The sequence below is a fragment of the Phacochoerus africanus genome, chromosome 9, assembly GCF_016906955.1.
Source record: "Phacochoerus africanus isolate WHEZ1 chromosome 9, ROS_Pafr_v1, whole genome shotgun sequence".
In the NCBI taxonomy this organism is placed as follows: domain Eukaryota; kingdom Metazoa; phylum Chordata; class Mammalia; order Artiodactyla; family Suidae; genus Phacochoerus; species Phacochoerus africanus.
This window is the reverse complement of record NC_062552.1, coordinates 32,441,209-32,580,983: the sequence shown is the minus strand read 5'-3', so window position 1 is coordinate 32,580,983 and position 139,775 is coordinate 32,441,209. Positions and strand designations below refer to the sequence as shown.

The 139,775-nt window shown below is 53.0% G+C and overlaps 6 protein-coding genes and 1 long non-coding RNA gene across 10 annotated transcripts in view; 4 read left to right on the top strand and 3 right to left on the bottom strand.

The window, feature by feature from the left end:
* Positions 1 to 279, top strand: part of TULP1 (TUB like protein 1) — a 16,697-nt gene extending 16,418 nt beyond the window's left edge. Inside the window, exon 15 of one of the 2 annotated variants that reach the window (XM_047794844.1) lies at positions 1 to 279. This exon is cut by the window's left edge and continues 262 nt beyond it. The gene's annotated coding sequence lies outside the window, so the exon portion shown is untranslated. The other variant, XM_047794842.1, reaches the window with a different exon arrangement.
* On the top strand, positions 255 to 2,368 carry LOC125136598 (basic salivary proline-rich protein 3-like). The gene is made up of 5 exons (XM_047797452.1): positions 255 to 272; positions 418 to 957; positions 1,205 to 1,377; positions 1,693 to 1,838; positions 2,334 to 2,368. The coding sequence occupies exons 1-5, from the start codon at positions 255 to 257 to the stop codon at positions 2,366 to 2,368; spliced, it is 912 nt and encodes a 303-aa protein (XP_047653408.1).
* TEAD3 (TEA domain transcription factor 3) lies at positions 1,137 to 26,114 on the top strand. Of its 3 annotated transcripts, XM_047794845.1 has the most exons (14): positions 1,137 to 1,328; positions 10,980 to 11,231; positions 13,167 to 13,231; positions 18,743 to 18,805; positions 19,002 to 19,064; positions 19,870 to 19,881; positions 21,231 to 21,368; positions 21,479 to 21,528; positions 22,240 to 22,301; positions 23,191 to 23,324; positions 23,447 to 23,620; positions 23,719 to 23,859; positions 23,955 to 24,107; positions 24,298 to 26,114. In XM_047794845.1, exons 2-14 carry the CDS (start codon positions 11,225 to 11,227, stop codon positions 24,409 to 24,411), a joined length of 1,176 nt encoding a protein of 391 aa, XP_047650801.1. In that variant the 5' UTR covers positions 1,137 to 1,328; positions 10,980 to 11,224; the 3' UTR covers positions 24,412 to 26,114. The 3 variants fall into 3 exon arrangements, with proteins under 3 accessions (XP_047650801.1, XP_047650802.1, XP_047650803.1); XM_047794846.1 differs by lacking the exon at positions 18,743 to 18,805 and having other exon boundaries at positions 1,138 to 1,328; XM_047794847.1 differs by lacking the exon at positions 1,137 to 1,328 and having other exon boundaries at positions 11,132 to 11,226.
* Positions 26,115 to 31,630: 5,516 nt separating this feature from the next.
* Positions 31,631 to 34,496, bottom strand: RPL10A (ribosomal protein L10a). The gene is made up of 6 exons (XM_047795038.1): positions 34,338 to 34,496; positions 33,897 to 33,971; positions 33,733 to 33,813; positions 33,230 to 33,378; positions 32,095 to 32,267; positions 31,631 to 31,833 (listed from the first exon to the last, which is right to left on the bottom strand). Exons 1-6 carry the CDS (start codon positions 34,340 to 34,342, stop codon positions 31,663 to 31,665), a joined length of 654 nt encoding a protein of 217 aa, XP_047650994.1. The 5' UTR covers positions 34,343 to 34,496; the 3' UTR covers positions 31,631 to 31,662.
* A 944-nt stretch (positions 34,497 to 35,440) lies between these two features.
* Positions 35,441 to 49,443, bottom strand: FANCE (FA complementation group E). The gene is made up of 10 exons (XM_047795037.1): positions 49,047 to 49,443; positions 45,095 to 45,710; positions 44,018 to 44,062; positions 43,650 to 43,718; positions 43,024 to 43,167; positions 42,520 to 42,643; positions 42,225 to 42,303; positions 39,063 to 39,129; positions 37,901 to 38,026; positions 35,441 to 36,131 (listed from the first exon to the last, which is right to left on the bottom strand). The coding sequence occupies exons 1-10, from the start codon at positions 49,292 to 49,294 to the stop codon at positions 36,030 to 36,032; spliced, it is 1,620 nt and encodes a 539-aa protein (XP_047650993.1). The 5' UTR covers positions 49,295 to 49,443; the 3' UTR covers positions 35,441 to 36,029.
* A 13,987-nt stretch (positions 49,444 to 63,430) lies between these two features.
* On the top strand, positions 63,431 to 66,026 carry LOC125135899 (uncharacterized). The gene is made up of 3 exons (XR_007137074.1): positions 63,431 to 63,691; positions 64,000 to 64,181; positions 65,899 to 66,026. It is a non-coding gene; the product is annotated as an uncharacterized LOC125135899 (long non-coding RNA).
* A 1,415-nt stretch (positions 66,027 to 67,441) lies between these two features.
* Positions 67,442 to 138,568, bottom strand: PPARD (peroxisome proliferator activated receptor delta). The gene is given in 9 exon segments (XM_047794538.1): positions 67,442 to 69,440; positions 69,965 to 70,307; positions 70,309 to 70,416; positions 70,567 to 70,769; positions 71,924 to 72,062; positions 72,814 to 72,968; positions 80,766 to 80,996; positions 134,761 to 134,844; positions 138,434 to 138,568. Coding segments are annotated over 7 exon segments (1,326 nt in total). The 5' UTR covers positions 80,896 to 80,996; positions 134,761 to 134,844; positions 138,434 to 138,568; the 3' UTR covers positions 67,442 to 69,192.
* Positions 138,569 to 139,775: the final 1,207 nt, after the last annotated feature.

Below are 139,775 nucleotides of genomic sequence, written 5' to 3'. Positions count from 1 at the left end.
CACTGCCCAGCCTGGCAGAGGCCGAGGCAGGGGAGGAGCTCAGACGGCAGGTTGGACGGAGATGAAGAACATCTGGAGTTGGAGCCGCACATCTGGTCGCGGAGCTAGCCTGCGCCGTTTCACCAACACCACCCCCGCCCCGCGCCCCAGTCACTTCCTGTCCAGGAGCAGTAGTCAGTGTTGTCTTAACCCCCTCTGGGACCGTACTAGGGCTCCCAGGAGCTGGGGCGGGCTCGGAGGAGGAGGGGGCGGTGATGGGGGACGAAGACCGGGTACCTACATCCCCAATAAAGCCGCGTCCTAGGCCAAGAGGAGCAGTGCTTCTTCAGCGCGTGCGGAGAACGAGGCGGCGGGAGGGGTTCGTAGCTGGAGAGGTCCGGAGGGCTGGCTGGAGGCCTCCCTTCCCCACCTCCCCAGCCCCGCTCGGGCCCAGGCCCCCGGCGCTGCCGCGTCCCCTCCCACACGCCCGTCGCGGGTCCTACCGAAACTCGGCGGGCTCGCGGTGTCGAGACGCCCCCCGAGAGGGCCCCGGGGAGCCAGGCCGAGAGGGAGGGCCCCGGAGGCCCGGGAAGAGGGGGAAAGGGAGAAATTCGAGAAACAAGCCTCTCGGGGAGAACCAGACAAACCGGGTTCGGGCAGGGCAGGCGCAGCCTCCAGGGCGGGGCCCCGTCTGGGGCCCCGGGAGTTGGGGGGCGGGCCCACGGGCGGGAGAGGGCACTCTGCCTCGACTGCTCGGGACTCGGATGGGGGGTAGGGAACCCCGAGGCCCGTGCGCCCCGGCTCCGCCGGGCTGCTAGTGACGCGGCACCCGAGCCCCGGCACCGACGGGAGTCCTGCCCCCGAGGCGGGAGCTCCGCCCTCGGCCCCGCCCAGGCCGGAGCCCCAAAGTCCAGAGGGGGACTGCGGAGTGGAGTAGGGCCCAGCGTGCAAGGCACATTGGAAGCTCTGCTCCAGCGGGTGAGGAGAGGGGTGCCCAGGCGTGGGGAAGCCGGGAGCCGCCCAGGGTCCCGAAACCTCGGGGTGGGCAGCAACTAGCGCCGGTTGGGGGCGGCCGCACGAGGCCCCGCCCCTCCAGGCCGGTGCCCGCCCCCCTGTGGGCCCCGCCTCCTCCTTCCCCGCAGCCCCCACCCCCCGCCCCGGCTCCTCAACACAAACTTTCCGTCCCGCTCGCTCCCTCCTCCGCGCCCGGCGCTTCCCGCTCCAGCCCGGCTCATTCCGCACATTCCGGCCAGCCCCCTCCCCACGACCCCCCTTCCCCGGCCCCCCTCTCCGCTCCCTCGGGCCCGGCGGAGCCGCCCGGCCGGAGCGCCCCCGCGAGATCGGACCAGGTAAGCCGGGCGGACGCCGGGAGGAGGCCGTGCTGGGAGAGGTGGTTTGGTTGGTTGGTTCTGGACTGGGGGGGGGGGCACTCTAGGGGGGCTGGTTCCCAAGCTATTGTCCAGCCTGAGCTGGAGCCCCGGATCTGGGTGCCGGGAAGTTTAGAGGGAAGGAGGGGGGGAGCTCTCCGGGAAGCCCCGCCCACTCCTCCCACCCCCCCGCGACCCGGACGAGTTGATCCGGGGAGGTCGGGGAGCCGGGATCTTGGCCCCAGTGCCATCGCCTATCCCAACGTCCGCTTTTGGGGTGTTAAGTTCGTGGTCTGGGGGCCCCTACGATTTGGGGAGCCTGTCACCGGGGAGCTCACACCCGCAGCGCCCAGTCCCCGGCCCCGCCGCCCTTTGGACTCCGGATCGCGCTCTCTCGGAGCCCGCCCGGCTCCAGCTCCACACAGGCCTCGGGCCCAGCCTCCCGGCGCTCAGGCCGGCCCCTGCGCGGGGTGCCCGCAGCTGCGCGGGATTGTGGAGGGTGCCCCGCAGCAAAACTGCTCTCCTGGGTGTGCGCCCCCTGAGAGGCCTGGGTTTAAGATCCCTCCAGTTCTGCTGCCTGTATCGGGGTGGAGGTTCGGAGTTCCAGCCCTGAGGTCTGTGAGCCTGGCTCCAAAGGGGGCTGGATTTCGGGCCTTCTCTTCACCACACTTCCTGAGAGCCCTTGCTTAGGCTTTAGAGGGTTTGAAGGCGGCCTGTCCCCTCTAACCCTGCCCCCCACCCCCACCATTGTCTGTCATGCCCTTTACTCCTGCCGGAGGAGGGAAGGCCACAAGTGCCTGACTGCATCTGGTTTCCAGCCCAGCCAGGCCCTGGGGCAGTGTCATTGAGACCCCACTGTGCCACTTTTCCAGGAGAGGGGGCCCTGATCCAGGGCTGAGAGATTCATTCTGGACCAGGGAGAATGAGGCCTTGGGGAAGGGCTTCTCAGGAGGCGCCCCCCTCCTCTGTGCCTTCCCCCCTCTCCAGGTGGAGGCAGAGCCAGGTCAGGCCTGGACTTGTAGCCCAGGAGAGCAGGGGGGTGGGAGCTGGACACAACCCGGAGGGGCTGGTGCCCACAAGGCTCTGGCCTCGGGCAGCCTGATTATGTGTACACATATTCCACCCCAGTGCAGGGGGCCAGGATGCCTCCTTAGCCAGAAGGTGGCTGGGGGCAGCCTGGGGCAAGGAAGGAAATCTAATGTCACCACAAGTTGGAGATTTGGGGGAATTAGGTCTTCCTGCCTTCCAGATTCTTGTATTTCCTTTTCCAAGACCTTACCCCCAGGAGTGCGGCCTCAGGAAGGTTCTGTGGTCCTTCTGGATCCCTGCTCACCCTGTGGGCAGGCAATGGACAGATGTATTTTCTAGGACTAGGCTGTAGAGCAACGGTGACTTCAGGGACTCTGGATGCCCCTTCCTCAGAGAGACGCCTTGATCCAATGGGAGTCTCAACCTCTTGGGCCTCCCCCCTACCCCACCCCCCAACAGTAATTAATGCTAATTATCGTATTTGGGCTGGGGAATGGCTGTGTAGGATAATCAGTGATTGGCAGGACAGAGATGTGTATGTGTGGGTCCTGGGCCCTACTCCCACCCTCACCCTCGGGTTTGCAGATTCTGGTACATTCTGCCAACTGGGGAAATATTAAAATGAGAAGGAGACGTCTTAACAGAAGAGGTCAGGAAATTAAGAAATCTGGCTCCAGCTGGGCCTTTTTTGGGGTGGGGGGGGGGCCACAGTAAGCAGTGGCCAGCTTACTGTGACTGAACCCAGCCTCAGCGGTGAAAGCGCCAGAGCCCTAACCACCAGACCATCAGCAAGCTCCTCCAGCTGGGCCTTTAACAAGCCGTGTCGTCCTGATAGGCCTCAGTTTCCCTGCTTGGAATCAATGACTTCTCAGGTCCCCTTTCTCTGAGATTCTCCTGGAGTTTCTGACTCTAGCCAGTTAGCCTTCCCTCTCCCTCCCATTATGGAGCCTGGGCCTGGCGGGGTCTGGAGAGGGAAGTGGATGACTGACCCAGTGGTCTAAGGAAGAAGGTCAGGGCTCATCAGGGGGTGACTGAGGGGTAGCTAAGCCAGGTGGCAGTGGCTGAAAGGGGTGCAGGCAGCATGCGGCCGGGGACAGGGAAGCCAGCACGCACTTCGGAAGTGGCGGTGGGGTCTTGTTCAGAGGCCACCCGGATGGCCATCACCCGCCTTCCAGACCCTGCTAGGGGCTTAGGTAGAAGCTCTCAGTCCTGCCCCCCAGGGCGGGCTTACCAGGAGTACAGTGGGGGAGGGAGCTGGTGGTGCCAGGCCCCATGGAGCCAAGAGGACTCTAAATGCTGCAGCCTTCTGTGGAGGTAGTCAGAGGGGGCTGTAGAAGCGGTGGGGTCCAAAGGGTGGCCTTGAGGACCGGGGTCTCCACAGACCCCTGGGGCAGCCCTGGGGCCATGGTCAGAGCTGGGGTATAGGCCAGCAGCTCTCACTCAGCCCAGTCCCCATGGCCTCGCCCTCCCCTCCCACCCCTCCCTCCTGGTGTTGGGCCAGACCAGGGTTGTGTGCAGGAGAGGTACCGGCCCCCCACCCCCCACCCCCGCTTCCCGTGGAGGACCCTGGAGGGGAGAGGGCTCTGCCTGTCCGCCCAGGGTCCCACAGGAGGGGGGGGCAGAGAATCCCATCCCTCTGCGGGTCCCAAAGCCTCAGCCCCTGAGGTTTCCTAGAGTGCTGATTGCTTCCTGTGTTCCCTGCCAGGCCTGAAAGGACAGGAAGTGATAGAGGGAAATGAGAGTGCAACTGTGCGTGACGCTGGATGTGTGTGAGAGGGAAGCCGAGTGGGACAGTGTGCAGGTGACACCAAGCGTGGGGTATATGCGCGCAAGTGAGGGAACTGAGTGAAGGCAGTTCGTGTGTGTGGCTGCACGGGAGAGAAACTGTACGCGACATTGTGACTTTGTGACGTTCGTGTGAGAGAAGCTGTGACTTTCTCAGTGGGTAACTGACACTGCAGGTACCGCAGAGTAACTGACTGATGTGCTTAGTGTGTGTGTGAGAGGCTGTACCGGTGACCCCTGTGTGTGTGTGTGTGTTCCTGAAAGAAGACCTGCCTGACTAGTGGCGAGAGCACACACCCGAGTCTGACACTGGGTGGGATTCTGACTCTCCACGTGTGTGAGAGACGCTGCAATTGTGTGGTGCTGCGTGTGTCAAAAGCAGAAATGAGTGACGTGCTGTGTGACATGTGTTTCTGTGGTGTGCCTACCTACAATGCTGTGTGTGTGTCTGTGTGTGTGTGTGTGAACAGCAAATGAGATGACTTTGGAGAGACTCTGATGGTCTGTGTGTGTGACTATATCTATGACAGACACCATGTATAAGAATAGTTGTGACAATGTGGTGTGCGTGTAAGGGGGAGGCCACTGTGACACGGTGGACTACCTGGTGCTACATGTGTGTTGAGAAGCTGCAGTGACAGCTAAGTGTGAAATCAGGCGTGGGGGTGAGACCGAGCTCTAGAAAGAAACTCCATGGGGTGTGACTGAGACTGACTCTGTGGGAGGTCACGTCTGAGGTTGTTTGGGACAGTGGGACAGTGTGGGTGACATCCTTCAGGGCTACGGCAAACATGGTGTGGGATACCACATGTGAGAGTTTGGGGGCCTGTGACCCCAGCGCACGTGGCGTCTACGTGGAGAACCAGGAAAAGGAAACCATTAAAAACAAAAGGGAATGTACTTCATGCTGCTGAGTTGTGCTCTTAAAAATGGTTGAAGTGGTGTATTTTTTATTAGGTATATTTTATCACAATAAAAAGCGTTTTTGTTTGGGTTTTTTTGTTTGTTTGTTTGTTTTTGAGTTCCCATTGTGGTTCACCAGTAACGAACCTGACTAGCATCCATGAGGATGCGGGTTCGATTCCTGCTCTCGCTCAGTGGGTTAAGGATCCGGCGTTGCCGTGAGCTGTGGTGTGGGTCACAGATGTGGTTCAGATCCCACGTTCCTGTGGCTGTGATGTAGGCTGGCAGCTGTAGCTCCAATTCAACCCCAAAACTTGGAACTTCTTTTGTCGCAACTGCAACCCTAAAAAAGAAAAAAAAAAGAAAAAAAAAACCCAAACAAAAAAACACACCATTTTTTAAAAAAGTAATGAGAGATGCAGGTAACCCTGAGTGTGCAGGACGGTGGCTATGAAGAGAATTGTGTGTGGGAGAGATCGAGCTGAGGGGCCAGAGGAGAGCCTGTGTGTTTACAGACCACATTGACATTGGGAGACTTTTGAGGGGGGAACTGACTGAGTGACCAGTGGCAGCTCAGTGGGTGACCCAGAGTCCAAGGGGCCAGAGTGCAGGCAGGTTGAGGCAGGGCCCTCCGACGTCGCATTCACTGAGACCTGTGAAACCCAGTTTCCCAAGTTACCCGTTGGCTGCATCCCCGTCCCCTCCAGCCTGGAGTGGGACAAGGTGAGCCGACAGGATGGAGTAGGGGTGCAGGGAGGTCTGGGAACTGGGCCCTTTCTCTCTGCATGAGGTTCCCTGGCTCTGAGTCTCTTCCCTCCCTCGGACCCTGATGGGGGGTGGAGGCGGTGACAATGAGGAAGAGCTTAGGGGAAGGGGGCCTGGGGGCTACGCCAGCCCCCTCTGCTCCACCAGAAGCCTGTGCCCCAGTCGTGACGGTGCGGGGATGTGGAGAGACGGGGTCCGCAAATTGGAAGCACATTAATAAGCTGAGGAGGGGGAGCCCCCCTCCACCCCCTCCTAGGGGGCCGTGCAAATTGCTTCCTCCTGTAAAAATCTTGACCCTGCTCCAGGGAGGAGGGTACTCCCTCCCCAGCCTGGCAGGGTGTGGCCGCTTGGCAGGGTCCCCCAGGGGTCCTCGGGCTGGCGGGGAGGGGGAGGCAGACACCATCTTCAGCCCACCCGCCTCACTCTCCACTCCCAAGCAGAGCGACCAAAGCACAAGCACTGCTACTTCTAGGGTGGGAGCCTCTGGCAGCTGGAGAACAGCTGGCCTGCTGGGGGTGGGGGGAGGGAAAGAGGGGGCGGGGAGGCTCCCTTGGCCCTCCTCTGCTGCCTGCCCCATCCTCAACCCCCTGGCTGGTCAGCTCGGCCCAGGTTTGGGGTCAGGGCACTGGGGATAAAACTGCTGGGAGTTCCCGTTGTGGCTCAGCGGAAATTAATCTGACTGGTAACCAGAGGACTCAGGTTCGATCCCTGGTGTTGCTCAGTGGGTTAAGGATCCGGCTTTGAGCTGTGATCTAGGTCACAGATGTGGCTCAGATCTGGCATTGCTGTGGCTGTGGTATAGGCCGGCTGCAGCTCGGATTTGACCCCTAGCCTGGGAACTTCCATATGCCGCGGGTGCTGCCCTAAGACCAAAAAAAAAAAGAAAGAAAAAGGCTGCTTTTACTCTAATCTTCCCATATTTTGAGTGGTCAACTGCTGGCTGCTGGGCCCGGCATTGTTCCTAGGCTCAGTTTATCCTCTCAGTGGGGCTGGGGAGGCATGGGGGGGTCACGGACCTGCCTGGACTTGCCTTGTCTGCACCCCCACCAGGCAGATGTGTTGGGGGAGCCCAAGTGTCAAGTCTGTGCCTCCACCCACTTGAAAAGAGAGAGGGCTGGGTGGTCTGGGGGCTGCGGCCCTGGGGGGAGGGGGCTGAGGGCCTCGGCAGAGCCCTAGCCCTGGCCTCCCCGGAGCTGTCCAGCCAGTTATTCCAGCAGCTTTGGCCCCAGGGTGGGGAGTGGGCAGCAAGATGCCCTTATCTCCCTCAGGGCCCCCAAGCCTGCTCACCCAGCCTCCTAGCTCCCACCCTGCCACCACCCACAGGCACCTTCTGACCTCGGAAGGCCCAGGAGAAGGGAAGCTGGTGTGGCTGGTCAGATTGAGGCTAAAGGCAGAGGGAGACCAGGGGAGGCCTGCAGGGTGTGGGAGGTCCTCAGAGAGGAGGGGGCAGCTGATGGGACAGGAGTGGGGATGAGGTGGACACGGCCCTGCCCTGGCTTGGCCCAGCCTGGCACTGGCTCCCCTAGTGGCTCCCTCCCTCTAGGTCTGCCCTGGCCTCTGGGTCTTTTCTGTCCTTGGTGCATGCATTCTCCCTCTCTCTCTCTCTCTCTCTCTCTCTCTCTCTCTCTCTCTCTCTCTCTCTCTCTCTCTCTGTCACTCTATCTCTCTGTCTCTGTCTTTGTCTCTCTCTGCCCCATCCCCATCTCTCAGGGTTTCCCGCCCTCGCTGCCTGACTGTGTCTGAGTTTATTGGTCTTTCCCCTTCCTGCCCCTTTGCCCCCTTCGGCTCTGTGTCTCTGTCTCCATCATGGTCCCTCTCTCCCCCCTCCCCCCAGTGTCTGTGGATCCCACTCTCTGCAGCACTCTACCTGTCTGTCTGTCTCTCTGGATTTCTGTCTGTCTCTCCCTCTAGGTCTTCCTCCAAGATTCCCTCTTTAGGTCTCTTTTTGGTCTTGCTGTTTCCTTGTCCGTCTTGGTCTCTTTAACCACCTCCAGACTCCCCCACACGGTGTCCCTGGTCCCCTCCCATCTGTTTCAAGCTCCACCCTCTTTGCCCCTTGGTCTTCCTCCTGCGAGGTAGCCCAGCCCAGCAAGGCAGAGGTCCTAGACACCTGGACCAGCTGCGGGGCTGCCACCTGTCCCAGCTCCTCTCTGGAAAAGAGCAGACAAGACCTACTCTGGGCTGGGGACTGGGCTGCCCTCTCAGCCCAGGAAGCCCCTCCACCAGCCTGAGTCCCGCAGTTGCCTCCGTCCAGCCCCGCAGCTGTCTTGAGGAGCGAGTAGCCTCCCTCCTCCCCCCAGGCTGGGTCCCAGTGTTTAGGGTCTTAGGAGAGGAGGAGGCACTCTGTCCCTGTCCTGGTCCCGTAGCAGTAACTGTGGGCAGGCCAGAGCAGCCAGTCCAGACTCCTGGCACTGAGCCCCGCCTGAGTGATGCGGTGGGACCGAGACCCCAGCTCAGCCCCTGGCCTGGCACAGCTGCCCGCCTGCCCAGGGGCGTGCCTCAGCCTGGGGGTGCAATGTTCTCTTTGGGATGTCAGCCTGGACACCCACACAGATTACCTGCACACGTGTGCCCCCGTGCATGGCTGTGTGGGGTGGGGGTCACCTGCAGGCCCCTGTGCTGGTGCCTCTGCCCCCAGGGGCGTTCCTAGAAAGTGAGTCCTGCATGTGCCTGTGGGCCAGTGGAAGGGCCGGTGGTCCTGCCTCTCTCCTTGACTCGTCCTTGCGGCCGCCCCCTGGGCTCCCCTCCCCCTCACCAGCTGCCAGCAGTCCCGGCCAGGGGCCGCCGCCCCGCCCCCCCAGTCTGTCCCAGCTCCCGGGCCCTGCTGTGTTCGCCATATTTGGCCACAGTGCTCCTGCGGGGGGCGGGGCGGGGCTGACATCACCCTGAGAAGGGGGGGCCCACTGCCTGGACGAGGGGAGGCGGGCAGAGACAAGGGGGAGGCAGGAAAGTTGCTTTGCAAAGCCTGGGGCTGCCAGGGCCCCCCATGTGCTGGGCCCCTGCTGCTCCGAGGGAGGCCTCAGGAAAGGGTCTGGGGGGGCATGGGTTGAGGACTCTTGGGAGGTGTCTTAGCTCATCATAATCCCCCTTCTGCCTCCGCTCTGACTTGAGGGGAGGCCCTGCCTCCCAACTACCTCGATGTGGGAGCCGCTGGGTTCCCCACTTTTATTGCAAGGACTTGGCCTCAGGGCGAGGAGGGGACAGAGATGGAGACACAGCGTCCTGGGGTGAAGAGAGGAGGGCGGCCCTCTAACTGCGCTGGGGCAGAGCTCCCTCTCTCCCTGGCTGTCCTCTGGTGTGGCGGTCTTGGAGCTCTCGCAGAAAGGGCTGCAGCAGTGTGGAGGTCCTGGAAGTTGCTCCAGCTGCCTGGGCTGGGGGGGACCCCCAGGTCTGAACCCTCCTAGGCAGAGTAGGGTGGTTGCCATGACACAGCTGGGCCTCCTTTCCCTCTGCAGGTGGTGGGCTTATCACCTTGTTTAAGAGATTGAAGCTAGGAGTTCCCTCGTGTCTCAGTGGGTTAAGGATCTGGCATTGTCACGGCTGTGGCTCTGGTTTACAGCTTTGGCGTGGGTTCAATCCCTGGCCTAGGAACTTCCACATGCTACTGGTGCAGCCCCCCAAAAAATTTCTCTTCGGAGACTGAAGCTAGATTGTCCAGGTTCACAAGCCGGCTCTAGCACTTATTAGCTGCATGTCCTTGGGCAAGTTGCCTAACCTCTCTGTTTCTTGCTTTCCTCATTTGTAAAAGTGGGAATAATAATAGGATCTACCTCATAGGTTATTGTGAGGATTAAATGAGTCAATGTGTGTAAAGTCCCAGAATGGTGCCTGCCAGGTGGCAGGTGCTGTCATTCCTAGTAATGTTAGGTCTAAACTCTACATCCTTCTGACATTCGGGCCCTCCCCGTCCCAGGCCACTTAGCAATCCCCTTCAAGCCCTCCAAACCAAATAGGTGGCCCCCAGAGGGAGAGTCCCCACCCCATTTGGCATGACCTGGAATTTATATCTGAAGGGAAAGAATTCCCTTCCCCTGCTTACCAGGGGGTCCCCCACTCTCCACCCTGCCCCCGCCCCTTTCCCTGCAGTCCAGAGCCAAGTCCCAAGATCTAGCCATCTGGGGCTCTGCAGCTCTTAGGACCCTGATACACACTGAGCATTGCAGTTCTGAAGTCAAAGGGGGTCGGTCGGGGGTGAGCCTCAGGGCTGTGTGTGTTGGGGGGACAGACTGGGTGTGGCCTCAATTAATAACCCTTTCTGGCGTGCGCAGGGAGCTCAGAGTTTACAGAGCCATGGCCCATCTACAATGTGGGCCAGGGCAGGGGCGGCCGTGTGGGTGGTTTATGGGCTGCTGTGGGGCCAGGATGTGCGGGAACAGGAAGTGGGATGGAGGAGCGGGTGGAGTTGAGCAAGGCTGTTGGCCAGGCACCATCCCTGCTGCTCCTTTACCAGCCAGCCTCTCTTCTCCACTTTTAGGTTCCTTGGCAGAGGTCTTGTGAGTTACCTTTCGGGGAAGACAAAACTGTACCCTTCCTGCGTCTGGTACTCTGCTCATCCCACAGTGGGTCCTTGGCATGGTTGCATTGACGCTGGGGGCACCATGAAGGGTGGGGTCCCTGGTTAGGGATCCTGATGACAAGGAGGAGGAGCTAGCTGGCACAGCGAGAGCCAAGGAGCCCCTCTGAGAGCTATAGAAACGCTGTGCCCTGCCCCTCATGGTCCTCCTCTTTGCTCATCATGGTACCTTTGGCAGCTGCATAGCCTATGAGCCTCGGTTTTCTGCATCTGAGTAATGGGCATCACTCCTTGTCCTCCCTGCCTTAGTTTGAGGATTGAATGAATATGAAGGTTCAAAGGCACTGTTAGCGTTGTTTTTGATCCACACCAGTCCTTTGTCTTGAGTGCTCTGAGCCAGGCATTATGGTTGGTGTTTTGTCATGGTCACATTTAATTTTAACCCTCATAACCTCAAGGGAGACCCTTTGCTTTCCAGAGGCTCAGGAAGGTTAAGTAGCTCATCCAAGGTCACACAGCCCTGACTAAACATATCCTCTGGCTGCCTCCACCCCAGCCTGGAGTGCCTGCCCCTGGGCTGGGAGATTGCTGTGGTCTGGGAGGACCCCGGTCCTAATCCCTCTGCATCTGCCCCCCAGGCTCAGGCTGCCCAGTGGGCTCAGGCCCGGAGCCCAGAGCAACCAGCACAATAGCGTCCAACAGCTGGAATGCCAGCAGCAGCCCCGGGGAGGCCCGGGAGGATGGGCCCGAGGGCCTGGACAAGGGGCTGGACAACGATGCGGAGGGCGTGTGGAGCCCGGACATCGAGCAGAGCTTCCAGGAGGCCCTGGCCATCTACCCACCCTGCGGCCGCCGCAAGATCATCCTGTCGGACGAGGGCAAGATGTACGGTGCGTGTGGGGAGGCCTGGGGACCCTGGGCTGGCCGCGGGGAGGCTGCCTGGCCCGCCTCGGCCCCTCCTCCTGCTCTCTGCCCCCTCGCCGGACCGGTTTGGCGAAGTCCCGAGAGGCCGCCCGCCCTCCAGCCGTCCGCGGGCGGGCGAGTCTGGGCGTGTGAGCCTGCGTGTCTGGATCCTCCTCATAAACAGGCCAGGCCTGCCCCCTCCGCCAGAGCGCAGCCCACACGCGACACCCCCGTCTGCTCCTCCTCTCTTCGCCCCTGCCGGCCGGGAGGTTTCAGGGTGACTCAGTGGGCCCGCGAAACTGGGTCAGTCCAGTGTGTCCCGGGCTGGGCCCTGGGAGAGGGCCCCTCTCAGGAGGACGCGGGGGAGCCCCAGGGGTGGGAGTCCCCGCGCGGAGCAGGGTGTCCCACTGGCGAGTCCCCTGCAGCGTGTGGGCCGGGGGGAGGGGCTGCAGGATGGCGGGAGGCCTGCACCCACCCTGGGAAGATGGCGAGGGACACTCCCTCGCTCCTCTCACCCCCTCCCACATCTCCTGCTCTGCTGGCCCCTTGCTTTGCCACCTTGCTCACCTCCTGCCTCCAGAAGGGAGTGGCCCCCTCTGGTCCTGCCCAGAGAGGGCTCTCCCAGGGCCGCATTTTTGGGATAACTCAACCCTTCTGGGCCTGGCTTCTTGCCAGCTCCCTGCAACCCTCCCTGACGGCCTATGGCTGAGTGGGGCCGGCCCTCAGCCGGTCCCCTCCCAGCACCGTGGAGGGTGCAGGAAGGAGAACAGCTGGGCTGCCCCATGTCCCTTGCGCCATCCACTGTGCCACGGCCACCCCTAGCACCGGAGCCCCACTCCTGTCCCAGGGTGCCTTCCAGAGGGTGGGGGCCGCCTGCTACTTCCCAGATGGCTGGGGCAGCCCACTGGAGTATTTTTAGACAGGGCGAGGGGGTGGGGTGGAGGGGGGCGGGCAGGAAGGGAGGGGCAGTGGGGCTGGTTCTGTCATGGAAGAGGAATTTGGAGAATGTGGTCATTCTGGGGAGGCTGTGGGGTTGGGGGGGCAGGGCCCCGAATTTGGGGGTGAGAGGTGTACACCCTGAGGATGCCGACATGTGCTGCACCACCTGTCCCAAGCACCCACCTTTGCGGGCCAAGGTCCCCAGACGCTGGCCAGCCTCTGAAACCTCAGAGGGTCCGTGCTGCTGAGCAGAGCCCCCCACCCCAAGGCTGACAGGCTGGGCTATCCTTCACAGGGCGGGAGAGACACTGGTAACCAGTGACATGGGGGTGACAGGCTCAAGGACACAGTGGCCCACTCACTGACACATCTTGACCCAGCCCGTCAGTGTAGGAGGCATGTTGGAGATCATCTGGTCCTTCCTGCCCGTTTCACCAGAGAAGGGAAGGGACTTGTCCAGGGTCTCCCGGGGGCAGGGACAGCTAGGACAGGAACCCAGGCCAGAGCTCTTGCAGACACAAGATGTGAGCCGAGACGCCCCCCTCCCGGGCAGGCCTCGATCACACACGCAGACTCTTACACTCAGAGGTTTGGAGCTGGTGACAACAAAGGAGGAACTGCTGGGGGCTGGGAGCGAGGGGCCCAGCTGTCCTGCTGCCCTTAGGCCACACCTGCCCCTGTCCGTCTGGCGGAGAAACCTGTCAGGCCGCCTGACATTGTTGCACCCTCCCTCCTCCTGCCTGGCTGCCCCTCCCCCAGTGGGCAGCCCCCCCAGGTCCTGGGTGGTGGGGGGAACCCTGGGACTTCCCTTCACCTGCCCTGCTTGTGCCCCTTGGGGGCCTGGAGTGAAGAGAGTGGGGAGGGGACAAAAGAGCCGTATGTGGAGGGGGAAGAGCCTGGTATGGTTTCTAGCTGGTGGGGGGTCTCCGGCCACCAGCTCCCCCCTTTGCCCACTCCCCATCTTTTCTTTCACCCCAATCTAGGTCGCAATGAGTTGATCGCACGCTATATTAAATTGAGGACAGGAAAGACCAGGACGAGAAAACAGGTAAGAGATGATTCATGCTGTGGCCCCCCTGCCCTCACAGGCTCTCCGCTGCCTCCTTCAGGCCCTTGCTGGCCCAGGTGGACCATGGCCCTGCCCACCTCCTCCAAGCAGCCCCCTTGCCTGGCCCGCTCCCCTCTTCTCCCAGGTGACTTCACACTCCCCCAAGCTGCCCAGTCACTCTTCCCACCACTTAGAGAAAGGGTCCCTGTCCTCCCTGACGGCGCCTCACACACCCAAGCCTTTGGTTCAGGGGCCACAGATAAGCCCCACTGGGCAGCTGTGGCAGCTGCATGGTCGCTGCCCTGAGTGGCTCACTGACTGGTCAGGGAGACAGATGGACAGATGGGTGAGTGCAGGGCAGGGCAACAAGGCTGAGATGGGGGTGTGTGCTATCAGACCAGCATCCAACCCAGACCAGGCAGGGGAAGGAAGGAGGGAGGGTTGGGAGGGCTTCCTGGAGGAGATGACACTCAAGATGCATTTTTAAAAAGGAATAGGGGGAGGACTAGAATCCATGAGGATGTGGGTTCGATCCCTGGCCTCGTTCAGTGGGTTAAGGGTCCAACGTTGCCATGATCTGTGGTGTAGGTTGCAGACGAGGCTCGGATCCTGCCTTGCTATGGCTGTGGCATAGGTTGGCAGCTGTAGCTCTGATTCGATCCCTAGCCTGGGAATCTCCATATGCTCCTGGTGTGGCCTTAAAAATACAAAAAAGGGGGAAAAAAAAGAAGAAAAGAAAGAATAGGGGGAGGCACAGCAGGTTGAGACACTGTAGCTTGGAACACTGCTGTGGCTCAGGTTCAATCCCTGGCCCAGGAACCTCTGCATGCCATGGGCTCAGAAAAACAAAAGGAAGAAGAGAATTTCCCATTGTGGCTCAGTGGGTTAAGAACCTGACATGGTGTCCATGAGGATGAATGTTTGATCCCTGACCTCGGTCAGTGGGTTAAGGATCAGGCATACATGGCTGCAAGCTCGTGGAAGCAACTTGGATCTGGAGTGGCTGTGGCTGTGGCATAGGCCGGAGGCTATGGCTCTCATTTGACTCCTAGCCTGGAAACCTCCATATGCCACAGGTGCTGCCCTAAAAAGAAAAAAAAGAAAAGAAAAAAAAAAGAAGGAGAAGGAGGAGGAGTAGGATTGGAGTTCCCTGGTGACCCTGTGGTTAAGGATCTTGCATTGTCACTGATGTGGCTCCAGTTTGATCCCTGGCCCAGGAAACAGATGTAGCCAGGCAGGAAAAAGGAGAGGATTTACTTTATTAATTTCTTTAATCCTCATAGCAGGAGTTCCTGTCATGGCTTAGTGGTAACAGACCCGATTAGGATCCATGAGGAAGCGGGTTCGATCCCCGGCCTTGCTCAGTGGATTAAGGATCCGTCATTGCTGTGGATGTGGTGTAGACCGGCAGCTGTAGCTTGGATTCGGCCCTTAGCCTGGCAACTTCTATCCACCGCTGGTACAGGCCTAAAAAGACCAAAAAAAAAAACCACTTCCTCATAGCAACCTTACAAAATAGGAACAGTAATTATCTCCATTTTACAGATGAGGAAACCGAGGCACAGGGAAGTTAAAAACTTCCTAAGGTCACTCTGCTGGGTGGGGGATGCAGGATTCAGCCCACTGGGCAGGAACGAGCCTTCAGTTAGCCGTGTGGAGTGTGGAGGGAGGGTGGGGAAAGCTGAGGCCGCTGAGAGATTTGGCCGGAGGCCTGAGGGACAGGTTTCCCCGGGGGCGGCTGGGGGCCAGGGAAGGGAATAGACCAGGGAGTGGCTGTCAAGGAATGTTGGCCCTGCAGCACCCCAGGCAAAGGATTAGAGTGAGCCAGGCCGAGGCAGGGACAGATCAGTGGTGGTGGGCTGGGCAGGGCAGTGGTGAGGGTAGCTGTGGTGAGGACAGGAGAGACTGGTGCTTTGAGAGATGATTGGGTGGCTTCCAGTCCAGGGGGAGAAGCTGAAGGGAGCCCGGGGGGTGCCTAGGAGAGAGATGGGCTGGACACCGGTACCTGGAGGATGCGGAGGGCCGCTCTGGCCCTCAGCCCCCTAAACCTCCCTGTCTGAGTGAGATTTGGGCCCTGAAACCTCCCCCTGCCCCCCGAAGCCCCCACTGTGCTTATGACAAGCCTGACCCATCCCACTCCACTGTCTCAAAGGGCAGTTCTGGGTCCACCCACCCTGGTGTGGGAGCAGAAACACTCCCTCATTGATCAGCTTACTTTTTTTTTTGCTTTTTAGGGCCGAACCCTCGGCATATGGAAATTCCCAGGTTAGGGGTCAAATCAGAGCTGTAGTCACCAGCCTACGCCCCAGCCACAGCAGCACTTGATCCGACCTGTGTCTTCGACCTATACCATGGCTCTCGGCAACGCCGAATCCTTAACCCACTGAGTGAGGCCAGGGATTGAACCCGCAACCTCATGGTTCCTAGTCTGATTCGTTTCCCCTGCACCACCTCAGGAACTCCTGTTCAGGCCTTTCTTAACCACTCTCCCTGCGCCCTCTCATGTTCTATAGCGTGTATCCATTTAGCAAATGATTGACATACCACTGTGTTCTAGGCACAGGGGATTCAGCAGGGAACCAGACAGGCTGGGGCCACAGAAGGAATACTGACCTGTTAGCCCTGTTCCTTGGCCATTCAGTTAGATAATATGTATAGCAGAGCAAGCACTGTGCAAGAATTTGCCTTCGCTCTTGCTATTATTACTACTGTCATTGTAAATGGAAGACCCCCCTAGGCACAGGGGAAGGATGCTCTCTCCATGCGTCCTGCTTCACCCAGAAGATGTGTTCACAGGATCCTGTTTGTCAGAGGGGGAGGGGACCAAGGAGTCTTTAAGTGAGGCCCAGGGAGGGAAGCAGAATCTCATAATTCTGGGTCAGCATCATACCTGCTCCTGGTCAGCTATCCCCAGAATGCTGGCAGTACGATGATATTTTACAAACCAGCTGTCAGCAAACTCAGGTTTTTAAAAACCTTTGGCCTTGGAGTCCTGTTATGGTTCCGCGGGTTAAGAACCCGACTAGTATCCATGAGGATGGGGGTTCAATCCCAAGCCTCACTCAGTGGGTTAAGGATCTGGCGTTGCCATGAGCTGTGGTGTAGGTTGCAGATGCGGCTTGGATCTGGCGTGGCTGTGTCCATGGTGTAGGCCTGAAGCTGCAGCTCCAATTTGACACCTAGCCTGGGAGCTTGCGTATGCCATGTGTGCGGCCCTAAACAAACAAACAAACAAAACCCTCTGGCCCTTTGTCATTTTGCAAGGATAGTACTCCTCTAACTTAGATTTTTGTCAGTGGTATGTGGAAGTTACTGGGCCAGGGATCGAACCCACACCATAGCAGGGGCCTGATCTTTAACCTGTTGTGCCACAAGAGAACTCCATTTAACTTTAACTTTATTAGAACTCCGACATCTGGAGTTCCCTGGTGGCCTAGTGGTTAATGATTCAGCTGCTGCGGCTCAGTAGGTGCTATGGTTCCATCCCTGGCCCAGGAAAGCCTGCTTGCCGTGGGCATGGCCAGAGGGAACTGTGATGTCTAATATCTCCTTAAAGGGGGACCCTGCTCTGGTTGTGAGGATGAGGCATGTCTTTACATGTCATGCAAAAAGCAGCCAGCTGACTTGCAATGTTTTTTTGGCAGTTTGAATTTTACCCCCTTTTTTTTCCCCATTTTTAAAAGTTTTATTGAAGTGTAGTTGATTTACAATGTTGTGATAATTTCTGCTGTACAACAACTTTTGGTTTTAAAAAAATGCAGTTTGGGGTTTTTTAAACAGCCACATGCAGCAATGCATAGCAAATACAATGCCTCCATATTGAAAACACAGCTAAATATTACATTAGGATTAAGTCCCATGTGACTTTCAGCTGTCACAGATTTGACTGTTTGGAAAAAGTCCTCTGGGCTAAGGGGCTATTAGCAGTGGCCAAGTGGGCTCTGGAGTCAGGCCACCTGGGTTTAGCTCTATGACCTTGGATAAGTTGCTTAACCTCTCTGTACATCATCTGTAATTTTTTCTTTTCTTTTTTTTTTTTTTGGTTGCACCCACGGCATGTGGGAGTTCCAGGGCCAGGAACTGAATCTGAGCCACAGCTGTGACAAGGCCGGATTCTTAACTCACTAAGCGAGGCCAGGGATTGCATCCTAAGGAAACTATGTTGGGTTCTTAACCCGATGAGCCACATGGAAACTCTGTTTTTTGTTTTTGGTTTTTGGGTTTTTTTTGTCTTTTTAGGGCTACATCCTTGACATATGGAGGTTCCCAGGCTAGGGGTCCAATCAGAGCTGTAGCCACCGGCCTACACCACAGCCACGGCCACTTGGGATCCGAGCCACGTCTGTTACCTACACCACAGCTCATGGCAATGCCGGATCCTTAACCCACTGAGTGAGGCCAGGGATCAAACCTGCATCCTCATGGATGCTAGTTGGGTTCGTTAACCGCTGAGCCACTTAGGGAACTCCCTGGGTTTTTTTTTTTTTAAACAATTTTTTTAAAGAAAATTTAACCATTAATTTTTAAAAATTTATTGGGTATTACTTTTCAATTAGAATATGAAAGGATTCAAGGGTGCTGGACAAAGGTCACAGTCAGGAACACAGAGTGCAGCCTCCACACAGGGCCCTCTTCAGTGGCACTGGCATGGCTCCTCATATTTGAACTCCTTATAGGAACAATAGTGGAAAAGCACGTAAGCTGCCAGCACCACAGAAAGCCAGGCAACGCGCCCTTTCTTTATGTCAGTAGTAATGTCTTGAAATGCTCCAACAATGCCTTTAGGGGTGAGACGGGTGAGATGCCACATCAGTATCCAGCTTGGCAACTCCCCCATTTTGACATCCAGGAGCTTATCCTTCGGTGCTACAACCAATGCCATCTTGGATTCCCAGGTCTCTCTTCCTTCAGTGTAGGTGGACCCCTGCACCAGGGCACATAGCTTGGCCAGCAGAGCTTGGGCTAAATTTTAGCCCTCACTGAGCCAGGTACTCTTATGCGGTGAACGTCTTGTGCAACCGTACATTGTGGTCCACTGTAGGCTCTTGATCAAGACAAGGCCAAGGAGTTCCTGTTGTGGCTCACCGGGTTAAGACCCGGACATATTATCCTTGAGAATTCGGATTCAATCCCTGACCTCACTCAGTGGGTTAAGGATCTGGTGTTGCCACAAGCTGCAGTTCAAGGATGCTGTGTTGCTGTGAGCTCCGGTGTGGCCGTGGCTGTGGCGTAGGCCGGCAGCTGCCGCTCCAATTCAAGCCCCAGTCCGGGAATTTCCATATTCCTCAGCTATGGCCCTAAAAAACAAAACAAAACAAAAAAAAGGCCTTGGCCAAGAAGAGAGCAGAGTTGCAGTGCTAAGGGGTGTCTGCCCACAGGGGCCCCACAGTACCCCCACTCTCATTCGGTCCCAGCGATGAGGGCTAGGATGCTCCTTGCCCATGGCCACTCCAGGCTGTGCCTCCTCACTGTCTGTGTTTTCCTCTCTGGCCGGGCGCGGGGCGGCCCCAGGTGTCCAGCCACATACAGGTTCTAGCTCGGAAGAAGGTGCGCGAGTACCAGGTTGGCATCAAGGTACGTTGGGCGCCTGACGGGGCCACCAGCCCTTCCTCGGCTCCTCACTCCCGGCGCCTCCACTGCTGGCTGCACGGCGCAGGCTCTGCCTCGGCTGGCTCTCCAGCCCTCTGTGCCTCTTCTCTGGCTGAAGCTCTGTTCTTGCCTCTTCTGCTCTTTCTGCTCCTTTTCTTTCTTTCTCTCTCTCTCTCTACAGGTCTCTAGCCACTTACAGGTTCTAGCCAGGCGGAAATCTCGGGAGATTCAATCCAAGCTGAAGGTATGGGGTCCCCTGCCGCTTGGCCTGGCCCTGCCCAGGCCTGAGGCTGCTCTCTGACCCCAGCCTGGGGCAGGAAAGGGGCTGAGGAGCTATGGCTATGGGGGGTGGCGGTTGTAGGGTGGGGGGTTTGTCTCAGAAATACAAGCAGCAGAAGCAGCCCAGAGCCTTCTTCAGGCTAATCAGGGTCACAGCCCCTGGAGACGAAGCAGGAGCCCAAGGGGACAGCCAGCCTTGCCAGTGAGAGAGAGGAAGCCCACCTGGGGGCCACTAAGGCCCACCTCTCCTCCGTTTTCTTTTTCTCCTTCCTCCTAATTGCTGCTTGCTCATTGCATGGGGTCTTCAGGTGGACAGGGAGGGAGGAGCTGCTGGTGGTGGGGGCGGGTACTGGCCAGAGGGGCTGTTAGGGCAAGTCTCAATCCTGGCTGCTCTGCGGCTGAGGATCTCAGAGCCTGGGGTACCTGGCCCCACATCGGGTTGGGGTCCCTGTAGGCTGCATCTTCGTCTCCCAGCCACAGCTGCCCAGCAGACTGGGCTCCCAGCCCGGCCCCCACGCCTGTAGCACAGCTCCGGCGGACATGGACAGACCCAAGGGGCCCCGGCCCCTCCACCCTCATCCTACCCTTTCTAGAACACTGCCAGCTGGCACACCCTCCCTCTGGGTGCCAGTGGGTCTGGGGGAGGGTCCGAAGCTGCCTCTGAACTTACCTGGGCTCCCCAGGAACTGAGGGAAGTGGAAAGGTCATGCCCCCCACCCTCATGGCCCTCCTTTGTGTCTCTTCTAATCCATCCTCTTTCTCTTCCACAGGCCATGAACTTGGTAAGTAGCACTGCCCCTCCTGCGGGGGGCAGGGGGTGGGGGGCAGTGGAGGGGCACCTAATACAGGATTTTCAAATTATAAACTGTGAAATCAATGTAATAGGCTTGCAAACAGCTTCTTCTTTTTTTAATGGCCACACCTGCTACATATGGCAGTTCCAGGCTCAGGAGCAAATTGGAGCTGTGACTGAGACCTTACACCACAGCCACAGCAACTTGAGATCCAAGCTGCATCCGTGACTCACACCATAACTTGCTGCAATGCCAGATCCTTTTTTTTTTTGTCTTTTGTCTTTTTAGGGCTGCACCCGTGGCATACGGAGGGTCCCAGGCTAGGGGTCTAATCGGAGCTGGCCTACACCACAGCCACAGCAACTCAGGATCCAAGCTGCATCTTTGCCCTACACCGCATCTCCTGGCAACACCGGATAGCTGACCCACTGTGTAAGGCCAGGGGATTGAACCTGAAACCTCATGGCTCCTAGTAGGATTTGTTTTCTGTTGTGCCACAATGGGAATCCATAATGCCAGATCCTTAACCCACTTTCAGGGGCCAGGGATCGAACCCCCATCCTCATGGATACTAGTCGTGTTCTTAACCCACTGAGCCACAATGGGAATTCCCCAAACAGTGTTTTTTAAGAAATGGCTTATAGTGGTTCTCAGCCTTTAGCATGCATCAGAGTCATCTGGAGAGCTTATGAAGCCAGATTTCCTGGCCTCGCCCTCAGAATTTCAGATTCAGTAGGTCTAGGCTGGGGCCTGAGCATTTGATTTCCAACAAGCTTCCAGGTGCTGTTGGTCCAGACCATGCTTTGAAAACCACCGATGAAATAGAAAATATGAGAATGTGTGACACACAAAATAAGGGGGAATATTTTGGTATATACTGGGTTATGGAATAAAATTTTATTTTACTTTTTATTTATTTATTTATTTTTGTCTTTTTGCCTTTTCTTGAGCCGCTCCCGCGGCATGTGGAAGTTCCCAGGCTAGGGGTCTAATCGGAGCTGTAGCCACCGGCCTATGTCAGAGCCACACCAACGTGGGATCTGAGCCGCGTCTGCGACCTATACCACAGCTCACGGCAATGCCGGATCCTTAACCCACTGAGCAAGGGCAGGGACCGAACCTGCAACCGCATGGTTCCTTGTCGGATTCCTTAACCACTGTGCCACGACGGGAACTCCTGGAATAAAATTTTAAAATACGATTTCTTACTATGGATTGTGGTCAGAGGAGTGATGTCCCCCTAGGAGCAGGGCCTGGGAGGACACCCCCCAGGCCAGGCTTCGTCCTATCTCTGGCCCGGCCTGGCCTGGGCCTCATATGGCTCCTCCCCTCCCCAGGACCAGGTCTCCAAGGACAAAGCCCTCCAGAGCATGGCGTCCATGTCCTCGGCCCAGATTGTCTCCGCCAGCGTCCTACAGAACAAGTTCAGCCCACCCTCCCCTCTGCCCCAGGCCGTCTTCTCCACTTCCTCACGGGTACGGGGGTCCTGGGAAGTGGGGCTGTGGTGAGGGAGTGCCTTCAGCGCCGGGCTGGGGGTGGGAGTCCTGCATACTGAAGGGCCCTGAGCTTTGTCGCATCTCTGCAGTTCTGGAGCAGCCCCCCTCTCCTGGGACAGCAGCCTGGACCCTCTCAGGAGTGAGTATGGTGGCATGTCCTTCCCACACCCCCTTCTTCCCCCCTCCGGGGCAGCCATGCCAGACTTCCCCTCCCACTTGGGTTTCAGCAACAGCTAAGCAAGGTCCTAGTTCAAAACTAGAGGGTTGGAGTTAAGAGAGCTAAGGTGCCAGGAGTGCCCTGGTGGTCTAGGGGTTAGGAATTGGTGCTCTCACCCCTGTACCCTGGGTTCAATTCCTGGTCTAGGAACTGAGATCCCACATCAGGCCACTTTATGCCACAGCCAGAAAGAGAGAGGGGGAGAGAGAGAGGGAGGGAGAGGTGGGGGAGAGAGGGAGCTAATGCATCTGTCTGTTCATTCATGCATTTGTTCATTCATGAACCACTTGTCATCTTTCCTTCAGTTAATTTTCACTCAGTTAATCTCTGAGTCAGTCTCTCAGTCAACAAGTCAGGGAAAGTACGCTTGGCTCCTTCAACTCTAAGATGACTTTATTCCTAAGACCCTTGCCCTCAGTTTAATAAACTGTGGGGTTTGAAACGCTGCATTAAATGTGCACATCAGTTGTAAGATGCAGCAGGACTTCGTAAAAGTTAAAATGTGAAGAAAACAAAAATCTTGAGCCTCTGCAGAAAGACCTGATGGCTCCCTGTTGGGGTCCCAGATGAGACACATGTGACTGGGCTGTGGGCAAGTGGGTGACTCTGACTAGCCTGTGCTCCTGTCTGCAGCATCAAGCCCTTTGCACAGCCAGCCTACCCTGTCCAGCCACCCCTGCCGCCAACACTCAGCAGTAAGTTCCCCACACGAGGCAGCCGTCACCCCCTCCCTCCCTTGGCACCTGCACCTCTGCTCAGAAGACCTGGGGCCCAACTGTGTGTGTGTGTGTGTGCTGGGAAGAAGTGTGTGGTACCCTTAGGGAAGTGGGACAAGCCAGGAATAATCCCTCCTTACCTTTTACTATGTTAGTTCTAGAACTCTGCTACGAGTACACACCACCAAAGGTGTTACATTGATACATGTGCGTGTGCATGTGTTTATAATATATCACAAATATAATATATACATAAAGTGCATTCTAAGGAAATGCACCAAAATCTTCAGTTTTACTTTCTCTAGGTGTTGGGATTCTGGGTAATTTTTTTTTAATTTTTGTCTTTTTGTCTTTCTTAGGGCCGCACTGGTGGCATATGGAGGTTCCCAGGCTATGGGTCCAATCGGAGATGTAGCCCCCAGTCTATGCCACAGTCACAGCAATGTGGGATCTGGGCCGAGTCTGCGACCTACACCACAGCTCATGGCAACGCCGGATCCTTAACCCACTGAGCGAGGCCAGGGATCGAACCCGCGTCCTCATGGATGCTAGTCGGGTTTGTTAACCACTGAGCCACGACAGGAACTCCGAGATTCTGGGTAATTTTTATTTTTCCCTTTTTGTCTGTATTTTCTGTTTGGACACACTAATAGTGACATAAGGAAAAATCCACTGATGTCCACTCCCAGGGCCACCACACACAGGGGTGCAGGTTGTGCACTGCACAGACACTTGGCAGGAGGGTCAAAATCCAGCCCGCATTCCTGTCCTGAAGGGGCGCCGTTTTTCCAACTCGCCCAGAAGCTCTGCAGGCCCGGGGAGGGGGCGCAGCTCTGTGTGTAAGCGCGCACCCGCCTCATCCTCCCAGGTTACGAGCCCTTGGCCCCGCTCCCCTCAGCTGCTGCCTCCGCGCCCGTGTGGCAGGACCGCACCATCGCCTCCTCCAGGCTGCGGCTCCTCGAGTATTCCGCCTTCATGGAGGTGCAGCGAGACCCCGACACGGTAACGTGCGGATTGGGGGCGGGGGGTGCCGTGCGCGCGGCGGAAGTCCCCTGCAGTGCCCGGACCCGCCCCTCGCGCGCGCGCGCGCGCTCGCCTGACCCTGTCCTGGGCCCTCCCCACAGTACAGCAAACACCTGTTTGTGCACATCGGCCAGACGAACCCCGCCTTCTCGGACCCGCCCCTGGAGGCGGTGGATGTGCGTCAGATCTACGACAAATTCCCCGAGAAGAAGGGTGGCCTGAAGGAGCTCTACGAGAAGGGGCCCCCTAATGCCTTCTTCCTCGTCAAGTTCTGGGTGAGCTGACTCCCCCCACCCCCAAGTGTGTAGCCCGCCCTGCCCCGCCCCACGGACCCCTCCCGCGGCCGGCCCCTCACGCCCCGCTCCTCCTCCAGGCGGACCTCAACAGCACCATCCAGGAGGGCCCTGGAGCCTTCTACGGGGTCAGCTCCCAGTACAGCTCGGCCGAGAGCATGACCATCAGCGTCTCCACCAAGGTGTGCTCCTTTGGCAAGCAGGTGGTGGAGAAGGTGGAGGTGAGTGGGGGCCCTCGTGCGGCTGGGGGGAGCCCGGAGTGCCTGGGGGGGGGGGTCGGGGGGCCGAGTGACGCCCTCCCCTTGGCTCCCCTCAGACCGAGTACGCCAGGCTGGAGAACGGGCGCTTCGTGTACCGCATCCACCGCTCGCCCATGTGCGAGTACATGATCAACTTCATCCACAAGCTGAAGCACCTGCCCGAGAAGTACATGATGAACAGCGTCCTGGAGAACTTCACCATCCTGCAGGTGTGGGGGCAGCGGGCCTATGGGGGTCACGGGGGTTGCGGGAGGTCCCCAGGCAGGGGACCCTCCAAGTGGGGGTGGCCAGACCCATTCCTCGGATGAGGAGACTGAGCCCCAGAAAGGAAAAGGGTCCGTTCAGCCCCCACGCCCTGCGGCCCCTGGCCTGACCTCACAGCCTCTACCTGACCCGCAGGTGGTCACCAGCCGGGACTCCCAGGAGACCCTGCTCGTCATTGCTTTCGTCTTCGAAGTCTCCACCAGCGAGCATGGAGCCCAGCACCACGTCTACAAGCTCGTCAAAGACTAGGGCGCCCTCTGCGCCCCCCACAAATCCGGGACGAGCATCTTTTCCACACGCCTGCCTGGCCCCCCACCCAGGGGTCCAGGATCGAGGACTCGTCGGCCTGCCAGGCCTCAGGCCCGGGACCCAGGAGGCCTCCCCACCCACCCTGCACACACTCCCTGCCACTGTTCTGCGCTTTCACTGAGGGAGAAGAGGAGGGCCCAGCCGTGGGGCAGCCTGGCCAAGACGTCGTCACCGGCTCTGCCCAGCCTCCAAAGAACGGGGGGACACCTTTGGGCTCAGGCCACGGGCCCCTCAGGGGGCTCTGAGGGCAGAATGGAGATGAGGGAGCCACCGTGCAGAGGCCCCCGAAGGAGAGGGTCAAGCTGAGGTCAGGATGAGAAAAGAGAGGGGCCCACACTCTCTGTGCCCGCCATGTGCCAGGCCCGGTGCAGGCCCCGCATGCCGATTGCCACCCTCAGACCCTGCGGGGCCAGCGTGGGGCTCCAAGTCTCAGCGGAGGGGCCTGGGGGGGGCAGGGGGGCAGAGTTGGAGTCCCTGCCCGGGCCCACCTGTCTCCAGAGCCCAGGTTCACACTACCCTCCAGAAGAGGGGGTGGGAGGGAGGGTCTGCACTGAGGGGCTGGGGGCCTGAACAGACCACCACCTCCCAGAGCCCCTGCAGCTGGCAGTCCAGCCAGGGGCTTCAGGAGTCCCGTGTGGGGACCTCCAAGCGGCCGACCCCATCCCCAGTCCCCAGCCACAGGCAGCCTCCTGCCGGGGTCTGGCTCCCAGGGATAGGCCCAGGCTCAGAAACAGGCTGGAGGGTCAGATGGGAAGATAGAGCCCCAGCCCCTGGGCAGAGCAGCGGCACGGGGACAAGGGGTGGCAGAAGCTTTGACGTTTTCTCATGCTAAGACTTGTGTCTGGCGGACACCGGCCCCTTCTGTTTCCCCACCTCAGTCTCTGGCCTGGAGCCCAGCCCCCCGCCCGGTTCTGGGACTGAAGATTCATCTTTGCCCTGCTGCCCCCCCACCAGGCCCCTCCAGCCTTGTCCTCCAGCCGCCCCAGGGTATTTATGAGTTTCCCATGAAGTACTGTGCCCCTTCCCTTCCTCGCCCCTCCGCCCTTGAGCTTCCTGAAGGTCCTCACGGTTTGCATATCGCTCAGGCCACCTCCAGACCCAAACTAGGTTTTATAATGTATATTATATATTTTTTGTGTATTTTTTAAATCCAGCTGTGATGGGTTATATCATAAATGTGGCGCAAGGTTGGGGCAGGGGCTCTTGAGGCCCAGCTCCTGCTCAAAAAAAAAAAAAAGAAAAAAAATTAAAGTTATTTGTTTGTGGGTTAGTTCTGTGAGCAGTTGTGTAACAGACCTCTGGGTTGGGACAGCTTTGGGGCCCCCCTCCTGGATCAGGGCCTGGTGTGTCACACACACACACACCCCCCTCTCCCCTGAGCACTACCCACTCTCAAAACAGATATGATTCAAGGGTCCTGTGAAAACTTTGCCAACTCCAACCTTTCTCCCACCCCTCCTGTCAGGTGGCAGCGCTGGCCTGAGTGCCTTAATGCTGCGTTGTCTCTTTAAGGGACGTGACTTGCCCCAGGTGACTTCAATACGGAAGTGAGTCCCCTGTTAAGTCTCCGCAGCCCACAGTGGCTGTTACTGGTCCTCACTGCCTTCTCCTCACTCTACATATGAAGAAAGAGCCTCAAAGAGGTAAGTGCTGGAGTTCCTGCTGTGGCACAGTGGGTTAAGAAGCAGACTGCAGCGGTTTGGTCTCTGTGGAGGCACTGGCTTGATCCCCAGCTGGGTGCAGGGCATTAAGGATCAGGCATTGCTGCAACCGAGGCTCAGATTCCAACCTGGAAACTCACGTGAGCCAAGGGTGCGGCCATTAAAAATAAATAGTTCCCCTTGTGGCTCAGTGGTAACAAACCCGGCTGGTATCCATGAGGACATGGGTTTGATCCTGGCCTCGTTCAGGATCTGGTGTTGCCACGAGTTGTGTAGGTCGCAGATGTGACTTGGATCTGGCGTTGCTGTGACTGGTGTAGGCTGGCAGCTATAGCTCTGATTCGACTCCTAGCCTGGGAACCTCCATATGCCACTAGTGTGGTCTTAAAAAAAAATTGTGGAGTTTCCGTCATGGCTCAGTGGTTATCGAACCCGACTAGTATCCATGAGGATGTGGGTTTGATCCCTGGCCTTGTTCAGGGGGTTAAGGATCCAGCCGGCGTTGCTGTGAGCTATGGTGGGGGTCGCAGATGCAGTTTGGATCCCGTGTGGCTGTGGCTGTGATGTAGGCCAGCAGCTACAGCTCCAATTCGACCCCTCGCCTGGGAACCTCCATATGCTGTGGGGGCAGCCCTAAAACAAACAAAACAATTGTGAGTGCTGTCCTAAGTGGGTGGCTACTAGTGGGGAAAGCTAGACTCCAACCTGCTCCTGTCTGCCTGGGCAAACCTCTCCCCTCTGAGCCAGCCTGTGCTCACAGAGGGACCACAGAGTTGGGGGTGGGTTGTGAGAGTGGTATCTTCTATGAACTTTTGTTGTTTACCAGAAATTCAAATTTAACTGGGCATCCTGTATTTTCATTTGCTAAATTTGACAACCCTATTCTAGAATCTAGAGCCTTCTAGATCATTCTAGCCCACCCCAATCTACAATTTTGCAGATGGGGAACCAGCCTGAGGTTAAGTGCTCTTCTCACTCAGCTGTCAGTGGCAAACACCAGGCTTTGGACCTGATTTTCCTGATTTCAAGTGCAGGCACCTGTCATTCTCTTAAGTAATCAGGTGCCCTTTGGTCTTGGTCTGCAGTATTGGTGGGACCCCAGACTGTCATTGCAGGATGGGGAAGGCGACTGGAGCCCCAGCCAGATGAGAAAGAATCCTGGTTTATGAAGGACCCATCACGTGCTAGGCCTAGGGCTGGATGTAAAATCCAATCTCTGCAAATAGGTGATTCCGCCTACCCGGCGCTTGAATCATCATCACGTGGCTTGTTGCCTTCATCGTCCTGGAGTCAACAGCCCTCAGGTAATTTCTCTTAGGATAACGAGGTCTTTCACCCAGAAAACAAGTGAAACATGGCTGTCCTTGTTCGCCTCCCCCCTCCACCCCGACACACAGCAGATACAGAGGCGGGCGATAACTATACAGTTTGAGGTCCCAAAGTAGGGAAGGAATTAGGATAAACAGAGGGGTCTTGTGAGCGCAAAGCTTAGAGCTTTCTCCTGGAAGTTGCCCTCCCTGCTCAGGATTCGGTAGCTCTCTTTCCTCTGCCTGTCTGTTTCTCCCCTCTGATGTCCCCAGGGAAGAGGGAAGAGTGCCGTCATTCTGCCAGTTCCGAGGCCTGAGCACTGTCCTGGGGTTTTCATGGGGCCACTTTATTTCCTTGGGGTTCCCCAGGTATCTGAGCCCTCCATTCTAACTCAGGTGCACACTAAGCTTTAGGCTACTCATCCTAGAGGCTGGGGTTTGATTAAAATAGCTCAATCCTGGAGTTCTCTTGTGGTGCAGAGGGTTAAGGATCCGGTCTTGTCACCGCTGTGGTGAGGGTTCTATCCTGGGCCCTAGAACTTCCATTTGACACAGGCAAGGCCAAAAACAAAACAAAAAAAATCGAAAATAAAATAGCTCAACCCTCATATAATCCAATCAGTTTGCTACCACCGTGTTCTCTTTTTCCCCGTTCTGCCTCCTCCCACTCCTCCCTCTTCTAGTGCTGTGGCCTCTAGAGGGCAGGCCAGCAGGAGGCGCCGAGCCTGTGTTGGTTTAATAGAGTTGGTTTTTTGGTTTTTAAGGACTCTTACCCCAGTACGCAAGGCTTAATGCATTTATAAAGCGGCATGGGTTTGATTTCAATTCAGGCAATGCAAACCAAAAATCCAGAAATCCCAAGTATTTCTGAAACATACCCATAGCATTTTTGAAACTTTTTTTTTTCAATGACCACACCCATTGCGTATGGAAGTTCCCAGACCAGGGATTGACTGTGATCTTCAGCTGCCACCTATGGCACAGCTGTGGCAACGCAGCATCCATTAACCCACTGTGCCAGGTAGGGAATGGAACCCATGTTGCTGCTGCAGTCAGGTCCTTATCCCACAGCACCACAGAGGGAACTCCCTCAGAATTTTTTTTTTGGGGGGGGGAGGCCACACCGCTGCATATGGAGGTTCCCAGGCTAGGGGTTGAATGCCAGATCCAAGCTGTGTCTGTGACCTGCACCACAGCTTTTTTTTTTTTTTTTTTGCTTTTTAGAACCTGCAGCATGTGGAGGCTCTCAGGCTAGGGGTCTAATCGGAGCTGTAGCCGCTGGCCTATGCCACAGCTACAGCAACACAGGATCCAAGCTGGGTCTGCGACCTACACCACAGCTCACAGCCATGCCGGACCCTTAACCCACTGAGCAAGGCCAGGGATTGAACCTGCAACCTCATGTTTCCTAATCAGACTCATTAATCACAGAGCCATGATGGGAACTCCTCCCTCGGATATTTTTAAGAATTTCTATCCTTGGCTCTTTTCAAATAGGTGACTGATTCTTTAGGCAGCTCGTCCTCCCCATTCAGCACCACTGATCGCATGGCTCCATTCAATCCGTCCAATCTGTCTGAAGGTACCTGTGTACCAGACCCGGCACACCCATGTATGTGCTGATACCTATAACCCTTGTATTGAGTGCCTAGCACTGTGCGAAGCACATCATGCTTTTAGGTAGGCACCATCAGCTGTACTTCTGAGTTTTCTGGTTATAGACTGTCTCAACAGGCTCTCATGGGTCCTGAACAGCGAAGCTAGGGTTCAAACTCAGGGAATGGGGGTCCTCAGCCCACAGGCGATCACATGGCTGGTCTTCCTACAGTTTGTACCTGGTCATGAGAAACCTACTCTGAAAACTTTGCTCCACTACGTTGTTCAGGAAATAGCACCAGTGCGGTGCAAACAACTGCCTCTGGCTCTTGGAACCCCTTGCTTCTATCTCACAGGCTTGTGTTCCTTGCAGCTCTCAGGATTGGCTGCAGAGGTGCTGCTAGGACCCACCTCAGCATGCACCTGTTTGATCTTTGCCTGATGGATCTCACGCCTTTTCTCTGGCAGTACTCAGCTTTCTTAAGAATGTCAAAAATGTTCAGACTTGTGAACTGTCTTTTTTGGTATTATATCCCTCTAGTCATCAAATCAGAAGTTTTCTTAAGTGGTGCCTGTGGCATGTGGAATTTCCCAGGCCAAGTATCGAACCCACACCTCAGCAGTGACAATGCCAGATCCTTAACCCACTGGGTCACCGGGGAACCCCAGCCTTTTTTCTTTACAAAGATCTCAGATCACTTAATTCCCGGTTGAACATGGTTGATATTTCCCATTCTTCGTGGGAATACAATTTTCTTTCAATAAAATTGGGTCCTAACTAGTTTTTGTGTCTCAATTTTTCTTTACTTTTTAGGGCCACACCCTTGGCACAGGAGGTTCTCGGGCTAGGGGTCAAATTGGAGCCACAGCCACACCTGATCCTTAACCCACTGAACAAGGACCAGGATCAAACCCGCATCTTCACGGACACTAGTTGGGTTAACCACTGAGTCACAATGGGAACACCACATGTCTAATTTTATAGTCAGCTTGTCCCCTCCTTACCAGTTGAGAACATAGTTCAACAAGCCCAGGTTATTTTTGTCTTTTAGGGCTGCACCCATGGCACATGGAGGCTCCCAGGATAGGGATTCATTTGCAACGTACCACACCTCAGGGCAAAGCCAGATCCTTTAACACAAGATTAAGGCCAGAATGGAACCCAAATCCTCATAGATATTAATTGGTTTCTGCAGTTACTAACCTGAAGGCTAAAATAAAGTTCCTGGGCCGGGATCAAACCTATACTACAGCTACTGCAGTGATACCAGATCCTTAACCCTTTCTACCACAAGAGAATTCCAAGATGACATTCTTTTGGTGAATACCTTGTACTCTTGACCTTTCAAGTACAGATAAAGCTCCTTTTGGGAAGGTTCAGCAACTTCACACTAGGGATTAGCCTTTCAGCTCTGATTATTTTGTCTTTTTACCTTAACTAGGGCCACTCCCATGGCAAACGGAGGTTCCAAGCCATGTCTGTGACCTAAACCACAGCTCACAGCAACACCGGATCTTTAACCCACTGAACCCGCAGGGATTGAACCCGCAACCTCATGGTTCCTAGTTGGACTTGTTAACCACTGAGCCATGAGAGTAACTCCTGGTTCTTATTTTTACCAAAGTTAACTGAAGCAGATTTAAGTCGAAGGTTAAAATCACAGGCATTTCCCACCATACCATCACTGCACTGGAGCTGCAACCTAAGTTCTCAGGCCATAGAAGGAGCCTCGAAGTTTCTATAACTGGGGTTCCACCCTTTTGCTCTACTCCCTAGAATGCATCTACAGGGCCCAGAGACCACAGTATCATCAGACCTTCACATCTAAACTCATAAATCACTACTCCTAACTTACAAAAGGGTAGTCAATTTGGGGTCAAGGAAGTTCCCACTGTGGGTCAGTGCTAACAAGCCTGACTAGTACCCAAGAAGATGTGGGTTCAATCAATGGGTTAAGGATCCAGGGTTGGCACAAGCCGTGGTGTAGGTCGCAGACAGAGCTCAGATCCTGCGTTGCTGTGGCCTAGGCCAACATCTGTAGCTCTATGGATATATTCTACCCCGATCCAGGCGACTTCCATGTGCCACCGGTGCAGCTCTAAAAAGAAAAATGGGGGGGGGGTGTCAGGCAAGCAAATACCAAACCAACCTCTCAGGGTAGTGGACCACTCCAATTAGAAGATTCTAGGAAGCCAACCCCAAGGCCAGTAAAACCCAACAGCATTTCTAACATTCCTTGGGCTCTTTACAGACCAAGACACAAAATAAATTACAGGGATCAAAAAAAAACCAAACCCCTCCAAAGACTCCAAGAAAGGCTGGCATACAGGGAAGCAAAGATTAACCATGCTGCCAAGGGCCAGAGTCAAGGTCCTCAAAGTTTCTATCTCCCTTTCTACTAGAAGAAACTGGCAGCAAGAGTACAAGCTGGTGTCCCGGCCCTGGTCTGCTCCTCTCCAAGTTATTGGAAAAGCTTCATCCTGATTAGCAGTCCTCTAAGTGTCCAAAAGATCCCTGCCTTGTATGTAGTAACCACCCCATCACTGGGTCAGCTCACAAAGCACACCCCTCTCTACAGCCACAGGAGACACTGATAATAGTAGCAGATGGTTTATTGAGTTGATCCTTAGTATAGGCGCTGGGGCTTGCCCATGGTGCTCTTAATGTACAAAGCCCGGACGTTCTGCCAATTTTTCTTGAGCAATGACACCAGGAAGTTGACAGCTAAGTGGATGTTGTACACAAGCTCATCATCTGTCATCTTCACGTGGCCAACAGCCACTGCCAGACACAGCACCTGTGAGGAGGTCAAATCAGGTTGGTGAGTTGACTGAGTCTAGTATGGACAGCGAGCCCACCTACAAGCCAGATGTCCTGCCCCCCGCCCCCCAACTCCAGTGAAAACCAGAGCATCTGAAAAGCTGCAATCCTGTTAAGTGACTCACAAGCCCCAAGTATCCACAGAAGCTCAAACCAGGGCTCCCACTTAGACAAGAGGGTAAACTTCAAGGCCTTGCCAACATCACCACTGCTTATGCAACCAACCAGACCCCCTCACCTTCTTCATCTGGAACTTGATCGTGGACTTCACTTCATCAACTTTGGCCACCATGTTCTCATTGTGGGTCAGCAAGGAAGGGAATTTGCCAGCCTTATTCAGGCCAGGGCCCAGGATTCGTGGAATCTGCTTGATTAGAGATTCTGAAGCCAAAAAGGCATCATACTTCTTGGCTGGTAAAGACAAGAATCCATGGGATGCTTATTAGGACCTGGCCCCTGAAGACCCACCTCCAACAGGGCTGTGAACCAACCACAGAAGCAGCCTCTATCCAGTACTCTACCTCTTCTATTAAGTGTATCTCTACCTTCAGGACTTTTTACTGGCTCCAATCACATGAAACCCAATAGCAGAAGCCCAGGGTGACGCAATCCAGGGTGCAATGGTAAATGGTCACTCCAGTTAAGACTGCCTGGCTTCAAATGCCGCCTTCCTAACTTTCTAGCTAGAAACAAGGGAGTGTCTCTTAATCTGTAAAACGCTCAAATCACAGAACAAAGATTAACCTATCACCTTGCTTAAGAACCACTCCCTGGCCTCCTTCCCTTAAAAATAAAAATTAAAAAAAAGGGGGGGGGGGAGTTCCCGTCGTGGTGCAGTGGTTAATGAAGCCGACTAGGAACCATGAGGTTTCGGGTTCGGTGCCTGCCCTTGCTCAGTGGGTCAAGGATCCGGCATTGCTGTGAGCTGTGGTGTAGGTTGCAGACGCGGCTCGGATCCCGCATTGCTGTGGCTGTGGCGTAGGCCAGCGGCTACAGCTGATTAGACCCCTAGCCTGGGAACCTCTATATGCTGTGGGAAGCAGCCCTACTTAAGGAAAAAAGACGAAAAAAAAAAAAAAATTCAGGGCTGTGGCAGGGGGTCAAGAAGCAAAATGCAGCGGCTCAAATTAAATCCCTGGCCCAGAAACTTCCATATACCATCGGTGTGACCATCAAAATGAACAGTAAACTGCCAAAAACAAGGAAAAAAAGTCACATTAGCCAACCACAGCACATCCTGTCACTGTATCTTTATGACTTTTCTCCAGCACTTTGAAATCTAAGTGGCAGAAAGACCACTCATAACAAACCGCTCCCACGAGAACTGCCCCCACCCCAACACTTATACAAAAATCACACGAGGAACCGCTCACCCAGCTTCTTGACCAGTTTCTTATTCTTGTTGAGTTTCTTCAGTGCCTCGATGTCCATGTGCGGGATATCCACAGCCTTGGCCTCATCACAATGCTGCTGGTCTCCCAGAACACACACGGAGAACTTGGGGCGGGGAGTAGACTTAAGCCTGCGTTTAGAGGGACAGAACAGGTCATGCGCAGCCCGGGGTCCCACGTGCAGGTGAAAGGGTCTGGGACCGCCGCAGCACTGAGCCTTACCCAGAGCGTCCACATTCACCAGCAGCTAGTCTGGCTTCTCAAACTAGCCGGCGGGTTCGGCCAAAGCCTCCCCACGCCTCCCCTCTTCTTTTAAGACCCAGGGTGGGGGTCCGTCCAGCCACGCCTGCCCGGAGCAGGAGGTCTGAACTACCCACGCACTTCAGGGCCGCACGTGCCCCGCCCCCTCGGGCTCAAAAGGAGCCTGAAGGGAGGAGCCGGGCACGGGGACACTGAGGGCTGGGTGGGGTCAAAACGGTGCCAACCTGACGGTGCCCGAGAAGCGTTTGTCCTTCTGTGGGTCATAGTTCTTCAGGCTGATCTGAAGCTCCACCGTCTCCAAAAACCTTAGAAAGCGAACAAAGTTAGCCGGGGGCCGCGGCTTCCCGGCCCAGCCCGGCCCGCCCTCCCCGCGGAGGCCCGCGCTTACTTCCGGCGCTTGCGCTGGTTCCCGTGCAGGACCTCCCGCACCGCCTCGTACAGGGTGTCGCGAGAGACTTTGCTGCTGTAAGAGATAAACAAGACGAGCGCTCAGGACCCGCGAGTTAGGACCACTGCCTGCGGAGGTCAGAAGCCTCATGTTTAGAGACGCGAGGAAGGTCCACGACCGACTCCTGGGGACTCCGGCCACCAAAGGGGGTCGATGTGGACCCGAGAACCAGATGCAAACCTCGCTGAAGTGGCACCCGACTTAGGCGACCAAGCTTGGCGCGCGAAGTCGAACGCCAGGCCTGCAAGCCGAAACCTGGCAACAAACGCCCCTCAGCGAAGCAAGGAGCAAGGACCTCCGATTTCGCTCACTGTGTCTCCCTTACCACAGGGTCACCCGGCAGAGCGGATGAGTGCGGATAGCATGCAATACACCACTCACCTCATGATGCCTGGCGCAGCGATAACCGGAAAAGAAAGTGGCTAGTTCGCGCATGCGCTCAAATAGGACCTTGTTCTCGCGAGAGATGCTTTGTTCCGGCGGCTTCCCACCGGAGACCGGAGACCGGAGCCCTCCCTCAATCTCCCGGAGCGCCGCTGTCTGCGGCCGCAGGAGGGCGCCGCTGCTGCGTGTTGCAAGGCTAGGTCTGCGCGAGGACAATCATGAGCGGTGGTCCAGGGCGCACCTGAGAATGCTCCCTTTCACAGCAGCTGCTGCCAGGCCCTTAGGAAAGAGGCTAGGTCCGGGGCTGGAGGTACAGCAGTCACTCTGCCGGGCACCGCACCGTGATGGCCGCTAAGAAGATGCAGCTCCTCCTGCATGTTTATCACACAGACGTGCGCCTGGTTCCACCTGCCCTCCGCATCTGCTTCTCTTCTCAAAAACAGGCTTTACTCCTGACCTCTCTCCTTCATCATCTTGCTCTAACGGGGCTCACGGTTCTGAGGAAGTTGTGAGAAAGAGTTCTGTTCCTGGACCCTCTGAGCCTGCCATGGAAAGAGCGGGGAAGGTTTTGTAATGAAATTTTTTACCTGATAGTTGATTCAATAATATCTATAGGTTAAGGGTTTACTATGAACAGCTAAGTGCTGTGGGAAAATATAGCTTAGTACAGACATGCCCACAGTACTGCACACCCTTTCTGCCTCTTCTCTGTCCAACAGGCCCCCCCATCCTCTCCGCTCACAGTAACCTCAAGAGCCCTTCAGATGCCTCCTCAAATGCCATCTGCCCCGAAGACTTCCCAACTCCAGGCTGAGTGACTCGCACCCTCAAGCCCCCCTCTCCCAGGGCGGGATGCACAGCCCCACCTACTCAACCAACAGCTCTGACAGGGCTGGGATGGGTGGTACCACACATGATCCAGCCCACAGAAGGTGAATGAACTTCAAACTCGACCGCCTTCCCTTCATAGAGCATTTCACCAGGGAAAAAAGGTGCCCCCTGTCACTGGGCGTGGGGGTCGGGGGGGGGGGGTGTATGTTGATTGTCAACAAATGTCCAGAGATGATAGGAAAGCAGGCACTGCTTCGAATAACACATAATTGAACTTCCTGCTTTTTATTAAATACCACTGATAAATTACTTTTCAAGTCAGAAACAAGAACACAGAGGATCATAACATACACTTGGGCACAAGAGATTTGTGCTGAGCACACAGGTCCCCCAGGGCTCCTGGTGCATCATCCATCCACTCTGGGTCTGCTTTGACCCTACTGAGACCTAAGGCCTATGCCTGCCCCCCCTTTTGGCCATGCCTGCAGCATGCGGAAGTTCCTGAGCCAGGGACTGAACCTGCGCCACAGTTACAGCCTGTGCTACAGCTGCAGCAGCACTGGATCCTTAACCCCATGCGCCACAAGGGAACTTCCCTATTGAGGCCTGTCTTAAAAGTTTCTGTCCCACAGCCTGAGGTAGAAGTGATGGGGAGGGAGCCCAGGGTCGGCAGCCCTTGGTAATACAGCTCAGCCAGCCCCAGCCCCGTCCTGTTGGCTGGGAGACCCAGGCAGCCGCTCTGCAGCCGGGAGCAGGGAGGCAGCTGATCCCTGGGCTGGCCAGGCAAGGGGTCAGGATGAGGTGCTGAGGGCAGAAGTGTCCTTCAGGAGCCCCAGGAGGGTGGTCTCTGGTGGACCGTCAGGGGGCCAGATGCCTCAGGGCGGCCAGCAGGGACTTCCTCAGGAAAGTGGTGTTGAGCTCTAGGGCTGCGGCCAGGCCTAGCCTCTGGGGCTCAGTGATCTGCAGAGAAGGAAGAATCGCATCAGGACTCCAGCAGCCGATCCCTTCCCTCCCCTCTGCCCCTGGGCTCTTTTTCTAGGAGAGGAATCCAGGACGCGGGGCAACAGAAGGAGAAGACCCCTGAGCAATCTAACCTCCTTATCCCACCATGGTTAAGCAAGGTCTTTGGATTCAGGGAGACCTGGGCTCAGATTCTAACTGCACAGCGTGCTGTGTCAGCCGTACTAACAACTGACAATTATTAGGTGCCTACCATGTGGCAGCACTTTATATGCACGACTTCATATAATCCTCACACACACCCCATTTTACAGATGAGGAAACTGAGGTTCAGAGACACTCCCCTGCCACATTTCTTCTGGGCCATTCTTTTGCTTCCCTGACCTGTTGCTACAACCTCCTGACCTGTCTCTGCCCTGTATCTTCACTCTCCAATTCCCCCTCCTTCAAAGGCCAGAGGTTCCTTATAGAAAGCAAATCTGATCAAGTCACTCCAGCTGAAGGCCCTGGGATAACTTCTGATGCCTCCCACTGAAGGAGGTCCTTCTTCCAGGATCTACACAGGGTCTCCAGAGGATCCAGAAGCCTGCTGAAATTGTGCATAACATGTGCATACTTTCATTTTTCTGGGAGGATATATATGTATGTATAGCTTTCACCAAATCATCAAATAGACCTGTGACTCCTGAGAAAAGGGGAAAGAGCCAAGCGAATACCTGACTTTCAAGATAAAGTCCAAGCCCCTCACCATAACCTACAGGGCCCTCCAGTAGATGCTACTGCTACTGGCAATGTGACCTAGAGCAAGTTGGGTTTTTTTTTTGGGGGGGGGGTGTCTTTTTAGGGCTGTACTCATGGCACATGGAAGTTCCCAGGCTAGAGGTTAATCAGAGCCACAGCAACACCAGATCCGAGCCAAGTCTGCGAACTACACCACAGCTCACGGCAACGCTGGGTCCTTAACCCACTGAGCGAGGCCAGGGATTGAACCCACATCCTCATAGATACTAGTCAGGTTCATTACCACTGAGCCACAGTGGGAACTCTTGATCTGGGGCAAGTTACTTTAACCTGCATCTCAATTTCCTCATCTATAAAACGGAGCTAATAGTAGTATCTTCTCATAGAGCTAACACGTGGCCTAAACTAGTGAGTTAAAGGGCCCAGAACAACACCTGGAACAGAGCAGGGGCTGTGCCAGTATCAGCTCTCTAACCTCGTCCCCGACACCATCCACTCTAGGGTGTTTAGGCCGCAGCTACAATGAACTACTGCAGATCCCCTCAGATGTTCAGTGCTCACACGCTTTCTTCTGCCTGGAGTGCCCGCTCCTCCATCTCAGCCCGACCACCACTCACCCACTGAGAGTCAGGAAGCCTGTCCCTGCTCCCAACCACAAACAAGGTTCAGTTGGCGCCTCTTGCTCTGTCCTCAAATGCCCTGTGCCTTTCACCTGCCTCCTACAAAATGCTACAATCATCTGTTTATCAGCTCTCTTCCCTCTCACTAGCCCGGTGCTGGGGAGGGTCAGGTCAAGCACAGGAACTAGGTTAGGGTCACTGCGGATTCCCAAATGTCCGACAGCATCTGGCCCACAGCAGTGTTGGCCGGATGAACGAACTCCCGAGCAGTCTCACTCCCCAGTCCTGGGCTTGAACGTGTGGTTTCCCTGGCTAACACTCAGGGTTTTCCCTCTGGCAATCATCTGTACACCCTCGAGGCAGGCTGAGGGCAGCAGGACCCGCCCCTGCAGCCCTATTGGGACTCACGTGGGCCTGGTACTTGGTCAACACCGTCAGCGTGAGCTTGGCATAGGCGATGGACGTGGTGGCTGCTGGCCCCTCTTTACAGAGCTTCTCCATCAACACTCTAAACTTCTCAGAGGGTATCTCCACCTGCACACATCAGGAGATGGGACAGCAACACAAGAAGGGCCCTGGATTCAATTCCCAACTCCACCACTTCCCAACCAGGTGACCCTGGGCAGGGCACGTAACTGAATTGAGCCTCAGTTTCCACATCTATAAAATGGGGTGAGTAATATCTAAGTCTGAAGACTGTGAAAATGAGACAATGCACAAAAGCCTGTCACGCAGGTTTCAGAAAATGGTGCTATTGGGGCACAGGTTCAGATGAGGACCAAGGGGCGGCCAGGGACTCCTAGCCTGGCTTAGAGGTTGAAGATATAAAGGAGTGAGAGGTCCCAAGAGGTACCGCCAGCATCCTAACAGTCACTCTTCATTGTAATAATTTAACAAACACTGATTATGCATCAGGTAACATTCTGAGCACTTTACATCAATCACACCAGTTCAACCTCACCCCAGTTTTATGGGGTAGGTACCATCATCACTCCTTTTACAGATGAGGAAACTGAGGCATAATGAGGTTAAGTCAATTACCTAAGTTATAACAAATGAGGCAGAGTTTTAGTTACTGATATATGGAAAAACTGCCAAAATACACTATTAGATGAAAAAAGTACAGAGTACTGCTCTTGGTGTGCTACCATGTATGTGAAAAATTAGAGAAAAGTAAATTTAAATATGTGTCCTTGTATATATAAAGAATTTCTGGGTGGGTTCCCCTGCAACCAGTAACAGTGATTAGCCCTGGGGAGGGGAATGTGGGTGGCTGGGGGGGAATTTTTTCACTCTATCCTTTTAAGCTTTCAAAATTGTGACCATATGGATCTATTACCTATTCAAAAATAAATGTATACAAACACACATATTAACAAGTCCCTCCCCAAGGCCACACAGCTAGGAGGAGGCAACTGCGCAGTCAGCTCTCTGCTAGCAGCCTTTCAGTCCTCAGGGCCCTTCTGCCGTCCGGCTTGCTCTCTATCACTGAAGGGTCAGGAATCCGGGAGCCCCCATCCACAGCCCTGCAGTGCTTCTTGTCCACTCTCCCCCAAGGCAGCCTGCCCACCTGCCGCTCCAAGAGTGACTGCAGCACCAGGAAAGTCTCCTCCTTCCAGGGCAGCTCCAGGAGCCGTCTGCAAAGCACAGGCCCCAGTGAGAAAGGCTCAGCCTCCCACCCAATACAGGGCACGGCCAGGACCCCCAGCCAACAGAGGAAGAGGTCGGAGCCCCCTGAGGTTGGCAGCCACCCAGTGGCCCCTGCTGCAGTTAGAGTTCGTACTCAGTGCTGGGAAGGCCACAGTCCACGACCACCAAGAGCCAACAGTGATGGTTGTGGCAGTGAACTGGACAAAGATCCCCCCCAAAATAATCAGGAGTTGAGAGTGCATCCTGAGTATGGAAGGTGAGGGTAACCCCGGGAAGATGCCGATGAAGATGGGTGAGATGACACACGCGGCTTCCTGGAAGAGCCCAGCCCACAGTGCAGTCCATGCCAGCTGCACTTCCTGCCCTCAGCTTGTTTGGAAAGGCAGCGTATCACATGGAAACAGTGTGGCTTCTTGGGTGCACAGACTTGGGTTTGATTCCAGGCTTTTTCACTTGCTGGCTGTGTGACCTTTGACCACTTCCTCAACCTCTCTGAGCTTCAGTTTTTCCACCTCTCTCTCTCTCTCTCTCTTTTTTTTTTTTTTGTCTTTTTAGGGCCATACCCCCCGCATATGGAGGTACCCAGGCTAGGGGTCTAATCGGAGCTGCAGCTGCCAGCCTATGCCACAGCCACAGCAACATGGGATCCGAACCCCATCTGCAACTTATACTGCAGCTCACAGCATCACTGGATCCCCAACCCACTAAGCAAGGCCAGAGATGGAACCCGCATCCTCATGAATCTTAGTCAGGTTTTTTTCCGCTGAGCCGTGACAGGAACTCTCCCCAGTGTTTCCATTTCTAAGGCAGCAGCACTTACAGGATTGCATGGAGACTGAGATAATTAATCCTAAAGCACGAGAAAGTGCTTGATAACTGGAGGCTGACAGTATTTTTGAGACCGTCCCCTTCTCATATGGTACTTAGCATTTTATGTTTCAAGTTAGTGCCTTATCTACTCATAGTTTCTACAAGTCTGTATCTTGACACCTCATTTTTTTTTTGTCTTTTTGCTATTTCTTGGGCCGCTCCCACGGCATATGGAGGTTCCCAGGCTAGGGGTCCAATCGGAGCTGTAGCCACCGGCCTACACCAGAGCCACAGCAACGTGGGATCCCAGCCGCATCTGCAACCTACACCACAGCTCACGGCAATGCCGGATCGTTAACCCACTGAGCAAGGGCAGGGACCGAACCCTCAACCTCATGGTTTCTAGTCGGATTCGTTAACCACTGCGCCATGACGGGAACTCCGACACCCCATTTTTAATACCCAAATTAACGCCAATTTAATAACAAGTTTTTTTGGACCTACCCGTGGCACAGGATGAAAGTTCCCAGGCCAGGGATCAAATCTGAGCCACAGCTGCAACCTACACCACAGCTATGGCAACAGAGGATCCTTAACCCACTGTATTGTGCCAGGGATTTTTTTTGTTTGTTTTTTGGCCCTCTTGTCTCTCAGGGCCACACCCGCGGCATATGGAAGTTCCCAGGCTAGGGGTGCCATCAGAACTGTAGCTACCAGCCTTCGCCACAGCCACAGCAACATGGGATCCGAGCTGCACCTGCAGCCTACACCACAGCTCACAACAATGCCAGATTCTTAACTCACTGAGAGAGGCCAGCCAGGGATCCAACCTGCATCCTCTTGGATGCTAGTTGGTTCACTAACTGCTGAGCCACGACGGGAACTCCTGTACCAGGGATTGAACCTGCACCTCCACAGCAACCCAAGCCGATGAAGTCAGATCATTAACCCACTGCATCACAGTGGGAAAACTCTTAATAACAATTTTTGAGCACTTTGGGTGCCACATACTATGCTGAGGCTTTTTATATGCGTTATCATATTTATTTATTTATTTTGGTCTTTGTTTTTTCTAGGGCTGTACCCACAGCATATGGAGGTTCCCAGACTAGGGGTCAAACTGGAGCTACAGCTGCCGGCCTACACCACAGCCACAGCAATGCGGGATCCTTAACCCACTGAGTGAGGCCAGGGATCGAACCCACAACCTCATGGTTCCTAGTCAGATTTGCTAACCCCTGAGCCACGACAGGAACTCCCGCATTATCATATCTAATATCTAGAAAAATCCTACAGAGAACTACAGAGTTCAAACGCAGAGACAGAGGCTCAGAGAGGAGTTCCTGTCGTGGCTTAGTGGTTAACAAACCCAACTAGGATCCATGAGTACATGGGTTCAATCCCTGGCCTTGCTCAGTGGGTTAAGGATCCAGTGTTGCTGTGAGCTGTGGCGTAGGTCGCAGACGCGGCTTGGATCCCAAGTTGCTGTGGCTGTGGTGTAGGCCAGTAGCTGTAGCTCCGATTCGACCTCTGGCCTGGGAACCTCCATGTGCCACAGGTGCAGCCCTAAAAAAGACAAAAAAAAAAAAAAAAAAGAACAGGAATTCCCGTCGTGGCTCAGTGGTTAACCCACTTGACTGGCATCCATGAGGACGAAGGTTTGATCCCTGGACTTGCTCAATGGGTTAAGGATCTGGCGTTGCCGTGAGCTGTGGTGTAGGTCGCAGACTCGGCTCGGATCCCGCGTTGCTCTGGCTATGATGTAGGCCAGCAGCTACAGCTCTGATTGGACCCCTAACCTGGAAACCTCCACATGCTGCGGGTATGGCCCTAAAATGAGTGAAAGACAAAAAGAAAAAAAGACCAGAGGCTCAGAGAGATGAAATAACCTGTTTAAACTCACACGTTTAAATCAAAAGCAAGGTTAAGATTTGCAACCAGGTCTCTGACCGCAGAGCCAGTGCTTTGAGCCACTGTGCCACGTTCCAACTATGCCCAGAACTCAGGAGCATGCACACCAGCCTCTCTTCTGCATTCCAGGGGCACCTGGCATGGACGGCTGGAACCCTGGGCTTGGGAAGGTACACGGGATGGCAGTGTCCAGGGGCCGAGGTGGGGAGGCTCAGGACAGTGAGGGGGGCCTCAGCTGTGCCACTGCCTGTATTTTGGGCACCAGGCCTGGTGCCAGCCAGCTCCAGCTCCAGAATGCCAAGAGCAGGCTTGGCCGGGGGCAGAGGTGTGGGTGGGGGCAGTCCGGGGCCTGTACACTCACCCCAGCATTAGAACCTGCATGTCTGGCTCCAGGGCCTTGTCCTTCATAAGGCAACACAGTAACTCTCTTTGAGCTGGACCTGGGGAGGGGACAGCAGAGGGGAGAAGTCTGGGGGGAATGGCAGGAAATGATGGGGCTAGCAGGGAACAAAAGATGCCTGGCTCATACGGGACATCATCAGGGAAGCAATGTATCGTGTTGAACACCCAACTCCTGCCAGGGCCACCCTGGGGTGAAGGGTGCTGGGAACACAGAGGGCACAGCCACCAGACCTGGAGGCCCGTTCCAGAGTTACCTGTTTTGGGGGCTTGAAGCACAGGGCCAAGGAGGGCTGTGCAGACGGCATAACTATACTTGGCACAGAAGGAGGTCAGGGCAGTTATGAGCAGGCGGGAGGCTGAGGAAGTCAGGGAGAGAATCTGCAGCCAGTGGAGAGGAAAATATTAATTTCTTCTTCCCTCCAGTAAGTGGTGATCAGCCACAGATTTCAGATGTTCACACATTACAGATGAAACAAAAAAAAAGTCCTCTTATCTAGACTCACATGCATCTACCCACTGGAAAGGTCACATCCCTCCCCCAGCTTCCAAATCCCTGATCCCTTTGGCTTCAGAAGGATCTGGGGCCCAGGGGGAGGAGTGCCACATGGGCAATGGTCTAAGGGGTCCATGCCCTGCCCTTGTCCCAGGCTCTGGAGACAGTTGCCTGCAAGGCTGGGAACCCCCTCTCCCAGCCTTCCGAGGCCTCAGACATGCTTGGTCATGGTCCCTGGCCCTCCTAGTGCACTCAGGGCACCTACGCGTCCGAGGAAGAGGCTCCGGGTCAGCACAGTAGCACTGCCGAGGCTGAGATCTGGGGACAGGGCCAGCAGCCAGGTGCAGAGCTGCAGGAGACCTGTGTCTGAGAGCTGCGGGAGCTGCAGCCGGGCGCACAGCAGGTCCACCTGCCAGAAAGGAGGGAGGCACTGGGACACCCCGTCTCTGCTGGGCTTTCTCAAGCCAACTGGGAGGCAGAAGCAGTGGGTCAGGGACACTCTGGGGAAAGGACACTCTGGGGCAGGGACACTCTGGGACAAGGACACTCCAGGGAAAGGACACTCTGGGGCAGGAACACTCTAAGGAAAGGACACTCTGGGGCAGGGACACTCTAAGGAAAGGACACTCCAGGGCAGGGATACTTTGGGGAAAGGTCACTCCAGGGAAAGGACAATCTGGGAAAAGGACACTCCGGGGCAGGTAAGGCTGGAGAGCTGCCCTAGGGGGAGGATCCAGGGGTGAAAGAAACTGCTCAGGGTTACCCCTGTGCCTGAGAGACCCCAAATCCAATCCCCCCAATTCCCACATGAGGCAGGGAAACATTAGCTTCAATGGGAAAAGCGTGGCGAGAGGGGCTGTGTCCTGAGGGCCAGGCAGGGTGGGGCCTCACCTGGCTGGGGCTGCATTCATGGAGAAGCTGCAGCTCAACGGGTGGAACACCTTCCAACCCCTCCAACCCCTGGAAGGCAAACCCCAAGTCAGGTCTTGCTGAGCCCTCAGTGACGAGTCACAGAGGCCACCCCTCCACTTGGCAGGGTGGGTGGCTGAGGGTGCCCAAAGGTGCTACCGGAGGAGAGGAACTTACTGGAGTTAGCAACGTACTTGAGCCAAGAAAAGCCTTTGCAGTGACTGTCGCCAGACCCTCACCCCCCCACCCAAACAGCCTGCACCTCACTGCACCGGGGTTCCCCTGGGCATGGCTGAGGGCCAGGCAGAAGGGGGTAGAAGGGCTGTGGGGAGCAGGGCAGGGCCAGTCACCTTCCCAAGGGTCTTGAGCAGCTGCTGCAGCCTGGGAACCTGGTCCTGTGGAGGAGAGCCCCGTCACTGCCAAGTCCCCACTGTGCAGCGTGGCCCATGCCCAGCCCCGTTCACTCTCTGACAAGGCCCCAGGTCAGTGGCAGTGGGTGAGCAATGATTCAAGAGAGCCAGAACAGGAAGCCTAAACCTTGAAAAGAACTTAAGAACTCAAACCAGTATCTGTATACATGAGTCACTTTGCTGTACACCTGAAACTAATACAACATTGTAAATCAATTATACTCTGACAAAATTTTAAAAAAAGAGTTCCCACTGTGGCTCTTCAGGTTAAGAACCTGACTAGTATCCATGAGGATGTGGGTTTGATCCCTGGCCTCACTCAGCGAGTTAAGGATCTGGCACTGCTGTGAGCTGCAGTGTAGGTCACAGACACGGCTCAGATCTGGTGTTGTGGCTGTGGTGTAGGCCAGCAGCTGCAGCTCCTATTCAACCCCTAGCCTGGGAACCTCCATGTGCCATGGGTGCGGCCCTAAAAAGAAAAACCTCAAACCAGACAAGACCCATGTAAATCCAACTGTACAGACTTACCTTCTCTGCATCATCCTAATGGGGGCAGACCCAGGCCTTGGGCTAGGAGGACAGGCTGGGTGCTGGCGCAATTCACCCCAAAGAATGGGGTGGCAGGGGTAGCTCCAGAGCCTTTCCTCTGCCCTGATGCCCTTTAAACCTCACATATTTTATGTATTTATTTTGGCTGCACCCACGGCATACTGAAGTTCCCAGGCCAGGGATCAAACCTATGCCCCAGCAGCGACCTGAGCTGCTACAGAGACAACGCCAGACCCTTAACCCGCTGAGCCACTCTTAAAAGAACTCCCCAAACATGACATTATCCATCAGTTCACAGGTTCTCACCAGTAACAAACCCCCCCCACCAGGTCTGTGGTGCAAAAGTTCTACCTCTGCTCCAGGGACTCCGGTCAGCCCAGGTGAGCAAGTGTCACCATCGGCTTTCGCCCTGCATAGACCCCCCCACTCCTGAGGAATCACTCGAAACCAGCCTCCGCGCCCTAGTACCTGGACAGCTCTGGGCAACTCCAGACTCCCAGGCAAGCCTTCAGCTCCCTCTGGACTCTGAGCAGCCTCAGGGGGCTCAGCCCCCACCACAGGCTGGTGCTTCATGGGCAGCGCACCTCCTCCATCGGCCAGGGAGTCCAAAGATCCCTGCTCAGATCTCTTTTCCTCATGACCTTCTTCCTCCTCCGAACACCGGAACCTTTTGGGGGCCCTCTCCCCCTCAGGATGGGCAGGCTCCTCCTCCGGCTCCTTTCTGCGTTTTCCAGGCCACTGGGAGTCCTTGGCCTCCTCCTTCTCTTCCTCTTCGGGATCTGAAGCTCGGAGCAACTTCACCTTCCTGCCCCCTTGGCCCAGCTGCCTACACAGACCTCGGAGTTGCTTCTGGCACCTTTTAGACAGTGGGGACGCTCCCTCCAAGGAGGCTCCAACGCCCAGGTCCCTTCGTAGAAATTCCCTGAGGACCTGGAGCCAGGGATCAGGGTCAGGGCTCGGATCCTGCCCTGCAGTCTGCAGCACAGAGAGGAGACTGTGTTTGGGCAGCGAAGGCCAAACTGCCATCAGCAAGGACATGAGGTTCCTCCGGCATAAGGGGGGCAATCGCAGCAGCAGTGGTTTCCTGGGGAGCAGAGGGAGAACAAGCAGCAAAGAGAATCTTGCTGAAAGGAACATGGGGCAGACTGGGTGGAGCTGGAGGCTAGACGGCACTGGACAGGGGGTGGCTGGGTGGCGGGGTGGCTGGAAGGCAGCACCTGCGAGTCAGTGGATGGAGGGGACAGCATGGAAATCCATCAACCAGTGTTCACTGAGCATCTATTACACGACACGAGGCCCTGCTCTTTGACAGCTATTTCAGCTAAAAATTCACACTGGGGAGTTCCTGCTGTGGCACAATGGGATCGATGATGTCCCTGGAGCGCTAGGACGCAGGTTTGATCCCCGGCCTGGTGCAGTAGGTTAAGGATCCAGTGTTGTTGGAGCTGCAGTGTAGGTTGCAACTGTGGCTTGGATCTGATCCCTGGCCCGGGAACTCCATATGCAGTGGAATGGCCAACAAAGGGGAAAAAAAAATTCCTTGGCATTCCCATTGTGGCTCAGTGGGTTAAGGATCTGGCATTGCTATGAGCTGTGATGTAGGCTGAAGACGTGGCTCAGACCCAGCATTGCTGTGGCTGTGGTGTAGGCTGGCAGGTGCAGCTCCAACTTAATCCCTAGACTGGGAGCTTCCATATGCCATGGGTGCAGCCTCCCCCCTCCAAAAGAAAGAGGAAAAAAAAAACCATGTTGGAAATTACACTATAACAGATCCATATTTTTGCATGTCAGAAAGAAAAACAAAAAGTCCTTTCCCAAACTTTATGTAAAAAGAATACTCCGGACTGCTGAGCAGGGATTAGTCTGCAGCCCTGTCTTCTCCTGGGCAATCCCCTGGAACTCACAAGGTCACATCTGTTCAGTTCTGATGTTCCTTTCACTAAACTGAGTTCCTGAGTGGCAGAGACAGTGTATTTCCTCTTCTGTGCCCCAGTTCCAGCACCCAGAGTAGCACCAGCCCAAAGCAGGCATCTGGTGCACATTTATTAAATGAATTAAAGCTCTGAGAATAAATGTTCAGAGATTAGCAAGACTGCTGTGGACAGAGCAATGCAGCCATCTGTAATGTTGCAAAGGCACAAATCCAGATGCTATGTGACCTGAGGCTTGTTGGAATGGCAAACAGGTCATGCGTGCATCTAGGCCACCACCCATCACCTCTCTATACATTTTACAGGGCTGTTTGTCATCACACACAGAGGCACTTGGGATATGCGAGAAAGGAAAGAAATCTTTTTTTCAGCCTCTTTTCTCAGGGCTCCCATACCTGGGGCCAGGGAGCCATGCTGCCCTGCACTCTGCTATCAGGTCTCAGCTCTGGGGTCTGGGGAAAGGGAGGCAGATGACAGTGCCAAGCCACAGCAGTGACAATGCCAGATCTGCTACCCCACCAAGGAACTCCTGCTCCCCTTTTATAGATGAGGAAACTGAGGCATAAAGAGGTTAGGTCAACCTATAAACAAATGAGGCAGAATTTTAGGTACAAAATATACTATTAGATGAAAACAAAGTACAGAGCACTGAGCTTTGTGTTACCATCTATGTAAAAATTCAGCAGGGGAAAGTAAATTTAAACATATGTCCTGGAGTTCCCTTGTGGTGTGGCGAGTTAAGGATCCAGTGTTGTCACTGCAGCGGCTTGGGTTGCTGCTGTGGCGTGGGTTCCATCCCTGGCCCAGGAACTTCCACATGACTCAGGCCAAAAAAAATGTTCTAAGTTCTCCTGACCATTCTCTTGAAAGAAATTCAAAATGATGGAATGTGGGAAGAAAATATTAAAACTTTTATTTCTATTTATCTAAAAAATAATAAATTAAGTATTACAAATATTTAATACATGGATTGGTCCTGCATATTCCAGTGTCCAGCTCAATTCTTAGGGAGGGTATGGGAAAGCGGCCTGATCTTCAGCCCCCTAGAGGCTGAAGGTGGCACCTGACCCCCCCCTTACTTTCTGTGAATCTATGGATGCTATATTGTTTTTTTTTCCTTTTTTGCCCCTCCACCCTTAGCATATGGAGTCCATAACTAGGGGTCAGATCCCTGCTGCAGCTGCTGCAACCTACCCTACAGGCCAGATTCCTTAACTCACTGTGCGGGCCAGAGATTGAACCTGCCTGGCATTGCAGAAAACCATCCCGTTGTGCCACATCGGGAACTCCTGCTTTTTTTTTTTTTGTCTTTTTAGGGCTGCACTTGTGGCATATGGAGGTTCCCAGGCTAGGGGTCAAATTGGAGCTGGAGCCACAGCCAGAGCAAGGCCAGATCCAAGCCTTGTCTGCAACCTGCACTGCAGCTCGAGGCAACACCTGATCTTTAACCCACTGAGGGAGGCCAGAGATCGAATCTATGTCCTCGTGGATGCTAGTCAGATTTGTTTTCCACTGAGCCAGGACGGGAACTCCCATATTGTTTTTTAACAAAACGAATCTTCACCAATTGGACACATGGCTTATACGGATGCCTGAAAAAGAAACTGACTACCAATAGTGGAAGTACAACCTAATAAAAAAATGGCAGAGTGACACTTCTGCTCCTAGTGGGAATTCTTAGCTACTTAAGGGAGGAATATTCAAAGTCACCCAAAACACTAGAAATGATCACGATCATTCTTAAGGTAAGTGATCTTGCCCTACAATGTATATTATGCCTTAAAAATTGATAATATAAAACCACCACGATTAGATGTTTATTCTGTCATTTAACACGTTTTAAATTTCTATTTTGGCTCAGCAGTAGAACCACACTAGTATCCATGAGGACATGGGTTTCAATCCCTGGCCCCTTTCAGTGGACCCAGCGTTGCTGTGAGCTGTGGTCTAAGTCCCATACTCAGCTCGGATCCAGTATTGCTGTGGCTGTGGTTTAGGCTGGCAGCTACAGCTCCAATTCAACCTCCAGCCTGGGAATTTCCATATGCTCCCGTACCCTAAAAAGACAGAAAATAAAGCTCTATTTCGGCACACTTGACAATGTACATATTTTAACACCCGTGTACACGTTATACATAACGAGTATACTTATACTGTGGGTACAGGATCATGGAAGTGTGCGACCAAAATCAACTGGAGTTCATAGACATCATTATTCATCTACACTCAACCGAGGGCATGTGTCTTCCGTCTAGGGATGTAGCACTGCACCCAGCAGGTGCTCAGTAAAGGTCTGACGGATGCCCCTCCTCACAGGGGGCGCGCCGCGGGGAAGTAATTAATCTCCCAGCGCCTCGGTCTTCTCTTCTAGAGAAGAGGGGTGGCGTCAGCCCCTGCCTCACGACGGTAGAGAACGAAGGCGGCGCCCCGCGCTGCGCCAGCTGCCGCCGCGACCAGTAAGGCAGGAGGAAGGTGGGCGGACGACTTACAGCTCCAGGCGACAGTCCGGGCCCTCCACGACGGGCTCCTCCCGGCAGAGCGCCTCGAGCAAGCCGCCCCAGCAGAAGGGGTCCCTGCCGCGGCCGCCCAGCGTCCGCAGCACCCCCAGACCGCGCCGCGCCCCGTCGGGCCCCGCCTGCAGCGCCTGCAATAGGAGGCGGGAGGGGGCCTCCAGCAGCGCCCAGGGCGCCGGCTCCGCGCCCTCTGCCTGAGCAGGCGCCGCCTCGGGGGCCGCCATACCCCGGGCCAGGGAGCCGTGCCGCTCTGCGCCCTGGTTTCGGGCCTCAGCTCCGGGGTCTCGGGAAAGGGAGGCAGACGCAGGGACAGCCCGCGAAATTAGAACCGTCTGAACAGGAAAGGAGAGAAAAGCCCAGCTGGGGCGGGGCACGAGGGCCGGCCAGGAAGGGGCGGGGCCAGGAACGCTCCTGGCCGGGAGGAGGGACTAAGTAGAGGGGCGGGGCGAAGCGCGTGGCGGCTCACGGGGCGGGGGCTAGAATGGGGCGTGGTCACAAATAGACCGGCGGCCGGAGTTAACCCAGGGAAAGTAGGGTGGGCGGGGCTTGATGGAGGGGCGGGTCCTGGGCTGCAACCTTAAACTGCCTCCTCCACTGCTCACTGAAGTTAAGTGCTTGAGGGAGGGAGGGGTGTGAGTGTGCAGAATAGGTATCAGGGATCCTGTTGAACTTGAGGATCCAAGCATTTGAGTTCAGCTGATGTCCACGATGCTTGTAGATCATGAGCTCTGCAGTAGGATTTGATCATAATTTACCACCCCACCATATAGTCACCTCTTCCATAGCTCATCATCTGCCATCATTCGCGTTTCAGTCCTCTCCAAAAATCGTTGATGTATAAATATACCTGAGAACGGAGTCTCAGTGAAACCTAACCATAGGTGTATGGCCAAAGATCTTGCCGTGAACTTCCTCTCCAAGACCAAGAAGAGGCCTTGCTCTGGTTGTTTATAAGAAACCAAGAGTACTTCCACTTCCCGGGGTTTCAGTTTAAGGAAATCTGGAGGAGGCAGGCTCCCAGCGAAGGGAGGGATCATAGTAGAGGACAGGAATAAAGGGAGAGGGGAGAGAAGCCCCACATCACCACATAAACCCTACTTTGGGTGCCAGCTTGTACTTATCCTCCCAGCTTCTGCTGCCACTTACACCTCCACTCTTTCAATAAATCTTTACTGAGCACCTAGGACTGGGGCTACAAGGAACAAAATAAAGACCCTTGCCAGAATTCCCTGGTGGCTCAGGGGGTAAAGATCCAGCATCATCACTGCTGTGGTACAGGTTCAATCCCTGGCCCCAGAACTTCCATATGCTGCAGGAACGCCCCCCCCCAAAAAAAAAGACAGTTGCCCTCATTGCCTCATTGTTGCTGATACTCATGAGAGGAGAGACAGACAACAAAATAAGTAAACAATAGAATGTTTGTGGGACGTGCTTTCAAGAAACATACGGCAGAGAAGGGAGACAGAATGAGGTAGTTTTAAATAGGTTGTCGGAGTTCCCGTCATGGCTCGGTGGTTAACGAATCCCACTAGGAACCATGAGGTTGTGGTTTCCATCCCTGGCCCCACTCAGTGGGTTAAGCTTCCGGTGTTGCCATGAGCTGTGGTATGGGTTGCAGACATGCCTTGGATCCCGCGTTGCTGTGGCTGTGGCTCAGGCCAGCTGCTGCAGCTCCAATTTGGACCCATAGCCAAGGAACCTCCATATGCCATGGGTGCGTCCCTAGAAAAGACAAAAAGAACAAATAAATAAATAAATAAATAGGTTGTCAGGCAAGAGGAACCTGAAGCAGATAAGGGAGCGGGCCAGGGAGAGGTCTATGAGGAGAGCATCTCAGGCAGAGGGAACAGCAAATGCGAAGACTCTAGGGCAGAAGCACGCCTGGAGCAGAATGGACTTGCTGGGCAATCATAGAAGATGAGATCAGAGAGTTAACCAGGTCAGATCCTGTGAGGCCTTGAGGTCACAGAGAGGAATTTGCCTTTCACCCTGAATAGTATAGAATAATAAGCCATAGGCATATTTCGAGCTGGATCTGATATCCATTAGAGCCAAAATTGTTATTTTTTCCAAAATGACTTCAAGGGAGCTATTGGAAAAGACTAAGGAGTCTTTCTTAGATAGTACCTGCTTTGCAAAGGCCAAAATAGCAGGAAAGAAGTTTCTTTCAGGCACCACTATCTCAAGTTACCAGTTCTGAGTTCATAGGAGATGTTTTTGTTTTTGTTTTGTTTTTTTCTAGGGCCGCACCCACAGCATATGGAGGTTCCCAGGCTAGGGGTCTAATCGGAGCTGTAGACACCGGCCTATGCCACAGCAACACGGGATCTGAGCCACGTCTGCAACCTAGACCACAGCTCACGGCAACGCCGGACCCTTAACCCACTGAGCAAGGCCAGGGATCGAACCCGCAACCTCATGGTTCCTAGTCGGATTCATTAACCACTGAGCCACGATGGGAACTCCTGTTTTTGGTTTTCAGATGACCAAATGCTGGTCTTCAAATGATGTTGGGGGTGGGGGGAGGGGTGGGGAGGACAAGCCCTGACAGGTAGTGGGCAAGGCCACTAAGCAGTCTTCAATGTCCTGCCCATCCTCAACTACCAGCTTTACCCTGTGGTGGCTCTGGTTCCTACCCACCAAGGTCTGCATTCTAGCCAACAGGAAAGAGAATAGGGAGCAAAGTTCTAAGAACTTCAAGAACCCTGGGAGAATCCTGGAGACCCTTTCCTAGGATCCCTGACATTAGTACTTTTAGAACACCTACGATGTTATTTCCCCTTTCCTTTCTCTTTCTCTTATGAGCATAAAGTGAAGTTTTCCAAAGTCTCGGTGATGGGTGATATTGCATCAGATTAAGTACAGAAGTAACCCTTGGTTGCAGTGGGGGCGCAGGTGTGCCTGGGCTATAAGCAGACACTCTTCAGACACCAGCAGTGATGGCGTAGGTTGCATTTTATTGGCTTTCTTTCCGAATCCTTCTACAAAAGAGCCAAGTTTAAAACCAAGTCCCTGGCCAAGGGGGTAAGAACCCTTCCTCTTTCCCCAGAGCCCAATGACTCCCCATCTTCCCCAACTGTGTCACTGCTTCGGTTCATGGGGGTGGAGGGCTTGCTACTTTCATCCCCCACCACGTCCCCAAAGGGAAAAGACCTACCACCAAGCAACCCCTGCCCCTCACCCCATCCCCCCCACATTGATCCTGGTTACAAGAGGCAGTGGTAAGAACTGTGGGGATCCGGTAGGAGGTCTGAACCCCAGAAGGCCACAGTCAGGGCACAGTTCATGAAGAACACTTCCTCCTCTGGCTTGGTGCCCCCTAGGAATGCTGTTGTGCCCACCATCTGGGGGTAGAAGAGAAATCAGTGAAAGCCCATCGGCTTCAACCCCAGTTGTTCCCAGGTACAAGGAAATCATAAGGTTGGGCAGGTTGTACATAGTACAAAAGCACCACATCTAAGCAGGTACCATTCATGTCATAGACATCACACGTGGCTTTTACATTTATCACAGACACTGATCATAAGCCACGACCAGCATCCTCCCCCACCCCATATGCCAGCTGTTACCACCTTACTCACAGAGGCCAGCTGCATACTCAGGCCAGGGAGGATCCGAGGTGGGAGCCCTGTCTGGGAGCTGATGTAGGTAAATGCAGTCAGACCTGAAGAGGCAGCAGCCATTCCCCCGCCTGAAGAATGGCATCGGATCTGGCTATGAAGGTTCACAAAGAGAGAAGACCATCACTTCAAGCCCAGTTGCCCCAGGAATAAGGGGCACTCAAGGCTGACATGTAAGATTGGGTGGATTGTACACCGCACAAAGGCACCACATCCCCTGCTCCACTGGCATCATAGACAAGTGTAGATGTTATGTTTGTTACAACTATTTCCCAGCAGATGGCAGTAAAGTTAAGGGGTACCTTTCTCTTAATTTCTGAGATGTTTCTTTTTGGGCCAGCAATGACTCTCGGAATCTCCTTTCCTTTCTTTCTTTCTTTTTTTTTTTAAAGGTCTGCAGGTGTGACATATGGAAACTCCCAGGCTAGGGGTTGAATCAGAACTACAGCTGCCAGCCTACTGAGCAGGGCCAGGGATCAGACCTGCAACCTCATGGATACTAGTCAGGTTTGTTTCCACTGAGCCACAACGGGAACTCCCTCTTTTTTTTTTTTTTTTTTTTGAGCTAAGTTTCCATACTGCTATCTAGCAGATAACCCTCCAATGCGTCTCTGTAACCAAGTCAGACCAATGCCCTGTTCTGAGGGGTGGTCTTATAATTTGGTAATTGCTAGTTAATGAAATTAAGAAGTTTCCCACTTCAGGAGTTCCTGTTGTGGCTCAGCGGAAAAAAATCCCACTAGGAACCATGAGGCTGTGGGTTCAATCCCTGGCCTTGATCAGTGGGTTAAGGATCTGGCATTGCCTCGAGCTGTGGTGTAGGTTGCAGATGTGGCTCAGATCTGGTGTTGCTGTGGCTGTGGCCGGCAGCTGCAGCTCTGATTAGACCCCTAGCCTGGGAACCTCCATATGCCATGGGTGTGGCCTTAAAAAGACAAAAAAAAAAAAGTTTCCCACTTCTGAGATTTCAAATTTCACTCTGTGAAAGGGCAGATACAGGAAGGGTTTGTGGGCAACCTATGATCCGCTTAAACAGGAACAGCTTTTTGTTGCCCAGAAAGACAGATGAGAGGGAGAAAAAGATAATGCGCATATTTATAGCCTTTTCACTGCATTATCCACTCTCTGCTTGACTCCAACACAGTTCAGTCTCTCCCACTTCCTGCAGTTGCAGCTTGAATGCAGGATCCCACTGACCGCCAAACTGGAAGCCTGGGAATCCCTCTAAATGGCTGTGATCTGGAGACAGGCACTTGCCATCTGCCTCTGCACAGACTGAATCATGAGCCACTGCAGCTGCTGACCCTCAACACCCCTGGAAAGGAGCTCAGGCTGGAGATCAGGGGTGCGGCTCTCTGTGCTCTGGGAAAATGGGCAGAACAGTCTTCAGAGAGATATTTTCAGGAGATTGTATGAGCCTAATTCTTGCATCTCCTCATAGCTAGAGATATTTTCAGGAGATTTTATGAGACTAGTTCTTGCATCTCCTCATAGCTAGAAAAGCACTAAAATCCTTCATGGTGGCGTCTGCTCCTTGGGACTAGCAGTAACCTTCACAAGACCGGCAGCAACCTTCTGTAAAATGTGTGTTGGTGGCATGTACCTCCCCTGTCATCAAAATCACAGATATAGTGACCTCCCCCCTCTACTTCTCTGGAGCAGTTCCTCAGAGCCATTTGAAATGCTGCCTCCTGGGCTATAGTCCTCATTTTGTCCCCAATAAAACTTAACTCTCAACTATTAGATTGTACATATGTATTTAGGTTAGCATGACTGTCCCTTCCTCTTCCTCCTTCTACCACTTGATCATCAGGAACCCTTCCATCCAGCCTACAAAACCTTGTACTCAACCTGTCCAAATTCTCCATCAATCTCCCTCACCCAGCTCTCACGTGACAGGACCAGTTCTGTGGCCACCTATGCTGGAAACATTAATCATCTCTTTTTTTTTTTTTTTTTGCTTTTTAGGGCCGCACCTGCAGCACATGGAGGTTCCCAGGCTAGGGGTCCAATCGGAGCTACAGCTGCTGGCCTACACACAGCCACAGCAATGCAGGATCCAAGCTGCATCTGCAACCTACACCACAGCTCACGGCAATGCCAGATCCTTAACCCACTGAGCGAGGCCAGGGATCGAACCCGCAACCTTATGGTTCCTAGTCGGATTCGTTTCCGCTGCATCACAATGAGAACTCCCAATATTAATCATCTTAAATTTGTCTTTCAGGAGTTGCCCTCCTGGCTCAGCGGAAGCAAATCTGACTAGTATCCATGAGGACGTGGGTTTGATAACTGGCCTCGGTCAGTGGTTTAAGGATCTGGCATTGCTGTGAGCTCGGTGTAGGTCACAGATGCAACTCAGATCCTGAGTGACTGTGGCTGTGGCTGTGGCGTAGGCCAGCGGTTTCAGCTCCAACTGGACTCTAAGCCTTGGAACCTCCATATGCTGTGCGTGCGGCCCTAAAAAGACCAAAAAAAAAAAAATTTGCCTTTCAACCTTATGGCCAACTGCCTACCCAGGTCTGGCCCTTCTTCCTCTCAGGTCATTCTGTTACACACTAGGTATCAGACTGCCTGGGTTCAAACTCCACTTCATCACTTACGCCCCATCCACCATGCGTCAGTTTCTCCTTCTGCAGTGTAAGAATAGTAAGGGTCCCTACTTTACGGAATTTGTGACCTGCAGAGTCTGTCATACATAATAAACCTTTCATGACGTTGTCTCCCATCATACTGGCACTTGGGTGCTCCCCTCCCCTTGATGACGTCTAAAGACTCCCAAGACATGCAGCTGCAGGATCTCCCCACTTTGACCTCTCTGCCCGGAGTGCTTCCTTTTTTCTCCTTTGAGGAGCCCTTATTCCTCCTCCAACACCCAGCTCAAACACTTCCCCCTCTGTGAGACTCACCCAAGTTTTTTGTTTGTTTGTTTTTTGTTTTTTTCCAGCTGCACCTGCAGCATACGGACGTTCCCCAGCCAGGGATCGAATCTGAGCTGCAGCCGCAGCAATGCCAGATCCTTAATCCACTGCACTGTGTCGGGGATTGAAACTGCACCACCGCAGAGACAATGCCAGATCTTTAACCTGCTGCACCACAGTGGGAACTCCTTGAGTTTGTTTGTTTGTTTGTTTTTGTCTTTTGTCTTTTTTGTTGTTGTTGTTGCTATTTCTTGGGCCGCTCCCGCGGCATATGGAGGTTCCCAGGCTAGGGGTCGAATCGGAGCTGTAGCCACCGGCCTACGCCAGAGCCACAGCAATGCGGGATCCGAGCCGCGTCTGCAACCTACACCACAGCTCACGGCAACGCCGGATCCTTAACCCACTGAGCAAGGGCAGGGACCGAACCCGCAACCTCATGGTTCCTAGTCGGATTCGTTAACCACTGAGCCACGACGGGAACTCCTGAGTTTTGTTTTCAGTAACTTTGTTGAGGCAACTATTAACAATTCACAGGGAAAATCCAGGTGTCCTCCCAACAATGGGGAATGTCTCCCAGATAGAGATGAGACCTTTTTATCCTACCTTTATCCAACCATACTGTGCATATGTCAAGTGTAATAAACCTTTGCAGGAGTTCTCCAGTGTTGTCACTGCTACGGTGTGGGTTTGATCCCTGGCCTGGGAACTTCCACATGCTCCATCTGTGGGTAAAATTTTTTTTTAAGTAAAAAAAATAAAATAAACCCTTTGGAAAGGCAGAATATAAGCACTTGGAATTGTAGATAATTCCAAATTTGGAGTAAAAGCTTACCCTCTCCAAGCAATTAAAACCTACTCAACTTTCCTGCTTCTCCAAGTGGCTGCCTATCAGTCTCCTCAGAGACTGAATGTTTTCAAAGATCAGTTAAGGGAGTTCCCATTGTGGATCAGTGGTTAAGAACCCTACTAGTAAAAAAAAAAAAAAAAAAAAAAAAAGGAGTTGCCGTCGTGGAAATAGCAACAACAACAACAATAAAAAAAGACAAAAAACAAACAAACAAAAAAACCCTACTAGTATCCATGAGGACAAGGGTTCCATCCCAGGCCTCGCCCAGTGGGTTAAAGATCGGGCTTTGCTGGGGCTGTGGTGTAGGCCGGCAGCTGCAGCTCTGATTCAACCCCTAGCCTGGGAACCTCCATACGCCGCAGGTGTGGCCCTAAAAAAAAAAAAAAAAAAGATCATTTAAGGAAACAACAGGTATTCATACTTATTTGCTTTCCTGCCTAAAAAAGAAATCAGAAATAAAAGCCAAGCAGGGCTTCCCATCGTGCCGAAAGCTTCCCTGCATGTGTCCTGAGCCAGGCTGGGAGAGAAACTTGGCCTTAACTTTCTCAGTCACTCAATATTATTTGCTGGGCTTTGTGAAACCAAGGGAACAGCTCACACCCTCACCTGCCATCTCTATCACTCTGCACTTCCAGGATGGGGGGATCCCAGTCTGGGAACCACAGCTGACCAGGAATGCATCACAGGCTATCTTTCCTAACCCGAGTCTTGTTCCCCCTGCCAGGCTCACCTGGTCCGAGCCTTGAAGTTCCTGATGAGTTGCTCCTTCTCAGGCCCCTCGCTCACCCAGAACTTGCAGGGGATGCGGTAGCTGGAATGAACATGGCACTGGGGACAGGCCCTGCAAGGTAGGGGTGGGGTGGGAGGTGGGAGAAGAGGAGTCACAAGCCCATTGGCCTGCCTCCGAGCCCACACCTCTCTGGGGCCTTTTCCTCCCTCCCTGCGGGCAGGGACACTGACTTGATGACCTCCACGGGGAGTCCCTTCGGCTCTTCTGCCAGGTCCGCAGGCAGCCCAGGCAGTGGGCGTGACTGCAGTTGGGCAGGATGCAGAAGATCCGCTCAGCCTCGGGCTTGTCCCATACCTTGTCCATGCAGATGCCACACATGGTGTCATGACTGTCCTGCTCCCTCTGCAGCCATGGGCTGGGTCAGAGACACTCACCCCCAACACACACACACTGCTACCCGACAGCCCTCCTCCCGCAGCTCTGGGCATCCCAGAGGTCCAGCATGGCATCCTCGACACCTTCCCCTCCACTCCCTGCTCCATCTCAAGGTTCAGGCTCTGAAGTGGGGTGGGGAGCTCCCAGAGAGGGTCTGACTGAAGCTGAGACTTCTGGAAGTAGCTATGATCACTGTTGGCAGCTGCTGGGGAATACTGGGTCCGTTCATTCATTTAATCATTCACAGGACATCCACTGAGCGTCTGCTGCATGCAAGGCCCTGTGGACGCATAAAGTTCTGCACCCCCGTAGCTCAGATTCTAGTCAGAATTATGTCTCTAACACAACTATTTAGACCAGTGCCATTCAACACGACACAGCCACCTGCCATGTGAGCACCTGAAATGGAGCGAGTCTGAAGGAAGATGTGTTAAGTATAAAATGAGATTTTGAAGCTTAGTACCAAAAAGACTCTAAAATGTTTCACTGATTTTTTATATTGATTACATATTGAAATGATAGTATTAGATATGTAATTTTCAATATATTGAGTTCAATAAAATAAACCTTTGTTAAGTTTTTTACTTTTTTTTTTCATGTGGCTACTAGAGAAATTTTTTTGACCACACCCATGGCATGTGGAAGTTTCTGGGCCGGGGACGGAACCCCGGTCACAGCAGCGAGCCAAGTCACCATGGTGACAATGCCAGATCCTTAACCCACTGCACCACAAGATAACACCTCTGCGAATTTTTTTTTCTTTTTCTTTTTTTTTCAAGGCTACGGGTCAAATCAGAGCTGCAGCCCACAGCCTACAGCAATGCAGGATCCAAGCCACATCTGCAACCTATGCCACAGCTTGTAGCAATGCTGAATCTTTAACCCACTGAGTGAGGCCAGGGATTGAACCCACATCCTCATGGACTAGTTGGGTTCTTGACCTGCTGAGCCACAATGGGAACTCCCCTCCAAGAAGTTTTAATTGCATAAATGAATTGTAAAATGGCGTGACCACTTTGGAAAACAGTTTGGTGGTTTCTCAAAATATTAAGCATAAGGTTAATATAGGATCCAGCAATTCCACTGCTAGGAATATACCCAAGAGAAATGAAAATCTAGATCTGCACAAAAACTTGTGCATAAATGCTCATAACAACATTATTCATAATAGCTAAAAATCAAAAACAACCCAAGTGTCCATCAACTGGTAAACGAATAAAACAAAATGTGGTAAACATCCATACAATGAGATACTTTCTGTCCATAAAAGGGAATGAAGATGCTATAACATGGATTAACCTAGAAAATATTATACTAAGAAGCCAGACACAAAAAGGCCATATATCGTTGACTCCATTTACATGAAATGTCCAGAATAGGCAAATCCATAGAAGCAGAAAATAGATTAATGGTTGCCTGTGGTCGCGAGGGGTTATGGGTGGAGAGGCTCTTCTAAAATTAAATACACTAGAGTTGCCTGGTATCTTAGTGGGTTAAGGATCCAGCATTTTCACTGCTATGGCTTGAGTTTAATACCTGGCCTGAGAACTTCTGCATGCCACAAGAGCAGCCAAAAAAAAAAAAGTTGAAATAAAATTTAAAAATAAATAAAAATAGGAGTTCCCGTCGTGGCACAGTGGTTAACGAGTCCGACTAGGAACCATGAGGTTGCGGGTTCGGTCCCTGCCCTTGCTCAGTGGGTTAAAGATCTGGCGTTGCCGTGAGCTATGGTGTAGTTTGCAGACGCAGCTCGGATCCCGCATTGCTGTGGCTCTGGCGTAGGCTGGTGGCTACAGCTCCGATTCGACCCCTAGCCTGGGAACCTCCATATGCCGCGGGAGCGGCCCAAGAAATAGCAACAACAACAACAACAACAACAACAAAAAGACAAAAAATAAATAAATAAATAAATAAATAAAAATAAGAGTTCTCTTGTGATGCAGCAGGTTAAAGATCTGATGCTGTCACTGCTATGGCTTGGGCTGCTGCTTGGCCTGGGAGATTCTATAGGAGTGGCCATAAATAAATTAAAAAATAAGTTTAAAAATTAAATAGTGCTGGAGTAGCACAGTGGGTTAAGTAAGCATTATTACCCGAGTGGCTTGGGTTGCTGCTGTGCCGCAGGTTTGGTCCATGGCCTGAGAACTTCCACATGCTGTGGATACCACCAAAAACAAACAAAAAAACAAAATCCCAGAAAACAAATAAATGGTGCTAATCATGTTTGTACAACTCTAAATACACTGCATTACATTGAATTGTACACTTTAAATTGGAGAATGTTGTGGTGTGGGAATTACATCTTCTCAACTGGTTACAGTAAAGCTGTTACCAAAAGTACATGTGACATATTTCTGTTGGACAGCATTGAATTTGAGCAATAATTAAAAAAATAACTGCTAAGGTTTAGTGTTTACTCTGTGCCAAGTACTGGGCTAAGCACATCAAAGGTATGAACGCATCACACCCTCACAGGACTCTGTGAGGCGGGTATTGTTGCCAGTGCCCTGTTGCAGATGAGGCAATTGATGTCCAGGGAGGTTAAGTGACTTGGTTCAAGGTCAAACAGTTCCTAAGTGGCCAAGGCAGCATTTGAAAATAGGTGGTTTGACTCCACAGGCACCCTGGTGTCCTATTTCTGGAACACAGAGAGTTAGAGCTGGAGGAAAACTCCCCTCTGGCTGGGAGTCTTCAGGATCCAGAGGCGTGGAAAGAAATACAGACAGAGTGGAAACCCTGGTCCCAGATCCCACTTGCGCCCACCTGCAGTGCGCTTGATGACTCACATGATGGCGCTGGGGACTTCCAGGAACTGCCACCAACTTCCTCAGCCTTGGTGAACAACTCCTCCAGGCCAGGCTCCTTGCCCAGGTAGGCCTCGGCCCAGCCCCATCCCACAGCCACGGTGGGCAGGTAGGTGGGCTCGGAGCCCCTGCGGGTCAGCCCCAGCCAGGGGCCTGGTGGGGTGACATGTGGCTGCGAATGGTGGCTGCCCCACTCGAGGTGGCGGGGGTGCGGCAGGTGCTGATAGCTGGAAGGTTAAAGAGGCAGGAAGATTCCCCCCAGGGCCGGAAGCCAGCTCAGTCCAGAACTTGGAGCCCAGGGGGCAGAGGACAGGAAGACGCATGCTGGCTCGGGGAAGCCAGCGGAGGCTCCAGGAAGACGCATGTGCAGTACAGGTGACCCTCCTGGGCCCCCACCCCTCCTCATGCGAGAAGAAGAGGTGCTTACCTGCGCAGAGCTCCGTGGGAGCCGAAGCCCCATTGAAAGTATCTGCACACTTGGGACACCTTCCGGTCTTGAGCCAAGCCGCAGCTTGGGACCCGGTGACAGCCCCCTCGGTCAAAGCTCCTAAGAGATGGTCTGAATCAGACCCAGCCCCATTTCAGTTCCAGGCTGTGCGACATGAGGACACAGGCTCCAGACTTGGTCCTGTGCTCAACTCCTGGCCCCCCTGGGTAGCCCTGGGTGGGGAACTCCGCTTCCCTAAAGCTTGGTTTCCTCACCCACAAAAGTGAGGAAAAGAATGCCTCCTGTTACCTGAGGGCCGTTGTGAGGGTTTTGTAAGAGTTGGTACAATGCACACTGTGGGGGCTCAGTAAGTCACACCTAACACGTTTCTACTATTCCTTTCTCCAACCACGGGGTCTCATGGGTTCTGGAATCAGAAATTCTGGGTTCAGGAGTTCTCTGGAGGCCCAGTAGGTTAAGGACTCATGTCACTGCTGTGATGTGGGTTTGATCCCTGGCACTGCCCAAAAAATAATTCTGGATTCAGATTCTGGCAGCAGGGCCAGCTCTACTGAGAAGCTCCTGCTGGAAGTCTGAGGGCAAGTTCTTGGGGGCAGAGAGCTTTGAACACATCCCTCAAAATCTTGCCTGAAGTGCCAGCCTTGGAGGAGAAAGATTCCGAAATGGTGAAAAGCATTTGATTTAGTGATGTGATTTATCCAAAACCATCTTTTTTTTAAAAAAATACCTCCTGAGAGGGAGTTCCCTTCGTGGCGCAGTGATTAACGAATCCGACTAGGAACCATGAGGTTGCGGGTTCGGTCCCTGCCCTTGCTCAGTGGGTTAATGATCTGGCGTTGCCGTGAGCTGTGGTGTAGTTTGCAGACGCGGCTCGGATCCCGCGTTGCTGTGGCTCTGGCGTAGGCCTGTGGCTACAGCTCCAATTCGACCCCTATCCTGGGAACCTCCATATGCCACGGGAGCGGCCCAAAGAAATAGCAAAAAGAAAAAAAAAAAATCTCCTGAGAGAGGTCCCTGGTTATCAGGTTAAAGATCTGGTATTGTCACTGCTAAAGCTTGGTTGCTGTTGTGATACAGATTCGATCCCTGGCTTGGGAACTTCCACATGCCTTAGGTGTGGCCCCTCTGAAAAAAATCTCTCTCTCTCCTTTTTTTTTTTTCATCTTTTTCAGGGCCGCACCTGTAACATATGGAGGTTCCCAGGCTAGGGGTCTAATTGGAGCTGTAGCTGCCGGCCTACGCCAGAGCCACAGCAACATGGGATTCAAGCCACATCTCACAGCAATGCTGGATCCCTAACCCACTGAGCGAGGCCAGGGATCAAACTTGCAACCTTATGGTTCCTAGTCAGGTTTGTTAACCACTGAGCCACAAAGGGAACTCCAAAAAATCTCTTTTGGAATTAAAAAAGAGTAATGTAAAGTGCTTTATTTTAAAATGAGACGATGTAGAGTACTTTGGAAATTTAACCTTTGCAACCATTGATTTTATGATGAAAACCATTAGATAACTTGAAGTGTGGACGGGGTACATGTTTATTTTGCATTTCTTTTAAGTTTATAGGGGATGCCTGGCCTGGTTTGTTTCTGTGCCCAATTATAACGTGGGGAGTTGAGAGGAAGAAGCCGGGGTGGGGTAGGGATCAGATTGGTGGCAACAGCCAAAGTTAGGGAGGATGGAGGGTAGGGTGAGGGGTGGAGGGGGAAGGTGGAAATGAGAGGAAGGGGTGGGTAAGCTGAGAGGAGGAACCTCTTATCTCCTAGGGGAGAAGCCAGTAACCCTCAGAGGAAGGGCTTGTAGGCCTCCTGTCCCCAGTCCCCAGAGCTCTGCTTTCCCTAAAGACCACCAGTGAGGCCAGCCTCGAGGTCTGCCCGGAGAGCCCACCACACTAGCTTTTTCACAAGCTGAGGGGTCCAGCAACAGAGCCCTCCCAAGCACAGCCAGAGGGGCTCTTAGTCCATCAGAAGAGCCATGACAAGAGGGCTAGAAGCTTCGTGATCAAATTGATTTGAGAAACTCTTCCTTCTATATTTTTGTAGAGTCACGTTGTATGTTGCTAATTGTACCTGAACACATTAAAGGCCCTGATAAGTCCTGCCAAGGAAACTATTTGATTTAACAGGGCATTGCTTCAACTTGTTTTTGTTATTGGCTTTTGTTTTGTTATATGGCTCCACCCATACTGCCTTAACATAGCAATAAAACACATTTTGTTCCAGGAACTGTCAAATTAATCATTTAATCTTCAAAACAAGCCTTAAAAGCCAGGAGTCTTTTTTTTTTTTTTTTTTTGCTGTTGTTTTCAAAATCCGAGGCTCAGAGAGATTAAGTAACTGGCCTGGGACTCAGAACAAGAGCTAGGACCATAACCCAGGTGTCCTCACTCAGCCCAGTACTTCTCTAGTTAACTAAGATTGACTTGGCAGGGGTGAGGGCTGCTGGATTTGGGGAATTTCTTTCTTTTTTTTTTTTTTTTTTGTTTTTTAGGGCCACACCCTAGGGGTCGAATCAGAGCTATAGCTGCTGGCACCTACCACAGCCACAGCCACACCAGATCCCCGACCCTCCCACCGAGCAAGGCCAGGGGTCGAACCAGCGTCCTCGTAGATCTCAGTGAGGTTCATTACTGCCAAGCCACGACGGGAACTCCTGAATTTGGGGAATTTCTTAAGCCAGCATTGGAGGCCAAGGGATGTGGACAGGACAGCCCAAGGTCGTCTAGGCCTGGGGACAGAGCAAAAGCAGCTTGGTGGCTGGGGGACCGGAGCAGTGGACCTCTGAGCAGCGAGTCTGGGGAATCAGGACTGGACTGCTGGGTGAGATCCGGGGTGGGGGTGCAGGGGAGCGGGATGACTGAGGAGGGTGGGGTGGGCATGGCAAGTGGGGGGCTGCCAAATGAGCCCCCTGACCAGGATTTTTAAAACCCGTGGACCCAAGCTGAGTCTTCCTGAGCTTTGGGTGAGACCAGGAACAACCAAAAGCCCCCTTAAAATATGTCTTTTCTTTTCTTTTCTTTTTTTTGACTTCCTCTTGCAGTGGGGCTTCCTTTCTTCCCAGCCTGGGAATATCACTTTGCACTGAGACCCTAAAATCTACAATTATCCCTTCTTTACCCAAACCTCAGTTCTCTCTGGAGAACTGATCTCTTCTAGCCGTTGGCAAAGTGAACCTGTGCTAAGGCATGAGCATCTGCTGGAAGGCCTCGTGAGCCAGCACACCCAGAAGAATGAGTCCCTAAGGCTGTAACATTCACCCTGAAGTGTTTCCACACAAGCACTGAGGAGCACCTGGCACCAGGGTACAAAGGTAATCGGGAGGCCAGATCTCACGGCAGGGAGACATTTGGTGTTTCAGTGGAAGAGAATAAAAGGCAAGGGAACCCTGCCTCAAAGGGTCAGACCCTGAGCTAACCCTGACTCAGGCCATGCAGATCTGGTATGTCTCAGTCTCTGTTTTTTTTTGGTTTGTCTTTTGCTTTTTAGGGCTGCACCTGAGGCATATGGAAGTTCCGAGGCTAAGGGGTGAATCAGAACTACAGCTGCTGGCCTACACCACAGCCACAGCAACGTGGGATCTGAGCCATATCTGGGACCTACATACACCATAGCTCATGGCAATGCTGGATCCTTAACCCCCGAGGCGAGGCCAGGGATTGAACCTGCACCCTCGTGGATACTAGTTGGATGTGTTTCCGCTGCGGAAACAGGAACTCCTTGGTCTCTGCCTTTGGACTATGAGTGGGTGAGAGCTAATCTCTAGACCCTCCCAGTGTTGGGGTGGGGGCTAGGAAGTCCCTTCTCCCACCTGATACACCCCCACATTCTTAGAGACTATGTTTTCAATGGCCCCGTTGAACCCCCCCAAAATTTTCCCCCACTTCCCGTGTTCTCCCAAAACCCAGACCCGTACCTGCATGGCTGCTGGGAGCCGGGGCTGCCCTCCCCACTGTGGCCGCTGCCATCCAGCCCAGCAGGGTCCATCCCAGCTGTGGCCCCTAATGAGCATCAGGCAGGGCTTCCCTGGTGCTCCTTTATCCCTCCCTCTCTGCGCAGGACCAGAGGGAGGAGGGGCTGCGCAGCCAGGTCCACCCTTCCTGTGGCCCCAGGCGGGAAGGATGGAGGCAGGACGGCTGGAAGACTCTCATAGGTGGGAGGCTGGAGCTGCCCAGTCCAGGCTGCAGGACATGGGTGGGGTGGGGCACCAAGGCCTTCAGGGATCCCTGGATGAATCCTGGAGGAAACTGGGGCATGGCTTAAGGACTTGAAGGGCCTTAGCAAGGGCCACCATAAGGGGTGGCCAGGAGGGGGCTTGCCTGAGGCTCTGTCTGATGGGGAACTCCACTGGAGGGTAGCACAATCAGAGCCTCTCTTGGGCGGTACAAATGGCTGGTGGGTTCATAGCCTGCATGGCGGAGACCAGTGGGCTGGGCTCATTGACGACGGGGAGTTAAGGGAAGAGGACCACCAGCTCGAAGAGCCCTTTCAGCTCTGACCATTCCTAAAACCCCCTCAGTTCCTCTCTTACTCCTCCACAGTGCTGGACCGCAATACCCCACTTAAATGAAAGGAGAGGAGTTCTTTTGTGGTGCGGTGGGTTAAGGATCCAGCATTCTTACTGCAGTGGTCCTGGTTGCTGCTGTGGTGCAGGTTTGATTCCTGGCCTAGGAACTTCCACATACTGTGGGTGTGGCCAAAGAAAAAAAAAGTTAAGGGAGAGATTTTTATATTTAATGTATTTAAAATGTATATTATATTATTTTTTTAGCCACCCCTGTGGCATGTGGAAGTTCTCAGGCCAGGAATCAAATCCTCGCCACAGCAGTAACCAGAGCTACAGCAGTGACAATGCTGGATTCTCAACCCACTGAGCCATAGGAAACTCCAAAGAGAGGTTTTTAAATTGAATTTAAACAACTTTCTATCAGGAAATTGAGATGCTAGTTTGGGAAACCAATAGTCTTGGGCATCTCTGTTATTTCTTTAACTTTTGCTGGATCAAAATTATCTAAAAACATTTTTTATAGGTGCTGCTAATCTGCCCTCCGTGAAGGCTATGCCTGATTTTACTCCCACCAACAGTATGGCATGACTGTTTTTGGACACCTTTGCCGACCTAGTATAGTCACACTTGTTGGTGTTTGATTTGTTATGTAGAACAACAGTATCTCATAGTTTTGATTTATATTTCTGTATGAGATTAAACGTCTTTCCATGTGTTTTAGCAGCATTTCTTTTCCTGGTCATATCCTTTGCCCATTTTTCCTTTCATGTTATTGACCTTTACTCATTGATTCATAGGTGCTGTTTATATATTAAGGGGCTTAGCCTTTGTCTTATTGTCACACATATTTATTGTTTTTTTTTGTCTTTTGTCTTTTTAGGGCCACACCCGTGGCATATGGAGGTTCCCAGACTAGGGGTCTAATCGGAGCTGTAGCCACCAGCCCACGCCAGAGCCACAGCAATGCCAGATCCAAGGCGCATCTGTGAACCACACCACAGCTCACAGCAATGCTGGCTCCTTAACCCACTGAGCAAGGCCAGGGATCGAACCCACAACCTCATTGTTCCTAGTCAGATTCATTTCTGTGGTGCAACAACGGGAACACCTGTCATGCACATTTAAACATGGTTGATCAAAATTTTTTTCTCCATGTTCCACCACCACCCCCTACCATGGAAGAAAATTTTTAAATGTGTATATAGTAAGAGCTGTTATCTTTTTATTTTATAGACTAAGTTTTGTGTATACTGCAGGAAACTTAGAAACTTTTGTGTGTTTGATAGACTTTTGAAAGGTCTCTCCATTTCAAGATTATATACAATTATCCCCATGTTTCCTCTAGGTTTTTTTTTTTTTAGGGCTGCACCCACGGCATATGGAAGTTCCTAGGCTAGAGGTCGATTGGAGCTGCAGCTGCTGGCCAACACCACAGCTCATGGCAACAGTGCATCCTTAACCCACTGAGTGAGGCCAGGGATTCAACCCGCGTCCTCACGGATATTAGTTTTGTTACTGCTGAGCCGGGACGGGAACTTCTGGTCTAAATTTCTTATTCATTTGTCCTGGGCTTCTGTGAGGATGGCACCATGGGGAGTAAATCAGGAAACTCAGGTGTCAGCGACGGAGAGGAAGGCCCTGATGTCCTGTTGGGGTAACCCTGACAGCAAGTGACAGGCTTCAGCTCTGCAAGTCCTACGTGCCTCTCAGGGCCCTCTGAGACCTTCCCAGACCACCTTATGCCAAGCCTGGTCTGTGCCACGGTACCACACAGCCCTCCAGAGGGTGGGTATCCTTCCCCCCTCCCACCCTAACGCTCCCCGCAGGGCGAGACAGCATCTGCTTGGTCCTCCACAGCTCCTACTGAGGGGGGAGCAGAGCAGGCAGGGGCGGCGGGGAGATGCACAGCCCCCATGAGCCAGAACCGACCCTCCTGGCCAGCACCCCATGGTCTGACGAGCCTCACCAAGTCTCCCCTCTGAGCACTGGCTGCGGAAGGCGGGGGGCGTCCCATCAGCCCCCTGAGGACAAACACTGTGAAGAACTGAGTTAGCCTAAATCAACTCTTAAATATTTAATTCCCATTTATTTAAAGTTCCATCAGTCTGTGTACACTATTTATATTAAAAACAGGAAGCTGCTCCTAGCAAAAATATACATTTCAGTTTTGGAGGTTGTTCAGACACTGAGAAGAGCTGTAGCCTCAGTACCAGACGGGGGGGTGGGAGGTGGGCAAGGATGGGAAGTGGTGTGTGGCCAGGAGGGGACAATCCTGCCAGCACAGAGTACCCCCAGGGAAGGAAGACCAGACAGGACCCAGGAACCTGGGCGCTAACCCTAGGTCTTCCGCCACCTTCTCAGAGACCCTAGCCAGCCCCTGGGCGCTCCAGGTCAGCTTCCTCCCTGGAAAAGCGCCCTGTCCTCCTGCTCAGACGGGGCCCCAGCTGTGCTTCAGCCCCTGCTGAGGTGAGTGCTGTCACTGGGGAGGGGGCCGGGGTGGGGCCAGGAGTGCGACTGGGCCTGGCAGGGTCCCTGGTCACCAGAAGCGGTGCAGGGAGAGCTCCAGGTGCCTGGCTGTGCCAAACAAGGAAAGGGGAGGGCAGCAGAGCTGCTGGGACAAATGGGTGTCACAAGTGAGCGGGATCAGTTCATCCTGGGTACCTCCCCTGTGAGCAGTGCTGGGCTGGGGCAGCAGGGCTCCCCACCCACCCAGGGAGTCAGGGGCACAGCTCTGTGGTCCACCTGCCTCAGGAGGGAGGCCGAGGTTGTGGAACCTGCAGGTAAAGTGATTTCAGTGCTCGTGCTGCGTGTGCTGGAGGCGCTCCAGGGAGTGTGCGCTTCAGCTGGGCTGGAGCCAGTGTCGCCCGGCTGGAGAAAGAAGGGCGTGGCTGAGGCCAGGCCGGGGTGCTGCGGAGGTGGGAGGTGCGATGCTGACACAGCATGGGCAGGGCTCGGTGGCTGCTGTAGAGGCTGGAGAGAGTGGGGTGCTGAGGGAGGACCCACCCAAGGCCTGGGGTCAGAATCAAGTCTGCTGCCCACTGCCTTCCCTACCAACTGCTCCCTTGAGGCATGCTCCTCTTCAATGGGGGTGTGGGAGCCCCCACCTGGAGGGAATCCCACCTCCATCCAGGCTGGGAGCATCCGCCAGCAGCCAGCACAGGGGGCCATCAGTGGCACTGGCCTGGAAGACTGGTGCAAAGAAAAACAAAAGAGGGGTGGGCGTCTGTGGGGCTGAGGCATGCTGCAGGAGCGGGGTCCGCTCAGCCAGGGGGTGCCAGCCTCAGCCTCGGGTGGGCGGCCTCCCCCAGGGACCCCGTGGCTAGGGCTGCTCGGCACTCAGCCCAGGCCCTGCGTGGCTTCCCCAGTAAGCCAGGCCCGGAGAGCTTAGTGTTTCTTTGGATGGCCTGAGTGTCCTCTGAAGACTGGAGAAGGCGATGGTTGGTGCAGAGGGCAGGCCCTGCCCCCTCCTGCTCCGGGGCCGGGGAGCAGGGGGCAAAGCAGAGGTCTTGTTTTGGTGCTGGTGAAATAACACAAACTGTCTCACAGGAAGAGAAAGAAGGACAGACGGGATGGGGAGAGAGAAAGCGAGGCTGAGAGAGGAAGGAAGAGAAAGAGCAAAGAGATGAGAGAGAGGGGAGCTGAGGAGGGAGAGGAGGCAGGGCTACAAGGAGTGGGAGGCCGTGTGTCTGGCTGAGCCTGTGACCTGCTGCTCGGCTGAGGGCTCGGGCTGGTCAACGGAAATGTCCCGCAGGCAGTGTCTGTCCCCGCGCCGTCCACCTGCCCCGGGAGGCCTGTTGGGAGGCCCAGGGTGCACCCCTCAGTACATGTCCTTGTAGATCTCCTGGAGCAGGGGGTGCAGCGAGGTCTCGGTCTCGGTCTTCTTGATCCGCTGCATCATCTGGGCGTGCTCGGTGACCAGCTGCCGCAGGTCTGCCATCTTCTGCAGCAGCTTGGGGAAGAGGTACTGGGCGTCGGGGTGGTTGGCCTGCAGGTGGAACTCGAGGGCCCGCAGGATGGTGTCCTGGATGGCCTCCACCTGTGACACGTTCATGAGGCCTGGCCGGTCTGTGGGGACACAGGGCGGAGGTGTGGGAGCAGCAGGCACACCCGGGCTCTCAGGAGGACAGGGGAGCTTGGCCGCGTGGGTGACTTGGCCCACCGGGACAGATGCAAGCCCGGTGCTGTCAGCCCCACTGAGTGTCCTAGTCCCTGCCTCCCCCACCCCCCGGCCCAGACCCTGAGTAGGCAGTATAGCAGCGTGTTAAGAGACTCACTGCCTGGACTCAAATCCCTTCTCTACCATGACTAGCCATGAGGATAGAGCATGTCACTCAGCCTCTCTGGACCTGTTTCCTCATCTGAAAAATGGGGATAAGAGAAGCACCTGTCACACAGAGTCGCTGTGAGGATGAGTTACACTCTAGGAAAAGGAGCCAGAACAGAGCCTGGCGTGGAGGAAGCTCTATGCCACTGTCGACATGCTGACGTCCCCATGTTGTCAGAGCTTGGGCTTGGCACCCTGCAGGGAGGGCCCAACCACCAGGAGGGCTGAGTGTGCGGGGCCACCCTATGGCCCCACCCTCTCTTACCTCCGCACAGAATGATGGCTGCGATGAAGAGAGCCAGGTCACTATCATCGAGTTCCAGGGCATTGAACTTGACAGCGAACTCAAACTTGGGCTCAATGATGTCACTGAAGGGCTTTCGGATGCTGCGCAGGAACTCGCGGGTGACAAAACCAGTGCCGTTGGCCACCAGCAGCCCGTCCTTATTGACGATGGAGGCCAGCATGGCGAAGATGGCCTCGTGCACGCCGTACTTGAGAAGGGTCACCTGGTCGTTGAGGAAGAGGTGGTCGAAGCTGGGGATGCTCTTGGCGAACTCGGTCAGCTCGCGCACCGTCTCCACTGTGGTGCACTGGCAGCGGTAGAAAGACGTGCACGCTGATCTCCTTGTAGGGCGGCAGGCCGTTCACCAGCTGCTTCCACACCAGGCCCTTCTCGGCCTGCCACAAGGTCTCGATGTCGTGGATCACAAAGGGCTGAAAACCAGGCCCTGTTAGAGGCCAGGCCTCGGGGACCCCCGCCCGTGTGTCCCCCCTCCCCCCGCCTGTACCACAAAGTGAGGGGAGGGAGGAGGCCGGCAGGCAGCAGCAGCAGCGGGGACAGCCGGGCTGCGCAGGGACACTCACCGCTGTGTGGCTGGCCTTGCCGGTGAGGATGGCGCGGGCCTTCTTTTTGGTCATGTTGAAGTTTTTCAGGTAGGCGCTGTAGAGGTGCTTGGAGAAGGCCTTCAGGTCAGCCACCTGCGGGTTGTGCTGACTCCCCTCGTTTGCTGTCAGCCCAGCCACCAGCTTCCTTTTCTCTGCCTCGGGCATCCGGCCAAAGCGAATGGCTGCACAGGGAAGGGGGACAGTCATGGAGGAGCCCGGGCAGTGGCAGCACCTCTAAGGTACACGAGCAAAGACAGAGATGTGTTTTTTTCTTGGTCCTTTTTAGGGCCACACCTGCGGCACATGGCGGTTCCCAGGCTAGGGGTCGAATTGGAGCTCTAGCCGTTGGTCTATACCACAGCCACAGCCATGCCAGATTCTTAATCCACTGAGCAAGGGCAGGGATTGAACCTGCATCCCCATGGATGCTAGTCAGGTTCATAACCTGCTGAGCCATATAGGAACTCCCCAGAGATGCTTCTTTTTTTTTTTTTTTTTTTTTCTTTTTGAGGCCATACTCATGGCATATGGAGATTCCCAGGCTAGGGGTCTAATCAGAGCTATAGCCACTGGCCTACACCAGAACCACAGCAATGCGGGATTCGAGCTGTGTCTGCGACCTACACTGCAGTTCAGGGCAATGCTGGATCCTTAACTGACTGAGTGAGGCCAAGGACTGAACCCAAATTCTCATGGATGCTAGTAGGGTTCGTTAACCCCTGAGCCATGCTGGGAACTCCCAGAGATGCATATTTTGAGCATGAGGCCCTCAGAAGCTCTAGAACTAGCAAGGGGGATGCTGGGGAACCCTCTAGAACATAGGCTCCAGGAGGCTGGGCTCACAGTGCCGGGCACACGGGACCCTAACTCATGGTGTGACTGAGTCCCTGTGGTTGGGAGGGGGACAGCGAGGCAGGAAGACCGTCTCTGGTGTCAAAGGCCTGTGCCTGAGCTCCAGCGCGGCAGCTTGCTGGCTGTGCGACTTCAGGCAGGCTACCTCACTTTTTTCATGAGAGAGATGGGTTTAATACTTAAATCTTACTAGGCTGTCGGAATTAAACACAACTACTCCCCTGGGGAGCATTCAGAAATCCTAGCAAGGTCTGCAGCTGGCTTCTCTCAGAGAAGTGAGAAGAGTTCAGTCAACCCTGAGGTCTGGGGAGGGGCTAACCCAGTGGCGCTGCAAATCAGGAAAAGCTTGGCAAGGCCAGTGGCCGACCTGCGTGCCCACGGTGTCGGGCACTGCTCCGAGGGCACCCCCTTCTGTCTCTGGGCTCCCGGAACCTGGCCCCGTGATGCCCGTGCCAGCTGCCCATGCGCTGCCCGGCCGGCTCACCGTTGTGAGACATGCCCAGCGCCAGGCATTTCTGGAAGCGGCAGTACTGGCACTTATTGCGGTTCTTCTTCTGGATCTTGCAGATCCGCTCACACTTCTCGTACTCCAGCTTCATGCGGATCGTCCGGCGGAAGAAGCCCTGTGGGACAGCGGATGAGGGAGGGTGAGAAAAGCCACGAAGAAGGGAGAAAGATGGTTCCTGCGCTGCCCGTGGGGCCGTGCTGGGGGCTCGACTGTGCATCGGGATGGAGCAATTCCTCAACTTGGAAGTGATGGGGGGAAGTACTTTGGGAAGGGAGAGGGAGAAGGAAAGTGAACAACTCTAAACCTTCTGAAATAATTAAAATATGATGCCATATTGATTTCAAGTGCGTTTTCATTGGTTTGGTAACATAAAATTATATTGTGGCTAACCTGGTTTATTCATAAATGTGGTTCTGCATCTTTCCTGGAGAGTCATTTAATAAAATAAGACATGAAATTTTGATGGGGGTGCAGTAAGGAGGAAGAACCCACAAGCACCACTGGAAAAAGAAATACGTTTCCTTTTTTATCGAAGCGCCCCCTGGGGCCTTAAGGCACAGGAAACCCTGACCACAGGGCTCAAGCCCAAGACCCTCATCCTGTCCTGCCTGTCTTCTCGTGTCCAGTCCCCAGGGGGCGCCAGCAGCCGAGAGAGCCCACGTGAGAGGCTGGGTCAGCACCACGAATGGCGGGCAGGACCCAGAGCTAAGCCTGGAAGGCGCGCAAGGGCCTGGCTGCCTCCCAAGTAGGAATTCCGCCATGGGTACAGTCAGGGCCTCGCCCCGCAGCAGGGAAAGCCTTTCTGGCAGGTCTATTCAGCATTTGACCACAGCCCCGCCAGGCAGCCACCCCTCCACTGCCCGTACCTTGCACCCCTCGCAAGCGTGGACTCCGTAGTGGAAGCCTGATGCCTTGTCCCCGCACACCCGGCACTCCATGCTGAGGCCACCGCACGAGGCCCCGTCGCAGCCCATCTGCAGCTGGTCCAGCAGCGCGGGTGGAGAGCAGCTCTGGGAGAGATCTGCAGACACAGCAGGGGCAGCGGGTCACAGTCGGCCAGGCCGGGGGGGCCAGGGGAGGTGGCTGGAGCCCCCAGGGCCACACAGACCTCAGGAAGAGCCAGCCTTGCCAAATCACAGCCTTGGCTCAGCCACCTAAGATCTACGTGGCCTTTCCGAGAATCAGCCTCTTTATCTAGAACACGGGCTTAATGACAGGAGGTGAGCAGTGGCCACAGCTTTGCCCCAGCCCTGACGCCTGGCAGGTGTTCCCGAAATGCCTCACTAGATAGTGTATCTGTGTAGTCAGAGCCTCCCCACCTGCACTCGCTGCTCAGCAGGAGGGTGGGGGGTGGCTGTGTTTGGGGAGGGGGAGCAGAGGGAAGAAGCCTGCAGATTCTCTTTGGATCGTCCTCAGGAGGCGGCTGTCCTGGCTGAAGAGGCTCCACTGTGTGGGCTACAGGGGACCATGCATGGTGTGTTTTGTGGAGGCCACAGAAGTGCAGGCCTTGGCAGGGCCCACCCCTCCTTCCCCAGAAACTGGATTCCCAGGAGTGACAGCAGGAAAGCCTCCAGCAGGACCCCTCCAGGCCGCAGGGAGGGGAGCACAGCAGCCGCTCCCCTCCTGGGCAGGGGAGGGCGACAAGAGTCCCTGACCTGTCCCAGAGCCTTAAGCCTCCAAACTTGGGTCATTCCAACGGTGTGACGGTGCCCCCCTTTCTGCTCCTTCCGCCTCCTGGACACGTGCTGTGGGGAGCCAGAAGCCTGGGAGCACAAAGCCTTCGTACTGGCTCAGTGTTGGGTGCCCCCCACCAGAAGGTAAGGGCCACAGGGCGGAACCCTGTCCACCAGGGCGCTGCTGCTGGGTACAGAGCAGCCACCCAGTGACTCCTCAAGCTGCCTGGGTGACGGGACCTCAGCACCAAGTGGTGGAGGGCCCGCCGCTCCTGGAAGCGGTGTCACAGGAGCGACAGAGCTCCCGGTACCAGACGCTGGGAGAGCGACCTAACACATCAAAACCTCTGCAGAGAGCTGAGCAGGTGCTAGGTAGAGGGTAGGGAGGGCTTCCGGCACCTCCTCCCCGATGTGTGCAGTCTGTGCGCATGTTTGCCTTCTGGCACTTCTTGAAAGCAGTGTTGTTTTTGTGGTTTGCACGTCTGCCTCCTCTGCTAGACTCTATGCACATTTCCTCTGGATCTCAATCCTCCATCGAGCCATGTCCATAGTGACCAGTCACCTCCTGGTGGCCCTTCCTTGTCATCCTCAGGGCCCTGAGGCCTGGCATATGTCTGGACACCAGGTTGATGTTGGCCCTGCCCGCCTCTTTCATTCAGTGGACACCTGATGGGCACCTGCTGCATGCAGGGCAGCAGTCAGACCCTGCCCTCAACTGGCCCAAGAAGGAAAGCGGTGGGGGGAAAGCAGAACACAAGGCGGCGAGGGGCAGGGCTGGCCGGGGGCAGGCGGTGCGGGGCGGGATTGCAAGGGAGCCATCACTGGGCGTGAGGCTATCAGGCAAGGTGACTGCTCCCCTCCCTGGCTCAAAGGTCAGGGCTTTAGGTGACTCCCAGGCTGGCTTCCAGGTCCTCAGAAGCAGCAGGAAGAGGGGTGAGAATGTGACACAGGAGCTGTGGTTCTGTAGTTCCCAAGCTGTGTGTCCCACAAAGGCGGCGATCATGCCTCTTCTTCTGGCTGTTTGTTCCCCTTCCTGCAGCATCACAGAAACCCAAGCCTGGGGTGGGGTCCTTTGCTCATGAGGCCTGGAGAGCCCCAAACAAGACCTGGGCTGCACTGGCCCCTGCTCAGGGGTGTCAGGACCACCGGGAAGCCTGGGAGAAGCCAAGGTACCCAAGCCCCATGGACCACCGAGGTGGTCAGAGCTCTGGATTGTAAGGAGAGACCCAGAGGGGTGCCCCAGAGGGGCCCTGGTCAGGGGGCTGCAAAGTGGACTGGGGGAAACAGGCCCAGGGCTATTAGGGGCACCGGGGGAGGGGGGTGATTGGAAAACAGGCACAGGCTGGCAAACCTGACAGCAGTCAGGAAGGTCTGGCAGCTCAGAGTAATGGGACAAGGACACACCCTTTTTTGTTTGTTTTTTTAGGGCCACATCTGTGGCATGTGGAAGTTCCCAGTCTAGGGGTCCAATCGGAGCTACAGCTGCCGGCCTACACCACAGCCACAGCAATGAGGGATGAGAGCCACGTGTGTGACTGCAGCTCATGGTAACATCGGATCCTTAACCCATGGATCAAGGCTAGGGATGAAACCTGCAACCTCATGGTTCCTAGTCGGGTTCGTTAACTGCTAAGCCGCAATGGGAACTCCTGCCTATCTGAGGGGAACAGGAGAAGAACACAAGTAACTGACACTTGAGGCAGGAAGAGGCAGGAAGATGAGGGGCTGGGTGGGCAGTGTGCGTGCAGCCTCCGGGGTGGGGGTGGTGTGGGGATTTGTGTTTACTGTGGTATCCCCATCACTTGGGGGTGAATTTTCCAAAAATAAAGGTTCTGTTTCTTCCTGGTTGACCCCCTGGCTTAAGGGCTTATTCTCCCTCCAATCACAATCATATCCTACCTGAAGTAATGATGACAGAATGTTCTTCTTCTTCTTCTTTTTTTTTCCTTTTGTCTTTTTTTTAGGGCTACACCTGGGGCATATGGAGATTCCCAGGCTAGGGGTCTAATCAGAGCTACAGCCTCCAGCCTACACCACAGCCACAGCAGCAAGGGATCCGAGCCGTGTCTGAAACCCACACCACAGCTCACGGCAATGCCAGATCCTTAACCCACTGAGCGAGGCCAGGGATCGAACCTGCAACCTCATGGTCCTAGTCGGATCCGTCTCCACTGCACCATGATGGGAACTCCCCAGAATGTTCTTCTGAAGGTCGACCTCCCCATGACCTCCCAGAGGGAGACCAGGCTTCCAAGAGGCCCTCTCCCTGCCACACTGGGAATCTCTGCCTCGGTGACCCTCAGGCATGCTGGTGGAAGAGAGCTGGGCTTGCCTTTGAGGGCCGTCAGCCTGCGCAGCTCCTCTCACCCAGCCCAAACCGCCTCTGCTCTCTGGAGATGCCCCGCTCACTTAATGGACGTCATCTGGGCCCGATCCCACCCCTGGACTTAGACCCTGGCCACACGCAGCCTGGCTGACCTCCCGAACACCACCTGAGGGCTTGCACTGACGGTACTGGGAGGGCAGGGGAATGAGCCAGCGTTTATCAGGCCTCTATTCTTCTGGCCACGCCCATGGCATGTGGAAGTTCCGGGTTCAGGAACCCACAACATAGCAGCGATCTGAGCCACAACAATGACAATTCATATCCTTAACCATTAGGCCACCAGGGAACTCCCGTCTTAGTATCTTTATGCTTGTTAATATCATTGCAAATAGCCTTGGAAGCCAGTAACTGCCACCTTTTGTTTTGTTTTGGCCATGCCCACGGCACATGGAAATTTCTGGGCCAGGAATCGAACCCAGACCACAACAGTGACCCAAGGCACTGCAGTGACAATGCCAGATCCCTAACCTGCTGCACCACAAGGGAACTCCATAACTGCCACCATTTCAAGATGAGGAACTGAGGCTGGGGTTTAACACATGGTGGGACCCGGATTTGAGCCTAAATCCGACTTCCCTGCAAAGACTATGTGTTTGAACCAATATCACTTCTTCTTTAGTGCACGGCCGCAGTGTGCCATGCCCTCCACTGCGTGCTTTCCACCGTTAGCCTCACGTGGCCCACAATCCTTCAATCCTTCTCACGCCTGTTTTACAGGTGAGGAAACAGGCTCGGAAGGTTAGTAATGTGCTGACGGTGGCTCTCGTGGCACCTACGGTGCCCAGTCTTTGGTCATACAGCCGTCTACACGTTACCCTGAAGGCATTTTTCAGCTGTGATGAACACTGAAGTCATTACTCTCCACAATGTGAGGAAGCCCCAGCCAATCAGCTGAGGACCTTGAGGGAGGAAGACCAAGGCCTCCGCAAGGAAGCCAAAGCTCTGCTCCAGATGAACTCAGCTACTCCCCCAAGGGCCCCGTCTCTAGCCCGCTGGCCTGCCCGCAGGCTTCTGAGTTGCCAGCCCTCACAGAGACATAAGGTGGTTCCTTAAAATAAATGTCTCTCTACACACACACACACACACCCATCTGTTCTATTTCCCTAGAGAACCCTGACTAACACAGGGGCAGATGAGAATTATAACCCAGAACCACCCAGCCCTTGGGGCTGAGCTCTTAACCGCTTCCCGAGTGTTCATTACCACTGATCAATAGTTTCTGATTACGATAAAGGACGAGACACATGTCACTGCCGAGGATAACATCAGGCCATTAATTTGCATGTTTGGACTCAGCATAAACACGAGCCCTGTCGCCCCGGGAGTGAAGTCTCAGCTGCATCACCTTCGATCACAAGTTCAGCAAACAGACACTATTGACCTTCCTCACGTAAGTCCCTGACGTGTGGTCGAGAGTCCCCACCCATCTGTCTCTATCTCTGGAGGCATGAAGCTGTCATAGATACGAGGGTGGCAGGGGAACAGCCCCATCTATTGACTTTGCTGGCAGGGCCCCACAGGCCAACAGCTTCCGAAGTCAGGGCCAATTCCCTGGGCTGTGGGCCGGGTCACCAAGCAGCCTCCTTATCTCTCTTGTCCTGCTGGCCTGGACTGCGAGCTCCTTGGAGTGGGTGCTCAGCCTTGCCCCGCACTGAGTGGCCAGTCCCTGCCCGGACACCCACCAAGCATGTGCTGAGTGAGAGGTGCCACCAGGGCCAGGAGGAAGACCCTTTAATCTACCTCAGCCCTGTGCTAAGACCCTGACCTCTTTCCTGGGTGGGACTGGGATGTCTGTCTGAAGCAGGGGTGGGCTGTGAGCACTGGCTCTAGCAGGGGACCCCGGCGTGGGAGTTTCCGGGTGGCTGAGCATGTCCAGGGAGGCCTGTCCCTGGCGGGGGGGGGCGGGAGGGGAGGGCGCTTGGCAGGTGCTGAGCTTGCTACAGAGACACATGGAGTCCATACAGAACCTCTGGAGGGTCAGAAGGGCAGCAGACTATGTAGCCATCCTGCTGTTCTGGGGTTTGAGACTGGGCCCCATCCTCCTGCATCACTGAGGGGACTCTAGGGGCTGAAGTCACAGACTCCAGGGAAGGGGCAGGGAACCAGCAGGTGCCAAACACCTATGGTATGTGAAACGTCCTCACCTGGCTGGCCCTAGAGGTGGGCATACCTCGGGTTCTTGCCCTTGGGCGTGATCCCCAACACAAGAAGCTCTGTCTCCAGGGCCCCTGCAACTTTTTTTTTAAGAAAATAACAATGCATCTTCTTTTAAAATTATGTGAAGAGTGCAGGCTTGTTGAGAAAAGCGCATGAGGGCCGTACACAGCGCCTGACTGGTGCTGCCCCCGTGATCCTGTCCCTCTGAGCAGCCCCAGTCCTGCGCAGGTAGGTACTCCCCACGATAGCTACAGATTTTTAAAAAGGGGATCTCTAAGCTGTCAGGAACTTATTTCTCTGTGCGTACATGCACACTTACCTTGTCCTTTTTTTTTGTCTTTCTAGGGCCACATTCAGGGCACATGGAGGTTCCCAGGCTAGGGATCAAATAGGAGCTATAGCTGCCTGCCTACACCAGAGCCACAGCCACTTGGGATCCACGGTGCATGTGACCTACACCACGGCTCACAGCAACGCCGGATCCTTAACCCACTGAGTGAGGCCAGGGATTGAACCCGTGTCCCCATGGATACTAGTCGGACTCGTCTCCACTGTACCACAACAGGAACTCCCCTACCTTGTCCTTTTTAATGACCGCTCTGCCACAGTTCACAGGACCAAATCCCCACAGATGGGCACTTTCCAATTCTCTGCTATCGTGAGCAGTGCTGCCGTAAATGAGTGTGGAAACTGCTGTGCACGCTGAGTGAGTATTTACATTGGATGCCTTCCTAAATGAGGAACTGCACACTCAAGTCGTGGCCGCCCTGGCCAAGCTGCCCTTCCCCCTCGGGGGGTGGAGGGCCATAGCCTCTCCCTCCGGCCAACACGGTCCTCTCCGCCAATCCGATAGGCTGGTGACACCTCATCTAAAGCTTCCCTCCTTGACTGTTGAGCAGATGGAAAAATGTTTCATGTTTTCTGGCCATTTTTATGTGTCCTACCGTGAACTGCCTGCTTCTATTTTTCTGCTGGGTGGCTTGGCTTGCAGGATTTATGGGACCTGTTCTATAGTACGACTTTCACAGGGAGTATGGTAAACAGCCCTCTCTCTGTTTCCATTCTCTCTGCTGTCAATTCATGGATCTGCTGCTAAGCGGAACCTGGTCAACACCGCACCATGCACAGCACTGCGAGGCCTCAGCCATCTCCTGCCCCTGCTAAACCCACCAATAACGCGCCCCAGGAGCCTGGACTATACCTGCCTCACTCTACCCGTGCACCAGGCACCATGGTCTAGTCTGCATGTGAACAGCACAGCACATGGGATCCGGTCCCCAAAGCGGGTGTGCGGGGGGCTGCAGGACAGGACATCACGCTGTAGGTAACTTCTGCGTGTCCAGGCCCAGATGTGGGGACAGTGGGGGCCAGGGCAGGTACTGAGGCCATAACGCCGTTGCCCTCTCTCCCTTTCCCTGTCCCATGGGTCCTTGGTGACACTCCTTCCCATTCTCAGCCGCCAGTGTCTTCCCTCTGCTTCCTAAGCCTCCTCGCCCGCCTCCAGTTCAGGACAGCATGTGCTGTTAGCACTGGGCGATGGCTGCCGGTCAGCCACTCCTCCCTCCCAAGAAAGGTGGGGTCAGCAAGGCCATCCCAGCCACCAGTCAAGTGATAGGGAGGTTGTTACTCTAGAGGGTGGGGGACACTTGCTCTTGGGCCCTGAAATTACACCAAGCCTACCCCACCAGGGGCCCCGAAGAGGAAGAACCTCTGCAAAATCCCAGGACTTGGCTTTGCAGGTTCAAAGCGGCGCGGTTCAAGGATTCGGGCTGTCCGCCTCCTTCCCCCACACAGACGGGGCCTGCTCCTCTGCCCTGGATGATCGCCTGTGGTCAGCATCTCCTTCAGCTGACCAGCAGCACGATCAGGATGCCCCTCCTGGCAGTACAGCCTCTAGTGGCCCTGGTGCCCTCCGAGGAAGGGGGCAGGGATCAGCTGAATGGCACTCGGGTGGAGGGAGCAGGGAGAAGCTGGGGAGGGGAGACAGGCAGCAGGGGAAGCCAGGGGTTGAGACGTGGGTGCCCTTGAAGGTGGATGTAACATGATGACAAAGATGAAGACGACGACAGAACAGGACAAGGTGCCAAAGAAGTACGTGCTGCTGCTGTCAGCAGATAAAGGGGAGCCAACAAGTAAGAGAAGAGAAGCTGGAAACTGTCTACCCCAAAGTGTAATTAACCGATTTGCATTCATGCCTAATCACAGTGCAGCCTGATGATGTGTGAGAGGAGGACCCATCGCCTGAGTTGTGTGTGAGTTGTGTGATCTGATTGACCACAACGATCACAGGGACAGCCGATCTTTCTGGCAGGTCGCTGATGCAGATTTGTCCTGGATCCCTTGTGGCAGCGGCAGTAGAACAATAATGACGACGACGACGTGCATCTCACACAGGTGCACTGCATATCCCCGATCCCCCGGCTGTTTTACAGGAAGGAGGGGGGCACCTTGCTCAAGACCCTGCAGCTGATGAGCGATAGAGTGACCCTGGGCTGTCTGGCCCAGTCCTTCACCACCCTGCCACTCTGACCCATGATGATGCTGCGAGCCGGGCCAGGCTCCCGCCTCCGCCCCCCACCCCTGCCCGTGGTGCCCCTCGCACCTGTACAGCTGCTGGAGGGAAGTGAGTGTTCTGGTCCCCCATTGAGCTCTGGGCCTCCTTTGGCCTCTGCCACTTCCTTTTTCTTCTCCTCTTCCCGGACCTCAGGGGCTTCCTCCGGCGGCTGCTCCATGGCTGACTTCCCCTCGGCGCCACGCCTGCAGGCCCGGTCATAGCTCTGGCATCATCTGGGTCTGAGTGCAGATGGACCTCTACAGGGCAGTTCCTGTCAACCTGGACAAGGGGGAGACAGGCGGTGAAGAGAATGAGAGGGTGATGGGAGGGGACACGGTCCAGGGCTACCATCTGGGGGACAGTGTGGCAGGAGGCCTTTTCTGTGCCTGCAGTGCTGTCCCACGGTCTCCATGCCTTGCATCCGTCCCCGCCCCTCCGCCCTTTGCCCACTTGGCACTTGGTTTGGGGGGTATGGAGCCGTCTCTGTTCGCCAGGCGGGGGGACAGAGCTCGGTGCCACCTTGCCCTGCGTCCTGTTCTCTGAGCCTCCAAGAGCCACAGGAGGAGCCACAGGAGAATGATTTGAGGGGCTTTGCCCAGCTCTCTGGGACCTTCCCGCTGGAGACACTGATATGCGTCACACCTCCCAAGGCCTGTGCTGTAACTACCAGCACTCAGGCCAAGAGCCACTGCTCTCCTAAGCCCCTGGCCACAGAGAGAGAGGGTCCCCCCTTCCTGTGTCTGTGTGTGGAGGAAGGGCATAAGTGCTGCTAGGCCAGGCTCACAGCAGCCAGCAGATCTGCAGCTGGACCCTCAACGGCAGAGCATCAGGCAAGGGGGTGGCACTCTGTCCTGGAATCTTCCCTGGGGTCAGTGGGTGGTGAACCCAAGTCTACATCATCCAGGAGGAGGCAGTTCCAACCTGGAGCCATAGCTGCCGACCTACGCCTCAGTCACAGCAACAGCAACTCGGGATCTGTGACCTATGTCTCAGCTTGCGGCAGCATGTTGGATCCTGAACTCACTGAGCAGGGCCAGGGATCAAACCTGCATCCTCATGGATACTAGTTGAGTTCTTAACCCACTGAACCACAACAAGAACTCCAGGAGTTTTAAAAAACATAGAAAAAATAAAAAATATAGATGTCTGGCTCATCCCCAGAGTCTCATTTGATTGACTGGGGAGCATCTTGGCCGTCAGGATATTTATTTATTTATTTTTATGGCCACACCCACAGCATATGGAAGTTCCCAGGTCAGGGATTGAATCTGAGCCACAGCTGCAGCAATGCTGGATGCCCTGGGCTGGGGATTGAACCTGCACCTCTGCAATGATGGAAGACGCTGCAGTGGGATTCTTAACCTACTGTGCCACAGCAGGAACTCCGGGATTTTAATTTTTAATTAATTAATTAATTAATTAATTTGTCTTTTTGCCATTTCTAGGGCCGCTCCTGTGGCATATGGAAGTTCCAAGGAGAGGGGTCTAATCAGAGCTGTAGCCACCGGCCTATGCCAGAGCCACAGCAACGCCAAATCCGAGCCAAGTCTGCAATCTACACCACAGCTCACGGCAACGCCGGATCCTTAACCCACTGAGCGAGGCCAGGGATCGAACCCACAACCTCATGGTTCCTAGTTGGATTCATTAACCACTGAGCCACAAAGGGAACTCCGGGGATTTTTATTTTTAATGCCCCTGGTGACTATAATACATAGCCAAGCCTGAGAACCAGTGTGCCAAGCAAAGCAACTTCCAGCTGACAGTACATCTTTTAAAAAATTCATTCCCATTTAGTCGTTTCGTTCCTTTCCATCAGACCTTCCTCTTCCCTTGTTTGGACTGACACAATGACAATTCCTAAAGGCAGTTTGGAAAGTGCCTAGAGTCTAAGTTGTGGGGGACATCTGTGTGACAGAAGAGGAAGAACAACACTGTCTTTTATATATTAGGTACCTCACAAAATATTTCCTCACCCTTTCCTGCAGGCCCTCTAGTCCTGAGTGACTCTGGGAGACGCGACAGAGGGAGGGGTAGGAGCTGACTGGTCTCCCGCATGGCAGGCTCTGCCAGTCCTCTCGAGCCCCCTGGGCAGGAGAGGAGAGGGACACAAAGCTCAGGCCCGCCAGGCCCACCGGGCGTCCCAGAGAACACGCAAGAGGCTGCGGGGGCGGGAGACCATAGGGTTCTGACATGACGGGGTCTGTGTGCGCTGGGCCACCTGATACACCTGACACTCCTGTGCCGCAGCTCCCCTTCCACATGCCTGCTGGTGGAATGTTCTTTCACCACGACCAAAGGAACTGTTCTCAGATGCTGGGCTGCCTCTTGAAATCAGATGTGATTCTGGGCATTGGCTAGAGTTTGGGATTTGGACTGCTCTGATTCTGGCACGCACACGCGTGTGGTGTGTATGCCCACACACACAGGCCTGCCATGCACGCGGCCGTGTTCCGATACCCCCTCTCTTGCCGCTTCCAGGCGCTGGAGTCGGGGGCAGGGCACGACGCCAACCATTTCCCATCGGGCAGTGGACTGCATGGCGGGAGGTGGTCAGGAGCTCAACCCAGGGACCCTGAGCTCTAGAGACACCTGGTCTGGGGCCTGAAGCCTTCCCATGAAGGTGCTTTGTGAGCTTTAAAGCACTGGAGGGATCAGTAGATGAAAACCCTTGCATTTGGAGCAGATGGGCAATGGGATCCTGCTGTATAGCACAGGAAACTATATCTAATCACTTGTGATGGAACAGGATGGAGGACAATATGAGAAAAAGAACGTACACGTATGTACAAGTGAGTTGCTTTGCTGTACAACAGAAACTGACAGAACACTGTAAATCAACCATAAAAAAAAAAAAAAAGGAGTTCCCGTCGTGGCGCAGTGGTTAACGAATCCGACTGGGAACCATGAGGTTGCGGGTTCGATCCCTGCCCTTGCTCAGTGGGTTAACGATCCGACGTTGCCGTGAGCTGTGGTGTGGGTCGCAGACGTGGCTCAGATCCCGCGTCGCTGTGGCTCTGGCGTAGGCTGGCAGCTACGGCTCCGATTGGACCCCTAGCCTGGGAAACTCCATATGCCGTGGGAGCGGCCCAAGAAATGGCAAAAAGACAAAAAAAAAAAAAAAGAGTGCTGGAGGATGTCCAAGCCTCAAAAGAAAAGGATACGTGTAGTGGGCTTCCCCGAGCGCAGCAGCAGACTGTACGCTCTGAGTGGGGCCATCAGCCGAGGTGTGTTCCGTTAGGCCTCTCCCTGCACCAGGGTCCAAGCTGTGTTACAGCTCCAAGCCTTGGGCTCACCGCCTCCATCACAATGGTGCCAGCTTCCAAGCCTCCAAGGGCTTACTGTTCACCAAGCTGCATGTATACTGACACATTTCATCCTCACAACAGCCCTAAAGTCAGGTACTACTATTATCTCCATTTAACTGATGGGGAAACTGTGGCGCAGAGAGGGAAAATAACTGACTCAAGGTCACACAGTAACTGGCTCAAGGTCACATAGTAACACAGGGGTAGGATTTGAGTCCAGGTTGGCTCAAGTCTCAATTGCTGTGCTGTGTGCCTTGAGTTCAGTGCTGGGTAAGACTGAATCAGAAGCTGGTGTGTCCCTTCCCTGCTAGATCAGGAAGCTGCTCTTAGCCTCCGTCTGGAGCCATCACCCCTGAATCCTTTGTCCAGCTGCCAAGAACTGCTTCTGTCGGCAACACCCCGGTTAAAGCCCTTCTGGATACAACCTGCCAGATGCCAAAGGCAGCTACAGGCCCTGGTCCCTGGCTCCCTCTACCAGCCTCATCCCACTCGCTCCTATAACAGCATCAATGCCTCGAGCTGGCCTCAGCCTGGAATGCCTGCCACTAGCTAAGGCCTACTGTCCTTGGAGACCTGCCTATACCTCCTCCCTCAGGAAGCCCTCCTTGGCGAGCCCCCGTCTGCTCCTTCCTACTACAGCCCTGATCCAGGCCCTCCAGAGCTGTGATTACCGCGCCAAACTGCAACGTCTGTCAGCTGCTCTGTTCTCACCAATGTCCCAGCAATGTCCTCTATCCATCTTGCTGAGGCCGGTCCCTGGCATCTGGCACAGTGCCTGGCATTTAATGGGTGCTCAATATATGCTTGCAGACTGAATAAATGAACTAAAAGCATTCACCTCAGTCACAGTATCCAGTTGTAACATCTGCCACTGTGTCGGTTATTGCTGCCCTTGAAACAAGTGCCCCAGCGAGGTTTATGCCACAGGCTTCTGTGTCAGGCCTGGGTTCAAACCCTGGCTTTGCACCCCCCCTCTCTGTGACCCAAGGGAGACGTAAGCCCTAAAGCCGGGATGCTACCACCCAACCTGAGTGGCTGGCATGAGGATGAATCCACCACGCGGAGAATACTCAATAGCGCTGGCTTGTCTCCAGGGATGACACGGCAAGTGACAGGCCAGGTCTGAATGTGTGCTGGCCTACTGGAATTCCAGGCACCCAATAAACCCAGAATTTCCCAATTCCCTGCCTCACAATCAACTGTGAGAGGAGATCTGACGGCGCCCCACCCTGGGCACGTGCTCCTTTGGGAGAGAGGGGCCTGAACCCTTCTCCACTCCCACCCTCCCACCCCTACCCTTTGGCTACCCAGCTGCTGCATCTCCCCCCTCCCCCATGCGTCAGGCTGTCCCGCTCTCTGCCCCTCAGCCCTGATCCCAGCAAAGACTGCTCCCTCCTCCTTACTCTGACCCCCGGGCGTCCTCGGCAGCCCTAAGGGCGGCTTCTTCTTGTATTTTTGCTTCGCTCCATTCCACCAGGCTGAGGGGCTGACTCTGGGTGGAATTGGAAGAACTCCAGAACTGGCGGGGGGGCTCACTTTCTCTGGTGCCTGCACTCTCTGAACAGAACCAGCTCCCAGGCCACTCCTCAGGCTTGGCCTCAGGTGACCTGCTGAGGCGAAACCCATTCCAAGGCTGCACAGGCCTCTCGTGTGCCCTGAGGGGAGTGAGTGGAGTGACTGGGACTGGCGAATGAGGAGCAGAGCACCATGGAGCTGCTGGTCTGGAAGGCCAGGGCACTGGTCAGAGCCGGGTTAATGACTGATGGGGAGGCTGGGTTACAGCGCTGTCTCTGATAGAGGCGATGCCCACATCTGCAGCCTTCGCAGACAGCAGGACGTCAAAACGGTGCACAGCACACAGACACCAGCCCGAGAGACAGGGCCCAAATCGTCAGTGGTGCGCTCTTCTGAGGGGCGGAGTTGGAGCTGATTCTTACTTCCTTTTTTTTTTCTTTTTAGGGCCGCACCTGAGCATATGCAAGTTCCCAGGCTAGGGGTCAAATTGGAGCTACAGCTGTGGGCCTACACCACAGCCACAGCAATGCCGGATCCTTAACCCACTGAGCGAGGCCAGGGATCAAACCTGTATCCATGAGGATGCGGGTTCGATCCCTGGCCTCGCTCAGTGGGTTAAGGATCCAGCGTTGGCGTGAGCTGTGGTGTAGGTCGCAGGCATGGCTTGGATCTGGCATTGCTGTGGCTGTGGTGTAGGCCGGCAGCAACAGCTCCAATTCAACCCCTAGCCTGGGAACCTCCATATGCCAAGGGTTCGGCCCTAAAAGGACAAAAGACACAAACAAAAAACAAAACAGAACTCTATGATGAGTATGGGACACTTTCATGATGGGGTAAGAGAGGGAGATATGTTAGAAAGTGGGTTTTTGTGTGTGATTTTTGTTTTTGTTGTTTGGGCCACACCCTCGGCATATGGAGGTTCCCAGGCTAGGGGTCAAATCAAGATGTAGCCACTGGCCTATGCCAGAGCTACAGCAACGAGGGATCCAAGCCGAGTCTGTGACCTACACCACAGCTCATGGCAACGCTGGATCCTTAACCCACTGAGCGAGGCCAGGGACTGAACTGGCAACCTCATGGTTCCTAGTCAGATTTGTTTCCGCTGCAACACAACAGCAACTCCTGTTAGAAAATGTTTTGAACAAAAAAACCTGAATGATATGTTGAAAGATACACTGCGGTAAGAAGGGCCCACCCAGAAGAAACCCAGACCCTGCCCACTGGGCGCCGGGAGAGGTTTCTGAGCTAAGGGCGGCTGTGCCGGGGGCAGAGGGCCCCAGTGGGGGACCTTTCCAGAACCTTCTCACCCCAGGACCTCAGGTGCCTGCCTGCTGATGCTGCTGGCTGCCTTTACCCGCTTGGTTAACCACCACTTGCTGAGTACCCACATGTATGTGCCCAACACAACCCTGCCATGAGTGATGCCCAGGCCCTGAGGGACAAACACCGCGCACGGTGGCCCCATGTGGGTGGTCGGGAGGGGTTCCGGAGGCTGGCCTTTGACAGAGAGGCAGACTGGGGAGGTGACAGTGTGATGGGGAACAGAGATGTGAAAAGGCCCCAGGGAGGCGGCAGGACGCACAGACCTTCTGAGGGGTGGCAGGAAGGCCGAGTGGCTGGAGAGCTCCTGGGGCCCTGAAGGGCAAGTTGAGGATGGGGGTGGGTATCTGAGGGCAGCAGAGCCGAGGGGGGTCAACAAGAGCATGGGCAGGGTCAGAGCAGCATTTAGAGCCCCTCTGACCGCTGTGGAGGACGAACTGGAAGTGACATCAGCTGAGCCCAGGTCACTTGGGACAGGAAGATCCAGGCTGGGCTGAGGGATGAGGCCCCTCCACAGAGGCGAGGGCTCCCCTGCCGCCCCCGTGCCCTCATTGAGCGAGACGTCAGGCTGGGATCAGGCCTCTCCAAGGCTCCTTTCTGCTCTGACCTGCCTTGGCTCCACCTCCCAGTGCTGTTCTGGTCTGGTGATCCCCGGCTGTGACACACACACGTCTGGGGAGCAGATGCAGCACTTGGCACTGCTTGGCGGGAGGCCAACTCACGTAACAGCCATCACGTTCCTGGGCCTGACAATTGCATCCAGGCCCCCGAACTTCTGACCCCCGGCTCTCCACACCAGCACACCAGCCTGCACGTCAGTGGCGCTGCTTCGGTGTCTGGGGTCACAGGCCGTGGACTGGACCCCACTGCCCACACACTTTCCTTTTTAAACAACCAAGACGTGGACATCGGCCAGCCCTTTAAAGTTCCCGAAGTGCCTTCATATAAATGCACTCCTGTCAGCGCGGGGCTGGGGATCCTTAGGGCGTTCACATTCCAGTCCAGAGGAAGGTGAGACTTGTACCTGCGACCACCACACAAAGAGAGGAAGGGAGGAGCGGGCCAAGTCCTCAAGAGGAGGAAGTGGCCTCTTGCTGGAGGCCTTAGGGAAGGGTCCAGGCCGAGGAGAGCTGGGTCATCCAGAAATGATCTTAAAAGTAAACTATGCACATCAGAGAAAACACTTAAGGGTCCAGAGAAGAAAATAAAATCCAGGAGTGGGCAGATGAGTTTTGTTTACCCAGACTGAGGGGTAGGTGTTCTAGGGAGGGGAAAAGCAGGACCCCAGGCCCAGGAGAGTGGAGCAGGGTGGCAGGGACCAGAAAAGGCCGGGAGCCTTCACCCACCCCACAGTCCTGCTTCTCGCTTCCCTTCCTGAAGCCCTGCAATGCGAAATAGTCTCCCTTTGCTGGGGAGCGGACCCTCTGCCCACCCGACTAACTGCAACTCCTGGTCCTGTCTGACCTCCGGTCTCCAAGTGTCAGCCGGCACCTTCCTCCTCCCCAAAGCCATCTCCTCCAGGTACTCTTATACTGCTCTGTCACTGGACGGCTTTCCCGGCCCTCCTCCTCCTCCTCCTCCTCCGTTTATCACACCCCCCCGCTCTGTGTAGGTCCAGAAACCCCTAGGAAGGGCTAAGTGCTGGAAGGGTGACACTTGACACTTTTGATCTCAGGAGCACATCTGCCTTCTCACTATTCTCCTAAGTCAATGAGGGTCAAAGGATCACAGCCTCTAGTAACCTCTGCGTGAGGCAATTCAACAAACCAGAGCAGTTGCCCAGGCCCTTCGGAAATCCAGAGCCTGGCCCAAAGTGGGATACAGGAGAGAGAGCGCTGGGGCTCTGTCTTTATTATGTGTGTTCCTCTGGGCAACCTGCTCACCTCTGCGTGGCTCAGTGTCCCCATCTGTAAGATGGAACTAATATCTGCATGCTTGCCCTAACAGAAGCAGCCAGGCTCAGATGAGACTTTTTTTTTTGGCTGTGCCTGTGGCATGTGAAAGCTCCTGGGGCAGGGATCAAACCCACACCACAGGAGTGCCCCCAATCCACTGCAGGATCCTTAACCTGCTGTGCCTTAACCTGCTGAGTTCTCCAGATGAGACATGATATATGAAAAACATTTTTATTATAAAACTTACATGCTAAAATGTTAATGATGACTATCCCTTAGGGGTAATTTTTATTTCTTCTCTTAGTGCTCATATAATTTTTCTAAGTTTTCTATAATGAATATGTGTTGTGTTTAATACCCAAAATAAAACAAAACAGGTTTAAAAAGTATGACACAAACATGAGACACTATTTCAGAGAGTAGCAAGGTAAAGCAGGAAACGCTGAAGAAGCCCATCTCACGGTGCAGCATTCCGGCCAGTGCCTATCATGGAATTCCCTGCCAATCCTGCAGGCGGCACATGTGGTGCCGCAGCAGCACGGGAGGGACACACGGCTTGGAGGAAACAGCGAGTGGTCCAACTGCACTTCTGCCTCACACCCGTTTTATCTGATTGCAGCCCAGAGCTGACACACACCTGCCCAACAGCCCAGATAACTGTGAGAGGAAAACAGTCAGGGATGGGAAGGAGGGGAGGAGGGGGGCGAGGAGGGGAGGAGGGGAGGGGGCAAGAGGGAAGGGGAAGGGTGAAAGGAGGGGGAGGAAGGAGGAGGAGGGGGATGATGGGGGGAGGAAAAGCTTTTACTAGGTCGTAGTTGTAATTGTTTTGAAAATAAGCATGAATGTCTCTGGTGACGAAGCTGAGAAGAGCCAGGAGACCCCCTTCAAAAACATCTTGTCTGCCCAACACAAGCCCTGGGTCTCACTTGAGTGAAACCAGCTCAGGAACTAGGGGCCAGGACTGAGAGCAGGGAGCTGCAGCTGCTGGCCACAGCCACAGCAACATGGGATCCGAGCGGTGTCTGCGACCTACACCACAGCTCACAGCAATGTCGGATCCTTAACCCACTGAGCGAGGCCAGGGACCGAACCTGTGTCTTCATGGATACTAGTTAGGTTCGTTACCGCTGAGCCATGACGGGAACTCCCTCCCTTTTCAAGTGTGCACTTGTTTGGCTGCTTTCTAAGGTCTCAGATAAGGGCCTCGCTAACAAATATTTGGAAAATATTAAGTCTGCCAAAGAGGAAAGGAAGAACCAGAGGTGAGGGAGTGACAGGACAAAAAAACAAGAGTATTCAAACTTCAGGGGGCCGAGAAGGGACTTTTTAAACATCAAAGCACCTTGAAAATCAGATGGGCCCATGCCCTCACCTTCCAATTCTCATATTGTTCTGACAGCAGCTTCTGGCGTTTACACCTGCATGACAGCCTGCAAGGGCTCTCAGTGAGAAATCGGGTCAAAATCCTGGAACCCCTCCCTAAGGACTCAGGAGCCAGAAGGAGGGGTGTGTGGGCGAGACAGAGAAACACTGGGATTGGGTGACTTAGTAATGACACTTGGGGAATTTGTTCAGAGAGCGAAGGCTCCACTTGTCACATCATGTCAGGCTCGCAGGGAGGAGCACAGCCTCCTCCAGCAGGACAGAGGGGCCCCTCAAAAGCATCAGGTAAAGCACTGCTGCAGTTCCCCAGAGCTACTAGCACAGGACGTGGGGGTCCTCCCTCCAGGGCCCCCTCTGCCCTGGGGGGAGGCCTGGAACCCAGGGCAGAACTTCCCTGAATTCCCCTCAGGACCCACCTGGCTCTTTGCCAGGCCGCTTTGGCCCTGGTCCTGAATCCAGGCTCTTCCCTGGAGGCCCGTGGGGATGAACAATGCAGGGAGAAGCAGCTGGAACTCGGGAAGCCGGCTCTCCTGGACTCTCAGCTCTGCGGCAACAGGAAAACATGGCCTTGACAAACCGTATCCGGATTGAGCCGGAGCCACTGTTTTCCTCAAAACAACTGCTCTGGGGAGGACACCTTGCAAGTAGGAGGACAGACGCTACTCACCGGGGCTCAGGTGCCATTTGTGTGGGGCACAGCCGCCAACTAGGAAGATGACAGTCTGGGGTCGAGTGGTCCTGGGGATCCTGGAGCCGCCACCAGGCCCTCCTCTCTGACTGCCTCCTCCAGAACCTCCACCCAAATCCTGGGGCGACCAGAATAAGTGGGCGGTGTCTCCCCACCCACTGCGACCTGCCAAGGCTCTGCACACCTTTCCCCCACAGTACTTCCTGTTCCCCTCCCCCAGGAGCCCAGGCAGGCTGGGGCAACGTCTTCCTCCGTCCATCTGGACCACCCTTGGGATTCCCAGGCCCACTGGGTGATCCTGGGCACTGACCCTAACATGGGCCAAGGCCAAGGCCACAAAGCTTGCATTTCTCTGTCTGGGCAGGGTGGAAGGGGCTGGATGGGCACCAGCAGCTCCCCTCTGTGACACCCACAGGAAAGCCTTTATTCCAAGAGTGGCCAAGGAGCACCCAGCAGCCAGCCCACTGGCTTGCCTGAAGTGCCTGCCTCCCTAGGGAACAATCTGCTACCCCAGATCCTATAAGCACTGGCGTTCTCTTGCTTCCGAGCACTAGCGCCTGGTGCCACCCTAACAGTGACCAGTCACCTCAGAGGAGGCCGGCTGGCGTGAGGGCAAGGGCAGGGCTTTGGCCCCACCAGAACTGGGTTTGAATCTTAGCTCTGCCACTCACTAGCAGCGTGGCCTTGGGCAAATTGCTTCATCTCCCTGAGCGACTATTTCCTTATTTGTATAATCACTCAGCCCAGAGAGATAACCCGTCTGCAGTCAGGGGGAGGGATGGCTGCAGAGCTAGGTCCCGAATCCTGGCTCCCTGGCTCCCAGGGCTTTTTTGACTACACCAAGATGTTTCTCAAGAGCAGGTACAACTGAAAGAGGGAGAATCTCTTTTCCGAAATGGCTGCCAGTTACTTCAAAAGTCAGTGAAAAGTTCCAGCCAAAGTTCTCTGCCTTAAAACACAAGTAGGAGTTCCCATAGTGGTACAGAGGAAACAGATCCGACTAGGAACCATGAGGTTGTGGGTTCGATCCCTGGCCTTGTTCAGTGGGTTAAGGATCTGGCATTGCTGTGGCTGTGGTGTAGGCCAGAGGCTACAGCTCTGATTAGACCCCTAGCCTGGGAACCTCCACATGCCATGGGTGCCCTAAAAAGACAAAATTGTTAGAGCTCATCAATGAATTTGGCAAAGTCACAGGATACAAAATTAATACACAGAAATCGATGGCATTTCTATATACTAACAATGAAAGATCAGAAAGAGAAATTAGGGAAGCAATCCTGTTTACCATCACATCCAAAAGAATAAAATACCTAGGTAGAATAAACCTACCTAAAGAGACAAAAGACCTGTACTCTGAAAACTCTAAGACACTGATGAAAGAAATCAAAGATGACACAAATAGGTGGAAAGACATACCATGCTCTTGGACTGGAAGAGTCAATATTATCAAAATGACTATACCACCCAAGGCAATCTACAGATTCAATGCAATCCCTATCAAATTACCAAGGACTTTTTTCACAGAACTTGAACAAAATATTTTAAAGTTGGTTTGGAAGCACAAAAGACCCAGAATAGCCAAAGACATCCTGAAAAAGAAACATGGAGCTGGAGGAATCAGGCTCCCTGACATCTGACTATACTACAAAGCAACAGTCATCAAAACTGTATGGTACTGGCACAAAGACAGAACTATAGATCAGTGGAACAGGATAGAAAGCCCAGAATTAAACCCACACACCTACAGCCAACTAATCTATGACAAAGGAGGCAAGAATATACAATGGAGAAAAGACAGCTTGTTCAATAAGTGGTGCTGGGAAAACTGGACAGCCACATGGAAAAGAATGAAATTAGAACACTCCCTAACACCATACACAAAAATAAACTCCAAATGGATTAAAGACCTAGATATAAGACCAGACACTATCAAACTCTTAGAGGAAAACATAGGCCAAACACTCTCTGACATAAACCACAGCAACATCTTCTCAGATCCACCTCTTACAGTCATGACAGTAAAAACAAAAAGAAACAAATGGGAGTTAATTAAACTTAAAAGTTTCTGCACAGCAAAGGAAACCCTAAACAAAATGAAAAGACAACCCACAGAATGGGAGAAAATCTTTGCAAATGAATCGACTGACAAGGGATTAATCTCCAAAATTTATAAACACCTCCTACTGCTCAATACCAAAAAAACAAACAACCCCATCCAAAAATGGGTAGAAGATCTAAACAGACAATTCTCCAAAGAAGACATACAGATGGACGAGAAACACATGAAAAGATGTTCAGTGTCACTCATTATTACAGAAGTGCCAGTCAAAACCACGATGAGTTACCACCTTACACCAGCCAGAATGGCCGTCATCAAAAAGTCTACAAATAATAAGTGCTAGAGAAGGTGTGGAGAAAAAGGAACCCTATCACACTGCTGGTGGGATTGTAAGTTGGTGCAACCACTGTGGAAAACAGTATGGAGATTCCTCAGAAAACTAAAAATAGAACTACCATTTGACCCAGTAATCCCACTCCTGGGCAGCTATCCAGAGAAAACCATGACTCAAAAGGATACGTGTACTCCAGTGTTCATTGCAGCACTCCATACAATAGCCAAGGCATGGAAACAACCTAAATGTCCATTGACAGAGGAATGGATCAAGGAGATGTGGTACATACACAAAATGGAATATTACTCAGCCATTAAAAGGAATGAAATACTGGCATTTTTAGCAACATGGATGGACCTAGAAATTGTCATGCTAAGTGAAGTCAGTCAATGAGACACCAACATCAAATGCTATCAATGACATGTGGAATCTGAAAAAAGAACACAATGAACTTCTTTGCAGAACAGATACTCACAGACTTTGGAAAACTTATGGTTTCCAAAGGAGCCAGTTTGGGGGTGGGGGGATGTGCTGGGGGTGTGGGATGGAAATCCTATAATATTGGATTGTGATGATCATTGTACAACTATAAGTGTAATAAATTCATTGAGTAATTTAAAAAAAGAGAAAATTTCAGTTAGGAAAAAAAATTTCATTTTAAGAATAATTTTAAGTATTCAATATTTGTGGTACTAGCCTTAAATAACAAAATAATTTTTATTTGGTGTTAATTTTGTGTTAATCTTTTCTTCCTTTGACATTTTCTATTATCAAATATATCAGAGATCATTTTTACGTTAATAAAAATACATAATCTTGTCACGATATATTGTTCCTACTAATAATAAACCATGCATTTCCTAGTATATATTTTTATTTTCTTTTACACTAAAATCTCTGAAATGTTTATCTCAGAAAAATAATTCAGTTGATTATGGTCCATCACTCTTATTTAAGAACTCATAAATAAAGTCTTATGCAAGATAGTAATTTAGGATTTGGTGACTGCCCAAGAAATTCTATTCCTTGTTCCTGAATCCTGAAAGGTAGCAACTTCTAGGAACTGAGAAGCAGTAGTCTTGACCCCTTCCCAGGCAGCCTCTGCTATGACGCCCGTGGAGCCCTCCCACCCGCCTCCAGCCAGGGCCCCAGTCAAGTGAAAAATTGTTTATGGGACAGATTTAGAGACTAAGGACAATAGTCCTCCAGGGGAGATGCCCCAAGGAGCGAGACTGAGGCTGCCCTTGAAGAGGGCGAGGGTACCAACAGCTGCGTGATGGAGGCCATGCAAGGCGGGGACACTTTGGAGGAAGAGATCTTTCCAACCAGGAGGAGCAGGATGGACTATGAAGCAGGTGTTATGGCCCTGGTTCAGCTGAACCAGAAGGCTGGGAAGGGCACTTGAGGGAGGGCCAGGGTGAGCCAGGCAGGGTGGCTGAATGCAGAGCACATCTGGGCTTGGCAAGCTGTCCCTTTCATGGGGGCGTCCAGTCCCCTGAGGGACAGAAAGTGCCTGGACACGGTCAGCCCTGACTCCCTAGTTACTGAGGTCAGCCTTACGTCAGGGGCATGGGGAGGGCAGAATCAGAGCTGAGAGAGACAGAGGCTCACTGGGGGGCTTCTAAAACAACACAGTGAGAGGTCCCCACTGAGATCTCTCTCTTATCCCCTCCAAACTCTACACTTGTGCACCCCAACCTTTCTAGCACACCATGCTCGCCCTGCCTCTGGGCTTGGGCACAGGCTGTTCCTTCCTCCTGGGTCATCTCACCCCCTTAACACCTCCTTGTTCTTCAAGCCTCAGCTTCTGTCACTTCCTCAGCTAAGCCTCCTGCATGGTGCTCCTAGTCTCTGGATTTCTCCAAGCAGAGCCTTTTTCATACTTTTCCTGCTACTGTGTTTTGCTTATTTATTTAATCTGGGATGCACATGTATTTATTTTCTGGCTTGCTTTCTAAGAGGGGGAGAACATGCCCCAAGTCTGCAGCTCCGTGAAGCCTGACACATCCTCCACAAGACCATCGCCGGCTCACGAGAGCGAACATCTCCAACACCCAGAGGCCCTGCGTGCCCCCTTCCCAGTTAATAATGCCCCCAAGTAAGAAGTAACCATTATTCCTTTTTTTTTTTTTTTTAAAGCTGCACCTACAGTACGTGGAAGTTCCTGGGCCATGGATTGCACCCTAGTTGCAGGTGCGACCTGTGCCACAGCTGTGGCAACACTGGCTCCTTGACCCACTGTGCCGCACAGGAACATGCAGTAACCACTATTCTCACCTATGTCACCATCAGTTAGTCATGCCCATTATGCGCCCAGCATCTCCTGGCTAGAGTGTGAGAGCCCATGAAAGGCAGGGACCTGCTGCCCTCTGAACCCCAAAGTGGTGGGCACAGAGCAGGCGTTTAACCGTCTGCTGACTGACTGATCAATCAGACGAGGCTCGTGGTGGAAGGAAGAGTGTCCAGGGGCTCTGAACCTCTGCCATGTTTGTGTCTCTGGGCCTCTGCCTCTGCTGCAGTCCTGCCGGAAATGCCCTCCTTTTTTCAGTGGTCTCCTCCTACACCCCCTCTCTTGAAAAGACTTGGTTCACGTTTGATCCTCTCTCAGGAAGCTGCCCCCAGGGCCTCTGCCACCCACCACAGTCACCCCAGAGATGCTGCTTCATATGCCCTTTCTAGGGAGACTGAGATGCGTGTACCTCGCAATCCTATTCCCCACGCAACCCGAGTCTCTCAAAGGAGAAACCCTGTTCTACTCGTTTTTTTCTAAAATTTCATTTTACTCTTTTTTTTTTTGCTGCACCCACGGCATGTGGAAATTCCCAGGCCAGGGACTGAACCAGAGCCACAGCAGTAACCCCAGCTGCTGCAGTGACAATGCCAGATCCTAAACCTGCTGAGCCACAAACGAACTCCAGACCCCGTTTCACTCTTCATTAAGGGAGCGCCAACCCCTCTCACTTCCTCACTGTTCAGAGTATCCTAACCTGCAAAGAAATCCTTCTGGGCTATCTTCCCCACAGAGCTAGGAGAAAGGCACCAGAAAACAGCTGTAAAGATGTCTTATGAGCCAGAGTTCACTTGACAAATCTAAGGTATTTTAATGTCTAGTTACATGAATGTTTACTGGAAAATTATTGGTCAAACTATACATACATCATCTGAACAACAACAACAACAGAAAAAGCTTTAAAAAAAAGAATGCAGTGGATCTCATGTGATGATAGGAAAAGAAAGATCCCAAGATATACTTAAGTAAAAAAAAAAAAGAAAAAGAAAAAAAGCAAAAGCTGGGTGTCAAAACAATTCAGGGTGCTCCCGTGTGCCAGAGGAGACAGCAGGGGAGAGGACCAATGCCCGTACATCGAGAATGCGCCTGAGAAACACTGATCATCCTGCCTTCACCCCAGCGCAGCGGCTGGAGGTGCTACATCCAGTCTCTTTCAGTCACAGAACTTTCTCATCTGTTATTTTTATGTTAATAAACCTTTTAAAATAAAAATAAGCTACAACGAATTAAGCTCATCCTTAAGGGTAAAAAGAGGGTAGCCTGATGACCCCCAGAAGCCAGGCAGACACCACATGAGGCCTGCAGGCAGAATTTCAGGCCAAGTGAAATCTGGAGATGAAAACAGCCAATGAGCTCACCCAGAGCCACCCCTGGGGCCCTGCAATGAGCAACAACTGATGAAATTTCACCTTCTGTTTGGCAGCCAAAAGCTGGGAAGGGCCAAAGGGGAGCGGAGGTCCAGGCCACAGGTGGACTTCTCCGGCCTCCTGACATATATGCAAACCCAAGTTTGGGAGGAGGCGGGACTAGGGTTCTCCAGGCGGCTGCTAGTCTTCCTGTTAGGAGCTCCACACAGCACAAGGCAGGGTTTCCTGGGGGCAGAAACAAGCATGTGCTGCACATGGGGGAGGAAGACTGCAGCAGCCTGAATCTCTCATTTCCAGGGCAGCCCATTCTGAAGTCTCACCCTTGACCTTGAAGAGTCACGGGACCTTCAGTGTCACTCAACAAACTCGAGCAGTCATGTTGAAAACGAGGTGGATTCCGCTATCACCCTTCTGCTTAATGCTGGGGTGGTCACTGGGTTGGGGTCTCAATCTTTTTTTTTTTTTTTTTTTTTTTGCTTTTTAGGGCCATATCCATAGCATCTGCAAGTTCCCAGGCTAGTGGTCAAATGCAAGCTGCAGTTGCCAGCCTACGCCACAGCCACAGCAACGATAGATCCAAGCTGTCATGTCTGTGAGCTACACCACAGCTCACAGCAATGCCGGATCCTTAACCCACTAATCTAGGCCAGGGATCGAACCTGAGACCTCATGGATACTAGTCAGGTTCGTTTCTGCTGAGCCACAGTGGGAATTCCTGGGGTCTCAGTCTTGAAGCTGGACTCCTTTTTTCCCCTTTCTCTTTTGGCTGCTTTGTGGCAAATGGAGTTCCTGGGCCAGGGATCAGATCTGAGGCACAGTTGTGACCTATGCCACAGTGGCCGCAATGCAGGATCCTTTTTTTTTTTGTCTTTTTGCCATTTCTTGGGCTGCTCCCTCGGCATATGGAGGTTCCCAGGCTAGGGGTCGAATCGGAGCTGTAGCCACAGGCCTACGCCAGAGCCACAGCAACGCGGGATCCGAGCCGCGTCTGCAACCTACACCACAGCTCACGGCAACGCTGGATCATTAACCCACTGAGCAAGGGCAGGGATTGAACCCACCACAACCTCATGGTTCCTAGTCGGATTCGTTAACCACTGCGCCATGACAGGAACTCCCAGGATCCTTTAACCCACTGTGCCGGGCTGGGGATTGAACCTGTGTCCCAGCGCTCCAGGGACACCACTGATCCTGTTGTGTCACAGCTGGAACTCTGAAGCTAGATTCCTTGCAACTATGCCCTCATCCCCCACTGTCCCCCCAAGATCCAAATAATCCAAGTAGCAAATGGACCAACTACCATCATCCCAGTGGCAAACACCTCCCTGACGCCCTCTCATTTCTCAGCTAAACTACTCCAACAGTCTCTAAGGGGCCCCTGCTGCCACTCTGTTCCCCTCCCCAGTCTGTACCCAGACTCATCTTTCTAGATCACAAATATGGTCACAAGTACTTCCCTGTTTATAAAACCTCAAAAGCTCCTTGCTACCCTACAACAGGCCCAAACTTCTGGTCACGGCCCTTCTTGCCCCAGGCTCTGCCTTGCTCCCCCGCCTTCTTCCTTACCTTTCCCCTGGGTCAAAGGCACCTGCTCCCACACACGGCCCCAGGCCTTGGCTATGCCCTTCCGGCCCGTCCCCTTGCTCACCTGCCCAGGCCCACGGTATCTTTGAGGAAGCCCCTCCTCTAGGAAGCCAGCCCTCCCTGGGCTTAGCTTCAGCATCACAGCCACGAAATGGGGCCACAGCCCCTGCCTGACGGGCTGGTGAGAGGACATGACAATGAACGTGCCTGGCAAGCTGTCAGGTATGATACAGACACAAAGTACTAGACGGTGGCCAGTGAGAAGCTGCCTTCGACTCTCAGCGGCTTCCCACCTTCTCGTGCCCACCCATCTTTAAGAGGCCCTTTGCCACTCTGGTCCTGCCTCTGTCACACACAGCACGGGGGCACTGCCCCACCTTGGGGAAGCCCCCTCCTCCAGGGCTCCACACTCTGCTGCTCCCTCTTACTTCCCCACCCTGAACCCTCTCCTGTACACTCCTCCCGCGTCTGCCTGTGGCCGGCTTCCCTGCTCACCGCCCAAACCACCCACGGGTGCTTTCACATTCTCACTGCATCTTCCATCTCTGGCCTGGACTTCTCTCCTACTGACTGTCTCAGCACCCCACAGAGGCCTTCCCCCAGGGCTCATGATACATCCAAGATGCAATCGGTGATCTTTGTCCCAGGCCTCAGGCATCCCTGACCCTTGTGGCCGGAAGAGTACCTGGCAGGTGGCACGTGCTCAGTTCGTGTTTGCAGAGCTGATCACCGTGTGCCTCTTTCCACTCCTGTCACCTTCCACCTGCAACTCCTCCAAGGCTCCTTGCCAGTGGGACACCACCCTGAGTCGCACAGGCTGAAAAGCCAGCACCACCGGTCTTGCCTCACGACCGGCTTTTCACCATCCACTGTGCGCTTCCCCTGTGGCCGCCACTGTCCTGGCTCAGGCCCTGCTGGCCCCTCACTAGACCTGCCTCCGGATACTCCCTTGCTCCAGGCCAGCCTCCCTACTCCTGCTGGTGACATTCTAAGCCCAGACATGATCTCTCACAGCCCTGCCTGCAAATCTCTTGCAGCTCTCTGTACCCAAAGCATAAAATTCCGTTCCTTGGATGTGGCAGCCAAGGCCTCCCGCCTTCTGGCCCCAACCGCCATGGTAAAGCAGCCTGAATAACTGACATGTACCATGTGCCTCCTAATCCCCCTGATGATCAGGACTACAATTTGACAGAGGAGGAAACCAAGGACAGGAGGGTTAGGTAACTTATTCACGGTCATAGTCCAAGCTCTAGGGAGTGTACTGCGTCAGAACCAACAACCCTGTAATCCTCCAGTCTGCCCTCAAAGAGTAAATATTTAAGGGAGGGATATGCCTTAAAAAAAATCTTGGGGGAGGTCCTGTTGTGGCTCAGTGGTTAATGAACCCAACTAGCATCCACGAGGATGCAGCTTCGGTCGATCCCTGGCCTTGCTCAGTGGGTTAAGGATCCAGCACTGCCGTGAGCTGTGGTGTAGGTCGCAGACACGGCTCGAATCCCGTGTTGCTGTGGCGTGAGCCAGCAGCTACTGCTCCAATTCCATCCCTAGCCTGGGAACCTCCATAGGCCATGGATATGGGCCTAAAAAGACAAAAGGAAAAAAAAAATTTGGCAGCAAACTTCCCTCAGGGAACTGAGTGAGAGGTGAAGAGGAAAGAGGGTAAGAGGTGTTCCTGAAATCAAAAGCAGACACTGTGGGCCCTATAAGTTATCCCTAAAATTCCCTTTTAGTTCCAAGAACTAAATGGTAATTAAACATTTAAGGAAATTTTATGGTAAATAGGAGCTATATTTTCTTTCTTTCTTTCTTTGCCACACGCTTGGCAGGCAGAAGTTCCTGGGTCAGGGATCGAACCTGTGCCATAGCAGCGACCTGAGCTATAGCAGTGACCATACTGGATCCTTAACCTGCTGCCCCACTAGAGAACTCCTGTATTTTCTTTATATACAATTAGCTATGGCATCCTGAGATTCCTGATTAATCACTGTCCATAAGTCACTCAAACCTGTTTTACAGGACCTATTTTAAGGGAGAAGGATTTACTGCTCTAAGTTTCATTTTATGACAAGCTGCCAGGGACAGCACAGTGTAGCTGATGCCAGGGGCCGCCCAATGACGACCCCATCCCTGGAGTAGCACCTGCTGGCAGCGCCAAGGCACGTCCAGGAACAGGATGCACTCCTGCCATTGGCCTCCAGCTGCCTGCCGGTCTGGAACCTGGCTCTTCAAACAGGTGGCTCCCAGCCCAGAGGCTCCCACGGAGCGGCCAACCGCTGCCACTTCTTCAGGCTCTGGGGGCTGCGCTGGGGTCAGAACAAAGGAACACAAAGCGCCCCAAGGACAAGGATGATGATGATGATGATGACGTCAAAAGGGCGAGAGCAGAGGGGAGGGCACGGAAGACCTGAACAACAGAGAAGAGCCTGGTACGAGAAGCCCCAGGGTCACCCCTGGTGCCCACGGGCTGTGGGTGAGGTGTGCTTCCTCCACTTTACCCCTCTTATCCTCACTCTGCATGGTACTTGTTCACTTAACTAAGTCTCCCCTCTGGAATGAGGACTCCTTGGCTGGTCCTAATAACTAGCAGACAGTAGGTGCTAAATTAATGCTCAGTGAGTAGTGGCAGATCTTGCCAACTGTTTACGCAATATCTACTTTCCTCTTTCCCCTTAGTTACAGAATCCCAATTTTATTTCAGGTGGCAGTGTGTTTAGCTAAAAGGCATTTCGGCTTCCCTCGCAGCTGATGGAGGCCAGGGAGGGGAAGCAGGAGCCAGTAGGTGGGACTCCCAGCAAAGCCCCTTGAGAGGGAGACAGACAGCTAGCTCATGTCTTTTTTACTCTCCCTCAACTTCTTCCTGGAAACCTGACATGATGGCTGGAGTTCCAGCAGTCATCTTGGACCATGACGCAACCCTGGGGCTGGAAGCCATGCACTCAGAATGGAAAGCAGAGGGACCATACCTAGACTGTCTCCCCCAGATTTCTTTTAAAGACCTAACAGGGAATAAACTTCTAGTGGTTTAAGCCACTGCTATTTCTGGTCTCTGCTTACTAGCTGCCAAATGTACTTCCTAATGGATTCATGAATAAACCAATTAAACTTGGTTTTCTTTTTTTCTTTGCTTTTTAGGGCTGTACCTGCAGCACATGGAGGTTCCCAGGCTACGGGTCCATTCGGAGCTACAGCTACTGGCCTATACCACAGCCACAGCAATGCCAGATCCGAGCCGAGTCTGCAACCCACACCACATCTCACGGCAATGCCGGATCCTTAACCCACTGAGCGGTGCCAGGGACTGAACCCGCAACCTCATGGTTCCTAGTTGGATTTGTTTTCGCTGTGCCACAATGGGAACTCCTAAACTTGGTTTTCTTAAATGACTCATTGCTGACTTGCAGTTCAAAGGCCAGTCACCACCTCTAACCTCTGGTCCTTGTCATATAATGATAACTTTCCATTAATTATGGACATCAGGAAAATAGAAGCAACACAAGGAAGAGGTAGGACAAGGTGGAAAAGCAAGAGGATGAAGGTGATGAGGGATGGCAGCAGGAAAATGCGGGGCAGAGAAGAGGGGATGTTGGGAGAAGGCAGGGTAGGAAGAGAGGACAAAGGGTGCCTGAGTAAAGGGGGGGCGGTGAGGGGCAGGTGGAGGCCGTGTAGAGATGGGTGGGGAAAGAAGGGAAAGGGGATGGAGTCGAGGTGTCCTCTGGCAGCAGCCACCATCTAGAGAGCACTCGCTGTGGACCAGACCCAGTGCCCGGCACTCTGTGCCATTCTCTCTAAGCCTCATCCTCCTGAGCTAAGTATGACCATGCCCACTTTACAAATGAAGTATCTGTGGTTCTCACATAGTAAATAACTTTCCCTGAGTCACTGAAAATGGTAGAGGCAGAAGACTTTCTTGAAGTAGCCTTAAAAGAGAGAGAAGGGGGGACAGCATCCTTTCCTCTCTCTTTCTCTGTCCTGCTGCCTGAGATGGGGGTGTGATAGCTGAATCCATGGCAGCCATTTTGGACAATGGGAATCAGAGACCCTAATGATAAAGCAGGGAATGGAAGGAGCGTGTGGCCTTTATGACCTATTAGAGCTTCCACAACTACCTAAGAGTACAGATCACCTCGGCCACTTGAAGTCCCCATCCAGAAACCCATCCATAACTGCCTAAGATCTCAATTTGCTCTACTTTCCTTGAGTTTTCAGTAGCAGAGCCAAGGCCCACTCCTGGAGAGCCTGACTCGGCAATCACTTTGAGATGCACTCTCCTAGAAAAATGGAGTCAGACTAGAAAAGGCAAAGAAATGACCCGAGAGTCCACAAGAAAAATCTGGATACCAAAACCCAGCAAGTGAACTGCCCCTGGGAAAGTCTGGAGATCAGCAAGTGACACTGTAGAGTTAACTTGTCATTATTCAAAGAAACAGAAGAAAGGAGTCCTTCAAGACGCATCCGGGGCCATTCTCAGAAACAGAAAAGGTGTCCGAGGAATCTCAGACCAGTCTATAATGGTGCCAGCAAATCATCCAAGAAAAAATTAACTGATGCTCAAACCTCAGAAAGAGAAGCGCTCCTTTTGAGCAATGGCATCAGGCTGTCAAGGGGGCAGCTGTGCACACAGCAGCATCACACGAAACGACCGTCTTACACAGCTGGCTATAGCTTCCTGTGAGCTAGGACATCCAGTCTGAGAGCAGGCCCTCCTCGCTGAGGAGGGGACAGTGTCATTATTATTCTGGTACCTTTGGCGGCGGCAGCCAGCATAGTAGTGAACACCCAGAGTCGCCAAGAGAGAACTACAGGGAATCCTGCATGTTGGCCCAAGCTGTCTGCCAAACCCTGGCCCCACGCCTACCTCTTAGTTGAAGTGAATCCTGAAATCCTCGCCAAGGGGCCAGGGAGTCAGGGCTGTCATTGTGGATGCCCCCATTAGACTCCTGCCTGGCAGACACCCTCTGGGTGATCTTCTAGGATCACCTTCCCTTCTCTTCTGAGATGATTCCCGTGAGAATCCCAAGAGTCCAGAGAGTTCAGGCAAAGCTGAGGAGGGGTGGTACAGGCCCTGTTTAGCTCTGCCCAGGCCTGTCCAATCCATCCTTTTTTGCTGCTGAAATCCCAGTAGAGCAGAAACCCTGACGGGCTGGCTGGCTGGGCAGTCGCGGGCGTGGGTGACACTTAACTCTACATGCTGGCTACTGAACTCTCACACCCTCGTCTCCTTTAAGGCCCCTGATGCATGGAACCAGCCACTCCTAAAGCAACTGTCCCTTCAGAAGTGCAGCCTTTTTCTGGAGTTCCCGTCGTGGCGCAGTGGTTAACGAATCTGACTAGGAACCATGAGGTTGCAGGTTCGGTCCCTGCCCTTGCTCAGTGGGTTAAGGATCTGGCATTGCCGTGAGCTGTGGTGTAGGTTGCAGACGCGGCTCGGATCCCGCGTTGCTGTGGCTCTGGCGTAGGCCGATGGCTACAGCTCCGACTGGACCCCTAGCCTGGGAATCTCCATATGCCGCGGGAGCGGCCCAAGACATAGCAAAAAGACAAAAAACAAAAAACAAAAAAGAAGTGCAGCCTTTTTCTAAAATTACAGGTTCTCAGGGTCCACCAGGGATTATCACTAGTTCCTACTCCTCTGCCTGGCACTCAGAGAAGCCGAGTTTGGGAATGCAAGGTGGGGCATGCATTCTTAAGGCTGGAAACCACTTTAATTTGCACGATTTTGTGGCTTTTTCTGGCGGCTGGCTTGCGTTATGTCTCTGGCACCCTCAGCTAGACTGGGAATTGCTACCTTGTATCCCAGCCACACTGCCATCAACTTAGCACAAAACATGCCAAAACACCAAACTTTCCTGCTCTTTCTCCCTATATCTATGTCTCATACCACCCCCACCCCCCTGCCTCTACGCAGGCAGAGAAATTCAATGCAGCTCAACTCAACAGGCCACACTCAACAGCCGCTGGGTGACGGGGAGAATGCCAGGAGCTTCAAGCACCAAGAAAAATAAGGCCCTATTCTCAAGGAACTCGGCATCTAGGAAGGACAGGTGACACGCAGACCAGCAGCGACTTGCAGAGTGATAACTGCCAGAGCAAGAGACCTGAGCATGCAAAGGGCAAAAGCCACTCTGCTGAGAGGCTCAAGGAAGGCAGGTAGTCAAGGGGCAACAGGCACCTCCTGGGAGGGACAAGCATGGTCCTGGGAGTGTGGCCGACTGGAGGCAGCAGCCACAGAGGGAGCTCGCAGGGACGAGGTTTACTATGCATCACATGCTGCCATTTCACAGGTAAGAAAACAGGCACAGAGGGAATAAGCATCTTGTCCAAAAGCACAAGTTATGAAAGCATAAAGATAGGTTCCAAATCAAACAGTTGGACACTAAAATCCCGAGTTTTTAAACATTATAGGACATGGTATGCAAATAAACAGTTCAATCGGCTGGAGCGTAAAGTTTATAACCTAAGTTTACTTACTCAGGGGAGGAAGCCAGGGGCTGGATCACAAAGGGCTTCATACACTCTGCTAGGGATTTGGACTTGAACTTTCTGCAACAGAGTGGACCAAATTCATGTAAAAGAGCTTTCCCTTCCCACCAAAGTCAAAGTCAAAGAAATACGAGATAAAACAAATGATCCTCACACATACAGCCAGACATGAAAGAAAAATACCCCAAGTGCCAGAAATGACAAGAAAATCTGAAACATGAACAGTGGATGGAACCGACACCAGAATGACCTGTGGACTTTCGAACCTACATATGAAGTGGTTTCAACGTCTGGCTATGGCTTTGAGACTGGATATCAAGATGAGAGCCTCGAAGGGCTACCCAGTACGGGAAAGCAATGAGGAGCCGGCCATTTCTCCAAGGCTCTGTGGAAGGGGAGAGGTCACCCACAATAAACTAAACTACTAGGGAGCCCCACCCATGGATCTGAATCTGATTTTATGCCAAGAGACTGGCGAAGGAGGCCCAAACCTGAGCCAGGACCCTTAGCCCTCCGGCCCCATCAGAAGCAAACTGCTCTTAGGGATATGTTCACAGCCCAGGAAACAAAAGTTGCCCATAAGTCTCTTCCTGAGGATGAGCTCCCAACTCAAAGTTACAAACCACACAGGGAAATAAATCACCAAGAGGGACAATCATCAGACAGAGAGCTGCTGCGGTGACAACGCTGGATCATAAACCTGCTGCACCACAGGAGAACACGCCCCCCAATTTTTTTTAATGTGAGTGTTTGGATAGAAGTAGCACACCAAATCTGGAAATCTAGAAAATGAAAAACAAATCCATGCTTACACAATGGTTCTAAACGAAAGTAAAAGAGATAGAGAAATGCATTAACTAAATGTAAGTAAAAAGAACACAGATGTTCATTCTATTTTCATGTTTTTTCCTAGTAAAAAAGGAGGGGAAAGAAAAGAGAATGTAGGAGTAAGAACAGAAATTAGATGTATAATTTTCAAATCAGTAAAGAGATTAAAGAAAATCTAATCAATCAATCTAATGGAAGGTGGGAAAGCAGAAAAAAAGGCAAAAAAGGAATGTGGAAAGTGCTAAAAAATATGGTATTTATGGCAAATCTCAAAAATGTAAATAAATTAAATCATTTAGTAGAGATTTTCAGATTTGATTTAATATTTTAAATCCAGTCACATTCCATTTATAAAAGAAACTCCTAAAACATGATGATACAACAAGGTTGAAAATAAGAGACAAATAACAACTACAAGCTGGGGTAGTACTAGTGCCATCAGACTTTAAGACAAAAAGCATGAGAGAGATGAAGGAGGAAGAACTGATAAGAATAAGATCTGGTGATCCCTGGAGTTCCCATCGTGGCACAGTGGTTAACGAATCCAACTAGGAACCATGAGGTTGCGGGTTCGATCCCTGGTCTTGCTCAGTGGGTTGGGGATCTGACGTTGCCGTGGGCTGTGGTGTAGGTTGCAGACGCAGCTCGGATCTGGCACTGCTGTGGCTCTGGCGCAGGCTGGCGGCTACCGCTCTGATTCGACCCCTAGCCTGGGAACCTCCATATGTTGCAGGAGCGGCCCTAGAAAAGGCAAAAAGACAACAACAACAACAACAAAAAAAGAATAAGATCTGGTGACTGATCTTAAGTGCCTGAGAAGAAGAGGGACGTGGAGGGCAACTGTCAGGTAGCTGGGGGTTGGGGACGTGCCAATTAAGGTGGGAACTGTGGGAAGAACAGGCCTGGTGACAACTACAAGGGGTCAGTTTGGAGCATGTTGAGATTTAGGAGCTCTGGAGACCCCAGGTGGAGGTGTCCGAAAAGCAGTTACAGATACAGTCACAAGGTCAATGGGTTATTTAGTTGTTTTTTTTTGGGGGGGGGGTGTTGTTTGTTGCTTTTTAGGGCCGCACCTGCAGCATGTGGAAGTTACCAGGCTGGGGGGTTGAATCAGAGCTGTAGCTGCTAACCCACACCATAGCCATAGCACCTCAAAATCTGAGCCACATCTGCAACCTAAACCACAGCTCACGGCAATGCCAGATCCTTAACTAGGGATTGAACTGTGAGGCCAAAGACTGAACATGCATCCTCATAGATCCTGGCCGGATTCGTTACCACTGAGCCACAACATAACTCCTCAATGGGTTATTTTAGAGTTTTACAGAAAAGAATTGCTTTTTTTTTTTTCACCAGGCCCAAGGTATTTGTAAGTTCCTGGGCCAGGGATTAAACCCAAGCCACAACAGTGACCTGAGCCATAGCAATGACAGCAGACCCCTAATCGCTAGGCCACCAGGGAACTCCTCCAGAGAATTTTCTTCCCCCCAGAGGAGAATCTTAACAACACTCACTACTAAAGAATGTATATAATTCTGAGAATTCTCTTGTGGCTCAGTGGGTTAAAGATCCAGCGATGTCACTGCAGTGGCATGGGTTTGATACCTGGTCGGGGAAACTTGCATGCTGCTGGTGCAGCACCTCCCCCCCCCACCTCCCCAAAAGAATGTACACAATTCCTGTTTCTTTCTAAACAAAAAAAAAATCTAAAAAGCAACCAAATCCCAAGCCCCAGCCTCAGGACTTATCATGATCTCGGCAGTAAATCCATGTTTCCCATCCATGCCTGGCCTGTCCAAGCTCTGCTCCTGCTGGGTGGTGAGAGAGGCAGTGACTCCAAGAGCCGTTGGGCCTCAGCTTCTGGGGCCTGGTCGTCCTGTATACAGGGCGGAAGGTTTCTTGGAAGAAAGAACCCTGTATCTGTGCAGCCACAGGAGAAACAGACTCAACAAAAGCAGGGGTCAGAGACCAGAGGGTTTGCTACCAGTGTGTTGACAACTCCCACCAGTAGCATCCCAAGGTGTAATTCAAATAATCAGTAGTTACCCAGTGCCCAGTCCTGCTCTCAGGAAGTGCATGATGGAGTAATCACGATACAGAAAAACTGTGAGGAGGTCCCTGGTGGCTTAGTGGGTTAAGGATCTGGCATTGTCACTGTGGCAAGGATTCCATCCCTGGCCCGGGAACTTCCACATGCCACAGGTGCAGACCCAAAGAAAAGAATTAAATAAAAGTAGGTTCTAATGAAAAAAAAGAAAAGAAAAAGTGACAAGCCCCACAGGGAAATACCAAGAGCTCTGGGGCTGGAAGAACAGGAAGTTTCAGGGGAGACTTGTGAGTTCATGGACGAGGCAATACTGGAAATGTTCTTTCTCCATGTCCCCTTGTTACCTAATTCCACAGCAACTCAGGGTGTGCTCTCCACAGTGGAAGCTGGTCATTTCTAACAGTATTTACTAAGTGCTTACAAAGAGCCAGGCACGTGCTGAGTATTTTATGAGCCTTACTTAATTCTCCCAATGACCCTGCTAGATATGCACCATTGTTATTCCCATTCTATGGACAGGGAAACTGAGGCTCAGAAAGGCAAAGAAAACTCCTCCAAGGTCACTGAGGTATGGCCACCGTGCCTGAATTTGAACCCAGATTGACTCCAGAGTCCACACCTCTAACTGCTCTGCCACACCCCTTCCTTTATGGACGTGTTCTATTTACCCGCCTAGACCACTGACTCTGTGATCATTGTCACAGCCACGCCACAGCCAGCACTGAGAACAGCAAAGAGATGAGGGAGCTGTGGCAGGAGACAGAGAGGGGGGCTGGAATTGAGGCAGAGCTCCTAGGCTCGTCCAAGCGTGGGAGGCTGCACAAAGCTGAGTGAATTGCCTAATTACAAAGCAAACAGTGCCAGGCACAGTGCTGCATGCAGCGTAATCTAATCCTCACAATGACCAGGATGTTCGCGACCCTTTTGGGCAGCCACTGTCCAACCCACTAAAAACACTGAAATCAGAACACTGGGGACAAACGCCAAGAGAATGGGAGGGGCCCCTGTGGATGGCAGAGGAGAGAGAGGCTGAAGCTGTCCCAGGGCTCTGCAAACAGGAAATGACGTGTCACGAACAGAAACGGAGACCCTGGAAGAGGGGAGAAGGTGAGTTCTGCCTTCAAAGCAGAGTGCCCCAGCAGCAGTTGGACGCGTGCGCCTGGCGTTGGCAGAAAAGGATCCGGGGCCAGAAGTTCAGCATCTGTATCCTCAAATGGGAAAGGTCACAACCACAGGAAGAGCCAAGTTCGTATGTCAGGGGACAGGGTGAGAGAAGCAGAGAAAGAGCAGAAGCCCTGACACACTCAGCCTCAGGCAGGGGAAAGAGGAAGAGGAACCAGGGCAGCAAAGGCGCAGTGGGCGGGGGAAGTCAGCTCTCAGGGGCAGGGCCCATCTCCTGCTGCTGCATCTTCCCCAGAGTCCCAAGGCAGGCACTTGGTAATCCCGTTAGTAAAAATAAAACACTGAACAATCACGTGAGAGCCCAAACAGGAGAGATTTCTGAGATGCAGGGAGAGAGGGCAAGGCACATGCAGCGCTGGCATCTCGAATTACAGGAGGCACGTCTCCCAGGGATGGGGTGGGGGGGGTGAGCAGAGAAAGCCTGGAGCAAATTCCAAGGGCACGTGATGCGAAACCCACGAGAGATGAATAAAAAGATAACCAGTCAGCTGGAGACTGTGAACTTCTAGCGCCTTAATCGATTCCACACAGGGACACGGCTCTCTGCTACGCACAGGGTGGCAAGCACTGCCTTGGCCACCCAGCTGTCCCTTCAGATGCCAGGTGTACACTCCGCACACGGATCCAAAAAACAAGCAGACACCGCAGCTCATCTTAGGAGAAAATAATTGCTGTGAGACCGCAAGCCACAGGCTGCCGCCGTGACCTGGGGGGACCTGCCCCGCGTCCCTGGCTGTTCTTGGGGCGGCTCTTTGTCGTGGGCAGGCTCTCCTGGGCAGGAACCGTGTGCACAGAATCGGGAACTGTGGCCAGGGGTAACTTAGGCAGCGCTTACCAGCCGGGTGGGTGTCCACCGCCTCCAGAGGGGCGGGCCCAGCCGACTGCGTCAGGCCTCCTAGAGGCATTTCCTCACTTCTGCCTTTGAAGACACGCAACTTCCACAGTGACATCTCTCCTGATGACTTCAGAAGGCACATCAATCACCATCTGGAACCCACGTCTTCTTACACACACCTGACTAACCCCACCTGACTCACTCCCCAACACCTCTGCACACCACAGGCGAAGTGGGCAGAGGACGCCACGTGGGCTCACAAAGGGCTTCAGGAAATGATGCCACACCACGGAGCCACAGTGAGGACCGAGGAGGTCAGAGCTCCCAGAAGCCACCGGCTCACCCCAAAGGCAGGACTCTGGTGGCCCAAGGAAAGGGGCACATGAGCCTTGGCTCCAAGCTCACTGGCTCACAGATCGGAGACTGCTGTGTTTCAAAAGATCACAGCAGAGTTCTCATGTGGCTCAGTGGGTTGAGAATATGGCATTGTCACTGCTGTGGTTTGGGTTGCTGCTGTGCCATGGGTTCAACCTTTACATGCCATGGGCATGGCCAAAAAAAAAAAAAAAGGAAAAAAAATCACAGAGTTTCTTTTATAAATAAACTCCGATTCAAGGGGACAGGGAATCAGGCACTCTCATATCCAGCAGAGGGATGGTAAATTAGTGTGGGTGTCTGGAGTTTGGCAAAATCTATCAATACCTTTACTCTTTGATTCATTCAAAATTACACACATACACACTCTCTTCAAATCGAACACCTACCAAGTGCCAGGAACCATGCCAGGTGGTGTGATAGTCCTCGTCAAGGCAGACGAGGTGACTGCCCTCAAAGAGCTTCTGTTCCAGTCAGGGATTCAGACAATGAACCAATCAATTAACAGACAAGATGCTTTGGGAGCGCAGGAAGCAAGAGATATAACAGCAAAAGATGAGAACTAACCTAAATGTCCCATCAGCAGGAAGGACAGCTGAATAAGCTCTGATACATTCATAAAATGGAGGGAACACTGTTCTGCTTAGAAGTCCATCCTGAAAACTATACACAAATTGCTGGTGATCGGAGTGTTTAAAGTAGGTTTCAAAACAGCATCACAATTGTGTTCAGTAAAAGAAGCCAATCACGAAAGACCACATATCGTATGGCCCCATTTATATGAAATGTCCTGACAGGCAAATCTGTGGAAACTGAAAGTAGATGAGTGGTGGCCGAGGGCGCAGGGGGCGGGGGTGGGGCTAGTGAATACTAAGGAGATGATGAAAAGGAATCTAAAACTAGACTATGGTAAAGGTTACATAACTGAGAATATACTAAAAACCATCAAATTGTACATTTTATTTATTTTATCTATTTGCTTTTTAGGGCTGCACCTGCAGCATGTGGAAGTTCCAGGCTAGGGGTTGAATGGGGGCCACAGCTGCTGGCCTGCACCACAGCCACAGCAATGCCAGATCCAAGCCGCGTCTGCGACCTCCACCACAGCTCACGGCAATGCCGGATCCTTAACCCACTAATCTAGGCCAGGGATCGAACCTGCATCCTCATGGATAACTATCCAGGTTCGTTTCTGCTACGCCACAATGGGAACTCCAAATTGTACATTTTAAACAGGTGAACTTTATGGTATCTGAATTATACTCCAACAGAGCTGCTAAACAACAGTATCACAACATGATTTAAATTTGGTTTTCAAAAAGAGGGTGTGTGGGGAGTTCCCTGGTAGCACAGTGGGTTAGGGACCCAGCATGGTCACTGCAGTGGCTTGGGTCGCTGCTGTGGTACGGGTTCAAGCCCTGACCCAGGAACCTCTTCCAGAAAGAAAAAAAAAAAAAGAGGGTGTGAGAAGGGGTGTATTATGAGACAGAGAGAGAGACATGAAAGAATAGCCATAAAAAAATTTAACTGTGGTGATTCTCTGGGGAAGGTTCTAGGTAATTTTTATTTTCTTCTATATTTCCCTACATTTTCCAATTATTTTAAAACATAGACATTAGTTTATTTAACTGACAAAAGAAATCAGCCGGGGTTTTCAAACCTATGAGGGGACTTTAAAGCAGGTCCAAGGCACAGAACCAGAAAGGTCCAACTGTGGTGCTAACTTGGATGTATCTAGGGTTGTCATAATCTTTGCAACAAAGAGAAGCAGGGAGTTAAGCAAAGGATTGTATATTCCAGATAAATGAGACCAAGTAGGCCCTGGTTAAGAAGGGTCTGTTGAGGAGTTCCCGTGGTGGCTCAGTGGTTAACGAATCCAACTAGGAACCATGAGGTTGCGTGTTCGATCCCTGGCCTTACTCAATGGGTTAAGGATCCAGCGTTGCCATGAGCTGTGGTGTAGGTCGAAGACATGGCTCAGATCCCTCGTTGCTCTGGCTCTGGCGTAGGCCGGCGGCTACAGCTCTGATGAGGCCACTAGCCTGGGGACCTCCATATGCCGCGGGAGCAGCCCTAGAAAAGGCAAAAAGACCAAAAAATAAATAAATAAATAAGAAGAAGGGTCTGTTGACTACTGGCAGAGCTGGCTCCCTTCGGCAAACACTTTAAAAGAAAACCAGCAGTCACCACAAAGCTCAGAAACTATTCAAAGAAAGCAAAAGAGCATCATTTGAGCAGATATAGTCAGAAACCTGGAGGCTGTCAGAAGTCACTTCCTGATTGTGAAGTGTGAGGCCCTCACAACAATCGTTCTCAGGTCCCGTGGGAACTCTGATCAGTGACTTCAAAAGCATCTTTCTGAGAAGTCGTGGTTCCCCAACCAGGCTGGCCCTTTAAGTCATTGGGGAGCTTTAAAATGCAGAGTCCTGGACTTTATTCCTGTAAATTCTAATTCCAGAGGCCTGAGACAAGGCCCAGGAAACAACAGTTTTTCCAAAAATCCCTGGTGAATCTGCCAGCTGAGCCCTGCCTGGAAATCACTAGACTAGACACCATCTGGGACAACTGGCAACGGCACCAGCCTGCACATCTGGCTGCAACAGTGCAGGGATCCAAGAGGGCCAGCGCTGTGGACCAAAAGGCTACTAAGTGTAGAAAGGGAAACTCCATGGGAAAATTCCAGTTCACAATCAGTGCTGAAAAGCCTGGCGGACAGCCAGCAGAGCCCAAGGACAAAGCCAAGGGACCCTGGGAAGGTTCTCTCAGGTACATTGATCTTTGGATGCTAACCTGTGAAAGAGGTGACGACTCCAAGTTTGACTCTGGGAAGCCAAAATAAAATGCAGTTCCCTCCAACAACACAAGTGAGCCAGCAAGCTGTGCAGGCCCCTAGGATTCAGAAGCAGAAGGAATGCAGTGTGGAGAGGCAGAAAGAGCCCCGGGGCTGAGTCACTCCAGTCTGGGTTCAAATCCCTGCCCTCCATCACTGGCTGTCAGTGGGTTAAAGATGGTTACGCCCGATACTCTTCCTTCCTTGAAACTGGGCTGCTGCAGGGACTATTTTGACCAGCAGAATGTGGCAGAGGCCCCAGTCAGACTGCTGTGGGAACACGTAAACCCCGTGCTCAAACAAACAACCTCCTCACAGAAGCCTCTGACCAAGAAGCTCCCACTCTGGAGCCCCTTTTTGGCCAAGGGCACATCTTCATATACAAAGTCCGAGAACGGTTTATGATGCCCTAAAATTGGGAGGGACCCTGCCCACAGGTACCCAGTGTTCCAGGATGAATCACCTGCCCCCACCACACAAGTGTCCCCTCCGGCCTCTCTTCGCCCTATTACAGAGTCATCTTTGTCCTGGGCACCGAGGTTCAAAAATCACCCTCTCAGACTCCTCCGTCTCCTTTCAGTATCCAGGGGAAGACCAAGACCTCCACAGTCATCCGTCCTGCCTTTCCACTCCCCCTACAGCCATCCAAAGGCACAGTCCTCAAGGCCAGTGCCGCTCTTCAACTTGCTGTGAGCCGCATGCGAGTTTCTTAACCCCTCTGAAGTTTCCTCAGCTGCAAACAACATATAGCAGTAATACCTTCTTGTTGTGGTTGTTTCGAAGATACAAGAAAATACGGCCAAAGCACACAGTACAGAGAAGGTGCTCAACATGTAGGAACTGGACTGCAGGCCTTTTCACCTGGGTGACTAAAGCTCTCTCCTAAACTAAGTCTCTGCCTGTGAACCCTCTGGTAAAATCCTAGCACATTAACTCTGCTAGATAACAGCTATCATGTTATTCTCCTGCTCAAAGGCCTTCTGGGGCTCCCATGTTCTCTCATCAACCCAACTTCCCAGCCAGGCATGTAAGATTAGCTACCATAAGGGCCCCACCCTGCCCATGGCCTGCTCCAAGCCAATCCCAGCTGCACCACAACTTGCTATGGGAGGCGGCCTTCTAAAATGGCTCACAAAGGAGTTGCCGTCCTGGCTCAGTGGAAACAAATCCAACTAGTATCCATGAGGACGCAGGTTTGATCCCTGGCCTTGCTCAGTGGGTTAAGGATTTAGTGTTGCCATGAGCTGTGGTGTAGGTCGCAGACATGGTTCAGATCTGGCGTTGCTGTGGCTGTGGTATAGGCCAGCAGCTGCAGCTCTGATTTGACCCCTAGCCTGGGAACCTCCATATGAGCCAGGTGCAACCCTAAAAAGCAAAAAAATAAAATAAAATGACTCACAAAAATACCTGCCTCCTGGTACCCAGGCCCTTGTGTCACTGCCTCCTGACCCACAAACACTGCAAGGTCATACATGTCATTTTAAGGCACTAAGTTTTGGGGTCACCCGTCATGAAGCAATAGATCACCAATTTTTTTTTTCAAGCAGAGGAGTCAATTTATTTTTCTCATTCAATGAGGCATCTGCGGTGGGGAAGTAGTGAAGACCCAGTAGCTCTAGGCTGCCATCAGGCCCAGCCTCCTCCTCTATCTCCCCTCCACATCCCCTGAGGATGTGTGGATGCCCTTGAGGTCACAAAGTGGCTGCTCCACCCTGGCCTGGGGCCCCCTTTCGGCCAGGGAGCAAGCAGGCAGTCCATTGGGCTCCCAGAAGCCTCAGTCTCTCAGGAAATTTCCCATTATGCCCCATAGCAATCTCTGCCCCACCTCATTGGTGGGAACTGTGTCAGTGACTCCTGCAGGGGGCGGGGACTGTATGTTTTCCCATCTCATTGGCCAGAGCTGAGATCACTAGTACCTTGATTTCCCCAATCACATCTGAGCGGCTGCTCTCTCATTCACACTTGCCCTTCCTACAATACCTCTGCCTGTTCCAAGTCCGTCCAGCCTGCAGGGCCCAGCCCACATGACAAATGCTCACCCGGAACCCTTCATAAGGCTCCTTCACCAGCCTCCTCTGGAAGCCTTCCCTTCCTCCCCCAGGTTCTCCACACATATCACTGCATCTGTCGCACTGTATCATCATCAATTGGCTTGTTTATCTGTGTGCAAAATGATCCATGTCAAGGTTATTCATTGCAGTGAAATACTGGAAGCCACCTGCACGTGATCATTAAATAAGGAGGATGGGGCAGTGAAAAAGAATAAGGGACCTCCTCGTGTGCTGGTACACAAAGATGGACAAGACACACCAGTGACGCAAGGGGCAGACCAATGGGTATAGCAGATGGCCATCTGCCTGGCAAGTAGGAAGGTAATAATGGAAAATATACAGGTGCATCTCCTAAATGAGATGGCTGAGAGGGCTGCCACCAGGGGTGCTGGGCCACTGAGAGACGGAGAAGAAAGGGGAACACTTCAATTGTGTAGCACACCAAGAACTAGCAATTTGGAGTTTCCATTGTGGCTCAGCGGGTTACAAACCTGACTAGTATCCATGAGGATGAGGGCTGGGTCCCTGGCCTCGCTCAGTGGGTTAAGGATCCAGCAATGACATCAGCTGTGGTGTAGGTCGCAGATGCAGCTTGGATCCTGTGTAGCTGTGGCTGTGGCATAGAGGGGCAGCTGCAGCTCCAATTTGACTCCTAGCCTGGGAACTTCCATATGCCACAGGTGTGGCCCTAAAAAGAAAAAAAAAAAAAAGAATTAGCAATTAAAAAATAAGAAACTCTGAAAGATGAAAGCTCTCCTCCTAAGACTGGGAACAAGGCAAGGACGTCCACTTTCACCACTTCTATTCAATTCTGCACTGGAGAGTCTACCCAGAGCAATTAGGTGAGAAAAAGAAAAGTGATCCAGATTGGAAAGGAAGAAAACTGTCTCTACTGGCAGATGCCATCATCTTATATATAGAAAATCCTGAGAAATCTACTTAAAAAAAAAAACCAGCATACAAGATCAATATATAAAAATTAATTTCCACACACTAGCAATGAAGCAGTAAGTCTGAAAGTCTAAAGTCTATCTAGTAAGAGTCCTAGAAGTAGAAGACAGAGACACTGAAGGAAAATAAATTGCAGAAAATTTCCTGGAGATTCCAAAAGACTTGTCTTTGACTACTGAGGGCTCTGCAGAAATCAAGAAGACAAATATATAGATACACCCTGCTGATATGTCTGAACTCCAAGAACAAAGAAAATTCTTACATCGTTCAGAGAGGGAAAAAAACAGATTACTTATAAAGGATTTCAAACCCAACTAACTTAATTATTCATATTGAAACATGGAGCAGTCTTCAAAATTCTGATTCTATACTCAACCAAGCTATCGATCAAGAGGGAGGCATGAAGACACTGTATGCTGCTGGCAGGAATGTAAAATGGTGTGCCACAATGGAAAACAGTGTGGTAGTTCCTTAAAAAACTAAAAATAGAGGAGTTCCTGTCATGGCTCAGTGGTTAACGAATCCAACTGGGAACCATGAGGTTTTGGGTTCGATCCCTGACCTCGCTCAGTGGGTTAAGGATCTGGCATTGCTGTGAGCTATGGTGTAGGTCGCAGACTTGGCTTGGATCCCACGTTGCTGTGGTTCTGGTGTAGGCTGGCGGCTACAGCTCCAATTAGACCCCTAGCCCGGGAACCTCCATATGCCAAGGGTGCAGCCCCCAAAAAGACAAAAAAAAAAAAAAAAAAAGAAGCCAGACACCAAAGGTACATAATATATGATTCCATTTATATGAAATGTCAAAAATAGGGAAATTCATAGAGAAGGATAGTAGATCAATGATTACCAGAAGAGGGTGGTATCAGGATGACGGAGGGTGGTACTGGGACCCACGACTAACAGGTATAGGGTTATTTTGAGGGTTGATGGAAATGTTATAGAATTAGATAGTGGAAACATAGTAAATATACCAAAAACCACTTAAGTGTATGTGAATTTTACTTGAAGTGCATCTCAATTTTAAAAAGCTGGAGTTCCCACTGTGGCCCAACAGGATCAGGAGCATCTTGGGAGCACTGGGACACAGGTTCAATCCCCAGCCCAGCACAGTAGGTTAAGGATCTGGTATTGCTGCAGCTGTGGCTTAGGTCGAAACTGCAGCTTGGATCTGATGCCTGGCCCAGGAACTCCATGTGCCACAATGGGGCCAAAAAAAGAAAAAGAAAAAGAGAGGGAGAGAGAAAAACTGGTCATCCTGCCTCGTGGCTCAGTGACTCAGAATCTTGTCTGTCCGCGCCCCCTGCCCTGCAAGGCTGCCTGTCCCTCCCCTGCACATCCGTGAGCAATGGCGCTCTGGCTGCTCCCCCCCCCACCGCCCCGCTTCCCAACTTCTGCCTCACTGCACCCACGCCTTTCCTGGCGGCTCTCCACCACCCACTCAGACCGACTCTAGACTGTCCAGAGGTCATGACACCAGCCCCCAGAGTCACCCCAGTGGAGCTGCCCAATGACCAGGACTGCGGTTACTAGCGTGTGTCAGCTGAGGGATAGGGTTTCACACAGGAGCTTAATCACAGCTCTGGAGTGGAGGAAGGGAGAGGAGCAGCGCAGGCTCTGAGGGCACGGGCAGGAAGCTACCCTGCCCTGCAGCCCAGCGGGTGTCTGCCAGGTCTCACCAGGGCTGGGACCCACAGGAAAACAAGTATGATCCAGTCAGGTCCGCAGGAACGCGCAGCTCAAGGAAATCATCCTGTTTAGCGTGAATTCCCAGCTCCACCCTGTGTGCAGACCAGAGAGGCCCAGAAAAAAGGCTGAGGGGCCAAGTCCCCCTCACCCTCAGGGCTCAGAGAGGCTTCTCCTCACCTGCTGTCAGAGGCCCCATTTACGGGGTAAGAAGTAATGGGGAGGCGAGCCCGTTCCTCCGGGAACAGCCTGGCTGCCTTTCCCCCCAGCTCGCAGCTGCTATTCCAGCATGGAATCTGAGCAGGCCATTCTGAGGATGCTGGGCACACCCTCCCCAGGCCTGACTTCATGCCAGATCCCCCCCGCCCCGTCTGCTGCCCAGGTAGGTGCTGCAGAGCAGCCGCTGGCATAATGTGTCACAGGGCACGGTGGCCGGGTGTGCCAGGCCTGCCAAACCACCTGGCCTGGGCACTGCTGGGGGGAGAGCAAAGGTTCATGCAAAGAGCAGAGCCTGGGTGGAGGAGGGTGTCTCATCAAGACATAGTTCCTTCTCCCCCATTTCTGGCCCATGTCCGGGCCCCTTATATCATCTCCAGGCCTGCTCCTGGCCATCTTGCTTGCTGTCTCGGCAAGAAGTCCCCACAGCCACCTGTTACTTGCCCCCAACATCCCGTTTCTTCTCACTGCTTCAAGACCCAGCCCCCCTCCCTGTCACTCTTCCCAAGACCCCACCCCCAGCCCAAGCACGACCCTCGCCATCCCTATTCTCTTGTTTTCTGAGTTCCTGAGAAGTTCTCCCTAAAAGCTATGGGGAAAAAACCCTTTAGACTGGAGGCAGTATCATTTTCCAGGTTTGTAGGGAAGGAAAAAAAAGGCAGAGGGTGGGTGGGGATAAACGTGGATGGGGAGAGGCAGAGCTCACCTCTTGCACCACTCTGGCCTCACCCTTTAAGCAACTACACCAATGAACACCTAAATGGCTCTTCCCAAATGCCTCCCTTTGGGCAAATGCCTTTCTCTGCTCACTCACAAAGGGCAAGGAAGGTCAGGGAGCCAAAAGAGAGACACAACGAATCTATCGGCAAAATGGAAAGGGGAAGTCACAACGCTGAATGTTAAACAATACACCATTTTTGAAAAAAAAAAAAGAATAGGTATATACAGTCATAATAAAATATCAAAGAACACTGACCTTGGCTGGTGAGAGATCGGTGCCCAGTTTTGTCACCAAAAAATAATTGATAGATGAATGAAACAGACCAAAATTTATAGCAATCACTTGTGAATGGTGTGATTACGCATGACTTTTATTATTTATTTATTTATTTATTTATGGAGGTATAGCTGATTTGCAATATTACACTAGTATCAGGTATAGGGCATAGTGACTCTTTTTTTTGCAGCTTGTATGCCATTATAATTTATTATAAGATAATGGCCAGAACTTCCTGTGCTTATCTGTTTTACACATAGTAGGTTGTATCTCTTAATCCCATACCCCTAATTCATCACTGCCCCTTTCCTGCTCCACTTTGGCAACCACAAATCTGTTTTCTTTTTTTTTTTTTTTGTCTTTTTGCTATTTCTTGGGCCGCTCCCGCGGCATATGGAGATTCCCAGACTAGGGGTCAGATCGGAGCTGTAGCCTCCGGCCTACGCCAGAGCTACAGCAACGTGAGATCCCAGCCGCGTCTGCAACCTACACTACAGCTCATGGCAACGCCGGATCGTCAACCCACTGAGCAAGGGCAGGGACTGAACCCACAACCTCTTGGTTCCTATTCGGATTTGTTAACCACTGCGCCACGACGGGAACTCCACAAATCTGTTTTCTAATCTGTGAGTCTGCTTCTGTTTTGCACACACATTCATTTGCATTATCTTTTAGATTCCACATATAAATGATGTCACACAGTGTTTGTCTTTGTCTGACTTATTCCACAAAGCATGATATGCTCTAGGTCCATCCACACTGCTGCAAATGGCAAAATTTCATTCTTTTTATGGTTAAGTAATATCCCAGTGTGTGTGTGTGTGTGTGCACGTGTGCGTTCGCGCACACACACACACACACTATTCTTCTTAATCTATTTGTCATTCATTGATGGGCACCTGGGTTGCTTCCACATCCTGGCTGTTGTAAATAGTGCTGCCATGAACACTGAGGTGCATGTATCTTTTTGAATTAGTGTTTTCATTTTTTCTGGATATAAGCCCAGGAGTGGAACTGCTAGATCATACAGTAGTCTATTTTTACTTTTGTGGTGGTTTTCTGTGTTTAGTTTTGGTTTTTGGGGGCTCCACAGCATATGGATCAGGGATCAGATCCAAGCCACAGTTGCAACCTATGCTGCAATTGAGGCAACACCAGATACTTAACCCACTGTGCCAGGCCAGGGATTGAACCTGCATCCCAGCGCTGCAGAGTTTCCGCTGATCCCATTGCGCCACAGCGGGAACCCCTATTTTTAGTTTTTTGAGGAACCTACACACTGTTTTCCACAGTGGATGCAACAATTTACACTCCCACCAGCAATGTACTAGGGTTCCTTTTTCTCCACAGCCTCGCCAACACTTGTTATTTGTGGACTTTTTGACGACAGCCATTCTGATGGTTGTGAGGTGATATCTTGATTTGTATTTCTCTAATAATTAGCGATACTGAGCATCTTTTCATGGATGTCTTCCTTTGAAAAATGTCTACTCAGGTCTTCTGCCCATTTTTTTTTGGCCATGCCTGAGGCATGTGGAAGTTCCTGGGCAGGGATTGAACCCGTGTCAAGGCAGAGACCTGAGCCACAGCAGTTACAATGCTGGATCCTTAACCTGCTGAGCCACAAGGGAACACCTGTCCGCTTTTTGTTCAGGGTTTTTTTTGGTTTTTGTTTTGATATTGAGTTGTATGAACTGTTTGAATATTAACATTTATCAGTCATACCATTTGCAAATATTTTCATCCTGTCAATGGTTTCTTTTGCTGTGCAATAGTTTTAGGTTTAATTAGGACCTATTTATTTTTGTTTTTATTTCCTCTGCCTTAGGAGACTAATTAAAAAAAAATATTGCTACGATTGTTGTTAAGAGTATCCTGCCTACAGTCTCTCTCTTTTTTTTTCTTGTGTTTTTTTAGGGCCGCGGGCGGTTCTCAGGCTAGGGGTGTAATCAGAGCTACAGCTGCCAGCCTATGCCAGAACCACCGCAACACCAGATCCGAGCCGAGTCTGCAACCCACACCACAGCTCACGGCAACACCGGATCCTTAACCCACTGAGCGAGGCCAGGGACTGAATCCACAACCTCATGGTTCCTAGTCGGATTCATTTCTGCTGCGCCACGACGGGAACTCCCTATATTCTCTTCTAGGAGTTTTGTGTTTTCAGTTCTTACATTTAGGTCTTTAAACCATTTTGAGTTTATTTTCGTATATGGTATGAGTGATGACTGTCTATCACTGTCTTACACGTGTTGTCCAGTTTTCCCAGCACCACTTGCTGAAGAGACTGTCTCTTAGCCATTGAATGTTTTTGCCTCCTTGTCACAGATTAATTGACCAAAGGTGCGTGGTGTATGACTTTTATTCTCAGTTCCTATCTATATTTTCTAATTGTCTATAATGAATAACCATTATTTACATAATTAAAACATTTAAAAATAAATTCTGGAGTTCCCGTCGTGGTGCAGTGGTTAACAAATCCGACTAGGAACCACGAGGTTGCGGGTTCGGTCCCTGCCCTTGCTCAGTGGGTTGACAATCCGGCGTTACCGTGAGCTGTGGTGTGGGTCACAGATGTGGCTCGGATCCCGCGTTGCTGTGGCTCTGGCGTAGGCCAGTGGCTACAGCTCCAATTGGACCCCTAGCCTGGGAACCTCCATGTGCCACGGGAGCGGCCCAAGAAATAGCAAATAGACAAAAAATAAATAAATAAAATAAAAAATAAAAAAATAAAAATAAATTCTGGCCATTGGTAGCATCTGATTAATTCCAAAGCCCCCAAATACAAGTTAGGGTTAGGGTTAGAAAAGACAAAGGTGTCTTTTCTGAACAGCTTGCCACCAGCAAGCCCTCCACTAACACTCCAGGCCCAATCAGCCAGAACCACCTGCGGTGTCTGCATCTGTGGGACCTGGGCCCCAGCCCCTCCCTCCAGAGCTCACACCCAAAAGCCAGAGCCTCAGAAAGGTACAAAAGCAAGAACAGGGCTGGGGGCTACTGACACCTTCAGGCTGGACAATTCCTCACCTGGCTGCCTCTTCCAGGGCCCAGGCAGGGGCTGGTGGGTGAACTGCAGGCAGCTGCCACACATTTATCCTGTGAGGTCCCACAGGCAACCACGGGCTGCAGTCAACACCTGCTCCAGCCAGTGCTCAGAGGCCAAGAGGAGGACAAACAGTCCAAGTTCTGTTGAGTCCAACCAACGTTTACCGACATCCAGCTAGGGTGCCGGGTGCTGAGGGGCCAGAGGTATGCTAACAAGAAACCATCGACACTCAACAAGCATCTCTTCTGTGCCTTTATGTGTAATTTTATGAGAAGTTTTAATCCTCACGTCTCCCTGAGGGGTAGGGTCTATAAGGAAGCCCTCAAAGGACAGTGACTCACCCAAGGCCACCAGTGGAGCCAGAACATAGTCTTGCACAGCCTGGCTCTTAACCAGGTACCCCATTGTCTCTCAGAAACAGCCAGTGAGCTGTGCCACAGGTGACTTCCTGTTCTGCTCCAGGGGAAAGCACCCTCCCTTCTGAGAAGCCAAAGCAATGAGTGTGGCGGCCCCTCTGCCCAGGACCCCTGTGCCTACAGCTGGGCGGAGGAGAGGCCATCAGGGCAGGCCAGGGGCACAGCCCCCAGGGCCCAGCTGAGGCCACCACCGAGACCCACCTATGCCCGCCTCTTCGGATTCCCAATACCTTCCCTGCACCCCAACCCCAGCCTCCAGCCAGGCAGTGGGAACAGAAATAAATACAGCTCTCTAAAAATAAACCAGGGATGGCAAGGCACAAGAAAGGAGAAAAATGTAATGCCACTGCTGGATTGAGCCCAGTAAGTCCTGCTGGTCTAGGAAGGGCCCATGGCACTGAGCAGGACAGGCACCAAGCGCCCCAAATCCCCTTCCGCTTCTGCACACAGCCTACACGTGTGTACTTGTGCCCATCTGCACATGCCTACAAAGCCTAAGGTGACATGAGCAGCGAGAGCAGAGTCACCAGGTTCTTCTCAGTTGCCCCACTGGGGGTCTAGTAAGGCTTCCTTCCTGCACCTCTGCCTTGGCTCCAAAGGGCTCAAACCTCAGCTCCATCATTTGTCAGCTGTGTGGCTCGAGCGAGTTGATCAACTGCTCTGATCCTACACCTTCTCACCTGTTAGATGGGAATACAGATACCTACAGCTTGCAGGCTGCTGGGAGGGCGAGCCGGCTCATCCACGGTGCAATGCCCGGCCCAAGGGAGAATCTGAACAAAGGCAATCCCTTCCTCCCTTTGCTCCGTAAGGGCACGTGGGCGCATCTTCCGGCTCTCCTCTCCTCTCCCCTGGTGAACAGCACAAGTGGGCTGATTAATCACATGGCGCGGTGGCTGTTTTTGGCTCCTGCAAGTCCCTCTCACCCTACGTGCCCGGCCCACTAGCTGGCTCGTTATTTCAGACGGTTCCAGGGGGCTTGCTCACTGCCTTGGAGCGGATCCAGAGAGGCGCTAAGCACAGCCATTCTCAGGGCTTCCTCTGCCCGCTGACCTGGAAGGAGATTCTGCAGGGGACCCCAAAGCCTGCCAATGCTTTGCTTCTGTTCAGTGACCAACGAGAGACTCCGCTGTGCTCGAAAGCAGGGAGTGTTCTCTGAAGCTGACAACAGTCCGGCCAGTCCAGCAGGTCCTTTCCAAACTGGGAGCATTAGATCTGGCCAGTCACCCCTCGATGGGGAGGCCCTGCTGTGTGGTGATCAAAGACACCAGCTTCAAGCAACAGGGTTCAAGTCTCAGCTCTGCCAAGTGGTATACTAGCTGTGCAGCTCTAGGCGACTTTCCTAGTCAGTCTGAGCCTCTGCATTCTCATCTGCAGAAGGGGTACAGTGATTTCTTACCTCTCAGAGTTGTGTGGATTAAACAAGGTGATGCATATAAAGATGTAGCACGGTGGATTCAACACGAGAGACAGATTTTACTCAGCTACCGGGTACCTACTGACTTCTGCAGGGGTTGGAAAGGGGATTTAGATGCAGGTTAGCCCGGCTCTTGAAGAAGTCACAGTCCAATATCAGAGGCTAGCACATGGGCAGTAACTCTACCATAACATACTGCGGCAGGTGCCAAGGCAGAGATGTGAGTAAGAGCCTTACTAGACCCCCAGGGGAAGAAGTGGGGAGAAGGAGGCAACTAAGAAAAACTGCCAAATCCCCAAATCTCAGTTGTCTCCCCTGAGCCTCACCCAAAGGGTGGGGCAACAACTAGGAAGTGGATCCTGGAGGAAGTTGTCAGCTTCAGCATCCTTCTGTGATGGTCTGACTGTTCCCCATGAAATGACTTCCTAGGCAGGGCTCTGGTGCAGGCCAGTGCCAAGGCCACTCTGTGGGGCCATGCAGGCCAGCCATCCAGTCACCCTTCCATCCAACAAGTGCCTGGTGAGCATCTCTGCCCATCAAGGAGTTGGTTTCTGGGGAGATCTTTTTTTTTAATTTATTTTTTATTGAAGTATAGTTGATTTATAATGTGTTAATTTCTGCTGTACAGCAAAGTGACTCAGTTATACACATATATAATTCTATTTTATATTCTTTTCCATTGTGGCTTATCCCAGGATTCTGAATATAGTTCCCTGTGCTCTACAGCAGGACACTATTGTTTATCCATTCTAAATGTAATGGTTTGCATCTACTAACCCCAAACTCCCAATCTTTCCCTCTCTCACTCCCTCCCCCTTGGCAACCCCAAGTCTGTTCTCTATGTCTGTGAATCTGTTTCGGTTTTGTAGATAGGTTCATTTGCGCCATATTTCAGATTTGGAGAGAAGGTCTTTGATGGTGGCTAATGAACACCCATCAGGACGGGACGTGACTGTGCAAGGCAGGCTGCTCCCCTGTGACTCAACAAGCTCTGTGACTCACAGAGAACAGAGGATGGATGGACTGGTTCTGTCTCATGATGGAAGCAGAAAGGATGGAAGCATTCAGGCTGCAGTCCAGAGAGGAAGCAGCGTGTGGGCAGAAGCCCTGTGGGTGCTGGCACCAGATCATGAGAGGCACTCTCCGGTTACCCACAGGGTGCCCAGGGTGGGGGTACAAAAGTGAACTGAAAACACACGGCCCTGGTAGCGCAGGAGATGATGAGGCCACTCTAGGCTTGCCGGAGACAGAGGCAAGCCTCGGCCTGAGTGCAGATAAGCCTACTGGGTCAGGCAATGGGCTAGAAAACAGACAAAATGTCTTTCTTTTGCTCTTTCTTTCTTCTTTTTTTTGCTGCAACTGCAGCATGTGGAAGTTCCCAGGCCAGGGATCCAACCTGCACCACAACAGTGACAATGCTGGATCCTTAATCTGCTGTACCACAAGAGAACGCCAATAAAATATATTTCAAAAAAGTGATATACTGCAAGGATTATGAAATGCAAATTGGAATTAGGTACTATAAACACAGCGGGGTCTTAAGATGCCAAAAGGAAAAGTCATAGGTGTCGCACACTGTAGTAGAATATAAACAGGGCTGGATCAATATAATTATGATTAGATGCAGTCTGCAGTTTGGGAACTTACTTATCTAATGATTTTCACCTGGGCGACAAAAATTATGATCGGTCAATTTGTTTACTACCGAAGATTTTTCATGTTTCGATGACAGTCAATTTGGTGCCATTATTTAAAGCAAGTTCTGGTCAGAGTCACCTAGGATTAACCATGAAATTGGGAACACAGACACGGCGGATTTAATCCACAGAGACCGTCTGTGCCGGCCCCTGGATGACATCGAAGCTGACAAAATGTCCCTCTGGAAAGTTGCCAGAGCACCAGAACTGCTATGGGGTCACTATCCATCGAGCTTCCTTGAACCTTTGAAACCTGATTCTTAGAAATCCAAGCAATACTGCAAGGCCTCGAGGAGGCAGCATCCTGAGGTGTGGAGTGGCCACTCCGGGGAGTGGGAGGACCCGTGTGGCTCAGCGACGTGGGGCCAGCTCACGTGCTCCGTCCTCTTGCTCCTGCAGCCCCAGCCAGCTGGCGGAGCAGTGGGGGAGGCAGGCCGTGGTGCAGCTCCTGGCAGCGAGGGGCAGGGAGACCAGGACGCTGCCAAGAAAGCATTTTAGGTGGGCAGCTGTGGAGGGGCAGCTGCCCCTCGTGGGGCAGAGGAGGAGGGTGAGGGAAGAAGTGAGGACCCCCAGACACCACACCAGAACTACCTGCTGAGAAGAGCCAACCTGCCTTGCTAGGCGCAAAGCTCCAGGCCCACAGTGACAGTGGAACTGCTTTTGCTATTCAGAAAAAGGCTGCTTTTCCCCCTCCTCTAACACTTTAAGCTGACTGTGTTTACCTGCTGCTATTCCACAGGAACGATGTGACAAATACCCTACAGAGAAGAACTGAGGAACAGAGACACCAAGACAGAGAGGCGGCGAGAGGACGGAGGGCGGGCGGGCCACGGGAGGAGATTGTACAGTACTTCAGGGTCAGGGGCCATCTGGCCCCTAATCTCGTCTCTGAGCTCATCTTCTACTCCCTTCCTCCCTCACTCCCCCAGCCACCTGACCCCTGACTCTTCCTCTAACACATCAGCCACGTGCCGGACCCAGGGCCTTTGCACTTGCTTTCTATCTGCCTGACAGATTCTTCCCACACATGGCTCACCTTCCTCTTTCAGCTCAAATGTTACCTTCTCAGCGAGGCCTACCTTAAGCCCTCTTTGAAACTGCCATGACATCTTCCTACTTGATTATTATTTTTCTTTTTTTGGCTTTTTTAGGGCCGCACCCACAGCATATGGAAGTTCCCAGGCCAGGGGTCAAATCAGAGCTACAGCTGCTGGCCTACATCACAGCCATAGCAACAGCGGGATCCAAGCCACATCTGTGACCCACACCATAGCTTATGGCAACACTGGATCCCTGACCCACTGAGCGAGGCCAGGGATCGAACCCACATCCTCACGGATTCTAGTCGGATTTGTTTCTGCTCCTACTTCATTTTTCAATACAGCATGGGACATGCTATTTACTTAATTCTGGCTCCTTCCCCTTTCCCCACAATTACTAAGAGAGCAGGAAATGTGTTTATCTGTTTTGCTCACTCCTTCATCCCCAGTGCCTAGAAGAGAACCTGGTGCATAGGCGGCACCCAGAAAACACCACTGCCTGACTGGAAGGAGGGGAGTGGTGGAAAGATGGACCTGGAGCATCAAGTACTCCTGATCTGAGAGAAGGTGTGGGAGGAGTTCCAAAAGCAAGGATCGGATGGCGTCTGAGGCCTTCTCTTCTGCTCCCAAGAACCCCTAAGAGGTTCCCACAGGGAACGCACTGTCTCCAATATTAGTCTGGAAAGAGGAAGGATGGGCTTAGACTTTCAACTGCCATGAAGGGGATGCTCTAAGGCTGCCTTAAAATAAAAACGAGGATCAGCTACGCCACCACCTGTGCTTGGAGGCGGATGAACCCTGTAGTCGTTTCCTGTTGCTGCTGTAACAAACTACCACAAACTCCCTGGCTTAAAACAAAAGATTTATTCTCTTAGAATTCTGAAGGTCAAAGATCCAAAATTAGTTTCACTGGATGAAAATCAAGGTGCTGGCCGGGCCGCACGTCCTCCTAGGGGCCCGGGGGAGCGCGTTTCCTCGCCTTTTCCAGCTTACAGAGCAGCTTGCCTTCCGTGGCCTCTCCCTCCATCTGCAGAGCCAGCAGGGTAGCAGCCTGCTGCAGGGGCCACACTGCCCTCTCTCCTGCCTCATCTCCCATTGCCTCCTCGTCAAGGGATACTGTGATCACACCGAGCGCCCACTAGGATAATCCAGGAGAATCCCCACCTCAAGATCCTTAACTTCATCACATCGGCAAAGTCCATTTTGCCATATAAGGCAGGAGCCAGAGGGCCCAGGGGCTCTGGCCTGGATATCTTTGGGGGCCATCACCCAGCCCACCAGCACAGAAGATGGGGCTCCAAGAGTTTGGAGGAAACATAGTTCAGACCTGGTCGACATGAGAGAAGAGCCGGACTGGGAGTCCTGGCAAGGCCCTGGTTCCTTCTGCTGTGGCTGCATGCCATTAGCTAGGGAGCAGGGGATTATTTTCATGCCACTGAGCCTTCTGGCCCTTGGAGGGCCTCCTTAGAAGAGAAGGGTAGTTTTGTCTTCTCCAACCTCAAGTTCCCAATGGACTGCTCAGAATGCACTCAGGGAGTTCCCTTGTGACACAGCGGGTTAAGGTTCCAGCACTGTCACTGCAGCAGCTCAGGAGGCTGCTGTGACATGGGTTTGATCTCTGGCCCAGGAGTTCCCACATGCTGCAGGTGCAGCCAAAAATAAAAAAAAGAGGAATGCATTTGGGATGCACATGCTGAGGATCGACGGGGGAAGCCAGCGGGATCTCAGGACTGTCCTAAAGGCGTTTTCAGGAGGGGAAGAGATGGTCTGGGCTAGAACGAGCTCAGCATCCAGAACAGCAGGTGAGCTTTCCCCCATGAGACTTGCCTGGGGAGGAGGGTTCTGAGAGACCACTGGGGTCTGGGGAGCAGGGCTGCAGCGACCCCAGCGTCAGATCAGCTGCTGACATCTGACACCAGGACGGCCAGGTTGACAGTCCACGTGCTGCAGGATACCAACGCTGCCCTCCATGGCACCTCTGGGAGCTACAGCCAGGTGGCTTCTGCCCAGGCACCAAAAGACTTGGAGAAGCAAAGCAGGAGAGACACAAGCACTCTCAGAGACGGCTTTACTCTTAGGCCACGGGCCCTCTGCTGTGCACACATCATGTGGCTTCTCAGAACAATGTGAACAATTTCACTCCTCCCCAAAGCCCTCCAGGGCCCAGTGTGGTGACTGAGGAAGATAAATTCCCACTGTGAGAACTGCATGCTCATCTTACTGGTTTTATTGACCCACTGGTTCACCAGTGGACCCAAATGGCTAGAAATATCTATTGGGAAATGATAGAGCAGTGGTTCTTAACCAGGGGTGGTTCTGCCCTGGAGGGGATGTGTGGCAATGTCTAGAGACATCCTAGGTTTTCTCACTGGGGGCGGGGGTGGGGGGATGCTATTGGCATCTGGCGGGTAGAAGCCGGGCACAGAGCTCAGTGCCCTATCACACACACAGAGCCCACACATGTTACCGAGCCCAAGATGCCTGCAGCACGGGGCTGAGCCCTGTGCGAGAGGAAATGCAACGGGAGGGGACGAAAGTAATGTGAGGCTCACAAACAAGGGCTGAGGGAGGCAATGGAGGGAAACGGAGGAAAAGTGCACCCGGCTTGCTCGTTTCGCAGGTCCTGGCAAGTTCAAGGACAGCCTGTTTGTGAGCAGAGTGGGTCTGCAGACTGGTGTGTCCGCAGGGTGGCCTACCTGGCTCCTGCCACCCAGGCCGGGAGCGCCAAGTTGGCCTGTGCCTCCAGTGGAGCAGGAGCCAATCTTGCCTCTGAGGTCACGATTCTTGGACGAGGGACGTGCCAAAAGCAGGGATAAGGATCGAAGTTATAGCAGATTACCAATGAAAGCAACGAAAATCTTTAGGTGTTTAGGTACTGTTAGTATAATAACACAGAAATGCACGTAAACGTGAGGTCGCTGTCCCATAACACCTGGGAGCCTCTCCCTTCAGTATCCGCCTCCGGAGAGCCCTCCTTCAAAGCTGTGTCACCATCAGCTGTGGATCACTTGGTACCCGTCTCAGGAGAGCCACTGAGATGACAAGGCCAGGGAGAGGCGAGGCTTGGGAGATGGGACTTGAAAAGGGCACAGCACAGCGCAGAACACGGGGATCCGCCCGACACGAGGTAAGACTCCCCTCCCGAATCCCGGCACCACGGCCCGTGAGTCAGGGCAGAAACCAGCTCTGGAAGGATGTTCCCGGACTCGTCACCCCAGAACCCGGCCCAGACAGACCAGCACCAACCAGCTCGTTAATCAAGTCATGACCCCACTGGCTGGGAGCTCGGAGTCACGCCCCGTCTGCCCAGGCCCAACACCACACGCACCCCTGGCATCTTCACAGACAGATTGACGGAGGCAAAGCAGGGGCCCGGAGGGCTAAGCCTGGGGAGCCAGGGCCCCGGGGACCAAGGAAAGCGCCAGCTCCCTGCCCGCTCTGGAACCCACACGGCCCCTGCTCGCAGACGGAGCAGCAGCTCCTCTGGCTCATCCTTCTCATCCTCCTCCAAACTCTCTGCCGTTCCCCCCCTGCAACCCCATTCTTCCCCTCTTTATCCCTCTCCGAAGCATTCTCTACCTTGTCCCCCTTTCTTCTCACTCTTCTCGCACTTCTTCACGGTCTGTGATACTGAAACTGAAATGTATTTGAAACACCGTCAGTGGTGTTACATGGTATTTTTGTTTGTTTCTGGCCATGCCTGTGGCATGTGGAAGTTCCTGGATCAGGGACTGAACCCGCCCCACAGCAATGATCCCAGTCAGATCTTTAATGGCTGTGCCACAAGGGAACTCCTCAGTGGTGTAACATGAAGCTTTATCTTTCCTGCTTTTTATCTGATAAATTATAAGTTTTTTGTTCATTTTTTGTGTGTGTGTTTTTAGGGCCATACCTGTGGCATATAGAGGTTCCCAGGCTAGAGGGTGAATAAGAGCTGCAGCTGCTGGCCTATGCCACAGCCACAGCAACACAGGATCCGAGCCACATCTGCGACCTACACCACAGTTTGTGGCAACATTGGATCCCTAAACCACTGAGCTAGGCTAGGGATCAAACCTATATCCTCACAGATACTAGTTGGGTTATTAACCCACTGAGCCACATTGGGAACATGATTAACTTTTTAATGTCTTGACAATAAAACCTAAATTAGGAGTTCCTATCGTGGCTCAATGGTTAATGAACCCAACTAGCATCCATGAAGATGCAGGTTCAATCCCTAGCCTCGCTCGGTAGGTTAAGGATCTGGCGTTGCCATGAGCTGTGGTGTATGTCACAGACACGGCCTGAATCCCTCGTTGCTGTGGCTGTGGTATGGGCCAGCGGCTACAGCTCTGATCTGACCCCTAGCCTGGGAACCTCCATAACCTTCCAGTGCAGCCCTAAAAAGACAAAAAAAGAAAAAGAAAAAACTAAATAAAGCTGCTTCTAACATCTGTAAGCCCTTGTAATGTCTGGTGTATCAGCATCCCTAAGTGGTGTGTGTGTGTGTGTGTGTGTGTGTGTGTGTGTGTGTGTGTGTGTGTGTGTGTTACTCCACCCATGCTCTGGGTACTTAATCTGTGTGGCTGAGAGTTCGAAATCAATCATTTTAGGAGTTCCCATTGTGGCGCAGCAGAAACAAATCCAACTAGGAACCATGAGGTTGTGGGTTTGATCCCTGGCCTCGCTCAGTGGGCTAAGGATCTGGCGTTAAACAGATCTGGAGTTTTTTAAAAAAAAAAAGGGGGAGTCATTTTAACAACAACCAGAGGAACTCAGTTTCTATATGAGGAAGAATTTCCTTACACTTAGTCCACTGCAGTAATCTCTGACCTAACCTCTCCACCTCCATTCTCTCCCCATTCATCCACCTTTTTACAGCATTAGCATAATCACTCCTTGCTCTAAAACTGTCAATGGCTACCTACTGCCCAAAGAACAGACGTTCACCTGCCATTTCAGTGGCCTCTATCAACTAGGAATTTCCAGAGTTCCCTTTGTGGTGTAGCGGAAACAAATCCGACTAGGAACCATGAGGTTGCAGGTTCGATCCTTGGCCTTGCTCAGTGGGTTAGGGATCTGGCATTGCTGTGGCTGTAGTGTAGGCTGGCAGCTGTGGCTCTGACTGGACCCCTGGACTGGGAACCGCCATGTGCTGCAGGGGTGGCCCTAAAAAAAAAAAGCAAAAAAAAAAAAAAACCTAGGAATTTCCTAACAGTGGTTTCCAGGAATGGAAATAGTGAGAAAATGCACCTTTGTCCTGGAAGTATCCACATACAGGACAGGCTACCTCACATAAGAGATGCTAAAAAGAAGTATTCGCTGGTCTCCAAGGAGGCCTCTCTCCCTCCCAATAAACCATCTGACCCGGTGTTCACACCCTCTGAAGTCCTCCCCCTGGATCTGGACTGGTCCTGTGACCTAGAAAACACAGAGGAAGTGACACCGTGTGACTTCCCCAACTAGATCATCAGAAACTTTGCTGTTTACGCCTGGATCTCTCACACGCTTGCTCTGGGGGGTATGTCTACTCAGAACAGCTGCCATGCCGTGAGAGGCACAAGGCACATGGACAGGCCACACGCAGGCACATCAGTCAACAGCCATCACGGAGCACAGCCCCATGAGTGGGCCAGTGCGGACACCCAGCCCAGCCCTCGGATGACTCCTGCCTGGCCTCCACCTGCCTGCAGCAACCTGAGACCCCACGAAAGAGCAGCCCCACTGCGCCCAGTCACCCTGCAGAACCATGACAGACAATCAAGTACCGATTTCACTTAAGAATGTCCTAGATAAGCCAATTAAAAACTAACTGTATTTGGAGTTCCCGTCATGGCGCGGCGGAGGTGAATCCAACTAGGAACCATGAGGTTTCAGGTTCAATCCCTGGCCTCGCTCAGTGGGTAGGCTGGCAGCAACAGCTCCAATTAGACCCCTAGCCTGGGAACCTCCATGTGCTGCAGGTGCGGCCCGAGAAAGACAAAAAGATGAAAAAAAAAACACACTATTAAATCATGACCCTTGATAACTTTTTGTCTTTTAAATCCTTTTAAATATTCTACATACCAAAATAGAAGCTACACGACTGCTTCAAGAAAAAGCAATTGTGCCAGTGTTTCAGTTGTAAGCTAAACAGCCACTTTTCTCATGAAACATCATTTTTACTTGAAAGGAAAGAATAACAGACAAATTACAATTATTTAGACTTGGGTTTTCGACAGACTTTTTCTTGAAAATGAATGAAGAAAGAGTGCCATTATGAGGAAGAAAACCTGACAGTATGTTACCAAAGATAAAAAGCAAGCTTTTGAAAGAAAATTCAAATTATGGAAAAATTTGAGAATCGGAGTTCCCATTGTGGCTCAGTGGTTAACGAATCCAACTAGGAACCATGAGGTTGCGGGTTTGATCCCTGGCCTTGCTCAGTGGGTTAAGGATCGGGCGTTGCCGTGAGCTGTGGTTAGGTCGCAGATGTGGCCTGGATCTGGTGTTGCTGTGGCTCTGGCGAAGGCTGGCAGCTACAGCTCCGATTCGACCCCTAGCCTGGGAACCTCCATATGCCGCGGGAGCGGCCCAAGAAACGGCAAAAAGACAAAAAAAAAAAAAAAAGTTTGAGAATCACTTTACCGTATTCTAAAGTTGACTTCAAAATAAACCAGTTTTCTTTCAAGGCCCAGACACTCAGCTTCTTCGGGGACAAAGCCAATCCTCAGTGATGAATATGAATATCCTTGGTCAGCACCATGTTTTTAGGACCCACTGACTCACTAATATTTAAGAAAGCTTTTGTTGTGTGTGTCTTCTCTCACCAACTAGGTTCCACTCACTTGGGCCACAGGGACAGCCAAGGACCACATGTGGAACCATCTGTCACAGTACCTGGCCCAATGAAGTGCCTCAGATGGGAAAGACTAAGGTGACAACACCAGTTTTTTTTTTTTGAGATTAAAAAAAAAAAAAAAAGCTATAGGCTCACCTTTGCCAGTGGAAACTATCAAAGAAAACTTCTAGCTGGGACCGGGAGCTTGAAACCAAGGGGTGCCCTAGACGGCTGACCCCTGACACGGACAACAGCTGCCACCGTTCATGGCTAGCTGCAGTGAAACAAGCGACAAAGCACGTCAGGTCAACCCAGCAGCTCTCCCTGCTTAGGGGGACTGTGCATCTCCTCTCCTCTCGGGGAACCTCCAGCCTCCCAAACCTGCTTCTTCCCCTCACATGGCCTTCAGAGGAAGGACTTGGGATGGCCTGGGGAACAGGAGGGGCCTCTGCCCGAGGCCTTCCTGCAAGACCCACAAACAGCCCGACCCCCACAGACAGACAGACACAGGGGCTCAGCACCCTGTTTGGCAACAGGAAAACCCTCAGGGTGTTTAAGGCGGAGAAAGGGAAGTGAAACTCGTAAACAGCTACTGGAACCACTGAACTTGAGAGATTAAAACAAACCAGACAGGAGCTCCCTGTTTCCCCCACCCTGGCCCACGGCCTGGCTTCCCAGACAGTTGGGACAATGAATGTCCAATTCCCCTGAGCTCCCGTCCTGAGAGTCTATAAAACCTGCCAGGTGTCTGAGAACAAACCGGGAAACAGCAATGGAACCGCGAGCACTGTTGTGACTCTGGTGAGGACCAGCTACCCGAGTGGAGACGGAGGAACAGCGCCATGTTCATGCCCAGCTCTCGTTCATATGTGTCAGCAAACCACCGACCCACAAGATGGGCAGAATCTGATTTTTTACTATCATCCTTTTCTAAGTGCTTAGGAATGTACCTGGCCTACAGCAGGCGCTCAGAAATCTTTGTTGCACAAATGAGACAATGACGGACACCATCTTTGTGGCCTGGCACTCACACAGGCGGAGAAGGACGTCTGTACATGTATTTACTCAACAAGTATTTATTGAGAATCTCCTCTGTGCCAGGTACTGCACTATACACAATGGGAAACAACACGACAGGAAACAAAATAAGTCCCCACCCTTGAGGAGTTTGTTTCAGTAAAAACCAGTAAAGGTGAAAATCCCAGCGCCACTCCCCCAAATCACGTAGGCCACAGACACTCAATAATTATTTAAGAAGTGCCCACTCTGTGCGAGTGTTGAGTACAAGTGCTAAGATAGGCCCCTGGGATCTGGGACTCAGCCCTAGTGAAATTATTTCATCTTCTAGGCAAGAATCCTAAACCTGGGATGGGTCTGCCAGTTGTCAGAGGCCCTGGGCAGGATTACCTCTTTGGTGCATCTGTCCTCATCTGTCGGTGAACAGCAGCCACTGCGTGAGTACCATGTGCATACCCAAAACACCACGCGACGCTGCAGGATAGAAAGAAACCCAACAGCTTTAGCTGAGAGGTGCTAGGGGTCAGAAAAGCAGCTCTGATATGCTGTCATTAAACATGAGGGTTCCAAGAGGGCTCCTAAGGCAGCTGGCTCCTCCTCTGTCCCTCACCCCCCCGCCCCCCAAGATGCTGTGATTCTGAGCCTGAGTCAGCAGATTTTTCTCAATCTTGGAAGTAGTCTGCTCACCTCCAAGTAAGCAGACACTGGCTTTGCTGATCCTACTGGGGTGGGGCGGAAGGAGCTGGCAAGGTGAGGAAGAAGCTGGGGCCCAACAAGCCCCAGGCATGGCAGCTCATAAATGGAGACGCCCTGATTCATGCTTGATTCCTTGACCAAAGCCCGGTGGAGACAGAACTGAAGTCACACCCCAGTCACCAGCCTCTGAGCTCGGAAGGCCAAGAATCACATGCCAGGAAGAAGATCCACATATCCGAAACCTGATGCCAGAGGCCGCTTCCTCCCTGCCAGGCCCAAGTAAGTGCGGCTCTCCTGACAGGGCAGCATGCCACTGCTCCAGGGGCTCCTTTCTCGGGACCCAAAGGCACAGAAAGAGGGCCCCAGAGTTTAGCTTCCCAGCCCGCAAGTCACAGCTAGGAGGTGAGCCTTGGTGACAGAACGGAGTTGAAGCCTTTCCAAGCAACAGGTCCAGCCCCTCCTGAGAGGCCGCCCCACCCCAGGACGTGCCAGGAGCCGCAGGCCCTGAGGACAGCTTGCACAACAGCCAGGACAGCTGCATTCTATCCAAAGAGGCTTACTAGCTTCCCAGGCCAGCATCCAACAGGGGCCGTCCTCGCCCCAGGCCCTGGGGGACGGGGTCTGAGGAACCACAGGTAGGGCTGGCAGGCTGAGTGAGGGCAATTCTTCCCCCATGGGGTGATCTATCTCACAGCAAAGGAGGAGGAAAGCAGTGGTGGAGAGGCAAGGAGAAAGGCAGCCAAACAAAAGAGCAGTTCATTAAACTAAGGAGGTGACGGGCTACACCACCTACAAGGTTAGGTTGGGGGTCTGTCTGTTCACACCTTTGAAAAAGAGAGGCAGGCTGACCCCAGCCAGCTCTGCACAGGTCACCGAATGGTAATAGATAATGACAACGACCCACACAGGTGACGACCAGGTGGACAAACTGCAAGAAGCTATCCAGCCAGGGCTGCTGGTGCCCAAGCTGCTCCCCAAGGACCAGGCCTGACCGCCTCTCAAGCCCTTCTCACCTGCCACCTCGGGGGAGGGCTCTACCCAGGGGTCCCAGACAGAGAAGCAAACTGCCCAAAAGAGTCAGGTAAGTAAAGTCTCGAGGAGCCAAAGGATGGACAACATTACCACCAAACACACAAGCCCGACTTCATCAGAATGACTCATTAAAGCCCCAGAGGGATGTTTTCCATTGGAACAGGGGAACCCTTTTGGTCCATTCTGCCCAAATCCCCCCCCACCAAGTGCTGCTGAGCAGAGGACCCCAAGGGTCAGTGCAGAGGGGGCCGGCTCGGCCATCCACGAGCCCCTTCCTTTCACAGAAAAGGGTCTGCACACAAGAGGATTCCAAAACTTTCAAGTCTGGCCTGGCCAGTTCAGTTGGCTCTCGACCACAGCTCCTGAAGGCTGCCAATTCTGAGTCCAGTTCTGGCTCAAAGACACAGAGCATGATCCTCAAAAGAGGAGACCTAGAAACCCAGAGCCGGGGAAACAACCGGCCTTCACTTGCAAACGTGAGAGTGGGTCATGCTTTCCGAATCCTCCAAGATCAGGACTGGGCAGAAACAGAGCACATGTTATTTCCTGAAGATCTCTCCAGGGGACCGACATCAAATAAAGGAGTTCAAGCTTTCGGCCCCCCAAGAAGGTTAAACATCCAGATGCACCACGAAGGTGGTGGGTTTTTCTAGCCCCAGAGAGGACTATCTCTGTGACTGGAGGCAACTCAAATTCCTGACATGTCCAACTAATGCAGCCCCACAACCTGCCCAGGCAGATATTGACCTGACACCCTTTGCTATGCCTGGGCAAAGGGAACACAACTTTAGTGGCAGTCTCCTGCTTGGAGTGACAGGATATCAAGCTCCCAAGGAAAAACGGAGGGAGGAGAACCTTCAAGAGCACCTGCTCAGGGACTGACATTAGAAGCCCCGACGCATTCAGTGGGTAAGAGATGGGCAAGAAGGAAAAGTCAGCAGGTAGTCTGAACCACCAACAATAAAAGGGACAAATAGCTGCCAGCCCCAGGGCCATCAGGGTGGCTATCTATTTCAAAACTCAAACAGGAAAAAAAAAAAAATGTTCTGGAGCCAGTACAGAGGAAAAAGGTTGAAGACCACAGGCATTCTCTGGGGCATAGCTTCTGGAGACTTCTTTTAGCTCTTGGGATGGGGTACAGGGTGGAGGGTGGGAGTGAGGGCAGAGACAGGCTGGGGTATCATGACTTAAATGTATACAGTACATCCAGAGTGTAAAGCCACAAAGCCCTGCTTCCTGGAAGGGGAAAAGGGTTGGATAAGGCCTCCAGCTACCCCTGGCACAGGTCCAATTCAGCGGCCAGTCTCTCCTCAAGGGTTCCTGGAAGTCAACAGACCCATAAAGGGGAAGTACCAGAGCTGAGATTAGAAGAATGGTCTACAAATTGGACATGATCCTTGATGCAACGCCCCAATAAATTCTCCCACACAGACATACCTGCTATTTACCGCTGACATTCAGTCTCTTACTTCAATCGCGGGCTGAACACCCCCGCCCCCAAACCACGACTCTCAACTGCAGGTCAAAGGAAAGCAAAGTTGTATTTGGAACTAATGCTTCTCCCAGAAGCAGAGGCAAAGAACTGGGAGGGAAGGGAGACGGGTGTCAGGAATGCAGGGGACAGGGCTAACTGGAAAGAAATCAGAGAATGGAGCAAAAACAGGGCCTCTGGGGGCAACCTGGGTAGGAGGGGCGTAGGTTGACTGGGATTGCAGACACCGGCTGAAAAAGCCTAATACCGCGAAGAAGACGACGGGGAGCTTAACACCAGGGAAGGAAAGGATAAGGGTGGGAAAAGAGAGCAGACTGAGAGAGCAAGGATGGGACGACGAAGGCAGGATAACGAGGGGTCAGAGATGATCTCCGAGGACACCCTGGGTAGAGAGGGCGACTGATTTGGGTACCAGGTAAGGGATGAAGGAAGAGCCTGGAGGCAAGGGTGGGGAGTGGGAGAGGACCCCCAACCTGAGACCCAGCTCTCAGAACACAGAAGTGGGAGGAGACGGAGTAAGAGGCCCAAAGAGGGGACATAGAGTGCGGGGTGCGGGGGGGAAGACTGGGGGGAGGCCCGCGGTTCAGGCTTAAACAGGGATGGGCGTCCAAAGCCTGGGGGCACCGGGTCAGCAGGGCGGGGCGCCTGCAGAGCAACTAACCACCGTGGACCGGCGGGGGGCCGGAGCAACAGGAAGCAGCTGTAGCTGGGTCCAAGGACCCCTGCGGCTCCCCTACCCCACAGCCCGCCGGGCCTTGCGCCCCAGCCCCGTTGCCCGCCTCAGCCCAGGCCTGCTGCTTCCCTCCGCTGCTTGCCTATCCACTTCCCCGGATCCAGACTGACCTGACTTGGCTGCCCCCCGCGCCACCGCTGCCGTCCCGCAGGCTCCGCAGGGTCCTCCGGCCCCTGCCAAAACTTTTCCCATTAATCCCAGCTCCGCAGCGGCCGCGGCGTCACACGCTGCGCGGTCCAGCCCCGCCCCCGCCAGTTGACGTCATCGCGCAGCTCGTCCCCTCCCCTTTCCCCACGCCCCCTTCCGTCTGGACCGCGGCCAATCACCGAGCTTCTGGAGACTCCCCTGAATCTACCACTCCGCCCACCGCACTCTGCCCTGGGCCCGCTTAGAGCGCCCTCTGGTGCGAGCCAGTGGCGCGGCTGCTGGGGGAGGAGCCGGGGAGGAAGCTCCAAGGCTAGTAAAACAAGTGTGGCAAATATCACAAAAGGGAATTTAAAGCTGGAAGGGAATTTAGAGTTTATCTCGTACCGTCTCCTCATCCTTCCAGTGAAGAAACAATCCCAGAGAAGCTACGTGACTTGCAGTGAGAAGCAATGCTGAGGCTAGAACTTGGATATCCAAATTGGATATCCAGATTCTCCTGGAGGAAACTGTGCTGCCTATAATTTTCACAAAAGGGCTTCGCTCCCTCAAGAGGCTTCTGCAACTAGAAATGTATGGTTCTGGACTTCTTACCTGTCTTCCTATTTATTTAATATGCTTGCTCACCTAAATGGGGAACATCCTCCATACTGTTGTAGAAAATTATGTCCTCGATTTGGGGGTGAGGGGGTGGCAGGTACAGCATGCGAAGTTCCCAGGCTGTGGATCAAATCGGAGATGCCGGGATCGAACTCACATCTTCCTGGATACTAGTCGTGTTCGTTTCCACTTAGCCACAAGGGAGACTCGCTGTTCTTGCTTCTCAACGATGGTCTTTTTGTTTGGTTTGGTTTTGGGGAAGGGTTTTTTTGGTTGCACCTGCAGCATGCAACCTGGCCAGGGATGGAACCCGAGCCACAGCAAGTGACCCAGGCTGCTGCAGTGACAACACCGGATCCCTAACCCACCGCTCCGCAAAGGAATGCCTGCTTCTTTTTTTTCTTCTCTACTTTTTGAAATGAATGTACACTACTTTTGTCATTCAGATGTTAACCTCCTTGCCTTTGATATTGAAGTAAGAATGGGTTGTAGAAGCCAAAGCCTTCCCTAAGATTTCTGCAAATTTCTGGCAGCTTTCAATTCTAAATCTCTCTGTCTCCGGGACTCCAGCTTCTGCCAGGCTGTTGCAGTCACACGGTTCAGAAATGTCGAAATGAAACTTAGCCCTTCCTGAGAACTGCCCACACCTCTTCCCACACAAAACATTCATGGGTAGAGACTTTAGGATGCCCCCGGCCCTGGGGCACA

Excerpts from the sequence above, each read along its gene's own strand:
- LOC125136598 (XM_047797452.1), top strand. Across the intron at positions 958-1,204 it reads TGGAAGCTCTGCTCCAGCGG|CCCGGCTCATTCCGCACATT; the intron begins GTGAGGAGAGGG and ends TTCCCGCTCCAG. Across the intron at positions 1,378-1,692 it reads GTGCTGGGAGAGGTGGTTTG|CGCCCAGTCCCCGGCCCCGC; the intron begins GTTGGTTGGTTC and ends TCACACCCGCAG.
- FANCE (XM_047795037.1), bottom strand. The coding sequence starts at position 49,294 with ATGGCGGCCCCCGAGGCGGCGCCTGCTCAGGCAGAGGGCGCGGAGCCG. Across the intron at positions 38,027-39,062 it reads AGTCACTCTTGGAGCGGCAG|GTGGAGATACCCTCTGAGAA; the intron begins GTGGGCAGGCTG and ends TGATGTGTGCAG. Across the intron at positions 36,132-37,900 it reads TGACCAAGTACCAGGCCCAC|ATCACTGAGCCCCAGAGGCT; the intron begins GTGAGTCCCAAT and ends CCTTCTCTGCAG.
- RPL10A (XM_047795038.1), bottom strand. Across the intron at positions 33,814-33,896 it reads AACCAGCGCAAGCGCCGGAA|GTTTTTGGAGACGGTGGAGC; the intron begins GTAAGCGCGGGC and ends TCGCTTTCTAAG. Across the intron at positions 32,268-33,229 it reads GAAACTGGTCAAGAAGCTGG|CCAAGAAGTATGATGCCTTT; the intron begins GTGAGCGGTTCC and ends TGTCTTTACCAG.
- TEAD3 (XM_047794845.1), top strand. Across the intron at positions 13,232-18,742 it reads AGACCAGGACGAGAAAACAG|GTGTCCAGCCACATACAGGT; the intron begins GTAAGAGATGAT and ends GGGCGGCCCCAG. Across the intron at positions 24,108-24,297 it reads AGAACTTCACCATCCTGCAG|GTGGTCACCAGCCGGGACTC; the intron begins GTGTGGGGGCAG and ends CCTGACCCGCAG.